Source organism: Cygnus olor, chromosome 16, assembly GCF_009769625.2.
Source record: "Cygnus olor isolate bCygOlo1 chromosome 16, bCygOlo1.pri.v2, whole genome shotgun sequence".
In the NCBI taxonomy this organism is placed as follows: domain Eukaryota; kingdom Metazoa; phylum Chordata; class Aves; order Anseriformes; family Anatidae; genus Cygnus; species Cygnus olor.
In genome coordinates this window covers 10713822-10842079 of record NC_049184.1, presented here as the reverse complement: position 1 = coordinate 10842079, position 128258 = coordinate 10713822, and the positions used below count along the sequence as shown (strand labels likewise).

The 128258-nt window shown below is 37.9% G+C and overlaps 4 protein-coding genes and 1 long non-coding RNA gene across 9 annotated transcripts; 3 read left to right on the top strand and 2 right to left on the bottom strand.

Moving 5' to 3' along the window:
- Positions 1–9202: 9202 nt before the first annotated feature.
- On the bottom strand, positions 9203–24677 carry RAB22A (RAB22A, member RAS oncogene family). Its single transcript, XM_040575939.1, has 7 exons — positions 24472–24677; positions 22559–22638; positions 18844–18925; positions 14924–14995; positions 14720–14826; positions 12739–12848; positions 9203–11496 (listed from the first exon to the last, which is right to left on the bottom strand). The coding sequence occupies exons 1-7, from the start codon at positions 24505–24507 to the stop codon at positions 11399–11401; spliced, it is 585 nt and encodes a 194-aa protein (XP_040431873.1). The 5' UTR covers positions 24508–24677; the 3' UTR covers positions 9203–11398.
- A 60-nt stretch (positions 24678–24737) lies between these two features.
- Positions 24738–49088, top strand: LOC121079071 (serine/threonine-protein phosphatase 4 regulatory subunit 1-like). Of its 2 annotated transcripts, XM_040575928.1 has the most exons (20): positions 24738–24919; positions 25047–25091; positions 32033–32165; positions 32513–32619; positions 32865–33007; positions 33516–33662; positions 34350–34457; positions 35583–35648; positions 36192–36350; positions 36801–36994; positions 37337–37773; positions 39224–39456; positions 40497–40589; positions 41133–41318; positions 41684–41845; positions 41933–42033; positions 43109–43229; positions 43904–44038; positions 44775–44916; positions 45885–49088. In XM_040575928.1, the coding sequence occupies exons 1-20, from the start codon at positions 24913–24915 to the stop codon at positions 46037–46039; spliced, it is 2874 nt and encodes a 957-aa protein (XP_040431862.1). In that variant the 5' UTR covers positions 24738–24912; the 3' UTR covers positions 46040–49088. The 2 variants fall into 2 exon arrangements, with proteins under 2 accessions (XP_040431862.1, XP_040431863.1); XM_040575929.1 differs by lacking the exon at positions 25047–25091 and having other exon boundaries at positions 24787–24919.
- An 859-nt stretch (positions 49089–49947) lies between these two features.
- ANKRD60 (ankyrin repeat domain 60) lies at positions 49948–72368 on the top strand. 3 transcript variants are annotated; one of them, XM_040575932.1, is made up of 8 exons: positions 49948–50552; positions 51304–51434; positions 52954–53119; positions 53661–57335; positions 57678–57852; positions 62847–62982; positions 63820–67707; positions 67978–72368. In XM_040575932.1, exons 1-4 carry the CDS (start codon positions 50372–50374, stop codon positions 53942–53944), a joined length of 762 nt encoding a protein of 253 aa, XP_040431866.1. In that variant the 5' UTR covers positions 49948–50371; the 3' UTR covers positions 53945–57335; positions 57678–57852; positions 62847–62982; positions 63820–67707; positions 67978–72368. The 3 variants fall into 3 exon arrangements, with proteins under 3 accessions (XP_040431866.1, XP_040431865.1, XP_040431867.1); XM_040575931.1 differs by having other exon boundaries at positions 63820–72368; XM_040575933.1 differs by lacking the exon at positions 62847–62982 and having other exon boundaries at positions 63820–72368.
- Positions 72369–72487: 119 nt separating this feature from the next.
- Positions 72488–77676, bottom strand: C16H20orf85 (chromosome 16 C20orf85 homolog). 2 transcript variants are annotated; one of them, XM_040575937.1, is made up of 5 exons: positions 77260–77676; positions 77110–77179; positions 76597–76675; positions 75460–75558; positions 72488–73060 (listed from the first exon to the last, which is right to left on the bottom strand). In XM_040575937.1, exons 1-5 carry the CDS (start codon positions 77567–77569, stop codon positions 72905–72907), a joined length of 714 nt encoding a protein of 237 aa, XP_040431871.1. In that variant the 5' UTR covers positions 77570–77676; the 3' UTR covers positions 72488–72904. The 2 variants fall into 2 exon arrangements, with proteins under 2 accessions (XP_040431871.1, XP_040431872.1); XM_040575938.1 differs by lacking the exon at positions 77110–77179 and having other exon boundaries at positions 77387–77506.
- On the top strand, positions 77112–119779 carry LOC121079077. Its single transcript, XR_005824855.1, has 3 exons — positions 77112–77679; positions 81905–81971; positions 118620–119779. It is a non-coding gene; the product is annotated as an uncharacterized LOC121079077 (long non-coding RNA).
- The last annotated feature ends 8479 nt before the right edge of the window (positions 119780–128258 follow it).

Sequence of the window (128258 nt, the reverse complement as noted above, 5' to 3'; positions counted from 1 at the left end):
TCGGTGGTTTTAAGGGTCCCCCTACGCACAGGCTAACAAAAGCTTTTTTTTTTTTTTTTTTTTAACTCCACATGACTTGAAATATTTTTCAGTTTCAGTTTACAAATTTGTCTAATTAATGTGAAGTGCCGCTTTTCTGATGACCTTAGGCCAGCATAGTTGTAACAGCACTCTGTAGTCATTGATCTCCCCCCCCGTAGTTTTCTATAATCTAAAAGTTCATAAGAATTCATAAAACATTTCTGTGACACATCAGGTCAAGGGGGCTGTAACAATGAAGCAGGAGATGGGGATGTCCCTGTTACCAGCAGAAACATGCCAAGGGTTAGGGTCCTATAGTTTAGTTTATGTATAATTAATAAGCAATTTTTTGTGTATATGAATTCCTTTCTTTTTAGGCTATTGGACTTCAGATGTGTAGGTCAGGGGGAGGAGATACCATGTTTTCAAGGATAATAGCAGTCCTATTAACAGAGAAAAACTTTCAAAGAATACTGGTTATGTTAGAGCAAGTCCTAATCAGGGCTGATTAGCTAACAGGTAAGAGATGAATAGAAATATGGTAATAAAACATTAATGTGTAAATTCATGTTACCACACAACTACAAGCTCTGATACACATTGTAACTCACACGCCCACAGGTTCTTTGTATCATGAATGCTATCATGAACATTGTTTTACTTTGTAATCGCCAAAAATGTATAAAAATGACTAAAAATATCTGGATTAAGAGGGTTGCTCTGTTGCTGGCAATAAAAGCAATAGCAAACGAGTGATGTATATGTTAAAATTAACAGCACTAAATGGATGATGACATTCAGTGCTGTAAGGAAGTCTGCAAAAGCACATCTGCAGTATTTGTACCAAGTCTCGACACCAGCTGCTCTTGTCCATGATAATTCCTTTTTCAATTAGTTCGTTTAAGCATCTCCGATCATGTTTCACCTTTTGTTTTTGTTCCAACACTGTTTTCGTTCCATGCCAAAACAACATGAACTCATATAAATATTTAGTACAACTCTTAGTTTTGTAGTGAAACTTGGTAATACTTTATACCCAGTACATCAGGACTAGTTGTTAAAATCTTCAGCAATGTATAGCAACATGCTCAAATAATGTTCTGCTTTTCCTCCTTAACTTCCTTCTCTGAATTGGAGAAAAGATGGTCACAATGTCATAAAGGCATGCTTTTTTTTTTCCCCAGGTCCCTGCTATTCTACTGTTAATTAGATTTGGAGCCTAGGATGTCACTAGCTTATTATTTTTGCTATTTGTGGGGGTTTAATTTATAGTATAAACTACAGATTATGTCATAACATTTTATTAGATTTCAAATCAGGAGGTAATTCAGTTCGCTTACGACTTGCAGTAGAGCTTTCTTTGGCTGATATTCTGGAAACATTGTCTTCTTTCACGTAATCTCTTAGATTGTTTTATTTTTATAAACAGATTCTCTCATTGAGCCATAAAACATAGCTGTCCATAAACATTCCAAGTAATTGGTAGCAAATGATAAGCTTTATATACATCTGCAAGTTAATTGGAAACTAATGAGGAATAAGACAAAGGAAACATTATACAACATATAGTCATACATAATAAAAGTCTCCAAAGTAAACAACTGTTCGGTGCTGCCCAGACCTTTCCACATTCTGCTTTTTCTACAAGTGCAAAGTACACCCTTAAGTGTTTGATGAGCCACAGCATAAAGGGTTTGCCAAGTTGGCATCATCTTACAAAAGTAGATTACAGCTGGCAGCTCTGAATTTACCTGCTTGGATTTGGAGGACTCCCCTACATTTTCATCCATGCTGAAATTCATATAGAGCTCCGCAGTTTTTACTCAAAGTTGAAAACTTATGAAGTCTAATGAATGTAGTTTGCCTTTTCTGTTTATACATAAGTGTGCATACAGTCAGTATTGTTCAGATCAGATTAATTACAATGGACATGCATCAAGGTCACCTGCAATACTACATTGCTATCAGTTACACAAAACAACCCTCACTTTGTTAACAATTTCAGCCACACCAAGGCTAGAAGAAACTTGTTGCAAAGGTGCATTTTTGATTAATAGGAGAAAACAGTGATGAATGCTACTGGGAAAACCTGAAGAGCATGTGAAAGCTTTGTACTGGAACAACTTGAACGAACACTTCTGTTACAAGACTTTCACCTTAAAAGCTATGAAAGTCTCTATCCATGAAAAATATTATTCCTTCATATTGCATGCATGCAAATGACATGGTTTGCATTTAGTTTCCCTATACAAACATGTAAATGTATCCCTCTCTCTATTCTAGTACATTCCTTGTGTTTACCCTTCTTATACACTCCAAAGCACACTCTACCCTTTACACAAATATATTTGACACTCTTCAAAGCAGCTTATACACATCTGAAAGGACAACCTAAAAATAGCAGACACCAAACAATAAATTTACATTATTCCAAGTCTGTGTTAAAGAGATCTTACTGTTTATTTTTGCATATGAACTGTAGCCAGCTGCTTAGTAGAAACCTGGATACAGGATTGTCAGGTGAGAAAAATATTCAGGAGAAAATATTAGAAACAGGATTATTTTTCTTCTCTTATTTATGCTTTTAAAGGCTGCTGTTAGCTAAACGTGTTAACTTGCATCACATATTTAAACAAGAAAACTACATCTTAAACATTATCCAAGTGAGATAACTTCAGCCAAGTCTATATTTTGTGCTGTACATAACCAAAGCAGTTTTTAAGAGGGGAAAAAAAAAAGCAGCCAACCAGCTAGCTGTACTAGCAAATGAGAAAAGATCCCTTCTAGCATGACAGCCCCCCACAACACCATGCAGATATTAAAAGCACTTTACAGTTTTGATTGACAGAAACCTGGCTTAAGCAGTTAAGAATTCAACTTGTGATACAGACTAAGCTAAATGCAATGTATTAAATAACTTGACCCCAGTAGAACTTGTCAGGCCCTGCACTGGCTGACAAGACTGTGTGTGGCCTGCAGTCTCTCAGACATCACGCTGCAAATAAAGGAAGTGTAAGACAAAAGCTGCATTCTCTCTGCTGTTTTTCCCCATCCCTTTTTTGTACAAGTTTGTCTGTTGTCTGTCTGTGTATACTTACGCCATGGAAAAGCTTCAGTTTCTGAATGACCAGCAGTCACTGCTTTTAGAAAACAGCTATTTGAACTGTCACTTAGATTCACTTCTACCATGGTATTGCTTAGCATTCCTCTTCTGGAACTCTATTACTATAGAGACTACTTTTGACGATGTTGAGAATTTTGGAACCACTTATAAACAAGGCCAGCACATTTATAAACAAAGCTTTTTATTAATAAAATGTTTACACCTTTTTTGCACAATACATCGGACTGGTAGTGATTTAGCATGTTATTACACTATAAAAGTTTATTATGAATGCTTAAGCTGAAAATGCTGTTTACATTATGCCAAACCAACATTTCTTTATTTTCAGTCTATGCACTATATGGGAGTGTAACAATACAAACAAAAAGGAGAGAACAAAAGTCTGGTTTTCTTCATTAGCATCTACAAACCAACAATACAGACAAACCTGTACACATCCTCGGGACCAGCCCAAGAGAAGACTATAAAAGTCTCAAAAAACATTCATAAGCTTAGGAATTCATCACTATATTTCACCACTCGCAATCTGACTACATTTCATGCAGTGAAGCAATGGTTGTAAATTTGTGCAGTTTACAGTGCTGCAAATGCTCTGTAACTTTGAGCGGCTTTAGTTTGTCTTAATAAGAGATATTATAATAAGAAGGCACAGACCTTTCAATCTTTTTTAACAGGTTAACCCAACACTATAACAAAAAGACAGAACATTCTCAGGAGGGACAAGAACTGCTGATACAAAGGTTAACCTTCACGCTTAATTTTACAGGCATACATTTATTACACTGCAAGAGCTATATGCATATCAGGTTATTTTTGTGCCCTGAATACACAAATGCAAAAGTTTTTGTTCAGAAACCTTCAGAATTACTTCCTTTTTTCTTCATTGGACTGGGGGCTAAGGAACACAAGAGGGAAAATTGCCAAGAATTCTTAAGTGTCCTACAGCTACACAAATATGATCCATTCGTGTCTTGCATCAATTCACTCTGCCACAATTTCAATGCTGGATGCACTATATTCAGAAATAGGAAGTACAGAAGCTAAAATACAGGAGAGTTTAAATTGTGTTATTAGGGCTTTACAATAATTTACTTCCTTCAGGCGAACGTGCTTTTAGCCTCCTATCTGGTGTAATAAAGTAGCGGTATGTGTCTCAGATGCTATGATTTCTTAATTTCATAACGCTGTACTAATGAATTACCATTTTATTAACAACATTTGCTGCTGTGACAGATACTTCTCGAACCTTTAAGCAGAAAAAAAAAGACACTTGCCACCTTTTCTTGGCTAGATCCCATAAGGAAACAAAGAACAAATTCTCAAGAAAAGAGAATGGATTTAATAATAGGAAATACATACTGCAACGTGAGTAAAAGTAAGGCAAGAAAGTAGCAGTGAATCCAGCAGTGAATCTTTCTATGGGTCTGAATTGGACTTCAACAACTGGATGGAATATTACCCCCACATAAATGAAGAGAATGACAGAAAAGGTTGTCTGTATCCTTCAACATTAGAAAAGGAGTAGCAGTTGGTTTGTTCAACATGTGAAAATATTAACATGAATAAAACAAAGAAAACCCAACCTTCGTGAATAAAATTGTTAGTGTTTAAGCAAAAATTAACCCCCCCAACTTGCAGTATGATGCAATGGGAAAAACAAAATTGTTTCTTCTAGAAATTCTCTATTCTAGAATTAGAACAGTTTCAGCAAACACTCTACTGATTTTTAAGGGGACACATTCATCCTAGTGCCTTGATTTCCCATGTGAAATAGGAAGCATCACATAACTCTAAGCCACCAGAACTTTTATAAGCATTTTTAAATAGCTCTTTGTAGCACGTACACTCACAGTACTTAAAAATTCAGGCTTGGGTGGGGGGTATTGAGAGGGGAAGGAAGAAAAAGTTGAGCCGAGAATCACTTTAACATGTCAGAGAGGAAATCCATCAATATTCTTGGGTTGCAGGATACTCTTATAGGCCTTGAATGACTTTTTAATTTTTTTTAAATCTGTGACACTTCATGGATAAAGTTGGATAATGCTTGTTCAGCTTTTGCACATCAAGCGTTTTTGATCCTATCTAACTTTAAGGTTTGCATTCAAAAGACCAGAAAGTAATATATATCTTTTTTTTTTTTTAAACAAGCATTGGTGTTAGAAGGCCTAACAATTATAGAGAAATATGTTGGCACTTGAATTCTTGTACAAGAAACAAAGATGTAGTTTCAAGCTTATTTCTTTTGACAGGCTGGAGCCATACAACTCTGAAAAGGTCAGCTGACAAATTAATTATACTAAACTTTTTTTTTTTTTTAAATCTTAGATTGGTAATTCACACCAATATCTTTTATAAGTCTTCTGTTGCCAAACATTAGTACGGATATGATCTATAAATAGAGATGCAATGTGAGCATAGAATAGTTCAGTTGGAAGGGACCTACAAAGCCGATCTAGCCCAACTACCTGACTACCTCAGGGCTAACCAGAAGCTAAAGCATACTATGGGTGGCATTATCCCAAAGCCACCTGAACACCGACAAGCATGGGGCATCAGCCACCTCCCTAGAAAGCCTGTTGCAGTGTTTGACCACACTCCCATAACCTCCCTGCCACAGCTTTGTGCTGTTCCCTCACATTCCACTGTCAGTCACCAGGGAGCAGAGACCTGCACCTCTCTCCCCGCTTCCCCTCCCCAGGATTTGTAGAGCGGTAAGGTCACCTCTTGGCCTTCTCTTCTCCAAACTAGACAACCCAAGTGTCCTCAGCCTCTACTCACAGGACATGCCTCCCAGCCCGCTTACCATCAGCTTTGTTGTCTTCCTCTGGATGCATTCAAGTATCTTAACATCGTTTCTATGTTGTAGGCACAGAACTGCACACAATATTCAAGGAAAAGCTGCACCAATGCTAAATACAGTGGGAGAATCACCTCTTCTGACTGGCTGGCTATGCTGTGTTTAATGGACCCCAAAATATGGTTTGCCCTCTTGGCTGCCAGGGCACACTGCTGGCTTGTGTTAAGCCTGCTGTCACCAGTACCCCTGGGGCCCTTTCTGCAGAGCCATTCTCCAGCCACTCATCTCCCAGTCTGTACCTGTGTCCAGAATTACTCCATCCCAGTGCAGCCCAGCATCTACCCTTGTCAAACTTCATGCCATTGATGATTGTCCATTGCTCCAATCTGTCTAGATCCCTCTGCAAGGCCTCTCATCCCTCCAGGGAGTCAACAGCACCTCCCAGTTTAGTGTCATCCACAAACTTGCCGAGGATGCATTCCACTTCTGCACCCAGATCGTTGATAAAAACATTGAACATAACTGGCCCTAGAATTGAGCCTTGGGAAACACTGCTAGGGACTTGCCACCAAGCACACACAGCCCCATTTACCACCTTTTGAGCTCTACTGTCAAGCCAGTTCATCACCCAGCATAGTGTGAACCTGTTTAACTCAGCTGGACAATCTCTCCAGGATATTGTGAGGGACAGTATCAAAGGCCTTACTAAAATCCAGAAAGACTGCATGTACTGCCTTCCCTTCATCCATTAAGTGGGCAACCTTGTCATTGACGGAGATCAAATGACTAAGGTAGGACCTTTCCTTCAAGAATCCATGCTGACTACACCTGATCAAAGTTTTGTTCTTTAATTGCCTTTCAGCAGCACTCAAGATAATCTTCTCCATAACTTTTCCAGGGACTGAGGTTAGACTGACATGTCTGTAACTTCCTGGGTCTTCTCTAGTGCCCTTCTTGTAGATGGGTAAAACACTGGCTAGCTTCCAGTCAGAAGGGAACTCCCTAGGCTACCAAGACCTTTGGTAAATTGTTGAGAGGTTCAGGTGTTAAGAGTTCTCTCTGAAGAATGTTATACAGATCTTTGAAAACCTTACTTCCACGCACACAATTCTCATGCTTTGAGAAACTGACTCATTGCATACAAATACAGTCGTGGGTCGTTGTAAAACAACTTCCCGCTAAGTTAAGAAAGTTTATCCCTGTCTCTTGTCCATGGGAAGATGAGCCTCTTTTTAGAGATTTAAAGTGTTTAAGAAAGATATCTGAAGTATTTCAGAAAATGAATAGGCAGTGTAGAAGTTGATGTCAGTTGTATATTCAGACTCTCCCCATGCTTGAGATATTTTTCTACTTTTATGTAGTTCTTGCTGCTTGTAAGCAAGGCTCCCTACAGGGTGACTAGCCACACAGTTTATACAGCTTCTGTCCTGTAAATCATCAATTCCCAAGATAGTCTTTGCAGACTACTGACATAGCATGCCACAAATAGACTGTCTTATCCTTAATAAACACTAAAGACAGTTTCACAAGAACGTCATTCAATCATCACTAATAAAGTTTTCTTTTCCAACTAATACTCAATATGTTATACTGGAAATGAACACTAATGTCAAGGAACAATTTAGGATTAACATCATAACAAAAAGCTTGTCAAGGCCAATTTTTTTAAACCATTCAAAATATTGAAAATGAATTATTTTTGATAACTAAAATGAAACTTTAACCATGAATGAAAGCAATTCCCAATGAATCTCGCATCTCTTGACCAGGTTAAAGGAACAGAATTCAGGATCAGTAGGTAGGCATGGCTGCCTCTGCTCTTAGTCTCTTCCCAGGCATGTATGTATTCTTTCCTGAGCACGCTGATAGCATTAAATTGGTACTATGTACACAAACATATCAAAGACAAGTCTGCATTGAACACCCCTCTGAACTATGAGCTGTCTGATACTGTGGCACTTAAAGAAAAGGTCTCACTGATACCAGTAGGAATTTAAAGTGCAATGATTTTTGTTTCAATGTGGATCTAATAACATACAAAGTCTTTACCTTCTTGGAAACAGCAAAAGTTGTTGGAATTTTCTTAGAACTTTTCAAAGCACCTATTACAATTTTCAGTAGTTTGGCCACTAAATGCCTTTGTATTTTGTTAAACAGAAGCTTCCACAACTCACCTATCTAGGCACTTAGTATGCCGGTTTCCAGCATGTATCTAAAATATGCTACAAAACTACTCACATAGCATAGCAAGTCACTTAAGAAACTTTTTTATACGGAACTAAATATAGTTTTTCCTTTTTATAGGAAACTTTTTAATAGGGAAACTATATTTATAGGGAACGATGAAGACACCCTCCAAAACTTGGGCAGCACATTTAAGTAACTCCAAAGCTTAGGAACAAGCCATTTGTCAAGTACAATTTTTATAGAAATCTGTACTTTTGTAGGAAAGAGTTGGCATTGTATAGAGGTGGAAATAGTAGCATTTTGTCAATTTAAAAATGCTCTAAATCAATTTTATGACATGCACCTCATTATCTGTTTACAAATATGACACTTGTCCCTCTCAACTCTTTTTTTTTTTAAGCCATCAATTCGCTTTTAGATTATTTTAAAAACTAGTCTCTATGACGATCACAATTCATGAAAAAGAAAGGTGTAGCAGAATAAAACTCAAGTCCCAAGCTTTTTTCAATAACTTCTTAACAAAGTTACTTAAGTTATTTGGAATGGTTGATAATCAATCCTTCTAACACTCAAAGGCTAATTTTTCTCCAAATAGAGAGGCTATGTTAGGGAAAAATATAATCAATTCCAGTAAGCCTAGTGCAAAATGAAATCAGATGGCCTAAAAAATTATTAGTACAGAAGAAATCATTTTTCTCCAACAAAAATGAGATCTCAAACATGCACATCTCATCCAGGCAAGACTGCATTTCAACTTTTGGTTAAGGCCTACTGATCAACAAAAAGTTATCTTGGCCCAAATGAACTGACATCTACAGTCTGTCATTTTACATAGGCATGGTCTTAAAAACCAGTCTCACTTCAATGTTTCTAGTTTGGACGAACCATGGTCATTTCCATGTCTTCATTAACTGGAGTAATTCAAGATCGGGATTGCAAAAAAAGCTATGAAGTATGCTTGTATTTCACCCAGATTAGTAATATGCACACAAAAGGAGTCTGAGGCATCAAATCAAGATTTAGCTACGTCTGTGAAGAGCCAGGTTGATGTTGCTGCTTAAGTTGTTTTTTTGTTTGTTTTAAGACTAATTTTGGTATGCATCAAATAAATGAGAATAGCTTAGAATGTACTTTATAAAGATTTCCTAAGAGATACTATATAGGATCAGTGAGATAATAAAAGTGATGTAATAGTACATGATGCAGTATGACTAGAGACAGCTACAATAATCTCAGTATTAACCTAGCTCTCAGTCCAGCCTAGAATTCAGTATTTCTTCTCAAGTCAATAAATATTGGATAGATAACATTACACGATTTTTATTATCTCACTGAAAAAGAGGACTTAAACTCCATTTTTATTCCATGCTACAAGCCATAAATTTAGCAAGTTCAAAAACCTTTTTCTACTAACCTGCATGGAAGATATTCCTGATATTTAATACTTTCCTTTTCTTACTATATTTTCTAGTTCAAGAAAATTTCCAGATTTATTATTTAATAAATGAAATTTTATGCATGAACCATGAAGCCTGTACAATGATTTAAAAAATGTAGTCAAATTTCATTAAAACGTACTGATCCATTTAAAATTTCACCCTAACAGTTTAACTGTTCTGCTCCATAAGAGCTCTACAAGAATTTTGACTAATACAAACTAATCTGAATTGTAAGTTCTTTCATTTTTTAAAAACTTTTCTCCCATTTCCTTAAGAGAAAATACTTGAGATGATAGAAAGCCAGATTATAGAGAACAAATATCTCACCATGACCTCATTTCAATTGGAAAGCTCAACAGCATAGTAGTATATACTTGAGTATTTTAAGATCTTTTTCTTCAAAAGTATAAAGTTCCTCACTACTGCCAGTAGGAAACAAAAAGCGAAAATAAATAAAAAAGCACAATAGGGTATGGTCAATCTATAGTTTAATTGAGAGCATACTAAAACCAACACAATATAAGCCAAACACTGATTTACTTAAAAAAAAAAAAAAAAAGTCCTCACAGGTGAAAAAGCCCAGGAACCAAGAGGTAATGATCTACATTACCACATGTGTTAAGGTTACTTCCTATTTGTACTTTTGTGCCCAAAACAGGAAAGACTGGGTGCACCACAGATGAAAACTTGTTCAACAGACAGACCTCACATTGCACTGACAGCAGCCTCTATTTGATCTTTCAAATGGGATTTAAGGAGTGAATTTCAGCCTGTCTCTGGATGAAGTCACCAACAGTGACAATACCTAAAATGCTGGAAAAAAAAACAACTGATAGATAACCCCAGGAGTTTATCCGTAGGTGTGGAATGGAAGGAGTGAATAAGATTGCATTTTTTTAAAAAACTGTTTTTACATAATTTAGAGTACTTTAAACACTGGTCTCTTAAATATAATATGAACTCTTTACACATGCTAAACAATTAAAAGCTTTCCCCTCCAGCCTTTTAAGTCTTATCAGAACTATTGGCAGCATCTGTTTACAGCATCTGTTTTTAGTCAGTAATCACTTAATTTAGTCAGAACTACAGCTAGGTTTTCTTCAATCAACATCTTAATATTAAAAACCTTCTAAGAACAAGAAGATGACTATAAAGCATATCAGTTTGCCTTGAAGTGATTAAAGTCAGCATGGAAAAAAAGATTGTCTGTGGTTTAAGACCTCTTGTTTGTGTCCCCATCCCCGGCGTGTATCATCTTTAAATAAAAAGTGCAAATGGGTTCTGGGGAGTGGATGGACTGATTTGCCTATTATCTGTCTTCAGCTGCTTATTCTGTAGCCACCTCAAACCAACTGTCTCATTATACTTTGGATTAGCTACAGTTAAATCTCAAATAAGGCTCACTGAAGAAAAGGAAGAAATGACATCTGACTAACTTTCAAATTTCAACAGACTCCTCCCACCCCCACGTCCCACAAAAGTGCTCATTTCCCTTTTTATAAAAAACCAAAATCTTGATTACAAAACTACTAAACATTTCAATTCTACCGTCCATAGTCACCTTCCTTTAAGCAAGGCCACAAAACTGATGATGGATTCCCTTTGAATACAAGAGATACTACACTTTTTGTAAGTAAACAGGCTGACATTATGATTGCAGTCTTTTCTGCGAGCATACAGATGTCAGATGAACTGGCCCATTTTTGCAGGACCTTGGGCGTATGAACACCAGCAGATAGAGATCTAAGACTGATAATATAAACCCAACGTGAACTATTAACTTCCAAGACCACCTACTGTATAAACAAGTCTGATTTTCTAATGGATCAGTCAACAGCAGCTGCGCTTTGTCACCGATGGCTGTCTTCTAAGTTTGAATCCCTTACCACTAGTTGGGGGGTTCGTGTCAGTTGATGGAATTCTACGACCTATAAGGAAGCAGAAAATAACATTTATAGCAAACATTATATTTGAAGCTAATTGTATGCATTCAATGTATGTTATGTCACATGTTATTAATGACGATATTCCCGCATAACGGAAGGATGGCAGTTAACAGTCTATACAGTGCCCATAAGAGGTACAGTTCCACAAAAAAGAGCAGAGGCAGCTTTAAGCTAACTTTGCACTTCAGGCTGAACCAGCCTTAAGAGACCTAAGTTATGGAAGCACCCAGAGAATATACTTTGCAGGATGCAATACCATCTGGAATCTCTTTGTCGAGATCTACCATCTAGATCTGCATTTCCATAGCAGATCACCCGTGTCAGGCTTAGCACTGAAGTGCTTGTAAAGGTAGCTACTTCAGTTATCTAATCAGTGTTTGAAGTTGACCATTCCTGGTTGAGAATTCTTTTTTGAGAGGTTTAAGACATTTTTCCATATTTTAATCTAGGTCAATTTTTAGAGTACAGAGGGCGACTCTAAAGTCAATAAACCATGAAGCTTATCTACAGTGTATACTTTTGACATCAGCTTCAATATACTCATCTGCTTTCAAGAACTATTTTTTCTAATATATAACATTGCTGTAGTTACTCAAAGTTAAATAATAGTGCATGCATACACAAACGGACTGTTGGTTCTAATTTCACAAGCAGACATATATCTGCATCTTGATGTTGCTGCCTGAAATATATCCTACAAATAAATAAATAAAAAAAAAGGTATCACAACAGTACTGGTGGAAAATCCACACACTAGATGCTATTTCCCAGGCAGTAATCTAGCACTTTCGAATTCTTCTGTTTTTGCAAACATGCTGTTCTAGACTAAGCAGAAACATTAAGAGCAAGAATTGAATTCCTTTTCTTAGTTGTATAAAGTTTGGATATTTCTCATGCCATTTACTGTCCCTTCCATAACCTTGGATGTACTAGTTGAATCATTCAATAATGGATATAGTAAGATGACACTGACTTCTGACATCAGTGCCCTGCTTGCTATTTGTCCAACAGCATCACAGTAGACTTGAAATCCCTATAAGGAACCTTAGAGGTCATTAGATGACCAAAAATTTACACACCTCATTGTGCAGCTAGCATTCATAGCTGACTGTAACAAATCTAAATCAGCATACTATTACTTAAATAGTACCCCCAAAAATTACAGTAACCAAATTTCTACTTGAACTTCTTTCAGAAGAAAACATTACCTGTTTAAATACTTACTAATTTCTATAAAGAGTTCATTAATGTTTATTGCATTTTTCGCACTTGTCTCTACAAATATTGCATGAATGGAATCTGCATAGTCTTTAGCATCTTTTTCCATGACTTCTCTAAAAAAAAAAAAAAGGAAAAAAAACTGAATGCAGAAAAAAAAACACGATTCAGAACTTTAAGGGACAGATTAAGCTTTTAAGTGTCTCACTTAATGAGTATTTCGTATTACCCATTTCTTATCACCCTGCTCCCTCATCCTGAAGTTGATGCTCATTCTTTACTGTATGCTTTCTTCCTGCCCAGAGGTAGGAGCACCACTGAAGCACAATCATAAACTAAATGACCTCAATCCATCTGACATTACAATGGAGTTTGTTTCTTGAGTGCTTTAAGCATAGGTCTGCAATCAGTCATTGGGGGTACTTTGCTCTTCTCACACACAAGTTTTAGGTACACTGAAAAGATCCTAAAGTTCTAATTCCACTAATCCAGTGGATTTCCTACAGCTGCTCCCAAAACCAGATCTCTCTCAACACTGCATGGATTATTAGTATACCATTAAGTTTATGTGAAGCAATGAGGATGTTGCTACGAACAGGAATGTATTTAGACTGTGCAAACAACAACACAGCCAAGTAGTGAAAAAAATTATTTTGCATCCTTAGGTTGATAGGCAAGTTGATAATGCAATGTTTCCATAAACAGAAAAAAAACAAAGCTGAAGAGAAGACTATACGACTATACCCCACACAGCTTTACATACCATTTCTAAAATACATCTCTGCTGTCGGTAACAACAGACTTAGGACATCCAGACAGACAAAAGTCCAGAGCTTAGGTCAGTGACTCAAATACTGTCTCTGGAGTACAAGGAATCTTGGCCATTAGCTTGAATAGCAATGTTTACATGCTTTATGATGCCACCTAAGTACCAAGATGTAAGCACAAGTGGGAGATTTAATACTGCATGCCTTGCAATTGTCTTCTAAGGAATTTTATGCCATATTTACTCCAAGAGATATGTTATTTCTGAGAAGAGTTATTAGAGCTCACTAGGTTACTAAAATATAGTAATGATTTGTAAAATTATACTAAGAACCAACTTTGCAGTGGTTTTTCAAACATATAACCAACCATGCTGTTGCCTCTGGACAGCAACAGTGGTACTTTTTCCAATGAAATCTAAAAACAAGAAGTTTGCACACACCTTCTTTCTGAATTTTGGCTTATTTAACCAGGACATCAATAGAAAAGAGCTTCTTTTGTTTTTAATACATGCTTTCTTGAAACTTTGGCTGTCCATAAAGTTTCTCAAGAGCTTTTCCCACTTCCTGCAACCATTTCAACCACAGCCAGTTCCACCCTGGCATTTAAGCAGAAAGGGTAGGCACCTGAACAAGCAAGTCAGAAGAACCTACACAATGCTTTCCAACAAGCTCAATATTTTTCATAACAAAATGAGGTGCTACAGACTGACAGGGGTACTTGTTATAAAATGAGGTAAACAGCTTGTATTACACCGTAGTTTCACGGGCAGTTTAAGCTTGTGTAACTTGGCACTGCCACCAGAAAAGGTAATCCCGTCTCCCTATAAACTGCTCATTCCTAACCCTGCTACTCTACACCTCTGTCATGCTAGCAAGTTGTCATGCTGTGAGCAAGATAAATACACTTGGATAGGTTTCCCTTTTTTTTTTAATTGGTTAGTTTTAATCTGGATGCATTTTACAGCCTGATTTGCTGCCCAGTCACATGTACTCCTCGCACCAAAGGGGAGGAAGTGGGCAAGAAAAACAAAGGCAGACTAACCAAATCTTCTGGCAGTAGAAAACTCAGACTCCTTGTGAAACTACAAGTTTCACAAGACAGTGCAAAACTGCTTAAGTTTAACTGCTTAAGATTTCAGAGCTGGTGAAAGATATAAAGTATTTAAAGCTCTATGAGCTTATCTCCTGAAATGAAGACTGAACCATCAACAGTTATTTACCTTACATCATTAAGATCACACTTATTTCCTGCGATAGCTACAACAATGTTTGGAGGTCCATGTTGTCGAAGCTCTTTAACCCAATTCTTTAATGTTGAGAAAGTCTCCTGATGTGGAAGAAGAACAGAAGGAATTAAGAATCTGAACTGGCCCGTGACACAACAACCAGAAGTTGTAATGCTGAGTCAAAGTCCAATTTCTTACCTCTTTTGTGATGTCATAAACTATAATGGCTGCTGCTGACCCTCTGTAGTACATTGGGGCTAAAGCACGAAACTGAAAGAAAGAGACCATACATCATGAATCTCATTTTCACTGACCTCCACAACTTCCTTATTTAACATTAGAGATAACTAGCTTTAAATTTAACATTAGTGGAAAACTTTTCTTTGCAGAGAGCCCACACAGCAGACTACATAAACTTCCACGAAAATATCATTTTACACAGGCCAATCAATAAATAGTCTAGGAACCAGCGGCACACCTATGGTAAAAAAGCAAGAAGCTTAACTTGACCTTATTTTGACTATATTAAAATCTCCCATTTAAAAGGCTGGTGATACAGACCCGCAGGATATATGCTCAACTTTAAATACTGAGCAAGGGGGAAAAAGTCAAAATTGAACTTGTTTCTTCTTGCTGGTGTTTTTTGGACAAAAAGTAATTTGAAGAAAACTAGCATATATTACTGCTGATTTGAAATGTTCATAGGCTGATGTCTAACCCTGCTGAAAAATGGGTAAGTCACGCCATTCATTTAATGCTAAAAACACTGTTTTCTCCCTAATCTCACTTATGGCATTAGGGATTTTGCCTAAGTTTTTCCTCAAAGCTCAAAAATTTGAAGGATGTTTAAATCTAAAAAATGCAAAAGTCCAAAGCTATGTGATCCATTGCAGATAGAGTTTTAAGAAACATGTTGGATAATAAAAGCCTACAATAATTTTATTGCAATATTCAAAATTAAACCTGTAACAGGCATATTTGGTTGGTAGTGAGTTTGCAGGGTATAAACCAGGGCTGTACCTTTGCACAGACAGTGTTTTGAATCCAGGCTTGGGGAAAAAAAAAGAACACAGTTGAATTTGCGCCTAAAATATTATTAAAAATTTCCTAACAATATAACAATACGATGTTCTGATAATTGAAAAAGCACCATACAACTTGTCTAGCAAACAAAACTCTCAGCTGAAGCACAGAGTAAGCTACACATGCTGTTTTGATGTAAGCATGTGTGACTTGGATCTTTCATGCATCTTGCTACTTATGGTAAAAAACATGAGTAGAATACAGATTTCCAGGACGGCTGATATTTTGCTAGAACCAAGCAAATTTCCTTTTGCTTAATACAGTGCAACTGAGAGCAATATTATAAATCATAAAAGTTTTGGTAGAAAGGCGAATTCCAGACCATTTACATTTAGATCTCAAATTCTGTGTTGAAAACGGGCTTTTGAACAAAAAGTTCAGAATATGAAAATATTTAATAGTGAGAAAGGGAAACACGGGCAGGCATTCAGTTCACATTGGGGCATAATCCCTCTCTTCCACGTAAATACTAGAACGCAAAGGGAAGCATATTTGGTAAACCACCATCTGGACTCGTTGCAAACTGGCTTTTTGATTATTTGACTATTTACATTGGGAATAAACCAACTTTCACTTGCTGATTTGGTATTACTTTCATTTCCTGCCTAACACTTAGATACCTTTTTTTCCACCCAAAAGCAGTCAGTAGCTAAAATACATTAACAAAATACATGTCACCAGAAACACTCGTTTTTTGTTTTGCTGTTTTTTCTAAGACTTCAGCTTGCTGTCCAGTCTCTGACTGGCACTTTGACAGAATTATTAACAAGACAACATAAGTATCCAAACAACTTTTCACAATTCTTACGTATGAACACGGAAATCCTGGCTGCTATAAGTAATCTTCCACCAACTTTATACAGTGCAGAAGAAATGAGAGAACAAGTAAGACGTAGGGAAGTCAGCTACGTGAAGTAAATTAGCACACATTTCCACCTTTGGAGTGAGGCTAGTTTGCCACTTCCTGAAGCCATTTAGAACACGAGGTTGTCCAGTATAACCTAGAACCATTTGCTGATGGGCTTTAGAAGATAGTAAATGCTCCTCAAAAAGACAGGAATTGTGTTTGTTACTATCATAGCTCGTACGAGAAGTCATAATCCCAAGAACAGTTTGGGCGTTTTTGGTGTTCCAGACCACCGCAGATGGGATCCCTTCCACAACGCACTGCCAGTCATATTGCATGACCAGAAAGCAGTGCTGCAGACTTCAGCACAAGGCATGCATATGGACCAATTGTAGCCAGCAGTAAGAGAGAGTGTCAGCTTGCTTTTGGAGAGAAATATCTATGAAGACACTGACATCATATCAAAGAAAATATTCTTGCTCCCAGTTTGCTGATTTCCTTGGATATATTGGGTCCCACAGTGACGACTTCTCATGTGGAACAAGCTTTAGAGATATCACAGATCTTGGGTCAGGGGCCAGGTAAGTCATCTCTCCTTTTCTGACTTTCACAAACATAACATGCAACTTGAACGGAAGAAAATAAAAAGATGTCACACTCTAAAAACAGACAGGGAATGTGCTAGTCATGTACAGATACGCTTCCTCAGATTGTAGCATGCTGAATCCAAATTAGGGCGTTCTCCCATTGCCTGCAAACACAGTTAAAGTGAACAGGATGGAATGCTAATACGTAACAGATATTTCCTGCCAAGTTGTTGCAGGCACGTTTGTAAAGCTTTCTGTTTAAGAGTACCAGTCTCTTAAGTCATGCTCTACCCCTCAGAAGTCTGATTGAAGCATTAACATTTCAGAATGAGCTTTGATGTTCATTTAAGAAAAACTGTTGACAGCAAATGCTGACTGAACTCTGGTAATGGAAGGACTGGGATATTTCTGATAACCTACATAAATAGGACATATCCCTGGGACACATCCCTAGTGACCTAAGTTTGCCTTACATCATGCTGCTGGGAAGAAATAAGTAGTCATTCAGAATCTAGAACAGTGAATGCAATGCAAATATACTGGAGTGACTTTTCTAGCCATGAAGGCTGTTATCACACTAAAAAGCTACCAAGTCAGTTCCACCAGGACTTTAAGAGTTTGAGTGACTGCACAAGGTTGACTAAGCCTTTACACTATTTTCCCTTTTTTTTTTTTTTCTTGAGCCAATCCTGAATATACTACAGTTGCATTTGCCAGTTACAATCCTAAAATAACCCAACCTGATCAAACTGACTCTTCACAGGGAGAGCTCTGGTATCTTCGTTATAGTTAGCTCATATCCTGAGTAAACTCATAAGTAACTGACAGTTGCAAGTAGTTAACAGTCAAGAATTCGAACTGCAAGAATAAGCACTGTTAATGGAGGTTCATTTCTATCATTGTTACTGGCAGACCATAAAAAAGCAAGTTAACTAGCAAACCTTTCCTTTCCCAAAGTAAAAATGATGCAAAGTAATTAACCGTGATTTCATTTGACTAGTCAGTTTCTTGAACACTTTTGTTACCTCTGCTCAGAATGCAGGCTTCATTTGGCCCTCGGCATACTGCAGATATCAAAGCCCCAAGCTATCAAATTAAAATTTGAATTTCAAAATAGATTTCTTGACATTGCTTTTAACACTACCAGGTTTGTGAAGATAACTCCATACATAAAGTAATAAAAGATCAGTTCTCATCCAAAATATTGCTTGAAACAACTTTTGGTCACCTAAACCCACATCCTACAAACACATTAAAAACCTCAGTAGCATTAATAAGCTGAAAATTTAAGCTAACACAATGTGCTAGCAGCTGTGTATTTTTCCAGAAAAATAGGCCAAAAATTTTCCAGGGCCTTACCTGTACAATGAAACAAGATCAGTCTCTTATCTCTGATGCTCGTTTTAGCAGCTGCAGTGAGCGTTTAAAACTCAAATAGAAATGGTACCAGAGACAGGTGCTGGCTTTTTGCCCTCCCTTGTTTTTTTTCATACACCACTTACTTTGGTGGGGCTGAAAAACATCCCAAACTCTAACCAGAACCATCACCACAGGTCTGATGAAAGATATGTGATTAAAGATATGTGTAAGACTCTACTCACCCGTTCCTGTCCAGCTGTATCCCAAATTAGGAATTTATGCAGCTCATTTTGATACTGTACAGTCTTGGTCATAAATGAGGCTCTGGAAAAGAAAATAATTTCATGATTTTCAGAATATTAATGCCAAAATATAAATGCTTTCTTCAAACATTAGTACCATGAACGTTTAAAGAAGTTTGTATTTCAACAGACGTGCTCCTCCCCCCTCCCCCCCCAACCAAGTAAGATTTTCATATACAAACGTTGAAATTAATTTGAGGAAAAGGGCCCTGTTACAGAAGGACAAAATAGCTACTTAAATTTAAAATAAAGGGGAGCAATTACAAAATGCTTTCCAATGTTAAGTGTTAATCTCCTTCCCATTCCTTAAACTCAGATGGCTAGCCAAGTAGTATCACTGTCCAAAGTTAGGTGTTCTTTTAAGAAGCCAAATATAAGATGCAACATTCCTACAAATAAAGTCTAACTACAGTTTATTTAAATGCAGGTAACTCAATGTATTTTAGCACAGAGTAAGAGTAAATAAAGTGATAGGAGCATCTGTAGTAAAGCACAAAGACTTCAATTTCCTTAAGACTAATGAAAATCAGACATCAATTCCTAAACTAGATTCTCACTGAAAACCAAAATATACCAGTACAGTCAATTTGAACAGAATGGCTGTGCTGCACTAATCCACATCACAACTAAACATCCCAAATGGTGGCTGACTCCACTTGAAAGTCTTTGAAAAACTGAAGATTTCAATGTGACGAATGAGCAAGAGCACGAGTGAGAGAGCACACAACTCAGAGACAAGTCGCTTTGGGAATATCTAAACTAGTTACCGTTAACAACTTCTAGTAAGAAAACTGGCAGTGTCCCACCTATATTTCCTACTTCCAGTAAATTTCCTATCTGCTTCTTCCAGCCAACACCATAACTGCGTGAACAAGATCTATACCCGTTCAAAAAGCTTGTTTAATGATATAAAGAAAGACTAAAGATTCTGCAGGTCCTAGAGATGCAGGAGTGGAAAGTGTCCTCAGCGCTGAGAGTACAAAAGTTCCAGAGTTCTGACAGGGTTTCTACAAGTTACCTATATTCAAATTTGAATCGTGAACTAATCGTGAACACTTATGATGAAGTATGATTGCTTACATATTCTAAGACAAATAGAAATAGGACAGGAAATGTAAGATTGCATCTCATGAACTCAAAAAGCCAGGAGTAAAAGCTTTACTTCTCAGCTTTCGTTTTGTAAGATGCTCTAAAACCTCTCTCTAACCTTCACTTTGCTCTTTCCACCTCCTAGTCTCAATCAGAAAATTAAAGCAAAGTCTAGCAAAAGTTTCAAAAATGAATTTGCTTAGAATTTTTGGGCTGCATCTTACTGGAAACTTCACACAATTCCTGCATTTGGACGAGTTTTGATCCATACTACTATAGCGAAGCACCAACAGTACGAGCTGTTAGACCTCTTAATCATTTTATTAATACTGCTGAAAGATATAGATTTTCAATCCATCACTTCAAGAAACCATATGAATTCCATAACTATCACTAAATTAATGAAAACAAATTAAATCCTGCAAATTATCCTCATTACCGCAATGGTGGGCAACTTCTAAGAGCCCTGTAAGGTACTGCATAGCATCTGTCACGGACATTTCACTGGGAAAATGAGTCCATGTCTTATCTTTGGGTTCCTGCCTTCAAATATATAGGTGCTACACAAAAGGGAGGGGAAAAAAGTAATAAAAAAAATCAACCATCACAGAACCAGAAAACTACAAGATGAAAAGAAACAGACTCTGGAAAAAAGACAACGATATTTGATGAAGTTCATTCTAGTCTCAGCCCTTTCACCAGGAAAAATAAAACAAAAAATACTCGAGTTTTCTCCAGAATATAGGACATTCTACTTCACCTAAATAGAAGCATCACAGATCACAGTCTTTGCTCTGCAGATTTATGCAGTCTCACAGACATGCACGGCAACACGTTCTTTTAGAATTTAGAAATTGTGAACAAATTTGACAAGGCTGTAGTTCACACATGACAGGAAGACATAATGCAAATTCCATACGAGGTTACTCAAAGGTTTAACCCAGGTAGTTTAGATGTCTGGCCATATACGTGTAACTATAGAAAAGAGCACCACAGCCAAATAAATAGGTACTCCTCACATTTGCAAAGCTTAAGTTTCTGTTACCATGGCTGGTCACCTACTACTTAGACTTTTTTTTAAAATGAAAAAACCAGGCACTGCATGCACAAGCATGAATGCTAACTCTGGGCTACTGTAGATACCACCTGTATTAGCCAACTATTTAACAGAATAAATTAAAAAAAATAAAACCTTTTTAATTTTTTTAAAGAATCTGGATGATTAGGAATGAAGACAGATTACCAATTTCTCAAACACCTCAGGTAATACAAAAAATAAATTGATCTTTCAGTACTGTCTGTCTCAACAAGGAGGTTTGCTTGTAGTTGTTATTACTGTGTGCAGTAAGTCTTAGCCTTCTGAACAATCTAAGCTGAAGTGTTTAGGACAGCCTGGCCCTCTACCTGAGCAAATAGCAGTCTGGCTACTATCCCCACATCAGTTCCACTGTCCTCCAGTAAAAGAACATCTACTGTAGCTAATTTGACAGTAACTAAAGGTGTTCAAGCCTTGAAGATCTAAGAAAAACAATCTAGCAATCTGTCTTAAAGGCTACCTTTGTTAACAGGGAAATTAAAAAGCATTGTTCCTACAGAATATCTTGCAGTTCAATACCAGCTTTTACACAGAAAAATTGGGGGGTGGAGGGTCTTTGAGGGGGAGGAAGGAAAGAGACAGCAAGGAAACCACATTCTTCAGAAGAGCAGGATGAGACACAGCTAATCTTTATCAACAGAATCTTTTTGGTCAAAGCTGTAGTAGAGGCTGTGTGGCACCTTAGGCAGGAAATTGTATTGACCCCCCACGCTTCTCAGCATCAAGTAAAGTCATGTCCTCCTGTAAGTAAAGAATTGCTTCTGAGCCAAGCAGCGCATAAGACACTTGGAAAACAAAAAGGACAGCAAAAGAAATAAACAGAAGAACTTCCAACCACTCCAAGAATTCCTGATGTTCCCCCTCCTATCTATTTGAAGATTTGAGCTCAATTACATTGCTCCTCTGAGGCTCATCTTTCAAACATCCTTAGCTGTGAGACTGATTGCATTAACAATTTCATCAGTTACTTGAGAGAGCGCGTAACATATCAACGTATAATAATAGAATGAACTGAAAAGAACCTACAACCTGAATTAGTATATTAGCTACCTTTGAAAACCTAGTAAACTTGTTATTGTACTTGACTCTTCAGAAAAAAAACTTCAAAAAATCATGCAGTCACATAATAATCATACTTTGAAATTCAAAAATAGTGCATGACAAAGGCATGTTGTTCTTTAACAGAAGCATCCATAGTAGAATACGTTTAACAGGATTTTATTAGCCATGGTTAGCAACACAAAATGGGTTCAGATCTTACATATGAAAATGGAAGCTGCAGTAGGGCCGAATACACTCCCAGGTTTCCTAAGGTAGCTCAGGGGCTAATTAAGACTGCAGTCATATTTATTACCACATTTAGCTGTCACACACGGAAAAGTCTCGTATGATCTTTTCAGGAGGTATATAAACATGTTCCGACAATTTAGTCTGATCCTTGAACGAGTCACGTTTACTCTAGTTTCTTACCCTATTGTTGGGTTAATGTTGGGATCAAAGCTATCTTCTACAAATCTCCACACAATACTTGATTTGCCCACACCAGTGTCCTAGAAAAAAAAACAGAAACAGTTGGAAGAGATATTGGTTGCTGTAAACCTTTCATTCTTTTTATCCTCATATCTATTTTTCATGAATAACATGTTCCCGCAGACATTCTCAGAGAACTTTGATCAGATTCTGAAATATTTTGGGTATTAACATATTGTTTACTAGAAAAATGAAAGGTCTCTCTGCTAAGTTGTAGTTCTCCAAACAAAATTGTTATAAAGAAATTTTTATGGAGTATAAAAATCTGCATTCCTGCATTTTATCAGTTATTCAAGCTTTCCTCCCCAAAAGTATACACAAACCAAATTTGAACTAGAGCAGAGAAAGACCTTCTACTACATTTAGCAAAATATAGAGCAACTGAATATTGTATGCCACCTTTGCAAGCCAATCGAGCACATGAAATTATACAACTTCTGACTAATGCTGTCCCACCCTGCATAATGAAAGGCCTGAAGTGTCTTCGTGACACACCTGAAACATGTCTCAAATACACCTTTACAGGTTTATAAATGGTAGAAGAAGAGACTCAACATAAAAATTTCAGGGCATACATGTATTTGTACCACCAAATCAATTATGAAAAAAAGCAAGCAAAAGTAGGCATACTTAGGAGTGAAATAACAGATTACTAGTACTAAGACCATTCTCAATAGCAGTTGGACATTTTAAACTGTCATTTAACTAAGACAGGTGACAACAAACTTTTTGCTTTACATCTACAGAGTAAATAATTTTAAGGAAAAACAGCACAAGTGCTGTTGAAGTTTTACACCATTCATGCATTATCTTGAATCTTCTGTTATAATAAAACTGGGTACAGCATGTACACTTATGTTTATCTTTTCAAATTGTTTTCCTCGCAAAGAACGTGTATGACCTCGGTTCTGTATTTTATAGTGTCTGCAGTCTCAATGAACAAAGCAGATCTCAAAAAGAGAAATTTAGATGCAGTTTCTGGCTCTAGGAGTTCAGGAATCAGTTTTCATAGGTGTTTACTCTCCTCTTCTTACAGGACAAAATACTTTGCAGGCAGAGCCAACTGTAGTTCATAGTTACCCCAAACGTTTTCATATCATGAAGAGCACAGAAACAATTTTCTCTCTGAAGGGCAGTGGGGCCATTTACAAGCAGAAGACAATTCTGCCTGTCATACTCTGTACAGCACAGGATTTAGATGTAGAAAACTCCACCTATTCAAAAGGAGACTCTCCAATGAAGTCCTCAGAGCAAACCCAACCCAAGCCAACACATGGCTTTCCCCTGGAATTCCAAAACTCCTACTTCACTTTGCTTGATGTCTCCTCCTTCCACTACCTGCTCCACTTAATGCACTTTCAAAGGCTATGCATGCTGTTAAAAAATAAAAAACAAACACAGAAAAAAAGAAAGAAAAAAAAAGAACAGTTCAAGTTCCCTGCCTCTCTCTCCAGTTTGATTTCAGATGCTTTTATTTATTCCTTTTACGAACTCCAAGGCCGAGGAAGAGGGAAGCACACACTGAGCCTTCGTGCTTCCTCTTTGCTCCTCCTCAGAGGCCAAGGCCGAACGAGGAGGATGAGGAGGAGGACGAGGAGGAGGACATCTCCCCATAAAAACGCCTCTCTCCCCGCAGGGAAAGGCCTGTCCGTCCCCCCGACCGCTCTCCTCCAGGGACCAGGGCCAGGGAGCCGGGGCCCAGCACTCGCTCTGGGAGTGAGGGGCCCCAGGCTCAGCCCCAGCAGCCAACACCAGTCCAGAGAGCCCCTCAGCAGGGTGGACGAGGGCAGACAGCCCCCTGCCCTGCCTCCTCCCCTCCCTACCTCCCCCTGCCCGCGCCCCGCGCCACTTACCCCCAGCAGGCAAACTTTCAGCTCCCTCAGAGCCATGGTCGGGCAGGCTGCGCCTTCAACGAGCGCCGGAGACGCGGCCCAGAACGATCATAGCCCCTTCCCCGCTCGCAGACGGACACACAGACAGCCAGACGCCAGCGCGGGCAGCCCCCCGCCTCCCCGCCCCTCAGCTACGGGCGGATCTCGCCCCTCAGCCGCCGCGGCCCGGCCGCCATTTTGGGCGGCCCGCCGCCGTCACCTGACTGCAGCCCCAGCGGGGCGGCCGCGCTTCTCCTCCCTCTGAGGAAAGGGACGGGGGGCGTTTAGGGGCGATTCTCCCCCCTCCGGGAGCTGCTGTTTGTTCAGCCGGTCGTGTTCTCGGCCGTGCGGGGGCAGGAAGCACAGGCGGCTCCTCCCTGCGCCCTCCTCCTCCGCCTCCTCCTCGCCCATGTCCATTCCAAGATGGCCGGTAAGTGGGGCCGGCGGGCGGGGGGCGCCTCACCCGGGGCACCGCCACGGCCCGGTCCGGCCGCCCTCGCCGCTGCCCCTCCGAAGCCAACCTCCCCGGTGTCTCTCTTTTTGTTTTCTGTTTGTAGGGATCCCTTTGTATTTTGTGGATTTGCAGGATGACTTAGATGATTGTGAGTAACTGTCGTTTTGTTTTTTTATTTTTCCGCTCGCTGCTTGGGCCCCGCTCCCACCCCAGGGTCTGGCCATCGCTCGCTTTTCGCTCTCCGCGTTTTCAATTCGCGACAGGAAGAGCTGGGGCTGTGCGGAGCCTCGCAGGGCGAGCTGAAGGCTCCTCCGTGGCTCTGGGGCAGCGCGGGGGCTGACAGGGCCCTTCCCTCGTCCTCCTCGGCTTTTCGGCCTCTCAGCCCTGACACTCGCAGCCGTGCCCGCCCGGGCGGCTCTGGGGGCCGGGAACCGCTCGGTGCCCGCCGGGGGCAGCCGCTGTCCTGCGGGGAAGGAGGGCCCGGGGCGAGAGGCCGCTGGCTGTGGGGGCAGCTGGGTGCCCGGGGTCTGTGCGAGCAGTGCCTTGGGCAGGGAACCTCAGGGAGAGAGAAATAGGCTCTGTCTGGCTGCCCCTGAGAGGATTAGCCCGGTGCTGCGGCCTCAGGGGACCGGGGGTTTTGTGGCTGCGAACGGGTGAAGCTTGAGGGGGCTTCGGGGGTGGTTTCAGGTACTGGGGGTTCTGCTGGGCACTCACCGCTGAGGTACAGGCGTTGTTGTGTGTGTGCCCTTCTGAAGCTGGGAATAAACGGAAATAAAAGCTTTTGTGCTCTAGTTGGCTGACATAAGCTAGTGGTTTTAAGTTAAGTACCATGTTCTCTGTGCTAGGCAAGGCAGCGCCAATTCAGCTGGTACAGTGCAGAGTTTTGTTAGGGGATTAGAGCTGAATGTGGCTCAGACAACTTGAAGGAGCTGTTGCTTAAGGAGATAAATCTGTAGCCGCTAATCATTGAAGTGGTGTTGCTTTGGGAACCAGCTAGGTGTGGGGGGCGGTTTCGTTGGCACTTGGGATGCTGGATTGACATTTCCATTAAAAAATGAAAACTGATGCTTGAATTTGGTTTTTGTGAGAGACTCGATTTGTTTACCACAGAAATGTTTGAGAGGGCATTTTACTGTGAGGGTGACAGAGCACTGTAACAGGTTGGTCAGAGATGTTGTGGAATGTCCTTCTCTGGAGATATATCCCCACCTGGGTGTCATCATGCACAGCGTGCTCCAGGTGATCCTGCTCAGCAGGGACTTGGACCAGGTGATCTTCAGAGGTCCCTTGCAACCTCAACCATTCTGTTATTGTGTAATAGTACATGAAAATGCACAACAGAAGGCTTTTGCTTCCCTGTCTACTGTGAACATTCAAAATTAGGAAGAAAATGATCTTGAGGAACAGCAGGAGAAACATGAGAGTGTAATGGAAGCTAAAGCCTTCCTTTGGAAGGATGTGCAGGGACACTGCCTCTGCAGGCAGGGGATCACCCTGTAGAATTTTGTTAGTTGCTGTTAACTGTTTTTGCTCTCAGTATGTCAGGTTTCAGCATTTCACTAGTAGGTAGCAGAAAAACAAATTTGTTTTTTTTTTAACTTCAGTAAGAATTTTTTTTTGAGATGAAATTAATGGTTAAGTGGTGAGAGCTTTTGTAAGACCTTTTGGTTCATTTTGTGTTCGTGTCTTTTTGCATATTGCAGAACATCTTTGATGTTTTCCTTAGAATTAAATTGTAACTGTGTGTATCTTAATGATTTTAAAGCCTTAATTAAAAAGCATTTTCCTACCTTAATGCTATCTATTTGGAAAGCTAGAAATCTAAAAAGTAAATCAAAATGTGCAAACCTTAGAGGATAATGCTTGAAATGCATGTTTTTAACGTGTAGGGATTTGAAATCATGATAACACTGGAGGAAGTTGCTTAAAAATGGGTACTGAAGGTTATTGCTTGCTGCAGTAAGTAAATGAAAGAAGTCTGTGTCAAGACCTTAAATGACAAAAAGCATGCATGTGTTGAACAGGATTTAAGTGACAAGGAAATTAGGAGATGCATTTCAATGTACTTAGGCTGATTTGAAGGCTGTTTTGCAGAGCTCAGCACATCAATCTCACCTGAGCTCCTCTAATCACAGGAGAGCTGCAACAGTTGTTGCAGTACCTTAAGACTTGAAAATTCTGAATTCTCTCTGCCCTAATTTTAAAAAAACACACAAAAATCCCCTTCATAGTGCTAACGAATGGTTAGCTCTTTGAATTGATTGTGTTTTTCTGAATTGCTCCCAGTTCCTTTTTTTTTTATCCATGTAATAAAACAAAGATAGTATTGAATTCTGTTTGCTCAGTGTAAAGCACAAACAGCAGAAATAAATGCAAATTTCCCATAATGTTTTATGGATCTTGGCCTTGAACTGGGGGTAGACATCAGTAGGAGTTAAGTGTTCATTCTCCGTTATTTTTCAGTCTTTGGCTGTTCTGTTTACTGTTGGTAAAGAATTTGTATGCTAAGTTGATGAATAAGTCTGATGCTTGTATGCAAAACTCTGGTTTGAGTCATGAAGTTAATTTATCTGAACCTTTTTAGTTTTTTTAAAAGTTTTGCCATAAGTAGTCATTAATAAGCATTTTACATGGGTCACTTGACATTTGTGTAGAAGGAATGATCATTTTTAGGATAAGCATGTAAATAAAGGGAAATATATTTGAAAGCATTATGCAAACCTTGTTTATGCTTTAAAAATAACCTTCGATTAAGTTCATGAATTTGGCAATGTGGTTAGAATTGGGGCGGTCTTCAATTTCTAATACAGTAGAGTTCAGGAAATCCTATCTAGTTTGAGATATTGTGCTAATCCAATGACTAGTCTCTCGCAAAGAGTTCATGGTGCATTTCAGGAAAAATACAGTCAAATAAGTAACTGGAACTGGATTTTTACTTTCTTAAGTTGATGAAATACTGTTATCCACAGTGAGGTTCAATTCCACTGAAACAGACAGCCGGGGGGATTCCATTGAATAGGGGGCAAAGCTATCATAAAATCTACCTAAATTAATTAACTACAGTTTGACATTTTGTTTTTGTAGGGTGGGAAAAATAATTAGCTCAAATATCTCCCTAATAGAATTAAGAATATGTATTTTAAAATTGGTTTTCCTTCTAAAAACAGTGGAAGAAAAAAAATTATCTAGTTGAGCTCATTAAGTTAATGCATAGTGAACCAGTATTTAATGTTTTTTATTGGAAAAAGTGGTTAGTGATACAGTGATGGTAGCTGGTGATGTTGTATTGCATAGTTAAATTCGGTAACGCTGTAGGTGGTTCTTGTAGGCTGTAAGCAGCTTTTGAGTCTAGGTCAAACTAAGGCATGGCAAATTCAAACTCAGCAGTCTTCAAATAGGTAGAATAGACTAGAATAGAGTTCAGTCAGAATGGACCTGCAGAGATCTTCAAGTCCAACTGCCTGGCCACTTCAGGGCTGACCAAAAGTTCTTGTTTATAGACGGACAAATTGCAAGCTTGTTTGATACCATTGGAGGGAAAATACTGAATGCATGGTTCATCTCTGAAGGAGTATTAGATACATTAGATGTACAAGTTCAACATATTTCTGTAATATATTTTCTAGTGTTCTGTATTTTAAAACTTGTAAGTACCTGTAGCTTCTTGTTTTATGGAAGAAAAATTCTTGAGAGAAGGCAAAATGGATTCTTCCATGATTGTTCCTAACTTATGTGCACTGAGTCTGTGTGGAAAAAATTTCAGGTATTTAACTCTCTTCATCCTCAGCATAAGTAGTTTGCTCTGTGTTCCCTCAAGTCCTAGAAGCACTAATGCGTGCTTAGCTAATGTAAATGAATAATAAAACTACTCAGGTAGTGAAGTAAAGAATGTTTATCATGTTTAGAAAATTAGTCCTTGGTGTATTGTTGTAGCCAGATTTATAATTGAGATTTACTTCATTGTTTTTTGACCTGGTAGGAATTCTTCTGAAATATTTGAAGGGACTAATAGTAAAGTGAAATGAGCTCATTTTTAACGAGTGGGCAATAGTGTGGTTAATGGCAAGTGTATTGATTTTTTTTTTAAGCCTTAATCTTTGTACAAGAGGTGGCTAGCCTCAAAAATTAGCTAGCATAAGAGTGTCCAATCTATGTGCATTTCAAAAATATATATTGTAACTGCACAGGCATAAGGATGGTCAGAGTTAGGTTTTGGAGGTGGAGAGAGTGTTGCAACGTCCAAAAAGAAATCCACAATCTTACAGTCTGGCTTCCTGCGAGCTTTTGGTGCTACAGTGGGTTACTTCTGGAGCAGGAAGCACTGGGTGCTGCCTCTTCGGGTGCTGTGCTTAGTGGGAGAGTTAGCCCTGGGACAGGTGGATAGATGATCCTTACTAGGGCAGTGTAATCTAAGTTACCTACACTTGTGCAAATAAACGTTTCGAACCTGACAACTTGAAAAGTATATAAAAAAACAGCCTTTAGAAATGATAATGACCAATTGAATGGAAATAAGGGTGTCATAAGAATCCACAGTCATTTTAAGAAAACCACAAGTAACTAGCGTATGTTGCTAATCACATAGCTGTGGAGTCACATATCTATGTAAACATTTTCAACAACAACACAAAGTCTAATCTGCCAGTTTTCTTCTGTTTGAATCCTGTTGAATTTATTGACTGGAGCTCACTGTCTGCAAGAGCGCAGAATTACTGTCTTTTAATTCAAGTAGGTTCCCTGGAAACTGTGTTTTCATAAATGTAGTCTGCTTCTTTTTTTTTTTTCCTCCTGAGACCCCCAGGTATAACCTTTTGTCTCAAGTATGTTCAGATGTAGTTTCTTTTTTAAGCACTGTATTTCTGTGGAGGATGTTTTGGCTTCAGTTTGTGTCTGATACTAGGAAACCATGTTTCAGTTGTCTTCATCTCAGGTCTGTAATTTGTCCCAGTAGCTTTTGCTTTCTTTTGTATTGAGGACTGCAGAATAATACATGTGCTGATAAATATTTCTTTGTTAAGGTAATAAGTAACTTCTGCGAGTTTGGAAAACAGTGTCTTCTAGAGATTCAGTCTATTTAAGGATAGAAAGCAAAAACAAAGTATTAAATAATGGGAAATCAATTACAGACATATGAAATCAGATTCTCTTGTAGGGAAAAAAGCTGAGGCTTGGTACCTCTTGGTAATAGAGTATTTTTATATAAAAATGAATTTATAATGGATATTAACACAGTTCATCATGCAGGTCTCAGATTAAGGAGTTCTTCAGAGAAGTGTTGATGATATAAAACTGTAGATAGAGTAAGAGGATAGAGTTGAAACTTAATTATTCTGATTAAGGTACTGCCACTTCAATCCTGAAGAAACCGTTGTATCAGAGACCTTGTAATTACATGCAGACACCATTTAACCCACTGGCAATTTCAGAGTGTATTATGAAATAATGAAGACTTGTCTTTAAGATGTGCAAAACCTTTGTAGTGATTGGGCTGGCACATTGAGCAGGACTGTAAGTTTATTTACCCAGAACACTGAAGATGGGGATGCGCAGCTCTTCACACGCACACTTGCTGATCTTCTGAGTGCGTCAAAGGGAAAGGGTATTTCTGTTCTTCCCATTTTACAAACAGAGGAAACGGATGCTATAAATGAAACAAGATTTGGTTTGCTCATTTGTTTAGCCAAAGCTCTGCTGGTTTCTAATATGGAAGCACCGTGTAACTTCCCCTCCCTGAGGACAAGAGGGTTCTGCCTGTAGAGCCGTGGCTTGGAGTGCCTGGGCTTCATTCCTACAGGCAGAGTTCTTACAGCCCGTTTGGCTTGTCATTGTGCTTGCAGATTACTGCCAGTTTTGTGCTTTCTTTACCAATTCAAATACCTAATATCGTGTCCGGCCAAGTCAGAAACTGGCTTGTTTTCTGCAGTGGCTGTCACTCTTAGCACATTTGCTGGCCTGAGAGAGACTATTTCTCACATATGAGAAGCTGTGTGGCACCATTTGTACTTACGGAAGATCACGGGTGTTGTGTGATTTGTGTGAGCAAAGCGCACATTATTCAAAGTGTGCTTTGTTGGGAAAGTTGTACACCCAGAGGAGAAGTGTCAGCTACTCCAGTGCAAATTTTTCCTGCAGTTTTAGTTACTGTGTGTGTTCCTGTATCTGTTGCAGAAATGAGAGATTTTTGTCTGGAAGATTGAGTTGCAGACAGGTTTCTTCAATGCCTTTGCTTTAAGAAATGAGCACAGGAAATAATTTGACAGCAAAGTTATATTTCCTATCCCCCTCACAGCCTTATTTTTTTTGCCTGGAATCTATAATCAAGTGTGTGTTACTGGATTCAGTGCCTGTAAGATTTTGGTGGTGTGGGGTTGGTATAGTAATAGTTAAATACTTAAAATACTTAAAATAGTTAAAATTTTACAAATAGAAAAAAGGTTTAGAAAACAGTGGTTTTATTTGGGAAACTCAGCAGTTAAGAACATCTGCAGTAGAACGCACCCAGTATGTCCACAGATAAAGTTGTTTTTTTCTCCAAAGCCACTTGTGTGGTTTGAATGTTTGGGACCCTGTAGTTGCAGTGAGGAAAAAATGTGCCTTGGTAACTTTGAAACAGACACAAGTTTGCTGTTTTAAAGCAATATGCTTTTGCATTTTCTATCACTGAAAATTCCAGTTTCTTTTAATGGGACTGATTTTTCCTTTTGAATTTGTCTGTCAGTTTGTGGCATGCAATTCTGTCAGCTGAACTCTCTTTAATTTTATAGTGTGGTTAGTTCATTCAAATTGCAAAGTAAAATGTATTAGAAGCCAAGGATATTGTGACAGCTGAAACAGTTTCATTTCACTGTTACATTTCAGTTACATTTCAAGGCTTGAATTTACTGGTCTATATGCAAGTGTTGCCCTTGAGTTCATTGGGTATAACTAAAGATTTTTTCTGTAAGCAGTTTTCAGTGGTATATAAATAGTTTTGCTTTGAAGAATAGCTCTAAAAATAGGTAAAGGTATTGGTATATTTTATATTCCAGCATCTCTTGCTGACTCTTGGGTGATTTTTCTTTTCTTTTGTTTCTCTTCTTGTCTTTCAAGTTGGATTTGAAGATTATGGACCAGACTGTGATAGCATGAGGATAACAGCATTCTTGGACATTCCAGGACAGGATAATTTGACTCCACTGGCTCGTCTAGAAAAATATGCCTTCAGTGATAACGTATTTAACAGGTAAGGTTACAACAATCACACCTGATGGCGATACGAGTTTTACAGCATGGTGGGTCTGGGGGCATTGCTGCTACTTTCATTATTTTGCTAAATGCAAAATTTGTTTGAATAACCGTTATGTAAAATTTCCATTAATAAGTTTTCTTTCTTGTACGTCTAATATCTCCGGACTCAGTCTTCGTTTTTTTGGGGATGTGGCAAAATTGTATAGCTAGTATGACTGAATATTTAGAGAAGAGCTTGATGTGTGTTTTTTTTGTGTCCATTTCCATTTATTAAGTTCCTCCTGCATCCCACCTTTGTCGTTGACAAGATATCAAGGCAGTTAATCTGTTGTTCTTCCACAGGCAAATTATTGCCAGAGGTCTTTTGGATGTCTTTCGAGATTTCAGTAACAATGAGGAAGACTTCCTGACTGTAATGGAAATAGTAGTCAGACTCTCTGAAGATGCAGGTTTGAATGCATTTATTTTAATTCTTCTAACTCTGGACTGTGGTGATACATGTAAGGGTATTTTATTTGTGTTTACTTTATGAACTGGCAATCTTAGTGGTGATATTTCCTTATGTTTCGAGTCTTTTCATCTTTTTCTATTGTGAAAGCTTTAAAGCAAAACAAAATCCTAGCTTTTTCTTAATGTAATTTTTTTAAAAAAATTCAGTTTAGTAATGTAGCTTTTACTTCCGTTTCCTTGGTAGAGCCAACTGTACGTACAGAGCTGATGGAACAAATACCTCCAATTGCCATTTTTCTGCAAGAAAGTCGACCAAAATTCCCAACAGCATTTTTTGAATACCTTATGCCCATAGTAGTGAGGTATCTCACAGATGTTAACAATCAGGTAGGTAAAACAGACTGTGGGAGTTGAATAGTTGGAAAACTTGCTGTGGTTTGAACTAGAGATATGAGGAACAGAGAATAAATTTCCCGTTAATTGATACCTAGTTATTACATATTTATTGTCTCATGTATTATTTGTATGTATTGATTTGAGCACACTTTGCTAGGGAGGTCTGAATATACATATTTTTACCCTAGTGGATAATGGGAAACTTGTAGGATTTTCCTAATGACATGCTGACACAGTCTGTTATTGGAGTTGTAACTTACAGGTCCTGACTTCTACTTCATATTTCGGCTTCTCCTCAGGATTTGATTAAAGGGCATCTAACAATTACATTAAAATTTACTGTTTATTACTAATTCCTTTTATTGTTAAAGCTGAGGGTTTTTTCTATTTTTTAACTTGTACCTCTGTGTTCAACGAAGACATGCTTTCTGTAGTTCTCGTGTCACTAAATGATGTTTTTACAGCGATAGACTTTTGTTCTGTTCATTCTTATTACTAGGTCAGAAAGGCAGGTCAAGAAGCACTGCTCATACTGCTGGAACAAGATCTTGTTGCTCAGAGTGACATTGAAAACAAGGTGTGTCCAATTTTGTTGGACCTCTCTGCTCCTGACAGTGATGATGAGTACAAGGTGGAAGCTGTGAATGTAAGTGAATTCAAAAAACTCAATTTGAAAGAAAGCTCGTATCTTTACTTTTTAGGCTTTTTATTGCTTTTGTTCTCTATTTTTTAGCAGTGCTATTACAAAGCTCTCTTAGAATATATTTATAACAACTTTGTGCAAGACTTAAATAAGCGTAAGAAAGAGGAAATAAAAATTGTACTTGCATTTGTATTGCTTGAGAACTTTACATGAATCATGGAAACTAAACTTTCTATACCAGTATTTCAGTTCCAGTATGTGTTACTAACTAACCTTAATTATGGAATTAAGGTGTTAATTCTTAAAAGTTCTGAGTATGGGACCTTGTCTTCCTTGTACAAAAATACTACTGTATGTATGCCACGCTGTAAAGTCATATTGAAAATGAATTTATTAATAAAAGTCAATTCACTGTCTTTTTAATCCAGATAAATAATGTAAAGAAATATTATGTTCAGGAATGGCAGTACAGAATGGTTTTAAATACAGTATGGAATGATTTTAAATAAAAACTACAGTTGTGCTTTGCATAAACAAGTGTACAAAAATATAAATAATCTAGAGTACTGAAATCTATTTGATGGTAGTTCCTTTCTTGCTCTCAGAAGAAATTTCTAAGAGGAGGTTTGGACCACGCTTATAAGTTGTATAATTTTCTTGTCCTTCCTCATATCCCCTTCTTAATTTTAGATAATCTGTAAAATGGCTTCTATGTTGAGCAGAACAACAGTTGAGCACATGCTGCTTCCTCGTTTTTGTGAACTTTGCAGTGATGGGAAATTGTTTCAAGTCCGAAAGGTTGGTGTGTTTTCAACCCTGAAACGCTTCAAAGGAATTTGTATGTACACAGCTATTCAAATGCCTTCTTGAGGAATTTAATCATGGCTTTCACTGATGAAGTTGAAAGGGTCTGGAAGAATAGTTTTAATTTATTGGCGTGGCTTATAGATTCTGTATTTCATTAAAGAACTAGGTAACAGTCCTTGGGAAATAGCAGGTTTTGCACCATTTAATAGTATTTCACAACCTATTTTTAAGCCACAGTATTTGGTTCTATGATGCAAACAAATTACCTGCTCTGCTATCTTATTTCAAAACCAGAAATTCAAAAATAGGTATTAGACATTCTTCCTTTTTTAAAACCTGTTGTTCAAAGGAGAAATCTCAGAAGTGTAAGATTCCTTTTAAGTCATGGTCAAGTACAAAGGGAAACTTGTAGCATAAGAAATCTTAAAATAGTTCAGTAGACTTAAGGGTCATGCTGAGCTTCAGCTTGGTCCTTAACATAAGCTGGTGATGTTGGAATTTGACCTGTGTTATAGCATTATAATTCTGTTTTATATTAAATCATACTTTAACACAGGCACGTGTTAATTCATTTCAGATTTCAGCTGTGTTTTTTTTTGCAACATGGGAATGGGCCTTCTGCATTAATTACAGAATTTGAATATAATGCACTGTAAATGGGACTAACTTGAGACGTTGATTAAACTTTGCTTCAGCAAAGTGCTTAAGCCAGCTTCAGCTATAGCAAAGATAACTCTGTCTGTACACCTAAGTCCTGACCCTCATATCATATTTTAATCTGTTTTGTTTTGACAGCTGCTGTTCAAAGTCATTAAGACTTCCAAGTAGGCTTATTAGTCCTTTTTAGTTATTACTGAAGTAGATGACTCTCTTCATAATGCAGAAGCCTTTTCTACTATTGATTTCAAAGGCATATGGTTTATGGAAGCCTGCTCTAATGAGTATTTGTTCAGGATGAGTTAAGGTTACAGGATGTAGTTACGTGGCTGAAATTTGAATAGTCAAATGTGCATTTATTACAGGGGTTAAATAATGCATGGTGAAGTTGATGATAAACCTAATGCATTCGAAAGTGTGTTAGCCAGAATGTTATTCATGACTTTTTCTATTTCTTAGATTTGTGCAGCTAATTTTGGTGACATTTGTAATGCAGTTGGGCAAGAAGCCACAGAAAGACTTCTGGTAGGTAAAAAATCAAAATCCATTTACAAGACATTATTAAATCTTTTGAACTGATAAATACATAATTCTTCTGTTGTCTTCTCTGTGAAATAATCTGTTTATGTAATTTTTTGAAATGGCTTTATCTAAGGCTTTGAATGTGCTTATATGGCAAAACTGGGATTGAATAGAAATGGAGAATTCTTGTTATGCAAAGCATTTGTAAAATGTAATTGATGGTTCATATGCATACTTTAGAATTACTGACTTTCTCTTTTCCTTGAACTAGATGATCAAATCACAATTTCAGGAAAAATAAGCCATCAATAATACTATTTTTTCCTAGTGTATGTAGCTATACATGAAATCCCATTGAAGGAGAGATATATTTTTCCAGTTTCTTCAGTTAATACATTTTTTTTAATCTGTCCCTATTTTATTCTCTTCTTCACTCTTTATTCTGAGTTCTCATTGTCTCCAGTTTCCAAACAAATACCTTGATAGTAAGTTGCTGCAGCCTTTGCTTAGTTTTTAATTAGTCTTGGTTTTGTTTATTTTTGGCAGATTCCCAAGTTCTTTGAACTTTGTTCTGATAGTGTTTGGGGAATGAGAAAAGCTTGTGCTGAATGCTTTATGGCAGTGTCCTATACTACATCCCCAGAAGTCCGCAGAAGCAAACTATCCCCACTCTTCATCAGTCTTATTAGTGACACTTGTAGATGGGTAAGCAACTCACTCTATAATTGATGTCTTCCCAGGCAGACATGATAATGGACAAGGTGGCTTTTTTTTGCTGCGATTAGATTCTTATCTAATAAAAGCTAATCTTACCTAAAGAGATGATACCTTGTTTTTCTTTTCTTCTGTTACTTAGAATTCCTATCAATGTTTTTTGTAAGTGTATTGTTCTTCTGAGAGTATGTTGCTTGTGTTAAAGATACTAGCTGAAGTATGTAACGATGTCCTTCAAATTTGTACTTAAAAAAAAAAAAAAATCCATGTTTGTTAATATGCTGATACCCTTTGTGTAGGTGTCACTTATTCATAATTGGTAAAACTTGGCATTAAATGAAGCTAGTACAGTAACAAACAACTTGGGACCAAACTTTATTTTTCAGTATTAATTCTGTGGGAGTTGCATGAATCCTGAATGTTGTCTTTTTACTGTCCCAGGTTCGTCAGGCAGCTTTTCAGTCTCTTGGCCCCTTTATTTCTACTTTTGCAAACCCTTCAAGTGCTGGTCTTTACATTCGAGAAGATGGGACACTGAGTATCCGACCGTCAACACAAGATGTAAATTCCAATTCCTGTCAACCAAGCAACAATATAACTTTAATTGCCTCTAGTACAAATGCTGCATCATCCAGGTAAAATCATAGGAAAGATGTGGTATAGTGGAAGGGAGAAGCAAGAAGGTAATTCCTGTAGTTGCTGCTTAGGGCTACAAATCTTAAGAAAATAGTTCCAGAAAAGGTATGAAAGGTGAGGTCGTGCATGTATGTCTATTTGAGTGTAGCCATGTTATTGAAGTGAAATTGACTTTGACGGCTTGACAGGAAGATAAAGGGAAAACTGTAGAAGTGTAGTGCTAACGTCTTTCTGTGTAGAAAGTAAGCTTCTGTAGTTGATGCTACCTTTTATGAAGTATTTTACTGAAAAAGTATTGTTAGAGATACTTTATATGGGTAATTATGTGTATCTGTTATCAGTTCGGAACAACCAATGGAAATCAAGTCAGAGTCATCGACTGAGGAGACTTCAGCTGAAGTGAATACGCCGCTCTCAGTTGAGAACCTGAATAAAGACACGTGGGAAGCAAGTTCAGATTGTTGTACAAATCCTGGAGAAGATCTGTCTAGGTTGTCTCAGGATGACAAAGTTGTTGCTGGTGTGGTTGAAGTCTCTAAGGACAGCAATTTTCCAGGAACGAACTCAAGGCTACGGTCTGCTGAGGATGTGTTTAATACTTTTCTATACTGGCGCCCTCCTCTGCCTGATATAAGTCAGGACCTGGAGTTGCTTCAGTTCAAGACTGAGAAGCACAAAGACAACTGCTCTGTGCCATGTAATAACTGTGTTGCTAGTAGTGAAATAAAAAAAGTTCTAGAAAGCTTACAGGAGCACATAGATGATCCAGATGTTCAAGGTGAGACTGTTACAATAAAATAACATTCTCTCCCAGAAAGCTTTCTCCTGGCTTTTATAAAAAACCTTGTCTGTATTTTAAATGGTTTGGTACTCATAAGGTGTTAGGACTCACCTGACAAGCCTGTCATACATAGTCAACTGTTTCTCATTCCACTAAGTCTCGAGTATTCTAGTAAATTATCAGTTTTCATCTGCCTGTTTATTCATTCCTTTTTTCTGCATGCAACTGGAGCAATATTTGGCTTCCTTGCTATGCTGTGAGCAGTGTCAGAGTGGCGGTATAGCATATCTAGATGGTAAGCTAGAAAGGCACCAGGACAAATTTTCATGTCTGAGAATGGAAAGGAGTAGAATGAAAGGGGAAGACCTAGAGGTGAAAAATTAAAAATTAAAGTCATGAAAGAAAGCAGAAATTGAAGTGAATGAATGAAAAAAGGAAAAAAGTGCAAATTAGTTTTGGAAAGAAAAGGGAGAGAGTAAAGGCAAGAAGAAAAGAGCAAAAGTGTATTGTGTTCAATTAAAGCAAATGGCAAGATGTTAGCTTGACAGCTATGCAGTGGGAAAATGAATGGTTTGGAGAGACATGGGAGAAAGCAAGAACGTGTCTGTACATCCCCTTTTCATTGTGACTTTAGTTGAACAGTCATGCTTCAATTCTCAGAATAAGGAGATGCGGTTATTAATTTTTGTTTCCCTTCTGCTCTGACAGCCAGAACAGTTTTAAAACAACAAAAGAACCGATAACAGGCATATTTATAAATTCTCCTATCCCCTCATTTCCAAAGTATTCTGGTATTCTTCACCTTTAAATTATGCTCTAATGTCTCTATAGTCTTGAGACCATACTTTCTTTAGGCCTGTGGAGATATAACTACCTCAGTGTTTGCATTCTGACCTCTTAGTAACTTCATGTTCTTAGCAGCAAAGTTTCTCCGAAGTTTATTGGTGATGTAGTGGTAAACCCAACCTCTAGTGTTCTATCCACTTCTGCAGAACAGTTCAGAGGTGGTTTTACTAACTCCCTCCTCTAGCTAGATTGTGGTTGGCTTTTTTTTGAGAAAGGCTTTAAATGCACATTATTGCCTTTTCCAGGTAGCTGAAGCAATTCAAGAATATTAATAAAGAATTTGCTTTAATATGTTTGACAATATAAAGAATGAGATGTGAGCCAGTGTACTGTGATACCTCGTGGGGGATTATCAGAAATATGTTTGTGGGAGAAATTGATAGAATGCTTCTGCTGAAAATGTTAATGTATCCATGTCATTGCTCTTAATTTATGTGAAAGTTTCATGGAAGAGTAATAGGCCTTTCTAACAGCAAATGTTTACTAATATGTTTTCGTGAAGCTTAGATTTCACTTCTTTTTATCCCTTCAGATTAAGTAACTGTAAGTTTAATGCTTTTAAGTGCAGAAAGGATACTAAATAGTCTCTTGCTTTATACAGCTCAGGTCCAAGTGTTGTCTGCTGCTCTAAGAGCTGCTCAGTTTGATTCTGTTGGGGACTGTGAGACCAAAAAAATGGAAGAGAGCAGTGGCAAACTTCAGAACAAGACCATTTCAGGTGAAACAGCTGTTTCAGATGCTACCCGCAACCAGCTGGAGGAAGACATCCTTTCATCCCCTGCATCCCAGGATGATATCAGCGATGAGTCTGCCCCCAGTATACTGAAAAGCACAGTAAGTGTGCATTGGGCTCCATGACTGAAACGAATTCTTACCAGCTGAAGTAATGCGTGTGTTCATGTAGTCCCTGACATAACTGACCTGCTTCTGATCTGAAGCCATTACTACATTGTAACTATCATATGCTACTCATTTTAAAAAAAACAAAATTATTGAGGGCTATTATGTCTGTTTGCACACAGACTGCTTAAGAGTTTTTTTTTTCAGTAGCCTTGTAGTAGTTTTCAGAGGAAACGTATCAAGTACAGTCTCACCTCTTCCTGCAATCAATCTAAAATTAGTCTTTTATCTTCAAGCAGGAGGCTGAATCAGGTGGTGATACCTACACAGTTCCTGGTTACTATTTCGTGACAGTAATGTACAGATAGGAGTAAAAAGAATCATTTGTGCAGTATTTAATGTTGCTGAAGCTAATTGTGAATGATTAAGAAAAAACTTTGACTACAAAGAAAAATTGCACATAAGACCTGTACAAATAGTATTAAAAAAAAAACAAAAAACAAACAAACAAACAAAAATTTGTGATCTTTCAGACTTTCTGTGATTTTGGTCTTTTAAACCTTTTGAGTTTTTTCAAAGGTTTCTGTTGATACTTATTTGGGGAGAGGTTTGTGCTTCGTGATTTGATAGGCTTGGAGCTTCCAGTGGTATTTTCCAAAATAAGTGATGCTTTTATCATGATATTGACTTGGAGTAACTGCTCAGCTGCCTTGTTTAATAGTTAAATTCATGCCAAGAATAAAAACTATCTAAGAGTATAATAAAAGTTACCACACAAAATCCGAATAAGTTTATTGCATTGAATTCTGTTCTAGAAGCAAATCTCTGATCTTAATAGTGTTTGTCTTTAGTGTACAGCTGTTGTCTTTTTTGCACTTGTATAAGCACACTGAATAAGGCTTTGCCTGTACAAGGCTTTGTCTCTAAAAGGCTATTTTGTATTCGAATTGCATTGTTCTTACTGTGATGCTTTGAAATAATTGCAAACACTGCTAAGTCTAACTCATTTCACTACCTAGTATGTCCTTTTACAGGATTCAGGGGAACAACACAGAGGAACCAGTGTATTTTTAAAGAAAGAGCAAGAAAATAATCCACCGTTTGAAGATGACAAGTCAAAGTTACAGGTGATTAAAATAGCATCTAACTGCTTTAGTGGAGTAATAGATACAGTTCATCTCATCCTTAATACAGCAATAGGTTTTGCAGTTGATCAGTTACAGAAGGTGAAGAAATGCTCTGGGCATTTAAAGAGAACTATTTTAAATCAGAAAATTAGAAAAGTTATGTTTCTGGTAAACAAGCCTACCTGTTGTCTTTTTGGTGCTTTAGAGGCAATTCATGCAGCAGACGTTAGGAGCTGATGATACTGCTTTGTCATTGGATTTATTGTTTGTCTATAGCAAAGAATAAATTTTCAGTTTGATTTGACGTAGTCTGTTCATGAAGTATTATTTACTGTTCATTGCTGACAGCTCTATCCTAATGGGAGGATAAATAACTACTAATTTGCAGTTTGTAAAGCAAACCCACAAAATGGGTGTCTTGCCACTGTTTTTATTTTGCTCCCAGCTGGTTGGTAGGAAGAGAATACTGCAGCTCAACAGGTGTATTTTCTTATTGATCCTAAATTAATGGCAATGTGTGTTGCTGATGTGCTCTCTCTGTAGGATATCATACCTCAACCTTTACTAGACCAGTACTTGTCAATGACTGACCCTGCTCGAGCCCAGACTGTTGATACTGAAATAGCCAAACACTGTGCATATAGTCTTCCTGGGGTGGCCTTAACGCTGGGCAGGCAGAACTGGCACTGCCTGAAAGATACATATGAGACGCTGGCCTCAGATGTACAGGTAAAAAAGAAAAAAAGATGGGGGAAGGGGGGCAAACCACCACCAACAAAACCCCCAAACCAACAATAAAAAAATCTTACAGCTTTCTAATGATAAACCAGAATTGAGATTTTTTAGCTTTTGTTCAGTTTACTTCACTGAAGTTATAACATCATATTCTTCTTTGTAAGGGATTTAAATGTAGAGTAAGAATTTAAAATTCAAGATTTAAATCAGACTTCATAAATGTAATCAACATTTTCTGCTTCTGTGTGGCTTGCTCCATTTCTTCTGCTCTCTCAATCCCTCACATGGGTGGCGTTTAAAAGCCGTGAGTTTTTCCACTTACGGTACCTAATCTGTATCCCTTCTTAAACTGTTTGCAGTGGAAGGTACGCCGGACGCTAGCTTTCTCTATCCATGAACTAGCAGTTATTTTGGGGGATCAGCTGACAGCTGCTGATCTGGTGCCAATTTTCAATGGATTCTTGAAAGATCTAGATGAAGTGCGCATTGGTGTCCTTAAACATCTCTATGACTTCCTAAAGGTAGGAAAGTGTAATTTAATTTCTGAAGATAGTATCTTCAGAGTTTTGAGTTTGATCAGCTTTATGCTAGTAATGTTTTTCCTTTAGTTACTTCATGCAGACAAAAGGCGAGAGTATCTTTATCAACTTCAAGAATTTGTGGTGACTGATAACAGCAGGAACTGGAGGTTTCGTTATGAGCTGGCAGAGTACGTAATTTTCTTAATGTCTGATTTTCATGTATATCGCTGACTCAGAAATAGTTTTGTTCAGAAGTTAGTGCACCCTAATTCTGAGCTAAAAGATCACAACCATTCTTTATTAAGGAACTTAATTAGGGAACTTAGCTACTGGCATTTTTTTTAAAATGCAAACTGTGTTGTGATCAACCATGATAGCAACTTAAATGTCTGTCACATACCAAAATGGAGATCTGGTTTGCATGTAGCTTTTGAAATATGACAGTCTGATAGATACTATTCAGTGAGAGTTCAGGTTTTACTCAGTTCTGGACTGCATGTAAAATTAGGGAAATATATATACAGAGTTATTTTTCTATTACATATCTGCAGGATAGAAAAGTCTGTTCTTAAAAAATATTCGTTTGGCGTTTCCATATGGCTGGGTATATAATGGAGATAGTGACATCTCACAGTTCTTTTTCTGCAAGCCTCGTTGATATTTAAAGCACCCAAGGAATGTTTGTAGACGTAGTTTGCAGCTAAAATCTGACCTTCGTATTTATCTCGTCGCTTTGTTTGGGCTGTTGAGGATTTACTCTCCCTTTGTAGTTTGGCTCAACAAATTAAATCTTACTCTGGTGCAGTGCTGTTGTACAGCAGTCCTCTGACATCTAGTGGAGAATTCTGTAACTTTGTGTGGTTTGTTGGTGTGACTGAAATGAGTCCAATATGGTTTTGTAGATTTAAATAATTTTTAAAAATGTAGACTTGTACACCAAAGTAAATCTGTGGTTTTTTACTTTGAGGGAAGGTACACGATACTGGTCTGAAGTTACAGAGAAACATCTTGTACTTCTGTTTGTATTTTTTTTGTTATTTTGATGCAACAAATTTGATGCTTTGTTGATCTAGCTTGGATAAAAGTTTCTTGCATCTGTTGTATCTCTTTTAATATGTGTGCCCACCTTTGTAAAGAGAAGACCTAACCTCTCCAGGTGCTTCGTAGTAACCATGGCCTTTTCAAGGCTCCAAGTGATCCTTATTGACTTTTAACAGTTGGTTAGTGTTGCACTTGGTTGAGTTAATCACTTCTTTGTTTCAGGCAGCTGATCCTGATACTGGAACTCTACAATCCCAATGATGTCTATGACTACTTAAGACATATTGCACTGACTCTCTGCTCCGATAAAGTTTCAGAAGTTCGGTGGATCTCCTTCAAACTGGTAGGGGATTTAGTTCACTTACTGGAAGGACAGGAGGAATATTATTCTAGAGAGGGATATCTGAAACTGCTTATTTTTATAGCCTCGGGAGTTACTGTCTGTAGGCAGAAGTTACTGACCTTTTGAACTTGCTCGGTTTTGATACACGTGGTTAAAAAGTAAACTGTATAAAATACATTGAGTTGTCTGACTTCTGCATATCTTAAAGCCTTCCTCATTTGGCTGTATGTCAGTGACAAATGTTTTTAACTGGATAGAAACCAGGAAATAAGACTATTCAGAAGAACTTTCCCTGAATTCTACTTTTAGAAACAGACATCCAAAAAACACCAAAAAATCTGACCTTTCCTCAAAGTTTATTTAATCTATGGAGTTCACAATAATGCCATCATCCTGTAGATGAATGAGTAGAAAGATTCCTTGTTTGTGGAACTGTGGATAAAGGCATTATTTTAATGGTTGTTTTATTTTAGTGGTTTTTGTTTAACTTGAACACCTTCTTATGCTTTCTCTACAGAAGGCTTTTCTCCAAAATAAATGTAATAATTCATTAAATTCTTCAGGCAGAGCTGGTTATACTGTATATGTTTGTTGTGTCTTTGTAGGGTTCAAATACAGTGATGCCTTTTCCTGAAGGCTAAAATTTGAATCTCCTTTCTTCCTTTGCTTCACAGGTTGTAGCAATACTGCAGAAGTTCTATGCAAATAATGCAAGTGCACTGGGACTAAATTTCATTAATGAACTTGTAGTGCGGTTTCGTCACTGTTCCAAGTGGGTTGGAAGACAAGCTTTTGCCTTCATTTGTCAGGTTGGAGCGTTCTTTCTCTGTGGGTCTGCATACATTTAATTTGGAGCCAGTTTGAGAATTTTCAGTAATGTAGGCAAAACTGAAATTTGGACTCGAGAATTTTTTTAGTGATTCTGTGGGCAGGGCTGGTGTCAGCAGTAGCAAATGGCTATCCAGGTTTGAAGCCCTGGTCCATTTTGTGCTACGCCACCTGCTGTTACAGCTGATCCTTGTTCCCTTCTGGCATCCTAGTAGCCAAGTTAGGAAGTAAATATATAAACTTATAAAATGTGATAAACATTTTGAAATACCTATGTTGACATGCTGGGATAAGGGTTTACAAGATCCCTTTGAGCTGCCAGATGCCAGGAACTACTTTGTTTGCTTTATTTTCATGCCTCCCACCCGTCACACTTCAGCCCCCTACAAAGGTTTGCTCTAATAAGGATGGAGAAGAAAGGGAGGTGGGTTTAATAATGAAAGGCAAAAGAGTGATGACAGGCAAGAGAGCAGTATTTCCTAAAATATAGCTGAAATTAAGTTATCTGCCCTTGTTGGGTCATCTTCAGCACGCAAAATGCGTTTTTAGAATGTTTTTCAAAGGTTGTACTGCAATATAAGGTGTGTTTATTCAAATTTAAACTCTATCTTTTCTAAATGATCAGAAAAAATTAAGGACAAGATAGAAAGGAATGGCAAATACTGTAGTCTTAACATAAGTCTTGCTTTCTCATGTTCTGTCTTTATCCTCCTGTAGGCTGTGGTGGAAGAAGAATGTATGCCTGTTGACCAATTTGTTGAACACTTACTCCCCAGTCTTTTAAGTCTTGCTTCAGATCCTGTGCCAAACGTAAGGGTTCTGCTCGCCAAGGCTCTAAGGCAGACCTTATTGGAGAAAGGTGTGGTCATTAAGAACTAATGTCTTACAAATGCTGTCCTTCATCTGCCAGTGCAGTTCTTTATAAATTGGCTCACTTTACTAGTAAAAGCCTGTTTGGTTCTGCTTATACTGAAAACACAGTTGTATGTTGTAATCTGGGATACTGTATTTAAATTCAGATTGAGGGATCTAGATTTAGAAATGCATAATATAGTGGATGTTCTGTCTTAGAATAACTCTTCACCATCATCATCCCTGAAGGGCCTGAAACTGACATGGATAGTATGTGCGACGTAATAATGCTTCATCCACTAGAGGGCAGCCACATACCTGTTTATAGCAGGAAGTAATGCAATTACTGCATGTTGCTGCCTATGTTTATATTCGGTATCTGTAGTGCTTATGGCAAATAGATTTTTATTGGGAAATTTCAAGTATCACCTTAGATTGTATTGTTTTGTTTCAAAACTTTATTTAAGTCATCTTTGTGGTCCTTCAAATGAAATTTCACTCCTCTTTCTGCAAATTTTGGCTTTGTTGTTTTGTCTAAAGCTAACAATTGTAGTAGGAAATTGTAGCGGCGCACAAAATTACATTATTTCCTGTATTATAATTCCTTAGAAAACAAAACTCTGTCTTTTCGGAGTTAAAGTATGGAGAGTGTTTTGTGAAACGCTGTACAAAGGCAGCTTCCTGAGCTTGTTTTTCCTTGTTGGCATGTTTCCATTTAGGGCTTATCAAAAATAATTTATATTTATAAATACTTAAGTACCTTATAAGATGAGTAAAACGCAGCATATTTCTTTCTCTGACAGTTTCCTTAGCTTGCTGTAGCTTCTCTAAGAAGCTCATAAATTGGATGAGCTATCCCAGATGTTTTTGGCATCCTCTATATTTAGGCGCTGTGCATGCCCTATAGTTTTAAAAAAAAGTTTAATTTCTTCTTTTGGCTTTGATTAAAATTGTCTTTTTCTCACCTTATTCTAGCTTATTTTAAAAGTGTTGGCAATCCTCATCTAGAAGCTGCAGAGGAGACCATTCTAGCTCTGCAATCTGACAGAGATCAAGATGTGTCCTTCTTTGCTACCATAAAACTAAAACAAAACAACATGGACAATACTCCCATTGAAAAACAAAACTAATGTGTTCTTCTGCAATAGCCCCGGACGCCAAAATGGTTATTTGCACAACATTCATGGTTAGTATGAATAAGGTGAACAAATAAGAAAATCAAGTTTTTAGCACAAAGTGACAAAACAGCTAGAAAGGGCCAATTAAGAAATGCCATACTCTTTATTTCATGACCACCTTTCATCTACAGATGTTTCTACATTTGTCTGATATGCATGAGCAATTTATTTCTTTTCCTAAATGTGGGTGGTAACTCTGATCTTACCTGCAGTTCAGTATTGTATGTAAATTCTTACACGTACTCAGTGTTTCAGTGTAATTGAAATTTCTTTTTTAACAAAACAGTTCCTGTAGTAGTCTGCTATAAGCTTCTAATGTTTCTTAAAATCTTTTTTTGATTATAGCAAACTTACATACAGATATTTTCCTCATTTGTTATTGTAGCTTTTGTATCATTTCAAATATTGTGTTTTATTTTATCTGAAAGAAGTGTATGTATGTGAATAGCTCTTAAATTTCAACAAAAAAAGATGAAGAATTTAATTCTGTATCAGTAGGGAAAAAAGTTCAATCATTTCATTTTATAAAGTAGTTACTCTGCTAGAGCTAAGGCATGACTCGTTTTTACTTAACGTGATAATTTTCAAAGCACAGAGTTTGACATTCTTTGTATATTGTGACTTTTCTATTTTATTTCTAAACTATACTCCTACAGGTGTTAACACTGTCTGTTACCATTACTGCTGGTGCTGGTTAGTTGTAGATAGAGCATTAATTTTCCAAACTGAATATTACTCTTTCTGCTCTGGTGAAGTTCCCTTCAACTAAAGGATTCAGTTCCTTCAGCGTGTGCTATTCCTTTAGAAGGGTATTACAGTTTTACAGACTTAAGCTTTTTTACAGGTCTCTTTCATTCCTACTTCATTTGAAAAGCACCTTTTAACTGGTCCAACATTCAGATCCTCATCAGTCTGTTAATTTGTTTGTAAGACACAAAGGATATCTAAATTCTGGAGAAACTTCAAGTAATAAGTGTTCAGAAGGAAGGTGTTAATGCAGTTTATAACTTCTGTTGATTGTATGGTCAGGGTTGGGGCAGACAACAAATGGAGGCTATTGAGATCTATAAGCTTACATGGGACATGCCTTCTGTGTATTTAGATGGCTGTTTCAGAAGAAGGATGGAGTGAGTATGCAGGTAGAGCAAAATTCTGTTAATGAAATTTGAGGGCTTCAGACTATTTGCAAAATTACAAAAGTAATACATTTTGGTGGATCCTGTTTTCTGTCATGTCCCAAACCTATAGTTAGAATGGGGCTTGAAAAAAAATGGCTTTGTTACTCCCTTTGTATTTTGGATTGGTCCTTCGTCCTGTTCAAAAACTAATGATTACTAAAGAAATGTTTTTATGTAACGATAGTTACTTTCTCAGTGAACACAATTTATCATAAATAGGCCTGTGGAAATATTTCTTTCCCCTTATTTCACTGTTATTACTAGTGAGTAGTTCAAGTGGGTGAAGATTTTTGCAGAAATAACTTTTTTTTCTTCTTCTTTTGTTTTAAATCTGGCTTGTCTGTGATAGAGCAAGTAGGTTCCTCAGCTGGGCTCTGTACTTTCTGAGGGTTCAGTTATGCTGAAAAATTGAATGTTTGTCTAACTAGTCTTGTATTATAATGTACAGTATTTGTATTAAATTGTTTCCTTGTGAGCTCACAAAATGCTTTTGGAAGCTAAAGGCAGAAATGTACCACTGTTATCACTGCTCTTACAGTAAACAGTATGAACTCTGTAAATTCTGCAACATTCTACGTTTAATTTTTTACAATTTTTTATAATTTAAAATGGTTCTTCACTACAGACTTTTTATGATTGCAATTTCTTAACAAAAAGACCCCTCAAGTTAATTTTTTCTAGTTCTAATATCTTTTTCTAATGCTGGCATTATACTAGTATTTTCTAACAGTTCAAATTTTCTAAGGCCTTTCTGACAAGGTTTTACTTCTGTTTTTCTATTATCAGTTCATTAAATTTCTCAGCACTGATCAAATTTTTTAAGTGTGTGTGTATATGTAAGTATGTTTGAAATGTATATATACTAGATACTTTGAACATTAACCCAACCCAGGTTTCTGTTTGTCAGATAATCTTTTAATAATTACCTTTTCTTGCAATAATCCACTGGAAAACACAAGCTTTTGTATGATTTAGTGTGTTTGGTTAGTATTCATTAAGGATTTTTAATTAGAATATTTGTAAACAATAAGCCACCAGCTATAGAAGTTCACAAAAAGGCTAAACAAAATTGTTTGTTTTTAACAACATTTGGTACCTCTCTAGCTCCAGAAATCATGTCCATTTCAAATGATAAGATTTCAGTAGAGCATTTAAAAACTTGTTTAAACTCTACAGTTGCATGCACTAATGGAGGGCACCATAGTTTTGGGGTATGTCGTTTGGTTTTTTTTTCTAGGCAATGTGCAGGTCTGTTAAAAACAGGTTTAACCTTTACCAGGTTTGCCTTTTTGTTTTAATTTTATACTAGAAGTGATTTCAGCATGACTAAAGACCGCACTTTACGTCTTGTAATAGACAAATGTATGCAATGATGAGTAAAGCTGTGTGTTAACATACAATTCTCTGGGTTGTTTAAATTATGCAAAAATATGTATTTTAAAAGCCAGATGGAGCAAAGTTAGGTAGCTGATCCACTCTCACAAAAGCAGTAAGAATATCACTTCAAAGCATTTCTAGCTAAGGAACATGAGAATAACGTTAGTGGGTGCAATATTGCTTGAATGCTATAGGGAATTATCAAGCACTTGTAATCCAAAGCATGTTAGTCATGTTGCTTAGAACTCGAATTCACTGGTATCTTATGTATGATGTACACTTGGCATCTGTGAGGATGCTGCCCTAGTGGCAGTTGTGACTGTACACAGTGTTGTTTAGAACCCAATTAAATGAGGACGCTCTGGAAGTGTCATTCATTTGTCAGAATAGAGAATCTATGTAACTTTCTATTTGTATTTATCTCAATAAATTCTGTGACTGTTTTATAAATCAACGTGTAGTAACTTGCTTTTGTTACAAGTGGGGTGTGAACGTGTTCTTTTGGTTAGTGAAGCTTCTCCCTAGCAAAAATACACTGGTTTCTTACACCAGGGTTGAGTGTGGAATCCATCATACTGATGATGGGAGGGAGAGGGTGGATGAGGGAATGAGTAATCAACACCTGGCTGGTTGGTTTTTCCTTTCATATCGGAGTCTTCTGTTTCTTCTGCTGCTGCAGTTGTCCTTTTGTTCCTTTCAGACGTTGACTGGCTGCTCCAGCCTGTGCTCTGCAACTTCTGCCAAGTGCTGCAAAAGGATATACGGCCTTTCTTTCTTTTTCTTTGCACGATGCAAAAGTGGGAGGAATAAACAGCCCCCTATACCTCCTAGTAAAGCCTACCCACACACTTAGAGGTAGGACATAAGACCCCTGTGTCACCAACTTGAAAGACAAATGGAACAGCCATATGCTCTTTTTATGACACGTCAAACTAACCACGTATATTGTGTCCTAAAATTGAACAAAGAAAACAGGAACGTAACATATGGACAGCTTGGGTATTTACTGGAGTTACTGTCTTGTCTACTGCTTTCCTTTCAAGTGCCTGAAAGGTACCTGCAAGGTATGGCTACCTGAAGGGAGGTTGCAGCAAGGTGGGTTTTGGTCTCTTGTCTCAGGTGACAAGTGGTAGGACGCAAGGAAACCCTCAAGTTGCACCAGAGGAGGTTAAATTAGACATCAGAAAGAATTTATTCATGGAAAGCGTGGCCAGGTATTGGAACGGGCTGCCCAGGAAGGTGGTGGGGTCACCATTCCTAGAGGTATTTAAGAGAGGTGTGGATGTGGCACTTAGGGACACAGCTTAGTGGTGGACTTGTAGTGTCAGGTGACGGTTGGTTTGATCATCTTACGGGTCTTTTCTAACCTAAATGATTACGTGATTCTAAGTAAGTTTGTCATCCTAGTGAAAATCAAAAAGTGGTCAAGAACAAAGAAATCCTTCTGTAATCATCCTGGTGTGTTACTTTGTCATGTTCCCGGCCGTGTTCATCCAGGCTCTTCCATCACACAAGGTTGTTCTTCTGTGATGTCACTTGGTGCTGCTTGGATACTCTAATGTGCTAACGATATACAGGGGGTCTATCCTCAATGGCATGGAGCGTTCTGATGATAAGGGGAGTGCCTAGGGAAGGGAGGAATTACGACTGGGTGTAGACCCTGTCCTTATAATAGCAACTTTTTGTAAGAGAAAAGTCTTATAAACTTCTCCTAGTCACAAATGACTTGATGACCATGTATTCCTTGCCTCCAGAGACTTTTGGTGTCCGCATCTGTCTGGCTGAAACTAATGAGATGTTTTCACTGCCTCAGTGCCAGAATGACTTGACTCTGAAGAAGCTTAAGTCCCATTTAGAATTATTGACTGGGATCCCCCTTCATTTCCAGCGGCTTCAATACCTGGATGAAAGTGAGAACGTGTAACCTCAGGTTTATGGAGGTTTTTCATTGTGTCTCTACCTGTTTGTTAGAGCTATGTGTAAGTCCTGGGTGAAGGTCAGAGTTTTTTCCTCTTTTTTGCTGTACTGCAGTTGGAATTCAGCTCTTGACTTAACATTGCTTCCTACTGCTGACGGATAACAGCCTAACCAACAGGGTCTTCTTAGGAGATTAGAAATTGCAAAAACTGACCTCTAAACTCCTGTTTAGCCTTGTCAGTAGCCAACACCAATACCTGGCTGATTTACCTCAGCCTGGCATAGCTCTAGCAAGGCTCTGACTAACTTCACAGTTGGAGTTGTGTGGAACAGTGTTTGTGCCCACTGCATCAGAGATTGCGTGTTGTTGGAGAACTTAGTTTTGGAGGTTGCAAGCAGAAAGCTTATTTTAGAATGAAGACACCCTGTGTGCATGGATACACTCAAGGTTTTTCTCCTGTGGTTTTGGTACTTACGTGTTAACTGTAGCTGTCTGCGCGTTACAACCATATTATCCCAACAGCACTATATTCTAACCTTTTCCAGGCTGGGAGTATGTCTGTGTTTTTCATAGTTCTAGCACAGTGGGACCTAAGGTGTCCTTGATGCGTTATGACAGCAATGACAGCAAAATCAGAGAACATGGACATCGCTAAAAAGAATTCAGTCACTTTTTTTTAAGCTGGTCATTGCCATCTTCTCTGAGGATATATTGGCTTACTTTTTTTGTGTTACTCCCTACAGTGGATCTGCTAGATGATTCTACATTTAAGGACAATGATATTGTCCGTGGTGGAACAATTACAATGCGTATCTGGAGACAAGCTGGCTGGGGGCATCTTGTGGCAGCTGCTGCGAAAGGAGACACTGTGAAGGTTGATTCCATTACTTTGGTGAACGAGTGGGGTGTGCTGTCTGCAGAAGTGCTGAAAGTATATTGCTGAAGGTCTTAAGTGCTTTTATAAAGTAAGAGTTCATAGAGAAAATAGTGGGGAAGTCTTTAACGGAAGAGACAAAAATTAGGTTCGTTGTGCTTCTTCTAACAGTGAACAGTGAAAACTAATAATCAAGGATCAGGAGCCATTCTGCATTTCTTGCACTTCACCTGCTGCAAGCTTACAGACCATCTTGATTTTGCAATACTGTCAAGTCTGATTAGTAAAACAGCTTTTTTTTTTTTTGTGGAACAAATCATTTCTGTGGTGCTTTTATAGAGGGCATGCTGCTTTCTTGATTTAGGGCTGAAATGTTGTCTCAGCAGAAACACAAGGTACTCTGATTTGTACTGTAAACCTTCAGGCCCGAACAGATGTGATCATGAAATATCCTTTGGTGCCTTTCATAAAGAACCATTATCTCTGCCCTGGCCAAATTCCAGCTTGGCTAATTACATTCTGTTCCTCTGCATTTCCCCATCCATTGCAAATGGATACCACAGGGTTCTTCACTTCCTATCGTTAACTGTTGTGTAGTGTTGCGGTTCGCTGGTAAGCAGCTGTTCTGCCTCATGCCACAAATGGTTTGCATTTTGCTGTTGGATGAAGCGTTGCTTTTTTTTCCCATGTTTTGAGTTCCCTGTGTATTAGTGTAAAGCAGGAAGCACAAAGGTGTGCCACAAAGCCAATAGTCTCCTTTGAAATAAAAGATGTATTGGAGACAAAAAAAAAAAAAAAAAAAGTTTGACACTGTTGACTTTCAACTGAAAAAAAATGAAGAAAACTGTACAGCTGCTCTACTAATGTGCTTCCACTTACTAGATGAGGAAACCATGGTGCACTGTGGAAGATGTAGTCCAATGTGTAAATGACTTCTCAGGAAGAACAGCAGCATAGCAGCATGAGGCAACTGAAAATTGTTTCGAAGAGGCCTCTCAGCAACACTTAAAGCCAAACACATCAGTTCTAAACAAAACAAACAAAAAAAAATCACAAACCTCCTTCTGGGAAATACGATACAGGACTGTGTCCTGAAGTAGTCTGAGTTGTCTGCTGGAATTAAGGCCTGAAGTCTTGCTTAGATCCTAAGGACCTTGTGCTTACATGGCCAATGGTGTGTTCTTCCCCCAAAAGCTTGGAATCTGGTCAGTCTCCAATAAATTTAAGAGAGGAACAGGGACTGCAGAGAGATACGGGTTTGATAAGATTTTGTGGAGCTCAGTATCTGTATAGAAAAGGAAGACCCTAATTTAATGTTCCAAGGGATGGCTGTGAATAAATGTCATTAGATATTATTCTGCCTTATCTTGATTCTCCAATATAAAACAAGCAGGTATTATTTAGGTGATCATAAAATGATTTATGCAGTGTGCTAGCATACCTTATGTGCAGATATGAGACTATAAAGAATCAGGTTACGCTTTTGAAAGAGGCTAAAAGGTTTCTGTTTATTCTGCAGCTGGCCCATCTGGGAGTTACAGAGGATTTTCCTGGCAACACACCATATGCAGAAATACTGGGACCAGAGCAGAAAAAGGAATGGGTAGCGCACCGAGCTTTTGTGGCACTGTTTGTTGCCAGCCACAGAGGTCATGTTAAAACTGCCACGTTTCTCCTGAGACATGGTAATGTTGTTAGATAGAATGATTCTTCTCTGGCTGTACCTGCACAGCATACCACACCTTCCTGCTTACCAAGATCATAAAATTTTACCCAAATCATCTTGCATATTTTGTATTTGAGGTAGGGAATGTATTAAGCCCATCAGTCCCGACGTAGACATTAAAACAATGAAAACTGTTTTTGCTTGTAATGAGTTTGCTCTTAAAGTAGGTAAGTTCATAATGCGAAACAGGAATTATGTTTTTTTACTTCCCTCCTTTTGAGTAACATTTATTTCTTGTTTGTTTTTTTAGTATCTAGAAATGTTCGTTTTTTATCAGTCCCATGCAATGTTTTATCAGTCATATAAGAAATAATAGAAATACACAGAAATACAGGAAGAGTTGCAACCTCTAGTTCTATAGCTCTGACACTTGAGTTTTTTGTTGTTTTGCAACTTGCCTTTTCCCAGGAATCTGCGTTTGCGCAATGGGCAGTCCTTTCCGTCAGTTATCTCCTTTTTGTGAGCCTCGTCACACTCGGACTACGTGTGTCTCTTTGCAGGTGCGGATGTGCATTCCAAAACCCCGCTAGGAAGGACCGCTCTTCACGTAGCTGCTGTCATGGGCCACTGTGACTGCATTGAGCTGCTCCTTAGCTGTGGGGCACAAGCCCTTGACCCAGATAGCGAGGGACAAACGGCAGTGAGCCTCGCCCGTCTGTGGGGCCAGCAGCAGAGCGAGCGCACGATGGTACGCTTCCAGTGGCGGAGGAAGTCAGCTGCTGCTGTGCTGCCCTCCAGCTCCGAGAGTCAGGCCATGCAGCAGACGTCTGGCCACCCGTCCTAAAATACATATGGCCTATCTTGATTCTGGCAGATTTCAAGGAACAGTGACTTTCTCAAAGACACACTTCAAATATAGGTCACTAGGTGGGGTTTGTAGGGTATAGTTATGAAATAGGGTCACGTACTGGTGATGCTGCAGCGAAGATGACAGCTAGCTTGACAGCACTGCTCGCAAACACGCTCTTAATTTATAGGTTAAATTTTTATAAAATTGTTCCGTAGACAAACCAGTCATTTGGTTAATAACAGCTTGTAGGAGAGCTTGAGGCTGTCTACAAGTTCTTTGGAGTGCTCCTTGCTAGGGTGGTTTCCTAGTAGTTGGCAACAGACCAGGGTGATGTAGTGTAACGGGTATTTCAGGGGATTGGAAATCCCTAGATCTTTAATTCACTTCTAGCCCTGACTGGCTTTATTGCCTCTAGCAGATCAGTTAAGGGTTGTTTTGTAAATAGGGCAGTTGGCCTGTCATGGGAGGGTGCAGGCAAAGTTAATGTGCATGGAAGTGGCTAATTATGATTGCTCAGAGTCAGAATTGGTGCTTTCTTAGAACCTCCAAAATCTTAAGCCTCAGGAACTTGAAGACTGGGATTTCTTCAAGTCAGTGACTTGCTGTCCATCTGCTTTCAAGTATCCCACGCTCCGTAGATGCTTCAGTAAAAATACAACTCGTGGTCTCGTTACATCTCTATGATAAGTAAAAGGAAGCTGAGCTTCTGGTCTGTTTCTTGAGGGCTTATTAGTGTCTCAGTGCTCCATCTTCAGCAGTTTCCATTGTTTTGCTTAGAGAGGCTTGGATGGATTTTTTTTATTTTTTTTTTTCCTTGAAGAGCTCAGCACTTGACTTTCACTTATCCATAGAAGGGGCAGTTCTCAGTGGGACAAGCACTTATAAGAACTTGGCCTGCTGCTTTTTTTTTTTTGCTTGCAAAGCCCAGCGCACAGCCCGAAGACTCTACAAATAACTAACATAAGTTGGTTTTGGTTCCTTGTGGCAGAGTTGTTTTTGTTTTTTTTTTTTTGACTTCGGTGCCCTGCCACTGGACTATGCGCTGAACCAGGAACGGAGACAGAGCAATGAAAACGATGGATTCAACTTCTAGAGTAATCTAGGAAAAAATTACACGTTTACTGCAGCTTTCTTTTTTGAACTAAAAGGGCTTTGGGGTGGTGGCTGTGCCTTTTTGTTGGTATTGCTTTCCTTGAGTTTAAAAGGCTGCAGCCGCTAGGGAAAGCAGGCCCGTGGCTGCTTTCTGCCGTGCCTGGAGTCGCACAACGCCTGCAGAGCGAAACCGCCGCAGCGGCCGGCAGAGGGAGCCCGGGCACCGGGCACCAGGGGCTGCGCCTCCCGCTGCTGCTTGCCGGAGCAGCGGCCCCGTGTTCCTTCCCGCTTGGGTTTGTTCGCAGTCCAGCTCTTAAGTTTAAGATGGCAAATATCAAAGAATATCCGAGTTGGGACGGACCCACAAGGATCATCGAGTTCAGCTCCTGGGTCCCCAAAGGACCACCCAAAAATCAGACCGTGTGTCTGAGAGCGTTGTCCAAATGCTGCTTGAACTCCGGCAGGCGCGGTCCCGTGACCACTTCCATTAATTCCTTATTTTAATAAAGTCGTAAAGCAAGGTTCGGAACTTCAGGCTGTGCCAAGTACTGCTTTGGAAGGCGGTTCCTGTGGGAGGCCGTGCAGCGATGCTTATACGTGCTGACATCAATCGGAACAAACGAATGCAGACTTCCCGCTGCGTGAGGGGAAACTCGCAGGGTATCATCTAAAGGAAATTCACTTAAATGGGTCTTATGTTGATTACTAATTCTATGTGATTCAAATATATGGTTGATAAATAACTGCTTAGGAGAATGACAAGATCACAATTTCTATCAGAGTGACCAGTAGACAAGATACAAACAATGCTGTTTCTGGTGTTTTGCTGAGTGTTTGAATATTGCAAGCAGGATTATAGAGAAAAGTCTATAGAATTCCTTTATTCTTTTTTTTTTTTCTGTTGTCTGTCTAGACTGTGTAATCCGTACCCAAGCTTCTAGAAACGGGGAGAGGTTTTGTAGTTGCTTTTAGACATTATGCAGCATGCCGCATAATTCTAGGAAAAAACAGCCACAGAATGTCAGACAGAGAGAACTGGGTGACCTCAGGAGAAGGATGCCAGAAATGGTAGAAAATTATGTTAGTATATGATCACGTAGTGAGGGACAAATAGCAAGTACTTTTTACTGGTAGCTGGAGATTCACCCTTTGGAAAGAACAGAACAGAAGTCTGTTTTGACACGTGCATTGTGTCTGGGAAATGGGAATGCACCAGTCCAAAATTGTACTGGGGCAAGTTGGAAGAGAGCGAATGGCTGGGCAAGTCCAGCACTGGAGTAGTGCGTGCAGTTCTTATTCAAGAAAGGTGAATTCAAGCTAGAAGAGACCCCTAAATCAACCAGGGGAAAGGAGAGTTTCTCCTCCTGAGAGGGCTGGGGCAGTGTTAGGGCAGAGCCAACAACAACAACAACAAACATGCAAGAGATAATATTACTCATTATCTGAGATGACAAATGCTTGGGAGATTTAAAATAATAAAAATAAAAGATATTTATACTGAAGGGAACTGCTGGGATAGTAAGACCAGAAATCAGAATGCATTTTGTAGCTTTTGGTCTGGTGGAGCAGGACAGAGAGACCCAACCAAATGTGTGTGCCTTAGGAATGCTGCTGTGTGTTCGAGTGCTCTGGCATGCTGTTTGGACTGGGTGGCTGCATTGTTAGATGCTGATTTTATTTGTCGCAACGCTGTGTTTGCTCAAAGCTTCTATTCCAGATTAAGCAAATAATATTGTCTGTCTCAAAGGAAGCAGCTACGCTATAGCGTGCAGCAGAAACAGGGAGACTGAAGTGGGGCTGTTGAAGAGACTGAGGCTCTGAATTCCGAAACGCATACTCAGTTCTGCAAGTACTTCATAGACAAGCTTGAGAATTTGAGTTCTGATTTATATAGTATCAGGAACTCTTGTGAATGTTAAGTTTCTGTATTGTACTGATGCACAAAAGCCTGCTTCCAGAAGAGAAGCTGTAATAACCTGTTCAAAGAAAGGAAACAAATAGACAAGAAACAAAAGGGTTGTGCATTTTGCGTGGCAGTCATTGCTTTCTCTTCTCCATGCTACAGCAGAGGGAAAGGATCAGTCTCCAGAAGACTTTAGTGAGGATTCGTTAATGAGCTTTGGGATCCTCACATGAAGGAACAGGGAGGTCATTATGAAGAAGAAAAGGCATCAAAAATGCCTTGAGTCTAATTAGGCCCAAGGCAGGACAAATGTCACAACTGTCTCCTAATATTAAGAAAACCAAAGCAACTCTTTTGGAAGGACTGTGATTCCCCTGGATGCAAAAGGCAGTAAGTTAAATAAAGATGACAAGCGCAGCAATAATTCATCACACTTTCTTACCATTATCAGCTTCCCTCTTTCCTTGCCTGGGCAGACCCCCAGTGTTGCTCACAGCCATCGTGATGGCTGCTGTTCCCCCAGAGCCCTGAGCAAGCTAATGCTCAGCAAGCCTGAAACAGTGACTACTGCTACTTAGAAACAGGCACCCTAGCCAGGGACGGCCTTGGATGTCTATATAATTTCAAACATCATTGAAACGTTCCCCAAATGCTTCCCCTTTCTCCAGAAATGTTTCCAGCTTTACATGAGTTACATCCCAAACTTGCTTATGTTTACTTTGTTCCTTTGAGCTCCTTGTAGATGGCTGCTGCAGAAGAGAAAGGCTTGTGCTGTTGCCACAAGTGATGTGCTAAGAGGACATGCCTACTGGTGAATGGATGCACCTACAAAGGAGCAGTACTGCAGTGCCTGTGTTGCAGCCTCAATTTTGAGGCACCTTGCTGCTTTGTATCCCGAGGCTGTCAGGTGAATGATGTCTCCCTGTGTAATGGGGTGGATCACACTCATTTGGTCAAGAGCTGTGCTTTGCTTTAGGCAGCAGGCAATCATCTCTCTCTGCTCCCAGTTCATAGCCCTGAAACCTCCTTGGTGTTAAAGTTCCTTTCAAGGAAGACAGAGGCCACTTATTTTAAAATCTGTCCTCCACTGATGGAACTTCCATACTTGTATTGGTATGGGTCCCTCTAGACTCAAGCAACACCTGGGTAGAGTTAGTGTGCTCATGTGTGGTATTAACACTCCTGGAAGCCTAATGCCACTGTTGATCTAGTCTTACTTGCAAAATATCACCTACAGCGGACCTCCCTACGGAGGCTGGATACTGAATCTTGAGAGCAAAAACCTGTGATTACTTTGGCATTGCACAAAGAATTTGTTAGCTCAGTGAAATTTTAAATAGAAAAAAGAGTAAGCTTGTTGTTATACCTGTTCCAAATTTATCTATAGACAACAGTAACGCGGAACGCTGTGGCAATCATGACGTTCATTTCTCAAAGTGAATCAAATGAATAGAAATTGTTAAAAGCTAGAGTACAATATAGCATATAAAACCCAACAGACATCAGGAAACTCGTACTGATTGGACTCTTAGATGTTGTTTTCCTCATGCTTGGGAAAGAGAATTGTAGTCAGCTTGCAATCTCCCTGACATTGTTCATGGAGGAAGCAGACAAAAAGTACCAATGAAATAGAAGGCCTGCAATTTAGTTAATTTTATGCAAAACACAATCAGCATTCAGACTGGGAGTTACTGAGCAGAAATGTATTAATAGAGAAACCAAAATATTCTCTGTGCCTAAATGGTGAAATATTAAAATAAAATCTCAAGGAGACTCCCGGAGCTCATGTAACTGGAGGCCAGAGAAGATGCAAAGGTGCAAAGCTGAAATCTGACACTGCCAAAGTCATCAGGAGTTCAGTGAGGTCATGACTTAATCCCTGATACCTTAGGCCATGCATCTACACGGTATGAATCTGGGCAGCACTGGTGTGACAGAACCTTGTTATCAGTAACAACAAAGAGAAGAAAACTTTTTAGGAGAGTGATTAGACGATTTAGAAGTTATTGCTTATAAAAATGTTTTTAAAGGATCCATTCTAAGGAGGTAGCAGGGGGGAAAAGAGCAGTAAGGAGGATGGTAAAGGACAGAGAAATGGAAAGAACTGCAGGTCGGCTGGGGAAGGTAATTATGAAGGGGACAGTTATGCAAAGATCTGTTTCTAGTCTTGGAGACCTGAATCGCTGATGGTGGACACTGATGTTTCGTCTTTCATTTTACTTCCCATTTTAGCATTACAGTTAACTAAGTGGACACCAAATTTTTGTACAGAATAATGTACACTTCTCTTTCCCAAACTTTGTGCATCTCACTGTAATTTTTTAATTAATCAGTCTTTGTGCCTCTAACGTCTGAAGGTTCCAGTCCAGTATGCATAGTCCCTCTCTGTAGCACCTCTGCCTGTAGCAGAACCTATGTATGAATGCTTTTTCTGCCTTCAATTTTTCAATTTGCAGTGTTCCTTGCATTTTAACCACTAGCTGCATTCAAAGACGACCAGAAGTTGGTTGTGAACTCTGTCTGAGGATCATGTTGACCATTAATATTTAGAAAGGATAGTGGTTTACACAGGGGAGCCAAAAGCTATAAGCTTTCTAGTACGCTTTCAACATCTAGCATGCTTCCAATACCGTTTAGGTTGGTTTAATGCCTAACCTACATTGCAATTGAGGTTAGTGCTTTGGTTTTCTTTCAAGTTCCAGTTCCCCATATGCTGTTCTGTTTGCAAGATTTTCTTGACATAACTGTCTGGTATGGTTTGCTGGTGTTTTGCTAGGATTCCTGTGTGTTCAGAAGCTAATAGAGGAACTGTCAACTTGAAGGCCCATCTTAAAATATGGCCCTACTGGCTTGGGATAAGAAACACAGAGATTGCTTGTCCAAGCTTCTTCCGTGGAATTCATGACACTATTTCAATTCCTTTGGTTTCCAGTAACCAAACAATTATTGGGGTCAAGCAGAAGTCAAGGTATAAAGATTCATCACTATGAGCTTCCTTACTTATAAGCTGGGCCATATGTTAGAGGAATGATCTGGGCTATAGCAGTTGTCTTCCATCTCTTGATGAGTGTTAGTATGCATAATTCAAATGTACATGTGTTTGAATTCCAGCTTATATTGATTGAATTGCTCTATGATAATAAACAGGATAAATAAATCAGATGGAAGTAAAAGCATTGATGTGCTCTACGGTGATGGGGGGATTAAATTCAGTGCTGTGACCTTGAGCAGGATGTAATTTCAAAAGTGCCTCAAATATGATGATGACATAAAATAAGGCTAAGGAAGCTGGAGGGGCAGAAGGACAGGGGACAGAGGAACAAAACAAACTCATTCAAAATGATTTGGATTTATTAGGATTACAGGCTGATAAGTGGCTTATGCAGTTTATTGTTGGGAAGTGTAAGGTAACGAGGCCAGGGACCGCAGGTAATCAGACTCCAGTCAGAGTGGGAGCAACGTGGAATACAGATCAGAGCACGGCAAAAAGGGCATGCGCGGCACTGGGGGAAGTCGTTTCTAAGGTGAATAGCTGTCTTGATGCTTCTTTTCTTACAAAGCTCAGCTCTACAGCTGTGCTTGCTGCATGACTGAGAAACTGCTGGCCGTGCTAAAGAAGCTTCTGTTCAGCCTTGTCAACACATGAGCTCGCTTGTAAATGAGAGATGGGTTTGAAACGCTCTTTCTCTTTGAGGATCTCCAAATACAGTTGTACCTTGTTCTGGGAGCCAAGTAAGTAAAGCAAAGAGGAAGATGGAGGGAATATAGCCGTGTCAGCATGAATTAGAGTAACAGAGTCAGGCCTTGTCTGGTAGTGTAAAAGCAGCCAGTAATCCTTTCATGCTGGTTTGGCCAGGAAAATTTTCTCCAAGGGCTATGAGACGGGTGCCTGCTAATTGCAGGTGAATAGAGGAGAATCTAGCTTTTGATGTTATAGGAAAAGTGAACTGCAACTGAGATGCTTAATAGTTGATCACACCGACTTTAGAAAAACAGAAAAAATGTAGTTTCGGACTAATGAGCACCTTGCTGGGCAATAGTAAAGCGAAGAGAAATTGGTGAATCTTTCCTGTGGTTGCTAATCTGGAAGTAGATTCCATGGTTTTGAAAGTACTTGTGTTATTCTGGTTTCCTTTCCTTATCTTTAGTTCTAACATCTGTCTTCATCTTAAAATGTTTCTTTTGTCTCCTAAATTGCAAGCTTTATATTTTTCTCACTTGTGGCCACATAGCTTTTGAAACGCAATTAAAGGCAGAAATAATAAACGTCTGCATTGAAGTCTATTGATGTCCTCACAGCTTTCTTCATTCTGTTAGATAACATATTAGCCATTCCTGTTTAAAAGTGCTTTCTCAGATTTGACCCATATCTCTAACCATCATTTTTACACTTAACACCTAGAGCACATCAGTAGCATATAGAACTCTCTCTTTAAGTCCTCCTTGCTTAATGCTCTGTTAGATGGAAATTCATTATTTTCATCATTTAGAACGGTTATGTTTGCAGTAGTTGACTAAGGCAGTGAGGAGCTACAGGGAAGACTGAACTGGGAAGAACAGAAGCTAAGGCAAGTCATGAATGATAACTTAATCACAAATCCCAGTGCTTATGTCATATCAGAATTGAGCCATGAATGTAAAGTGGTGAAAGATTACTTGGGGAGATAAGAGATGGTATTTTTCCTTTTCTGAGTCTCTTCAGGCTTTTGTGGCCTCTAATTAACATCCTGTCCCGTTCAGTGTCCCTGTCTAGGATACCAGAAACATACTGGATGAGCTCTAATGTGCATTCCACACCCATCCAGAGAAGTACATCTTCCTGTGATTCCTTACATTGTTGTTATAGTAATGAAAGAATGGTGGCCTCTGTGTATTTATGCTTCCCGTTTCTTTTATTCATTGGTTCTCCTCAGCAAACGGCCAGTGTTAGAATCTGCATCCTTGGAATTCTGTTGTCGGTTTGGGCTGTCATCACACGCTTAGCTAATACCCTCTAGTAATTTTCTTATTCACATGCACACTTAATGTCCTTAGTCATTAGACTGAAAAACGTTAGCCTTGTCATAGTTAGTGACTGGAAGCAGAAAAGTCCATTTAGTTCTCAGGGGAATGAATTCTAATTTTCTGCTTGTCAGAAAGTGACATTTTACATATTTTTCTCTTTTTTTTTTTTTCCCCCACCAGTTTAGTGCTAAATTTAAATGTGTGTGTCATAGGAATAGACTTTTTGTCTGTGCTAGACAACCCAAAAGACTTGGCAGGAATCCAACGTATGAGACTCTTGACCAATAGCTACTGCTAGAGCTCATTTCATGCACTGAAGAGAATGGGAGGTGAGAGTGAAAAGTTAGAAATAAGAGGTCATTGCAGAGGGCACATTAACATTGCATGTCAGAATGCATATTTTTCCCCCTGGAAAATATGGATGAAAAGCAGCTCATCTGGAATAAAATATCCAATGAAGAAACAAATTATGCTCATCAAGCAGGCTTATACTAATATTTGTCGTTAAGATGTGACACCTGCTATGTAATGTCACAAACTACTGGGAGCCTTTGAAAAGTGTACTGCTTTGAAGGCAACTTGTCTGCAGATATTGAGTTCACTGTCCTATGAAAGGAAAATAACTTGTGTCTTGAAAAATGGATGGCATTTATGGCAAAGAGAAATAATCCTCCCACAGATTACAGCTGTTCTTTGCATTGTGCTGGTGGTCTTATCAGTGGATATTTTATAAGTGTTTTTTTTTTTATACATTTCCATAAAGCTGTTTTGAGGAGGACATTGTGTGCTGGGAGCTGGATGTATTTTAAGGAAGAGACGCCACTACAAAGAACTTAGAGTCTAAATTGAAAAGATGGATGAAGTGAAAATAAGGGATGGTTATTTTGCTTTTTACAGATGGGAACTGAAGCAGGAGAGAGTGACTGTTGTGGCCAAAGTCACACTAGGAGTTCATGGAATTGCATCCTGATCTTTGAAGTCCAATTCCAGTATCTTTACCGTATATTGTCTTTCTGTTCCCTTGCTGCTGAATGTAGGTTTGATATGCACATGTGTAACGAGCCAAACATGTTCTGCATATGTTTAGCCATATTCTGACCTTAGGAACATGAAGCAAGCTTTTCCTGATATAGTTAGGAGTGCTTTCATGAGTGGGCTTAACCCAAGGAGTGCAAAATAGTATTGGCATTTAGTTTAGGAAACATCTCATGGGCTTTTGATGGAATTGGTGGCACTTTTCTTTTTTGTTAGTGTTGTGATAATTTATAGATTACAGGTAACAATGCCTGTGTAATAATCAGAGATTCAGATAAAATCCAGAGATGGTTTCTGAATCTACACAAACACTTCCAAATCCATTGCGTGTGAGGGAAGTAAATTCCTCATTGTTCTGACTGATTTTTCCATTCTCCTTACTTAGGAAATATGTATTTTCTGTGCAGTTCTTTGGGCATGATTTATATATTATAATACATGACAAGTATATGCGTGCAGAGTTAGAAGGGATAATGAAGAAAAGTAGTTGATGAAATTGAATTATGCATAGTAAAATTGTAATTTTATAGAGAAGTTTGTGGTCATTAAGAGAGAATGAAGCTTGCTTGTTTACTTCATGTTGTGAGAGACCTGAGCTGGAACTATGCTCTTACATGCTTTAATACTTTATGATGTCTCACTGTAATTAGAAATTCTTTTCTAACTTTTTATTTGGGCCTATCCTGAAGCAGTGTACCCTGCCCTGCACTCTCTTCTTAATAACTTCCTATCCTTTTATGCTATTCTGGACCTGTAGGCAGTAGGTCAACTGTTATCAAGGCTTCATTTAAGGAGCGTTTGTGATTAAACATGGCTGTAAATCTATTCTCTGCAGTTTGGACAGATATGGCCCTGCCTGCAAGTAGCAGCTTGATTACAGGACCCTGGGAGCCAGCTGAAGTCTACATTCAGAGCTCTTTCTTAGAAGCACGGACTCGGGGAGGCTCACGATGGAAGTCCACCTCTGCCAGATATTAGGTCCGATATATTTTATGTCAGGTATCCAAAAGTCACCAGGTTTAGGTGAGAGTAGAAAAACAACCTCTTGGAACCTAAGCTATTGGACAAACTCTGTAAACTGGATGTCACCTCACCATCTGGGGATCATTCAGTAGGCACTGATGAGGCAATAGTGTGTACTTATCCACTTTTTCTACATTAAAAATTTTGAAAATCACCAGTAGAGAGCCCCTTTTCAACACAGCAAGAGATTTGGCTCACTGGATACGATGACCCTTTCTCATATGTGGATGCTTTTGTTATACCATGAGCACTGTCTGCATGTGCATTATAGCTCCAAAACAACCCTAGCAATACTGCCAAATACACACATGAAATGAATATAAAATACATTCCAAATAATTGCAGTATTTATGTAATTTTGCCTTCAATGTTTCATGAAGCCTTATCAGATTTTTAACTCCAGCAGAACCAGTAAGCTGATAGGTGTACACAGCAGTGCAGAGTGAGGCAGAACCAGCCTGGTAATGCCTGTCATTATTGACAGTGACTGATTAGCAATGACTCCAAGGGTATAAATGAAAGGAGAATTAAAAGCAGACTTAGGGAATCCTTTTTCTTTCTTGAGTCCTTTAAGCACAATACTGCACAAGTACAACTGAACACAAAGAACCTGTTTTGTTCTGAGCTGTGGTGAGAGCTGTTGAAATTGGTCTTTTCTCATTTACATACAAGTCAAATGGTTAAGGGCATAGCTCCTAGGACAACAAACATCAGTAGTGCTCCCTGAGAGCAGCACCACTGCTGCACACACTCTCACTTCTCCTGTGACAGGAGCAGCACAGCCAGCCTGGTTTCTCAGGATTTGGGGTTAAGCAAAAAGGGCTATTTTGTTGTTGCTAGCAATTTGTTGTTGCACAGAAGTAACAACAGCCAGAAAGGAAATGAGGTGGGGGACATCTGTCTGCTCAAGTGAAGGAATAACCAGTGTCCCTCCCCACTCTCTCTCCACCCTGAGAGCCCTGTGACACTGGCACTACTTGGTAACTATCTTGGCTTCTGCTAAGAGAAAGTAAATGTGTGGGGTTTGTTCATTAAGCAAGTGTTATGCTAAGATGGAAGCTGCACTGCACATAATGGGGAGCACAAGAAATTACTATAGGTTTCATTTAAATAAAAAGGATATGGCTGTGCTCTCGCAATAAGATCATAATGGCTGCTTAGTTTTTCCAGACAAGGACTGTAGCTTGCTGTGTTTTTTTTTGGGCTCTTGTTTTGTTTTTGTTTTCACTCCAGTTTTTAAGGATGAGAATGTTGTGTCTGACGCATGTCAGCAAGCAAAGGAGAATCACTAGCTTAGCTGGGTTCATCTTGCTCCCCTATGAGGAATAACAGCGTTAACTGTCTCTCACTTCAGGAGGAGAAGGGGGAGTGTTTTCAGCCTGCGAGAAGTGAGAAGGCATTGCCAGGTTTAGGTCAGGCTGGAGCAGGGGGCTGTGTGGCACTCTCAGCAGGACAGATTAGCTGGGTGTCACACGGCAGCCTGGAGGCATCATGCGGAAAAGGCAAGAGACAGAAGCGTGTGTGCGCGTGCAGGGTGTGGGGGATGAAGGCTGCCATGTCTTGTTTTGGTGCAAGGCTGTTCCCTACAACAATGATCCTTCTGGAAAGCAGACTCGGAAGATGGTTTGAATAAAGAGCCTTTGTCAAAGAAGCAGAGAAAGAAAATGGCCACTTCTACAGTTCCTGCATTAGAGCTACTTACAATGCCGTTGTCTGAGCTGTTAAAAACATTACTTAACAGGGCTCCTGAGCGGTCATGTTTAATCCTGATCTGGCGCCTACAAGGCCTGATCCCGCAGTCAATTGCACCCAGTGAAGCTGGAGCCATATATCTGTAAAGGACTGGGGGAAGACAAAGGATTCTTTCTGTTCTGTTTATTTCTACATGGTTGCATCTATTTTTATGCTTTTAAGTTCTTAGGTTTATTTCAATCACAGCTTTTTCAGTGAATCATATGAAGCACGGCAGGGGAAATATGAGGTTAAGTGCCAAATTCAAAGCTGAGTCAAATGGGTAACATACACACCCTGGGACTACAAGGTGTAGTTTACTTTAATAAAAACACATCATATTGAGTCATCATTTCAGACTTCAATATAGCTGTGTATCTGTCGCGTACCTGTCACCAAAACAGGCTGTATAAGATTATCAAATAATAAAGAAACAGTAGAGCTTAGAATAGAGACCTGGTCGGCTGGCTCACAATAAAATTCATAAAAATGTGTCTCCATTATTATTGTTCATTTCCTAGCTTATTGATACAATTCCTTCTCTCCATTCCAAAACAGTTAAATGAATAGATACAAACTTGACAGTTCCTAAAATTGTAGCTTGCCTCATTATTGCAACGCGTGCAATGACCATAGGTTTAAAGATCTTTTAAGACTGAGTGAATTCAGACCAAGCCCTAGCAACTTCAGTTGAGTAAACTTAGTTTTTGCCTGTGCCCGATCTAAAGTTTGGGAAAGGCATCCAAGTATTCAAAGGTTTTGATGCCACAGGGCATTAAATATGCTTCACTATGGTTTGTATTGCAACACAGAAAATGCCCGAGGAACATGTATGGAACCCTGAGACGCTGTTTTCTGGGTCTTACAAAGACATTGGAAAGTGGGACCAGAAGGAATTTCAAATGATCTTTCCTTGTAGCCCTCTGCCTGAGCTTACACCTCAATCATGTAATAGTTTTTTGTGGATTATTTAAGGAGTAAATCTAGTATTTGAAATTCTGCTATTTATTATTGTTCATTTTAAATTGTGGAGAAATGAAGCAAGAAATTGGATAGAGTTTTCTTAGTTTGTTACCAGGAAACGCAGAACTTTTATATAATTTTTACTGAAATGAAAAAAGAAATTCACCACTCTTGGGTGAAAAATGATTACCTTTTTCTCAGCTATCCTTGAAATCCTTAGCTTTTTGTTACTGATGCAAGTCAGGAGTAATAAACTTAAAAGATATAAAAGATATGACAGGTAATTATCCTCAGAGATACTCTTTAAAAAAAGCTATTTTAATGTATTGTACCATAATGTACCTAGCATGCTGTAAAATGTAACCTCTATCGTGCATTTCCAAAGAGTAGGAAGTCTGCTTATTCTAAGCTTTTTTTTTTTTTTTCAGATGCTCTCATCTCTTACAAAAGAAAAAAAAAATGCACCAAGAAGTAACAATCAGCCTTTGATCTATAATTTCCTGTGCTGTTGCTAAACACAGTGAATTTTTTGTACTTGTAGAAGGTTTACTCAGGTTGTGTAATGTTACTTTTGAGATCAATGTACTGATTTAAGAATAAATAAATCATTAAAGGCTGGAAAAATCTTACACTGGGGATCAGACATAATGATGCTTTTTGCTAACCTGCCTTAGAACCTTTTGAAGCTGCAGTGTTCTGAAGAATACATTGCTTTGTGTGTCCAGCCTGAACTTTGTACGCTATGGTAAATACAGCTGCATCTGTTTAAATGAATAGGAATTAAAATTAACCTGCCATGTTTACTTTTATGTCTGATTCCATCTGATCCTTCTTCTCTGAACATCTGGTGAGCTGCCTCCCCGAATGCTGAGATGCTGTCCATAAGATAGTGTGTGACGGCCAGCTGAAGCCGTGGCAGTTCGTGGATGGAGGAGAGGAAAAGACAAGTGCTTCACAACTCTCTTCATGAATACAACCCCCAGCTTCTCTGCAAACCTTGTGCTAGGTAGGTGACCAGTGGCTTGCCACCACTGAATGGTTTTAAATGTTTCATACTCTGTAAGGGCCTGTAAAACCCAGTGCTTGGACTCATAAGCATGTCTTTAAAGGTGTCAACGTCAAAGTCTTTACATTGAGATTAAACACAACCCAGTGGTACTGTTCACATTATATCAGAGAATTTACCAAGAGAAACCGTAATGAAAATAAGCCCACCACTGAGACAGACAAGAAAGAGTTGTCTTTTAATTTCTTTGACCTGTTTTCTGTGTAACAGAGCAAGTGTTGATGTGTGAGCAGCCTGAAACCCTAAGGTCAAAAATATCTCCAAATCATCTGACTTGGACAATGGACATCGGACTTGGACAATTTGACAATGTCCATTTCCCGTGTTGTGTTTCACTGGTGCAACATGAATCAGATTTTAGCAATTTCTGTGCTGTTTTTGCAAAGTTTCTGGTTTTGTTTTGAGTATTGCTTTACTGCTGGTCTTTTCCGTGTCTGACAGAGTAGACTGGACTGGTAAAGTTTTTTTACTGGACCTGATCAATTTCACAGCACAACAGTATCATTTTCCAGAACAGTTCAATTTATGACACTATAGTCCTATGAAATGGTTTGACATGCTTTCAACTAGTTAAATAACAACTTGATGGGATGTGAAAACCACAGGAGTCAGGATGGAGGTAACAGTCAGCAAACGGGCCTTATCTGTCTTGCTACACAGACATGTATGGTTGCAAGGGGAACTAAATACAACACATTTAGGAACATAATGCAAGGAGTGACCTGGACTGGGCTTCACATGGGAGTAGAGATTTTGGTCTGGTTGATAATGACTGTGTTTGGCTAGTATTTGTTGCTTTGGGACTTTATAGAATGTGGAAGAAACCACAAAGAATCCTTCACTAAAGGAAATGATGTGTGTGAATGCCCTAGATTTCCAAAAAGGGAAAAAAAAAATTCCACCTCTCCTGTTTTGCAAGGCAAACAATCTCAGAACAAAAGTTACTTCAGGCTGACAGAACAGCCACAGTGGGAACAGGAGACAGTAATTTCTAAACAAATTTAGGACTGTAGTAGGTATCCATTAGGGTAGTCAGAGCATGTACCTTTGTAGCAATGTCTCATGTAGAATAGCAATTAGAGTCATTCTCTAAGTGGCCACATTTTACAGCAGCTAAATCAAGTGGCCGTCCACATGCTGTGTCTGCTTTTCATTTTGCATGTCTCAAGACTTACAGCAACATTTCTATGGTGACTGCAATTTGACCAGTGCTACTTACACAGAATCACTATTTTACTATCATATGATCAAAAATCTTTACTCTCTGCTGCAAATGCATTTTAAATAAATTCAAATCTTTCAAATCTGAGCTCCCTGTAAAATATCTTGTATTAATTGAATTATAAATAGCAAGTGCCAGTTCTAAAAACACAGAAAAGAACACATTGTGAAGTTTTTTTTTTGCCACCCAATTATGTTGTTGATAAAGCAAGCAAGTGGTTATGAGAAAGATCACTCTGATTTCATAGTTATTCAACTTAAATGCAATTGTCATTTAAGACTCTACTATTATTTCATCACACTCCCAGAAAGGTAAAACCAAGCAAAAATCCACAGTAGCAAAAACGTGTGGCTGACCTGCTTTAATGTCTTGCTGTGGTGATTATGTATCAAATACACAATTTTTTTTGCATATGCAATTCTGAAAGTGTACTCCATAGTTTCTCTCTAAAAACAGCCTGTTACAAAGAACTAGTTTAACTGAAAACAATAGTCAAAAGATAAGATGGCCTCAGTTCTCTGAAAAATTTGAGTCAACTATGGAGGAATTGATAAGTCACTTTGTTAATATGAAACATAGGCCACCAAAAACATTATAAATGACTACACCAAATGAAGCTTACACTGAAGTACAGAAGACATCTAAATACACTATCATCCTGTTTTCAAATTCTGGTGAAAAATGAAGCACATAACTTTTTATATATGTTTAGAAACATGTAATTCTGCTCTGACTTACATAGAAGCAGAGGCCTAAGACACTTATGTAGAATTACAATTGTCTTGACTTTTGCTGCATTTTTGAAGTGATTTAATTTTGTTTTGAAGCATTTTGCCAGTGTGTGCACTGAGTTCACTAACACTGTCCTGACCTTGGAGATAGTGTGATATTTTACAGTGTGCGGTGACACTTATGTGCCCAGCTTTGCTTCAATAAATAGGTTAATTTCCACAAATTAGATGCCAGGTTTGAAACATTACAAGGTGATTTAATAAACCTGTATCAGCGATTTGGATTCACAGCTGAGGCAGTTGACTGGGTAGTCCTTTGTCAGTTGCAAATCCAAACCAGCTTTTTGGGCTGGGAAAAGACATAGGTTTATAGTACCAAAATCCCAAATATATGGATCAGCAATTGACTGATTTATGCTACAGGAAGTTTAAATTGTAAGTAATACTCCTTACACATCCCCCCCTTTATATTACTTATATAAACTAGTATAGAAACCTAGTAATGAAAATAAAGCATTTAAAATTTAAATAAAATATCGTTCTTATAATTATCTTGCTTGTTCAGTGAATAGTTTACATATGTTATAGTTAGTAGCTAAACTGCAGTTTAGTTTAGATTTGCAGAGTCTGATTCCAAATAATTCTTTATTCTGGTTTTAAAGTAATGTGACTGAAGTTAGTTCTGCTATGTATTCTCATTCTTTGGTAATCTTTCCAAAGGATATGAGTCATTTCTCCATTATTTGTAAAGAATATGGAAAAAGTAAAATATTATTTTGTGGGCACTTGGAACTGGGTATAAAAAAAAAATAGGCGGGATGTTGATAACTGTGAGTCATTTCTTGGGAAGAAGGGAAGAGCAAACACTAGCTGCTGACCTACTGCTATGAAAGCCATGGACTTACTGCTGACTCAAGAAACAGATATTGATTGCTGCAGAGAACAATGGAGATCTTGTAGCAGGATTAAAGTGAAAAGTCTTTTCTCTTTAAGCAATAAGGAGTATTAAGGAACTGCCTGTGTTAATTTCTTGGAGGCTGCTATTTGTTTCAACAATCTTCTATTTTAAATGTTAGCCAGCTAGAACTAGAACCAAATAGTTGCTACAACTAAAGAAACTCCTTCTGAGTTTTCAGAAGTCCTGGCAAACCTTCAGGTAGGTAATGAAGAGCAAGGCTGAACTCTACAACTCTGAGACAGCTACACCAGTAACTCCCAGTGCAATCCTCTACTGTTAACAGATATGTAAATGTAAATATATTTCATGTATAATGTACCTTCTGACACGAGAGAACACGTGAGAGAACAAATACTGCATATTTCTGAAATAAATATTTGGCACATACATCACATCATCCATTTCACTTAAACAGATATTCCTAATGCATTCCTCTTATGTCCATTTGCTTTGCTAACATTGTACTAATAAGTGTCTATCGGCTTCTTTATTAGTATCCAGGGGAACTATGTGCTTATTGTAAACCAAAAATCTTGGATCTCTCATCACTGACAGGAGGAACCAATTCATAAAGGTTTATCTGACACTGAGAGACAAGATTGATCTAATGCTCATTCCAATGCTCACTCAGCTGATATTTTGATTGATTTTAATGGCAGGTTATCCCTGAAAGTTTCATTAAGCGTATCATTTGTACAGTACAGAAAAGTATTTAATTTTATCTCTCTCCATCGTTATATTATCCATATAATATTGTTATATTGTAATGTGCTATGTGGTGTGGTATGTCTGGTAAGCATGATACAAGTGAGATTCCACAAGCTTGCCAAATTTAAATGCTATGTAACAGACCTTTCAAACAAAGAGTGAGTAGTTGATAGCCTGAAGAATGTCTCGTAGGTTACTCAAGAAACTACTGGAATTGTTAATGTGGGTTGTTTTTTCTTTTGATTTCTACACAAATATTTCTGAAAATAAGCTTGCCACAAGAAATAATTTGATAACATGTTGTTGTTTTTATGTAAAATGTGTTAAATGATGCCTGACGATGGATGGATTTAGAAATTTTCAATGCAAGAAAATATTTGTAGTAGGCCGATTTAGCTTCTCTTTTTTTTTTTTGTAACTTAGTTTTACTTAGAAACTTATGCTTAGAAACTTGCATTTTGATCAATTAATTGAACAACTAAAAAACTGCTTTGATACCAAAACTGTGTTTTGAAAGTGACTTCATTTTGCTGAATGGCTTTTGTATGATTTACTTAAACCAATCAGGCAACTCCACTGGAAAGAATTTAATTACTTACTGAAGTACACAAACTGCCTGTAAAGCATGCACAATGTAAAAGACAATGCATTTAATAATTATGGCTTAACTAAACTTATGATTTGCCTGTTTGTTGTTTTGTAGTTTTTTTTGTTTTGTTTTGTTTTTTTCAAGCTACAGCGGGTATGCTATAATGAAACCTGATAATTATCTTTTCTGGAGGTGGTAGTTTGGGATCTTTTTTTTTTTTTTTTTTTTAATGAGGAAAGCTTCTTTCCAAATATAAGGGTGCAGTTTCATGGCAACTTGAGCCAGTTTAAGTCATGCCTGCTACTGTCTTCTGCCCCTTCCCATCCCTTTCTTTTGCAAAGGAGTCTCTTTCATGCTAGCACAGGCATGTGAGCAACTCAGTAGTGAGCTCATTCAAAGTGCTGATCTGACTGAAAACCAATTCTACAACACAGATTCCAATACTGGTAAGCGATGGAATAAGCAGCAGTGTAGGAACATGTCAAGAGCATGACGCTCTGTATCTATGTTTGAATAAGCTGCTGTGAAACTGCGTCTGAGTGGAGGCTTTCACAGAGAAACAATTTAAAAAACAAAAAGTGCTCCGCCATTTCAAAACACGTTTTTTAAAAACTTTCAATAAATATTTTAAAATCATACAGTTACTAACGCTAACAATAGTAGTACCTGCTCTCTTATATTTGCATGAGTTTATTCATTGTTGCTTCTAAATTTATCTGAAGCAGTATTAACAGCCTGAATGCTACAGATTTCAAAAAAATGAGCAACAAGTAAAATGCTTTATTAAGATGTTCACTGTTCACACGTTACCAAAATGACTGTGGACGTTTAGATAGATAATTTGAAAGGATAAATGTTTAACAGTCCAGTAGAGAATGTTAATTTAGGAACACAAATGGATCTATGTGCCTAATTGTTATTTCTTAATGTCAGTCAGAGGGCTCACATGGCCACTTCAAATCCTTGAAAAAGGTACCTTTGCTGCTTTGGATTTCAAAACAACGTTCGAGTTCCAGCCCAGGAACAGATGATCTCCAGCCGATAAATCCCTGGGTAGTCTTAGGTACTGGAGGAGATGGATTCACCTAAAATAAAAGTAACGTATAGAATTCAATAATTAAAAGATTTTTGATTGTTATTTCTGTCATGTAACATCCTTTTTGCTCGAGTGGATGGAAATGAGAACTTGTTAAAAATAGTGGTTTTAAATGCAATCCAATGAATTAATATCCTGAACACACACTGACATTAATAGAAGGAAATAAGAACTTCAAAAGATTGCCTAGTTGAATGCAAGTTTGATTTATCATGCAGGATGGCTTATAATTTAAAAAGTCATTAGGATAGTTTAGGTACCATTCTATAGCAAGGCACAGGGGAAGAGAGAAGTAAAATGGCCAAATTCCAGTGAAGTAACTTACTTTCATCTACCGCTCTTTTTAAGAATTCTTTTAGTGCCTCAATTGGTATTTATAACAGGAAATTAAAAAAAAAAAAGTTAAATATATATGTTAGCATACTTTTATAAAAAAAATATATATATATATAGTTTTGCTCAGTATGTTTCTAAGGGCTTTACTGGCTTTACATAATTACAAGAATTTAAGCTTCAGCTTTAACTTTTTTTCCTTACAGAGTAATAATAATCTTTAAGCTAGTTAACGTCTCTAAACAGGAAAAACAACATTTTATACTTGATGCAATGTGTTTGGTAGCAATGCAGCTAAGTAATAGTAGTTTTGTGGCCAAATGCTAAAGATATTACTGACCAAGCTGACTTTTGCATCCAGAAGTACTTATCCATCACACTTCTCTACTTTAAAAGATGGATAAGCATCAAGTTAATCTGCAACTAATCTTGCTAAAGAGGAAACACACCAAAAGTCAAGAACCTCTGTTCACTGACTGCTGTGCTTACTTTGGCTGAATCTTCCCAATCGAGCATGTTATATCATTTTAGCATCTGGGGACTTAGTAGAGAAATACACAGCAAGAGAACAATGTTTCAGTTCTCTTGCCAGAGTTGCTTCACTTTGTTCTTTGGCCAAGATTAGGAAATGTTTATGATATTTCGGTGGAGCAGTTCCTCTGAAAAGATCATTTTTATGGCCAAATGTGCCACCCACTGAGCTGGATAATGGAGGAAACCATGTCCTACTTATAATCTGGGGGAAGGGACTATGAAGAACCAATTATTAATCTAACCTAGAGAGAAGAACAGATATAATGACTGTTACCATGAAGGTAAATGTGCAGAAAGACACACAGGTCTGAAAAAGGACTTAAGAAACTTCACTCCGAATATGTAGAGGGTGACCTAAATCACACCTAGCCTGTCTTCCTTGGCAAAAAAAAATAAAAAATAAAAAGATTCTGAGGTGAAACTGAAACTCTGATCCCTGTTTCAGTATGCACCAGGCTACATATGCTACTTTAGCAGCTGATAACTTGTGTGTGTGATTTGTAACACACACCATCATTGTGCAGCAGAGGCAAACCTGACTGAAATTGGATGCTTGAGACAAAACTGAAGAACAAGTAGCACTAATGGCAGAAATGCTGACATTTAATTTCTCTGCCACGCTCAGCACTTACTCTTACTTTTTGGTTCAGTTTAATTTCGGTATAAGCTTTTATTACTTGCTCACCTTATCTTGCCACCCTTGGAATCCTTTGAAAGAAAGTTCAACAAGTAGGAATTTTCAATCTCTTTTCTTTCCTTAATCTTCTAAGTAGAATAACCTTCCTTTTTGTTAGTGTGCTCTGCCTCCCCTTTTAAGAATATGTTCCTCTCCCATTGTCAGTGATTTAGCCTCCTATATAGTTATTCAATTCAGTGGTGATTCTTACACTGTATATTTATAAATCAAACCAAGGTTCTCATTCCACTAATTTCCAACTGTGAGACAAAACATATATAAATCATACAACATAAAAGCAAATAGTTATGAATTGGCTCATTAGAACTTGACTTCTCCTGGCTAACCTAATTTGTGCCACTGAAGAGGATAGCGGCATCATCTCAGCCAAAAAGAATACTGTCTTACATAAAGCTAGAAAAATGGCTGCATCTTAACCAATAGTTACAACAGAGAGATCAGGTTATGCTAAGCCTTGAAGTAAGATATGTGTATGTATATTTGAGCAATGAATGGTCAGTAGTCATAAACGGCTCTGTGAGCACTCTTCTGTAAGAAGCTGTACAGATGACTGTTCTGTTACTAGATGCCACGAAGGAGAGTACGAGGGAGGGGCTTTCCAGAAAGATTACATACAGTGAAAGCTCTGTGAACTAACAACCATATTCAAAGGGCAATTCCTTGTCTTAAATGAATGCTTTTAAAGCATTGCTTGCATTGCAAATACAATTTACTCTGACCTTTATGTAAAGGCCCACTGCTACAAGACAACTGATTTTTAGAGCTCGCATAGTTTCTGAAGACAGGTATTGCTGTACTACAATTATAAAATCTAATTTCCTAACCTTAATATATTTTTCCACAGGGGTCACAGGTCGAATCTGCAGATGTTTTGGGAGCTGTATCTTGGGTTTTGTTTTTTCTTTCTTTTCATCTTCAATCAACTGAAATAAAAATATCATAAGAAAAAAAAAAAGACTGGTATCAACACCATTTCCCTCACTGCGGCATTTGTACACACTGTTCTTTCCACCTAAAACAGGACTACTTAATGTAGTGCTTTGGAAATCACTGTAATGTACTTTTTGTTTTCAGAAAGTGATATAATTCTGAATTTCAGATGACAGGCAAGTACTGCTGAGTGATTCCAACTCTCTTGCCCCACTGGTGCAAGACAGGGTAGAAAGATATCTTATGTATCTTATATGACCACAAAACAAAGATTAATAAATGGTAATTTCACATGTTCACCAACAGTAACAATGCATAGAGTTTGTCAGCTTTTCAGCTGTATATCTGTTAGCATTGTGCAAAGGTGGTATAAGTGACAGACTGTGGTTATCAAGGATGGATGTTGAAGCCTAGAGGACCAAATATTTTAAAGGTGTTAACTTGGCTGCCTACAGGAATTTTCAAAAAATCCCAGAACAATTTAAGTACTTCTAGCTCCACGGTAAGTAAATTTATAACTTTATTCAGGGAATGCATCAATCCTGTTCTTTAGCAATTAAATACTGTGATTCCAAAGGTATCATCATGAGATACTATATTCTAGTATCTAAACATCATTGAGAATAGACATCTCTCCAAATATTTTAGTTTGCTGTAAACTTCTCCACTGAAATTTTAATTAGCTAGAACCTTTTCCCCTTGATTTTTAATCTACCATATGGATAGACAAAGGGGAAATATTTTCCTGTCAGTGTGCATCTACTACTTGTTAGCACTATTGGGAGTCATGCTTCTCAAGAGAAATATACCAGAATGTGTATAGCATATAAATTACCACTTGCCATATTTTGTTCAGGGGAAAGCTGAAACTTTGAACCCATCTTAAAGGTACTGCATTTGTTAACTGTGAATCTAACTTAGGAAAGCATACTCGTTACTTTTCTACACTTCTGTGCTCTCATTGTGTTGTGTCCAGATAAATTTGTGTGCAAGTAAATTTCACGTGTTGCTTATATACCATTCAATTTTACCTCTGGAGGTGTTTTCAAGAATCCCCATTTGTGAGACCACTTTCTTGCAGCTTCTAGTTCGCTTTCAATGTATCTTTTCCTGAAATGGAGAAATATTTAAGACTTTGAAAGCTACCTTTTAAAAGGTAACAAACAAAATAAACAAACAAACACAACAACTGTTGTCAAAAGGCACCGCAATAGCATGAATCTTTAGTCCTCTGCCTCAAAATAGCAAGTTATTGTATGTGTTAACAACTCTCTGACTCAGGGATAGTGGTAAATATTTTCCATGATGAAGTGGAAATGAAAAACTATGCATGAAGTTACTTCTTCACATTTTATATTTACATTAGGAACTGGAGGAGGTCATGTTTGTTGTGACACCTTTTTAGAAAGGCGTGAGACGTAAGCACCGATGTGCTTTCATACACCTGCTTTTAACTCCATTTGCTGACGAAACTTCTTGAAACTTTTCCATGTACCATTAAGTGATGTCCCCCCCTCGCCCCAGCCCTGCTGCCTGTTGCTCACACTGAGGGGCTGAGGGACTGGGGCAGTGCTGGCTCCCCGGGGTCTGTTACCGCTGCTTCTCCTCTCACACCTGAGGGTATGAAAACCCTTCAGCTTTCTGAGGGTGTCAGGGGAATGAGCACACCCATTGTGGCGGACACCCAGCTTTACCACTTCGTGTGAAATACAGATATGAACAAATCCCCGCTGCCTGCGCTGACAGGGCAGAGCTTCCCGGAGAGGCTGCCTTGGTGGGACGGGGCAGCAGGGAAGGCCTGGGGCGAGCTGGGGCTGTTACCAGCACTTGTCCTCCGCTACGAAATCGCGCAGCTGCGCCCCGTCGCTGCGGCGCTGCGCCATGGGACCGGGCCCGGCCGCTAGGGCGTTGCTCTGCGAGGCCGGGCCGGGCCGTGCTCGTGCTGAGGGCGGGCGGGGAAAGCGCGGACGCGGTGCCGCCTGAGGCGCCGCCGTGCGGGTGCATCCTGAGGTGACCTCGTAACCCGCGTCTCGCAGGTGAAAGGCAAAAAAATAAACACTCTGGGTTTCCTCGTCACCTTAAAGTCCCTCAGGAAAGCGAACTTGACGTTGCTAGTAATTTAATTTTATTATTATTTTTTTAAATGTCACTCAGTGCAGAAACGTTTGAGCTAAGGTGAGAAGTGTGTGAGGAGTTAGTGTGTGTCAGAGGAAGAGGTGTTTTCTGAACCCGCAGTTCTGCTGAGGTGGGTCCCCTCAGCAGAAAGCAAGCAGTTGGGTGCCCCCCTGGCCCTGAGCTGCTAGGGGGCTTTGAAACCCCAGCAGGGGACTTTGGTCACAAAACCTGTGGTAGTTTTAATTGTAATAGACGTGAAAAAGGGTTGGAGGGTGCCATTTTTATTCCAAAGAGAATTGGCTTGTTAACATGCCCAAAACCTCATCTGTGTGTGCTACGAGGGGGTACTTTTTGTTTTCTGGGCTTTTAACCTGCTGTCTCTAGTCCTTTGGTGCTCTTGATGTGCACCTTGCTATACACGTTTGATTTTTGGTGGTTGTAGCAGGGAATAGCATAGGTCTTGTGACAGTATCTGATCTCTTCGTCTTCAAGTTACTGTTTACAAACTGCATGCTTATATTAGAAGATCTGAGAAAGATCCCAGTACGCTTTATGGGTTATATGTGAAAACCTCCAAAAATATTTACAACTTTTTAAAAGTTCACTGTGTTCCAATATATTGATATTTTTGGCTCTCCATCAGTTTTTGGGGGGCTTTTATTTTCTTGCTGTTGCTTTATAAATCATTGCAACGCTGAGTGTAGCCAACTGGCTCTTTGTGCTTAGGGGTTTAAATAGTTCCCTGGCCCCTTTATGGGAATGGGTTTGTACTAACAGTGTGAATAGTTAGGGTAACTTATTGACACCAGCAGACAATTATTATCCATATTATAAAATAACTGCAGAAAGATTTTGACCTGAGCTGTATGGTTTATAGGTAGTGTTTGAATGCTTAGTTGCTATTTTTTATTTATTTTTTTGTTTTCTGTAGAGCAAAATAACTGAAGGTCTTAAATACTTGAATATGAGAAGTCTGTAAATACCTTTGGGAGTCATTTTAGACATACCAAGAACTTCTGTTTGAATAAGAGGAAAAAAACTATTTGTAATCCTAAAATAGTAATTAATACTGCTCTTCTGGGTTTCCAAAAATCATTAAACTATCAGCAAATAGAATATTTCACTTACATGCCATTTCTTGACTCTCTAATTGATAATTAGACTAGCAATTAGATCAGCTGGGTGTCCTATCACACCCATAAATGCTTACTCATTGTCCTATTTAATTAACTCCTGCTGCTTAGTCACATTTATCTCAGGAGCTCTCTTATTACAGTCTGGATGGTTTCTGTGAAAATAAGTAATTTGCTAATGAAAGCAATCAAATTGATAGTTTACTATGTGTCAGGATTTAAACTGTAGTAGCATTTGTCAAGAGAGAATGAAACTTATACTAATTTTGTGAAAACAGGACTGGATAATGTTCAGGGTTTCCCTTTTCATACGTAACTGATTATTTTTCAGATGGGGTGATGCAAATAAGTGAATTGTTAGCTTTAGGTCTTATCAGGTTCTTATGAGCACAGGGCAACATTAAAACATAGGCAATGTGAACCAAGAAAGTGAAATAGGATTTTAATGAGCTACTAACTATACAGAATGACTTAGGGATACGTGTCTATTGAGATTCAAAGGTCATCTGCTGAAAGTCTGGGTCTTGTAGTTAAATACAGCAGCATTTGTCAACATGTGGCAAATGGTGAAGCAGATAATAAATCACTGAAGATACATGTTTAAATAGAATTGAGTCTAAAGACCTGGTATCTTGTCTAAAGGCAAGCAATATTTGGATCTTCTAAGATGGGTAAATTAATGTGGCTGTAATGCTAAATCCTAAGGCCATAAATGCTAAAATCCTACTACTACTGCTTATTCCTCTTCCAGTTAGAAACTACCCAGTTATTCAGGTACTCAGCAGTGCTGCTGTTGATCAAGTGAACATTCAAGAACTTACAACCTGTATGTAACACGAGAGTAGCAGATTGGCCTCTTGAGTTTTAGATATTCTTTCACCTGCCATAAGACATCACCCCATTGCTGTGGAATTGGCGTGTTTTGTTTTTTACAGACCCTTTGCTCCCTTCTCAGAGCAGATAGTACAAGTGCTAGTGGAGCTGAGGCACTGATAGGGATTAAAACAAACCAAGTGGAAAACAAGATGATTTAACCCACGCTCTTCTGTGCTCTACAAACGCTGTCACCAGCACGTGATGGGGCAATGCAGGAAGGCTTGTAGGAGGGCAGCACTGGATGATAATGCTAGATAGATCTGAGCATTTACAAAGATGCAGCTTTGGCATGGTTGATACAAGTACAGGTGGTGCTGTTCTGTGAAATAGGTTAGAGAACCAAATAGACTTAAATAGATCCTGCAGTAAGAGAAGATCAGATTGCTGATATAATTTGTTATCAAGCAGTTGAGCTTCTACAATCAAAACAGTAGATGGAATGGGGACAGGAGGGGTGATGCATGAGCTGAAATGAACAGCCGAGGTTAGGTGGACATCTTAAAACTGGAACGGTGGCTTTTCTGATGTCATTCATAGTCTTCAAGATGAATTAATTTCTGTTTTCTGGGAATCTCGTGTGTCTGCCCTGGTGTGAAAATGTTAATGCTTTTCATATTGCTTGTTCATAGAGAAATGTCCAGATTAACGTACAATAACTTTGTGCGCTAATCTTGGAAATTGCTTGGAAGGAACGAAGTTGTTCTCTTTCAGGCTCTATGCAAGTATCTGCAAGTGTTGTTTATGAGCATCCCAACTTCCACTGAATGAGCTGAGATTGATGCTTCCAAATTATACTTGTGCTCAAGTGCTATAGATGCAGGTATAAAGTACATCATGCTCGACAGTACTCTATACCAGCTGTCTTGTAACTTCTAGCTTCAGTTATGAGGCCAAACCTAGGTCATGTCCCCAATTCCAGCGTCATGTTATCAACTGCACAGATTTTATTGCACGTAACTATTCTTGCCAGTAGAGATAAGAGTCCTCTGCCTTTCATCAGAGAATGGGTAGGAAATTAAAAAAAAAAAAGAAAAAGTTTATTTTTTGTTGTAAATGGTATTTTGAGTATTTTTATATTTGCTGCTACTTAGCACATAAACGTAAATTATTATTTTAAATTATTCAGCACAGATTTGCAGTTAGATCTAAATCCTTGATCTCTTTACTAAGAGCTCTGCGTTGTTCAGGTTGGAAGTATACCAGGAAAAAAAAAAAAAGTACAGCTGAGAATCCTCTCTGAGAAGTTTGGGATGATGTAAAAAAGCCATTGCTATTTCACTGTTTTGCTCCCCTGTGTACATGCAAGGAGAGTGCAGACAGAGGTGGCCTGGGGAACAGCAGCATGTAACGCAGTTTGGCAGGACAGTCCCTGAGGAACTCATCTGCTTGGCTCAGCTTAGAGGAGGTTTTAGCGATGTAGGGACTGCCTGAACTTCTGGTAGGCTCAGGCCTGTAGCAACATAAACCTGCCTGGGAGATTCTTCTAACGCTATCCTCTCGTGCTGTTGTAACGGTGTGCTTCATCATGCGCAGCAGCAACTGTCATAGTGCCTGGGAAAGCAAAAATATAAATGATAAAGTAGGACTTTTTTCCCCCTTTATGATCTGAAAGCTTACAAGTTGATAAGAACTCATCACTAAATGAACCTTTGTACTTGTTTTCTGAAAACTTTTCAAACTAACTTGCAACTGTAAAGATCGAGTATAATAGAAGTATGTTTCTTATGAGGAGATGGGCATTATAGATGTAATTCTGCTTGGAAACAGCTGCAGCACAGGGGGCTCTGCAACTTCTATTGTATTGTGTCCTGCTGGCATAGATGTTGCTGTTGTGTTCTATCTGAGACGTTCCAACAGTGCAATGGAAAGCACATGTTAGTGATTTGGGAATTGTCTCAGGGCTGTGCCACTATCTTGTGTGTGACCAACAAGACCCACACACTCCTGATGTGATGTGACTGTTGCTGTACATCTGGCAGCTCTGTGGGGGCGACTGTCAGTGCTCTGACTAGGCTGCTTGGCTGGAAAGTACAAATACTCTACACAGATGGGAGCTAAAGCAGCGAGGGAAAGGAGAATGCTAACGTCCTAAGGAAACCCACAGTGGTGCATACCAGTCCATGTTCTCTGGTTTTATTTCTGAAGGCCTGCACTTCACACTATAAGCACTACCATTTTTGCATTTAAGAACCTGAAAAACATTTTCTTCTTCCAGGTACACACTAACCATCGATGCTTCTCAACTCTGAAGTGAAACCTCTGAAAACGAAGATGTTAGAAGTGTATGTATATCTATGCTTATGCTCTTCCATTGAAAATCCTCACCAAAAATGTCAATTAGCACTTTTGGGCAGTTCTGTACTTGTTGCTCCATGATACCATTTGCAATACTAAGTGTGGAAGCCTAATAGAGGAGACTGTAGAAATAACTTAGGTCTTTTGCTAATATTTCTAAATATTTCAGGTGTAGGAAGCTTGAGTGGTAAACTGCTTGTTAAGATTACTGTGACTTCTTTTAAGTAAACTAAGTCCTATTGACACTGTGGTTTCTGGCTTCACTCCAAAACCAAAACAAACAAAGAAAATAAACACACTGACAAACAAATCCCAAACAAAACCAAGCAAACCCTGCTAGCAAAAACTGCTATAGTGTGTACCATCAAGAATATGTTAATTGTAGTTCCTGGTTTACTATTTGAGAGGAATCCATGGCTGGGTTAAAACTACTGTATTTTGTAGCTAAATTTAGAATGGTCAAGATCATGTTGTGGCTGTAATTATCCAACGACTTTTGAACAGTGTCTGGTGTCCTATTTTCCCAGTAAAATGCTTTCTTTTCTGTTTATAAAATGTCACAGCTACAGCTTTATGCAGATCTCTGTGCTTGAAGGGGACGAACAATCTTTATTGAATTTAGATACTTGTCAATAATTCCTCAGTTTCTGTTTTTGAGAAGATTCATTGCTTTCTGGTTCAAAATAAAGATTTGCATGATACCTCCTTCCGTTATCCTGGATGGGAACACTTACCTTTGTGCTATAGTTGGTGGAGTAAGTGTACATGCTCCCCAAATAAAACTATTTCCGCTAGTGACATGGAGGGCTTTGTCATTTTCAAATTGGAGGACATATTTACATTAAAATTCCTTATTCATAGGCATTGCCCCTGAGCACTGCTCCACAGCTCCAGTTGCAAGGGGCTTGCAGGATGCTGCCTGAAATGGTCCCAAAGATGGGGAACAAGACCACCACATCTAGTCTCCTCACTGTAAATAGTTCCTGCAAATGCCCATGTGCAACATGTACCAGACTTCTCCCCCATTATGTGCTGGAGTACCTAGGCATAGTATGAATTAAAGATGAAGTAAAAAAGGCATAATTTGGAATTTTGTTGCATTCTATAAACTGAAATCAAACTCTTCATGGTCTTTGAAAGTATTTTTTTTCCTCAATACAGTGCATGTTTCAAATCAGAAGAGCTGCCTTTTTTCTTTTTGCATGAAAGGCAGGGGGTCTAGGACATTTTAATAGCTTTCATATTCTACTCTGCAAATATATTATTGCAGCACAATAGTTTCTTTGCATGAGAATTGCTTAAATGATTCAAAATGGATTGAAAAATATATTTCAAGTTTTAATTTTATGCACAGAACATTAATGAGCAGTGCCCCTTAGAGACTTGCTGTCAGTTTAACATATTCACAATAATCTCAACACAGATGTTATTCCATCTAAATCCTTTTAGAGAGAAGAAACTAGTAATTTTTCCTTGGAGAACATCAGAAAATATATTATTGTTGAAATTACATTTTGATCCCAGAATGCTATGTAAAATATCATTGCTAGGAAGAATAAGTAGCACGTTGTTTCTGAGGTAATATGCATGTAAAACTTTTTTGAGCCTTTTCTAAATTTTAGAATAAGTGAAAATGTTGTTAGTCCCATGCAATTTTGCTTCCCTTGAGGGTGATTGTAGGTGATAATGGTTATGAGCATCTCATTGTGCTCTAATTTATGAGGGTATTTGGTTTTAGTTCAGATTTCTCTATTTGCAGCTATAATGTGATAAAGTTATTGCCTCTATTAGATGCATTTTTTCTGCTCTTCATCTGAGCACATGCATTAAAATACTTGCTAATACTTGCTAGGAAGAAAATATATACTTAGAACAACCTTTTTCTTGGAAACGTTTGAAGTACACTTTCTGCTTTGTGTTCTTCAGTGTGCCATTGTTTTGATTTTTGGTACACTTGTGTACTCTGGTTTTGTATATCTTGAAATATCTTTTTTTTTTTTAATATATATATATATATATATATATATTAGACTGGTCTTACTAGAGTATGGCAGGTGAGTGTTCTAAGAATTCTTCCAGGACTGCGTAAATACAAGAATAATTCTTAAAGTTGTTGATTGTCTGTTACAAAAAGCAGGAGAATTACCAGTTGTAGTCAACACAGCATTCCAGCCCCTTTTTGGAACTTGCAGTTCCTGCAGACATTTTGTGAGGGACAATTGACAGTTATAAAAGGTGCAGTTCATAACACATGATGTAAGACCTCTGTTTTAAAGCTAAGGTCTGTTTTATGAGCCTTGATGCAGAAAATCGTTTGGGAGGATGTCTTGCTGAAACTACAATGCAATGGAATACCCTTTATGCAAATGTATTTGTTTTGCAAAAGCAGATAGCTTGATGTGAAATAGCTGTTCATTTCTCCGCTTTGCTGTTAAGAATGCTAAAGGGAAAACAACTGTTAATATGATGATATAAAATATCTGCAAAACTGTAAGCAAACAAAAGTCTCAGATAAAATCTCCGAGTACAACTGCTGGGTTTAAATAGAATATATTTTATTTAAAGCTTAAAATTAACCCAAATCCAATTCAAATGTAAAGGTAATTCAGATAATCCTACCACTAAATTTTTAAAATTACTAATGCATTTTTTATTGATTGAGCTTGTAAATATAAAATTTTGACCTGCATTTAAATATTAATTGAAACTTGTTCTAGATACACAAATATAAAATATTTTATGTTTTTAAAGAACAAGGAATAAAGTACTTTGCCTACCCTTGTAGCAGATTGTTTTCAGCATGCATTAATGACATTAAAAGTACATATCACTTGCTTTGGGTTCACTAAATTATAGCAGTTGATAAATTTGCCTTGATTGGTCACACTACTTGATCTTTTGTTTTTATAAATTTTTAAGTGTGTGGTTGGAAATATTTGTAAAGTATTGGTACATCTTAGTCAGATGGGAATGAATGAATGAAGAACTTCTGGAAATAGGAAATATTTCTAATCGAATTTGAAGATACTGTTTTCAGAGGGAGTCTATCAAAATTGTGAATTATTACTCTTGATCTGGGTAAAATGATCCAGAAGAGCATGGGTTGAAAATATCAAACTTAACATATTAAACATATGTTTGTTTAATTTAAATCTTGCTTTAAAAGTTGCACTACTTGTTAACTTATTATATGAACTAAAGTTCCTATAGAATTTGGTAGATTAATACAGACTAATTTCTACAGCAAGAAGTCCGTTTTCTGTACCAAGAAGTTCTTTTGGGAATATAAGCCAAACTGTGTTAAAATTCCCTTGGAAAATGGTCACTCCTCCCTGTGGTGAGAGGTCTTGCCAGAGAGAAGGCTAATGCCTAGTGCTAAGAAGACACTAAATTTTTTGCACCGTTTTGGTCCTAGATATCAAAAGGTGTTTTGCCCTGTGCCTTCCCAGCAGCCCACAGAGGAGGTTTGCCCTCTCGTGGTAAAAATTCGTTCTCCCACCAGCAGCCATAACTCCAGCAGCTCTGCATGGTCAGCTTGCGGAGGTCTTCCATGTTTTCCCTTCTAAGCACTGTAGCTATGTCTGCATCTCTCTGCTACTAAGTCTGAAAGGATCCTACTGCTTCTAATAAAAGGATGGAAGCTTACTATTAAAGAGAGATGCATGCTCAAAGAGATAACAATTATCCTTTCTTTACTATGGGCTTTTAAGCTTTACTATCCAGACCAAGTTTAATCTTGTACCAAATGTTTCCATGAAAACCATGATGATTTTATTTATTATTACTCAAGAAAATGAAAAGAAATTTCCTAAGTATGTGGAAATGGTCATGTATGTCTCAAACAATGCTGCTGTGTTTCTGCATTGTAGAAAGCAGTGGCTGGTTTAACAGTTATTGCTACCTCTGTACCTTTCTGCCGATGGACAATGTAATCTATGGAATGTTCTGTGAAAGATATTTTTTGAAAAGATAATCAATATTAATGTCTGGAAGGCTGTTAGAATAAGCCCCTGCCTGGAGAATGCAATTCAGTTCCTCAATAGAATACAAAGAGAAAGAAATGCATCCTGCAGCAATCTGTTGTGTTTTTTTTTATAGTAGCTGTGGGAGGTCATGGGATTTAAAATATTTACACTGTCATACTTAGGAAATCCAATGATCCTAGGCATACTTAGTTGCATTCAAAAGACTCAATATTTAGACATATGCTCCATAAGTAATGTTGCCATAGTGAAGAATGATTGTACAGTCACTGTAGTAGAAAAACTAATGCAGAAATCAATTTGGTATTGATATTGGGAAAATATAGGATGTTGATATTGAATTTAGGTTAGGATTTTACTGCTTTTTGTTTATCCTAAAATAAGTAACTTTTTTCTTTACAGATTTGGAAAAGGGCTTATTTTTACCCATAACTTTATTCAAGGTTTGGCAACTTTCTTTGATCAGATTTGCCATTCTTTATGTAAACTGCAGCTGAAACATAGCCTGGATGGGTTCTTCCCTGTAAGGATAATGAATGTTTAACTAGGTAGTGTAACAGGATATATGCAGTAAAAAGGTAAATGATGAAGCATCTTAATGTAGCTATAAGCTTTGGTCTAACGAATCTTTGACTAACCCAGGTTATGACATACAATTTAACGCACATGTACTCCAATTCAATGAAACAGCTTTTCAATAACATTTTAAATAATACCCCCTCATGCGGGCTTTCACATTAAAGTAATTATGGGGGAAAGGGAATCATAAGAACAGAAAGAAAGTTTACTCTTCCTCTTCATAGTGAAAGCAAATGTGTTTTTCTCCAGAATCTGCCAAGCCTGTGTTTTAATGATTTAACAGATGGAGTTGGCACATGTGAACCTGGAAGATGCATCTGTCTGATTTTTCCAGTCTGAGGATTTTTTAACTGCATTAATAGCACAGACGATGGTAAAATATCACCTCCCCAGGCTGCTTTGCTCTCCTAACACATAATGTCTTTTAAGAAAAAAAGTGATAGGAGACTGGGGTGAAGAAAAGGCCAGAGAAATGAGGATTTGAAAAGTTTAATATTTTCAGTCTTCACTGCATTAGGCTTTTAAGCCTCTCACTTTGATGAATTTTGTGTCTATGGTGTGGAAACAGAAATTCTACCCAGGCAGCTTTATCTGTGATCTCAGGGTTCTGTTAATTACTTGCTCTAAATAAATAAACAACATTTAAATAAGGAGACTGATAACCACTAGTGTTTTGTCCTTTATGATTTAAATGACTGTGATTTAGTATTGTACTTTGTTTGGTATTTTTTTGCTTATTTCTGTTAATTTTTGCAAAGGTTTTGCTCATGTATAACTTCAGGTTTAGGAATCTCATTTAATCACTTGTACTGTTCTTTCAAGCAGACGTGCAAATGCTTAATTGTTTTAACTGTTTGAACGAGGGCCCTAATTTGAATTTCTTTATTTTAGGTTGTAACCCTTAGCACTCACCCAGACTTTCTGCTGAAATCAGTGGTAGGGCTACCAGTGTAAAGAGCCTGAAGGCCATGGGTTAAAGGCCTCAGTAGTGTGTGGGAGTTGACTAAAATTACAGGCCCTTTATAATGCTTCTGCAGACATCTTCTAAGGGGAGGATTGTCCAAGGGCTGCATCAGGCATCTTATTCAGATAGCACTTCTGTAAGCTGTCCAGTTGGGTACACTAACATTACAGCAAGCTCGTGTGAGGATGTGCCCAAAGGAGGGCACCAAAGTTGGTGAAAGACCTGGAACACAAGACTTACGAGGAGTGGCTGAGATCCTCCGTTTGTTCAGCCAGAGCAGAGGAGGCTGAGGGGAGGCCTCGTGGCGGCCTGCAGCTTCCTCACGAGGGGAAGAGGAGGAGACGGCACTGGTCTGTGCTCTCTGGTGACCAGTGACAGGACCAAGGGGAACGGCATGGAGCTGCAACAGGGGAAATTCAGATTGGATATTAGTAAAAGGTTCTTCACCCAGAGGGTGATCAGGCCCTGGAACAGGCTCTCCAAGGAAGTGGTCACAGCACCAAGCCCGCTGGGGTTCAAGAAGCATTTAGACAACGCTCTTAGACTTGTTTTAATTTTTAGGTACTCTTGCGTGGGACCGTGAGTTGGACTCGATTCTTGTGTGTGCCTTCCAACTCGAGATATCCTATGATTCTACCGGATATGGAAGGGCTTCTCAATCTGTTTTCAAACAAATATGTTGTGATAAAATGTAAACAAAATTAATCTGTAGTGTGCTGTGAACTGTCCTGTACTTGCTTTAACAGCATGTATTTTTTTAGTTCATTTCAACTTTATCTTACAACTTCTGGGAAAGAAGAAAATGGAAAGAGGAATAGCTCTCATTGTTGATGAAATTAGCACAGATATGGCTTTTTGTGTTGATTGAAGCCTGTACATGGAAATTTTGGAATAAAAGAATCCAGGATAAAGCAAAGCTTAATAAGCTAATGTTATGAATTGCATGTTAATGTAATCCTTCACTGGGTTTCTGCTCATTTTTAGACATCATTTTTCTATCACTGGAAAAGAAAACCTATCAAGCTGGATGTTTTCACCTGTTCCAGAGGTTCTAGGTGTTTAATGCTCTGAGCACAGACAGTGACAAAGTACCTCAAAACATCAATCATTGTTTTTTAGACAAATGGATCAAAAGGCTTTTGCTTTCAATTGTATTTGTATTAACTGAGAGATTCAATGATATGAAGTTGTGTTATCCTACCATATGCTATATGTATGCAAACCACACCAGGTCAAACACCAAGGCTGCCTTCACTTTCTTTTCTAGTCCCAGCTAGAAGTAGTTAGCTTGCTGCTTTCTAAGGTTGAAGCCTTAAGCTTTGACATTACAGTCCTTGGGGAGACAACACTTGCTGAAATGACAGCAACTTTCCCTAAAAGCTTTAGATGAACTTGAGAAATGACAGGTTCTGATTTCTAGGTCATTAAAGCTGGTGAAAAATTTGGCCCTATTTTAACCACTCATCCAGCAATTCTGGTGAGCAGTAATAAGATTTCTGAATTCTCAGGCAACTAGGTGTCAATATGGAAGTTAATAAGGAAAAGTACATTTAATTTTCCTGTCCAAAGTCATAGTCAAGGTTTAGAAAAGCTGAGGTTTAGAAAGTGAAGAACTGTCAAAACCAAATATCTGATTTAGCTTCACTGTAAATTTTTCACAGCAGGAATTTTGGCTGTTGATTTATGAATGTGACATACAATTTTTTTTGCCTATACTGAGAATAAGCAATAATCTTCTGTTCGTTAAACAGTGCATTGCAGTTTTTATCATTTATTCTACATCTATGTAGAGGGTTTTCTTTTGATGAAAATGGAATTATTCAGCAATGTTCCAATTTAAAGCCCAAAGTCAATGAAATGACTGACTTCTGTACAAACTGAATGAAGTTCTATTATAGTTAGGAAACAAAAAATCGTAAAAAAAAAAAATCTGATGACAGAAGACATTACAGTTTGTCTTTCTTGGGGTTCGCACTATAAGAAGCACATAACAGCAGAGACATTGTAGTCCTCATTCAAAAGAGAGGGTATTTGATCGTGGGCAAGAACTGAACTCATGAACTCAGAATTTTCTGATACTTAAATTGTATTTAACATGTTTAATGTGAAGTGAAGGAAACTCTACATTGCCTTCGTTATCCGTGGGCTGTGCACTAAGAGGATGGGGATGGGTGTTGTGGCTATACCTGCTTTTGGAGATTGGGCACCAAATACATGACTGTCTATATTTTTCTTTTTACTTTTCTAATGGTGCGTTTTATGAGTCCTGTGCAGAGGTCTCATGGGTACTCCAAAGACTTTCAGAGAGCAGTAGGAGTACTGTATTATAGAGCTGGTTAGGCATAATGTAGTTGATCCATTTTAATGAGGGGGATTATGTTGATTCAGGAAATAAATATTATTTCACAATGAGTGGGACTAGATATCTTTCCCGTCTGGCTGAGAGATCCTGAAGGCTGTTATAACTGCAGTTTAGCCTGCCTGCTTGTAGTTAAATCTTTTTGAATGTCATGGCTGGATTTTCATCAGGTCCAACAATGTGTCACGAAAGTAAAGTGCATTTTGGTAGCTCTTTATTTAGGATTTTTGATAGATTTTTGAGTGAATAGGGGCTTTTAAATATATCACATGAAGCATGATGGGCTGGATTTTTTTATTATTATTTTTTTAAATTCTAAATCATGTAATTGTTACAATGGACAATTTTAGTCACATATACATGTCAAAATCACTTCATTCAGACAATTTTTGGAACTAAATTATAAACATCTGTCAAAAGTTTTAATTCTTTGTGTATCCATGAAATGTGCCATTTCAATTTCTATGGTATGAGAGATTCATCTTCTTTCTGAGTCAGAAGAGCATTGTACCAGATTCCTATTATAATTCTATGCATAATAAATCACTGTTTTCTGTAGTTCAGCACAAGCAGACAAAAGTATGTACTTACAATCTTGGGTCAAATGTAATAATTGCTTTAAAGATTCATGACTTAGTTGTAAGTTGTTTGTCATTTAGTTGTGCTGTAATAGTTCTGATACTTTCATTGTCAACAGCTGCCACTGGCTTCACTTACAGAGAGATCTGTCTGGCTGCCTCTAAGATGGATGTCTTTTCACATACTGGTCTTCTGGTTGAAGTTAGTGAGAGATGTGTGTGTCTATGCAGAATTGTGAATGCTGACGTTTGAATTTCCAGAATGTTCCTGACTTTCCATCCTTTGCAAAATATGTGTTTATATATGGTGCATCCAGCTTGGCACAGAGGGATGCATGTGTTTCTGTGAAGTGCTTCATTCGCTTGGGCTAGGTGGGCCCTCTGTATATATGCCAGGAGCACATGTTCTGTAGTTAGTACGTGCTCTCCCATAGGTGTAATTGCCCGATATTTATTCATATGTGCTGCCAAAAAGCTTTGTCTGTAACTTGTATGGGATACCATCTTATTCCTGTTGTCTTCCCTGTAAGCGCAGGGATACTGCATTTACACGCTAATGATCAGACTGCTGCTGAGCACATGCCACCATCCCTATAGACCATATTCAAAGGCTGTTTTGGCTACTGGTCTCAAGACAACCAACAGAAATCAGCTGGAATTTGCCTGCTCTTTTGCACTGTACTGACTCGACACAGTAAAGGTTGATTTTACACCAGCAGACATACTATTCAAAGGAGTATAGTTTATTCATCTCAGTGGAGGGAGGTCCTAATGTACACCAGTAGAGCATCTACCAGTCTTCACGGTCAAATTTGGTGGCAAGTTGTGTCAGTTTCCATGGTTTTGTCCTTGGTTTTCTAAAATAACTGTATCAATATTCTTAGGGAGGACTTTCTGGGAAGACTGTTGAAACCTGGATTTTAAGATGAAACGAGGACATGCCTTTCAGTGATTTTTTTCAGCCTTCAGGTTGGACTCTAGTATTTTGACACTGTTCAGGTGCTTTGGCTTCATATACCATAGAAAGATTACTGCGTGTTTCTTTTCTATAGTTTGTGGGATCCTGCCCCCTTATCCACAGTGCACCAAGGTATCAGTGCAAGACTTAAGCTGTACACTTTTGCCTAGTTCAAGGCAGAACAAAAAATTGTTCTCTGTCACTTTCGTTTGTTAAAGTCATTGAACTTGCCTTTTGTACTGTGATTTTGCATTAAGCCTGTCAGCTGGTGGTGACATTCTAACTCACCATCACACAAAAACACTTCCCTATCTCAGGAACTTTGTCCTATAGCAAAGAGAATGGAGTATCACAATCACGTGGTCATTATAATTCTGACTTTTGTTATCTGTTTCCATGAAATTTGAAGACTAATTTAATCTAGTCACCAATAAGTAACTCAGAACAGAATTAGTGTTTGGAACTGGTAGATCTTCACAATTAAAATGTGAAGTGTTTCAGATGGACCCTTTCAAATTAATGTTAATTTATTTTAATAAGGCTTTCCTCCATATTCTTGCCAGCAGTATGCTTCACCAGCTCTGCTGTATTTTCCCCATTTAAAATTCAAAAGGTCAGGAACCAGCTACTGCATGTTGAGTGAAGTTAGCACACTGGACTTCGTTGGCATCCAACTTCATCTAATTTTCGTAAAATAGAACATTGCTTTATCACTGGTAACAAACGCCAGCTCTACATGTGTTATTGCCTTTCTGTCTCCAACTTTGTTTTTTGTTCATGTGCCATTTGTGCCATTGGATAAATGGGTACTGGGGCTGCAGTCCTGAATAGGTAACGTATTATATGTTAGAGGATTTTACAGAATTAATACATATTACATATTAATTATTCTGTAATAACAATTGCAGAATTTTGATGGTGGTTTCTGAGTTTGGTACAGAATCTTGAATCTTGAACTCATGGATATCAAGATATCCATGATATCAAGTATATTTTCTGTTGAAAAACAAAAGGAAAAATTAAAATGACAATGAAAAGGGAGCAAAATTATTGAAGATACTCTAGAGCTTTTTTGCTGGAGGAAAAGATCTAGTCATACAGCTGTATGTCAGAAATGAATGCACAGTCATGAGGATCGCTTATTGGTGTAATCAAAATCAGATATGCAGATAAACACAATAGGATTTACTATTTCTGATGAGAGATATTACCTCTTTGCCTTGTCCATGTATTTAGGTGATTATGACTAAAAGAATAATATCAAAAAATGTACAGTTACATGTATTTCTACTTCCAAAAATCTGTTTGGAGTAGATGCAGAAACCCCACCTGTACTGACTGGTAAAATGTGAACTCTGATCACTTGAGGGAGAAAGTGCCTTATTGTTCTGAAGCTGTTTCATCTGCTTCCTTCCATCTTCCCGGCGTCATCTAGTCTTGATGTCCCAATTGGGACACATTTTTCAGTCAATGTACTTCTTGGGACTGATTCTCCATTTCCTGCTCTGTTATATAATTTACGTGCCCAATTTTGCACATCTAAAAATTAGATATGTAGATGAAGTGAGCTTTCAGTTCATTCCACTTGCTCTGGACAATCAAACATCATAGGATTTGCCACCCTTTGGTGGTACCTGTTTCTTTTGACAATGAGAGCTTAGACAATCAGCTTCAAATAGATTCGTAACTTCTGGTTGAGGTTGTGTGTGATTAGCCTTACTTTATCTATCATGTAAAATTATAAGTAGGAGGGTTTATTAATGCTTTTGCATGGTTTTAAAAAAGATTTGAGACAGTGCAGATTCAAACACATGTATTTCAATAGTCTTATTCTAATTTATGCAGAATGAGGCTCTTCATTTTTTAGTGAATCAGGGAAGAGTACTGAGAAACTTGTCTTCAGAAACATTAGAGTCCCGGAACGAAGAGGATGCCAATTTTCTGCAAACACAGGACATTGAAAATATCATTGCATTACCCATAGCAAATATCACTAGAACTGTTTGTTTTGTTAATGCCCTTTTGTATTTTAACAAATGGCTGTAATAATTTTCTTCACAGTTTTAAGGTTTGATTAATCGGTTCATTGTGTTCTTTCTTCAGAAGAAAACGTGTTTCTGATATCTCTTGGCATGAGTGACATATGGGTTCAAGCTGAAACGATGGAGCATCCATTCACTTAGCAAAACAAAAATATGCCTTGGCACTCTGCTCTTCTCTGTTACTATTCCAGCCAAATTTCAATTGAAAGAGTGATGTGGTTTTTTTTGTCATTGACTATGGCAACAGTACTTCATCTGGATGAGATTCTTCATGAAGTGTGGCACACAGAGTACCAGCAACAATTAGAAAGATGATATTTCTCTTGCAGTGCTCTCTACTGCCAAAGTTTTTAATGTTGCAGCTCAGGACACCAATAAGTAGAAAAGGTTGGTGGAAATACCTGAAAACATTCAAAAACAAACAAAAAACCCCACCACCTACCTATATTGAATGAGTTCTTTATGTCCTTTCTAGGTTTTTCTTCTTTCAAGTTTTCTGATTATTATTTTTCTTTTAAAAAAATCTGTTTTTTTTTTTTTTTTATTTTTCCTTTTTTTTTTTTTTTAAATCATCTTTCCTGAATTTCTGCTGTAGACATTTATCTGGACGAGCTTGTGTAGCAGCCAATCTATCCTAGTTCTTAAATGTAAGGATAACAATTTGTCTCCTTCATGAAACCAGTAAGTAACTAGGGAAAAGAAAAAAAAATCAAAGATATTATTTCCTTAAAGACTTTTGCCCAAATGGTCCTCATAAAAATAGGTAATGTCCTCTGAAAGACTATTTAATACATGTTCCATTTTTTGTCATATCTGATAAGGCACTAAGTGTTTGCTAAAAGTTGCCTTCTTTAGAGTGCAAATCTCTTTGGAAAAATGCTTTTCCATCTTATGTACACCAAGACAAAAACTGTAAGAATCAAAAGTCACGAAAGAAGAGCTGAGCCTGGGTCAGGGTATGGTTCGTCTTTACAAGTGTAAAGGCTTACAGTAGACGCCTGCAGCTCAGTTGTCATTTTGTGCTCCTAATTTTAGTCTTTGGAGAAAGACAGGCACTTCTAGGGCCTAGCTCACCTTAATTTAGATGAAGTCAGAAATTCAAGATAGGTGAGGTGAGTCATGTCCCAGAAGTGCCTGTCTTTGGTGACAGTGAAGCAAGTGAAGATAATATTAGACCAGTTGTAGCTTTCTACTGTATAACTGAGATGAATTCCACCCTTCGGAGAAAAGAGATTTTCCACTATTGAGGGATGTTTTCATTTAAAAATATTAACTGCATCATACAAATGAAGTATAGATTGTGCATGTTTTACATCCGATCTAAGAAAGATGGAGTTAAAAATTGCATTGAATGCAGGCGGCTGCCTAATAACTCCAACTAAAGTGTCACGTTTGGTATGTAGAAACATGACAGGTGAACACGTACAAGCCGTTGTACTCAGTGCCATTAACTCCTAGAGAATAAATGTAATTTAATATTAAATGTACCCATAAGAAAAAAATCCTGAGGATATTTTTATATCTACAATCTTGATTATTGTTTGTGCTGACTACCAAAGCTGATCTGCATGTTTTTTTCCCCTACCTGTCTCCTATATAAAGAGAGACTTCATTGGAAATTTTAAGAAACGTCTGAGAGATTGTGATTCTGTGTCAGTGTATTTGTTGTATCAGTTGGTGGTGGTTGTTGTTGAGAAACTGTTTGTACTCAAGCATGGAGTTAGACTTTTTTTTTTAGTAATCTGTTTATTAAATTTTTTTTCCCCAAGGAATAGAACAGTTTGTGTAGAAAAAGAAAAGGTTATTCAGTGTGATTTTATAAACCTCCAGTTATTTGACAAACCAGTTAGAATGATGACTTGGCAGAAACAACTTTAAAGTGAATTAAGACTATGCCCCAGATATAGTCCATGCTTTTACAATTATTTTTTTGAAGAGCTTACATCAGCTTTAAACTAATCTATGATCTGAGAATTAAAATGTAAGCAGTAATAAAAATTGTTGAAACAGGAAAGATCAGAAAAGAACAATAGTCCTAGATGAATTTTCTTCCTTTCTTCAGCTTCAAATTTATGATAGAATTAGGCTTAATTTAGTTTCTCAGACAGCAATTCCTCATTGTAATTTAGAAAGAAAAGAACATGCCTAAAAAGAAGCAAGCATTCTCTGTTTTCCATCTAAGTTTACCTGGAAATAATGACTATATACTTTGGAGGGTTTATGTTCTGTTCTATGTTGTGTCTACAGTGGGAAGTTAGAGCATGCTAGGTGAGAAAATTATGCTGACCAGGCCCTTCACTTCTCAGTCTTGTGCTTTTTATTTTCTAGTGACCGAGCATGTCTACAAGAAAGCTTATTTCATGCCAAAAGTAAAGTTGCCTCACACTTGATGCAGCTTGGGTTAATGTGTTTTGTAGAAAAGCAAACACTTTTGCAATTTTAACATTTCAAATTAGCTTTGAAAATGTGCTTGCAAACTAGGAAAGTAAAATTATAAAGCCAAGCAGTTGGTTACAAAAATTCCTCCAAATGTTCCTTTGCTGTTTGTCACTAGTCCCCACTAAATTGTGAAAAAATAGAAGGTGCTGATTATTAAAGGCACAAGACATTTTATTTCAAGGTTTCTTTTGCTTGGGATTTCTTACTATCACATTTGTGTTTTGAGTGGAAGAGTTGTTTTGCATCTAGATCTGATGTGTCTAGTTCAGGCAATTTGAGATCTCTCTGAGCCTAGACAGGGAATTGTTGTGTTACTCTGAATAAATTAAGGCTTTTTTTTTTCTTCTAGAGAGAGAGATGGTATAACAATACCTCCTTACTTCCATACTATTTCTCTGGTATCCTCTTGGGTACTGACAACAGAAACTCCATCTCATTCTGTGTTATATAAACTCTAGGACACAAGGAACGTGGTTTCACTGGGGACATACAGGTGTTACTGTACATGCTAATAACAATTAATAACGAATAAACCAGGCTCTTAATTTCCAAATCCTCACTCTCCCTACAACTGTAATATTTAGTAGTTTAGTGTTCTAGCAGGCAGATTATAGTGAGGTACTTCAAATGTGAGAACTCTGAACATTAATCTGGAAGGTTCAGGCTGAAAGCTGGTGATTTATGAGATGCTCAGTAGCAGTGAGGCCACACTAAAGAACAAAAGGGAGATTGTAAGACCTTGTCTGATCCATAGATACAAAGGAAACTGCTAGGAATGGTGTATTTTGAGCTTGAGTTTTTTCTTATCTTTATCGTTAAAGAAAATAATTAACAAAGAAAAGACCAGTAGAATTGTACTTTCTACTGTTTCAGGTACTCTGCTGTTCATATTTAGAAGGATTTTACAAGTATACTAGTCACTAAAAGGTGTGTGTAGATTAAAAAAAAAATGAAACAAAACAAAAAACAACACTATTTGAATGCAGATGCTAGGGGAGAAATGCACCCCTAATACTCCTCAATGAAATTTATTTTTCATTAAGATTTTTAGGCAGAATCCTAACTTGTTACCTTCCACTCTCTGACCAGCATCTTGTTTGTTAATATGGCTGCGTACAAAATGAAATCGTAGTTGCACCAATATTAAGGCTCTGTGCATTGTCAACTCAAATGAATAGTCTTTTTATTCCTTTCTACTCTGTGCCTTTGCTTAAATAGAATTTAAAGATGAGTATTGCTATTATTAGTATTGCATGTCTTGTAATGGAGCTAAGTACAGGCCACTATTAGACTGTGCTGCTTGCTTTAGAAACAGGAGACATGTTCTAATTGCTTACAAAATCAAACAGAGCTTTCTTACTTCCTCCTGACAGCCAAATCGATTTTGATCCTCTATATGGGGTGTTTTATGATAAAAACAAGACAGAACAGATAAAGCATTATATTGTCTCCTTAAGGTAGCTGGTGACTGAATGCAAAAATATTAACCTCTGTGATCAGAACAGTCTGTTGCGTGTTTAGGTATCATGAATGCTGAATTGACAAGCAAAGGTTCTGAATCCTCAGCTGGCATTTATCAGGAGAGTGCTATTGCTGTTGTAGGAAGGATTGTGATTTGCACTGGGTAATGGTTTGGTGTTTTCTCTGAGCATTTCTGTTGATGATTACTGCTACTGACTGCATAGGCTGGATTAAACCATTAGCAGAAAGGATGAAATATTTAAAAGGGAGGGAAATCAAATTCCAATCAAATTGTTCTTGATTGCAATTTCTGTGGGCTTCAGTGAATGTTATCCTTACAAAGAACAAAGCCAAGTACATTCACTGAGAGAGGAATGAAGCTTAACTGTACTGTCCAGTTTTGATCTCACTTTTCTCCTTCCATCTCTTTTTTTCACAGGTAAAATGAAATGACAAAATGAAATTTTTTTAAAAAAATCTGTCATTAAATATTTCTCCTTTCAAACCCTAAGAACCTGCATATTTCATACTGGTCACAAATAGCTCAGACAGTGCTCTGCTTTGTTTAAAATTATAAAAGAAATATCACATGCTAGAGGTTGAGCAGGTTGGTGCTGCTCGTATAGAATGCGAGATAGTGAAGAGGTACCCAAATGAAGAAGGTGTGCCAGGTTTTGCAATTGCAGTTGCTTTTACCCCGTTTTAAAATTTCAAAGGATACATTACTTGTTCTCTTTAGAGAGCCTGTGGTTTTAAATAAAGTATTTTAGTTAGTGTTAGGAAATTAACACTTTTTTTTTCTGTTACTATATATTATTTTAATTACATTAGTGTCTAATGTCCTAAGTAAACTCATGGGCAAAAATGAAAATAAACTTCTTGCCAGAGAAACTCCTGTACTTTGAGGAGAATACACAGTGGGGCAGAGATCATAATTGTTTATCTCTCTCTTTTTTTTTTTTTTTTTTTTTTTTTAACTATTGACACAGCTAATTCACCTTTTTGAGTGTGGTATTTACTACCCTTTCATAATGATTACATTCCAGGGGATGATTTCCAAGTACAGTAGCTCTTATAATAATAAGATCTATAACATTCCTCAAGGCAAGAAAAAATAACAACCCTTCAGTTTAGGATTCTTCATGTAATAAGGCCAGCCTGTATTGAAACAAAAACAAACAAACAAACAAAAAAAAACCCACAACAAAACCAAAAACAAACAAAAAAAAGATTTTATTGTAACCTCTTTTAAATATACAGTTAGAAATATCAAATCAGGTGTTGCTTTTTTGTATGATGGCCAGTTAACTACCCCAGGCTTCGCATATGAAGCAATTGCATTTGAGTAACTTAGATATCTAAAGCTGAAAACATTGCGTAAAACTGATACTGATTCTTCCACAATAGCCATTTTAAGCTCAAACAGAACATAAGGTTCGTCAGGTCTGGCCTTGAATCTTCATGATCATTCATTTCAGTTAGGATTTGCATTTCTTAAATAATGAACCCACAGCAGCTAGCTCCAGCTCAGGGATGTTTGTTGTCTGATTTGGTGGAGTGGTCCAGTAATGAGGACAGTGCTTGCTAATCCTGAGAATGCCACTTTGCTGTCGTAGGAAATGTGGTTTTCTTTTTAATAGTGTGCTAGCTATAGCAGAAAACTATTGTTTGTGATGGTTTTGAGAATGCAAGATATCAATATTTGTAAAGGTATATTAAATTGCAGGCACTGTGACCAGAAAAGTCCCTGTGTCAATTTACGAGAACAATACGAGAATACTGACCCAATCTATGAAGTCTTTCATCAATAATTTGAATAAGATTTGTCTTTCACTATAATCAACAAACAAAAGAAAATAATCAGCTAATAGAAGCTTTTAGAAATAAAGTACGAGTGATGAGTGACGTAAGAGAAATGAACAACTCGTTCATCATGACAATGTTGGCTGCCATCTCTGTAGTGCTAAACACTCTGCAAGAAGACAAATACTCTCTGCAGCACAAAGTGTGACTGAGTGCCTTTAAGGCATAGAAAGTGCTAAATGACCTTTCAGCACTTTAATCACTTGACTGGGTTGAAAAATTTTAATTAAGGTCAGACGACTGGAAAAATATCATAGATGATAGTGTAAGTGGCAGATTCTTGACTGCTATGTGCTCTGTCTGATAGTTTTTGTTTTTTTTTTCAAAAAATGTTCTTTGTAAGGAGCGTCTTTTTTATCTTTTTTTTCTTTTTTTTTTTTTTTTGTTTTTTTTCAAATAGCAGATAGTACATTAGCACAGTGATAGTAACAGTATCCTAATGAACTACCTGGTGCTAGGTGGTGAAGATTGGTGATTCTTTAAAGCAGTGTTAGGTGTAAAAAAAAATAAGAATTTAAAGACCTTCTTGGTGTTAATTGTTTTTATTATTCTGTTTGAATGCCTTTAATCCTGTTCCCACTGTATAAAATAAGTCATTGATATAACTACAAGTGATTCTGTAGGCTAGTTGTGGCCTTTATAATCTGGGCCAGAGAAAACAATCAGTTTGGCTGTATGCTGCTTTCTGAAAATGTAGTGTCTTTGTTGGATTCCCATGTGAAGTAATATCAGGAAGTGTAATCCAGCTACATCTAGACCTTACCCATAGGTCGCTTATCCCTATACGACATGTTTTAATTAATGACAACAGGGAGCCTCCTGGGTAATTTTTTGTGGGCATGAACAGGTGATTCTGTGGTCTGTACTTCAAAGACTGTAGAGAAACAAAACAAAAGGCAAGTAGCTGAGATGAAAGACTGAGCTTTCCCAAGAGGTTGGGATGAAGCTCTATTAGAAATTGTAGGCAGGTGACCTGTTGAAGACAGGCTTGGAAGGAGAGTAGAGCTTAGAGTTTTAGGCTTGACTTCTAAGTGGAGTGGTTGAGTGTAACCCTAAAGGAAGTAAGTGAGCAAGCTTAGAGGGATATTCTGGACTGAAGAAAGCATGAGTTACATTGAGTTACATTGAAATTACGTTACATTGAAATTACGTTAATAGTTTTATTTGAGAAGCTTAGCTGGACATGAAGACCTTTGCCCTCTCATCCTTAACTGTAAAACTTGAATGCAAGTTTATTCAACTGGGACATGATTGGTTTTAGTTCTTTTTTTTTTTCTTTTTTTAATTTTTTTTCTTTAGTTGGTTTGTATTTTTAAATACAGAAGAACAGGGAGTTGTCCACTACTGCCAAGAAGATGATAACCAAGAGTAAAAGATGAATCACAAATTGAATATTTGTGAGTAATGGATCCAAGGCAAGATGATAATCATTTTTCAGAGATGATTGACCTGGTTTTGTGCAGCTCTGCAACTAGAAATATTGGGGATCATAGTGCTGAGATTACACTAATTTTGTATGTTGGTACACCCTTCTGGCTCTGCCTTGCATGGGCATACTGGCATGGGTCAGTGTTGGTAACTTCTGAATTTTCCAGTTCTCTGGTACAGATGTGCCCGTACTTTGCTTATGGGAACCATTATTTTTTGATATTGTGGAAAGCCAGTTTACATTTACATTATCTCATTTCACAAGACTACATTTACATATACTTTATGATTCCTTATGCTGTAACTTGAGAGTTGCTTTATTGTTTCTTTTCTAATTGGTACAATGAAAGCAGTCTGTAGAAGCATTAGTATTAAGCATCAGAAGACAGTTTTCTAAGTAGAGCATGCCTGCATCTGATGAGCCATGCGAGAGAGTTGCAGGGAAATAGGGTCTATGCTGGCATTAAAAAATAAAAACATCCCGCCTTATTTGAACAGAAAGACAAATGAAACATTTGCATCCTTGGTAATTTGGATGCTGGCAAAGCAGCCTTGTTTGTCAGTCCTTTGACTTCAGACACTGTCATATAATTTTCACTCAGAAGAATACGTACCAAAGAAAAAGGAAGGCAAAGTATGTTTATTATTTCTTTACATGTTCAGTAGGAAGCCAGTGATTTGTTATTCAGACACATCACATTGTTATGCTACGCGATGCAATACCACGAAGTGATAGGTCTTGAAAGATGAAAATGTGTCTCTGTGGGACAATCACTCTCAGGGTGTTCATCTATCAGTTTGCATGCATGCTCTTACTTTTTACAGATCAAATATGAACATAAACAGTAGGAGGCTTGTTCCTAAGATGAAATATATAGTCATAGCATCCTTAATATTTTGTGTTCCTCAGCACAGACTGAATATTGCTGTATGACACTTGGGATCTGGGCTTCAGAGGAGCTTGTGCAAATGTTGCCTTCAGTTTCTGTTTTGTAAATTAATTCCTTTTGCTTCACTTCTTTTCCACATCAAATATAACATTATAGAAATGAAACCGTGTCAGTTCCTGGATTCAGACTTGGCTAGAAGCCATGTTGTGGACAGGTCTAGACGTTATATTTTCTACTTTGCTAACAGGCTGGTATCAACATACTGTTAAGTCATTATTCTGATGTTTTTGTATACTTGAGTTTTTTCTCAAATCTTAACTTCTTGAATTCGTGTGACTATATGGTAGTTTTAGTTTCCATCCCAATCTGTTTCTAGCCATTATGTCTGCTGAGAAAAACTGGAACTCAGAACAAATAGAGAAACTTCTTTTAATAAAATAAAAATAAAAACTGTTGATTGTGCTGACCATCATTTTTTTCTGAATATGTGCAAAATCCTAAAATCTCACTGTTTTGTGGATGAAGTTCTTCAGATGCAGAAAGAACTTGTTGAATGAAATTCAGCCTGGAGCAGACATTGTGCAGAATGTTTCTGTACCAGCATGAGTACTTGAACAAGCATGCAAATGAGCAGAGGCCTTTAGTTAGCTGTCTCCACAAGGGTGAATTTTACCTAGACTGTGTGTTATCCCAGAAGGTAGAAACAGCTGCTGTTTTTGTGTCATAAAATAGAAAGTAACTTCAGGGACTCAAAGTGACTGAAGACCCAGAAATGGAAAAAGGACAGATGAGGGAATGGCAGATTGCTACAAATCACAGTCTCTGGTTAATGTCTTCTGGGCTGTTTAAACAATTTTACAATTTTTACTAAATACAAACTCCCTGTGCTTCATTGATGAGAACAGCATGTATTTTATTTTTATGCCCAGATCTCACTGAAAGCCAGTGCCACCTGGCATAGACGCTGTCTTGAAGCTTTTCTTGTTCAATTCATTCAAGGCTTGATTTTGCAGCTGCTGCTGCTTTAAGTGCCCCTCTCTCAGGATTCTGTCTGCAAACTGATTCTGTAAACCTTGCTCATGAACTGCAGAAAGCAATCTTTCAAAAGGAACGAGATGACATTTCATGTGAGACTAGCCCTGGGTAGGATCTTGGAAGAAGCAGAACCTACAGTTTGTTTGTTTGTTTTTCTTTCTCTCTCTCCCCCCTCCTTCTTATTCTGTAGCTTCAAAAACAGCATTTGGTAGAGAATGATTTTCCATACCCTCTGACTCCCCAGGGAGGAGTTGGTGTAGTTTTGAAAACAGTTGCAGTTGCCTTTGCATTACAGGCTTGGCTTCATTGACAGAAATTATCTCTTCCTGAGGGAGCAGCTGGGACTAGGGGGAAACACATCACATGTGCTTCTTCTAATAGACCTATTTTGCTTTTTGGGATTGTTAGATGATTTTTCCAATGAGCCCTTTTACCATATGACTGCTTCCTAACCTCTGTGGCCAGGTTAATGTGTTCAGCTGAGTGTCATCTTCCATTATGATTTGTAACAGCTGTGTCACTGGAATAACCTGATGGTGTTTTGATAACAGACATGCCCTTCCACATCACACCTGAAGGCTGGGCAAATAAAATGGCAAGGTAATTTTATCTGATCCAACATAACAGTTAAGCACCAAGTGGAATGTCCACTGAATTATCAGTTTGTGCAACTGTGTTACAGCTATTTTGCAGAAAAGCACAAGGATTTTCTATAGTTAATGTGAACAAGGATGGGTCTTAAATTCTGCCTTCAGTCATGGCCCTAATGGCCTGAGAAATAAAGGAGAAACTGGAGTGAAATGTGAAGGCTAAATTAAGAAGAGGAATGTCCATGGACAAATAACAATATCATTCTGACTGTCTGATGAAGAAAGACAGAAGCAAGCCTACATGCACACATTTGCTCGAAGACTTGCTTTTTTGATCTGTGCAGTGTTTCTAAGTGAATCTTCAGTTCTCCTAGGAAACCATTATTAGGCTAATTGAAATGCTGCTTGTATGTTTAAAAGCAACAAATCCTATGGTACATCCTTAAAGCCTTTCAAAAGATTGTATGAAATTCTTACTAGGAAGCCAGGTACACTATCTATAAACTCTTAAACAGCGTGAGATCTAAACTATAAATGTTTCCAAAGCCAGCAGACTTTCCTTGTATTTTAAACAGAGTATTTTAATGGTTTTACGATGTTGCCCAGCAAGATGAGGGTAGAAGTGGGACTCAGTCCCAGAGAGGTGACATTTTTGCAGGGAGATTTTAGCAACGGGAGTTCTATTCTCCTCTTTAGAAAGCAAATGGCTCACAGAATAGTTGCTTTCACTGCTAGTATATTCTTGTCAATTGAGATACTGTTTTGTCTTCTGTTTGAATGAGAACATGGAACTAATAATCTTTTAAATCTTTATGCAGCTCCCTCTCTCATTGAATGTTTTAATCATTCACACCAAGCAGCCAAATTCTCTGGTGCATATGTATGCTGTATTGAAAGATAATGGATGCATATGTCAGAACTAAATTTGGCCAACAGTCAGGGAACTTGACTGAAGGAGCTGATTCTTCTAAGCAATAATTGAAAAATATTGCTAACAATAGCCTGATATAAACTTGCCCTCATGGGTGTACGGGATCTTAATGGTTCAGCTCCAGTATGCATTAAGTGGAGAGCCTCTCACTGACTTAGTGGACATTGGATCAAGCTTGAATTGGTTTCTTTGTCTCTACATGCTTCATCCCCCCCCTTTTTTGTTGTCAGTTGCATTCAGATATCCAAGAACTCTTTTGCAGCACTTATGCGTTCATTTCAGTTTTTACCCTCCCACCCCCAAATTATAATTTCTCATCTGTAACACTTTAGAAAATAACAAGACATTTCAAACAGTTGTACACGTTTTTGCTGCCCCTGTACACAGCTCTCTGTGTGACATATTGGAAATTAAAAACATTCCCTTACGTTTCCTTTGCGTGTCTCATATTTGCCATGGGAATGTGAGGTCTAGTTTGTTGACTCAGTTTTATATATATTCTGTACAGATGCCCACAAAGGCTCATGATGTATCTGCGTCATATGTTACGGTAAGGTGTTTGCTCTCCTGCCTGAGAGAGCCAGAAGCTGTGTGAACACATGTGAAGTAACAGACATGCGTCTCACCAGTGCTTATTAGCTCCAGCTCAGTGCCATGCTCGTAAGTGCTAGTCAGCTCACAGGCTGTGAAGAATTTGCTGGCATCTCCTTGCAAAATGCTCTCTAGCACCATCGCTAAATAGCTTTTCAGTATGCTGCCCTTTCTGTGCTTTTCTGAACAGAGGGAAGTGAATGGAAAAGAGTTTGGAGGGAAGGATACAAATTGTACTGAATGTGATGCTCATTAAGTGTGCAAAATGCTCTTGAGTTAGGTTAGGGATGCTGTTATCCACTGTGAGTGGTATTTTGCACCAAAGTTAACGTCTTAGTGGTAGTTGGATGGGAATAGTAAATATTTATCATATGTGGCTGTTGAGCATCGTTATCTGTGCATAAAAATTGTTAGTCATTTGTGAAGAGAAGTTTAGAATTTTCTTAGCAAACCCGTGAAAGGAGATTAATAAACAGAATAAATAGTCTGCAGGGTGTCAGCTGGGTAGAGGTGATCTTGCTAGCAAATTTGTTATCTGTTTGCATTTGAAGAATGGATGCTTGTTGCTTTTTAAAATGTTATTATTATTATTATTTAGAAAAGATAAAAGACTGTCCCATGCTGGCTCACCATGAAGCTTCAGCTGTCTGCCAGAGACTTCATTTTCATGCAGAAAAGAGAGTTTGTTTTTACACAGATAATTCTGGCAAGTTTCTTCTAAAAAATCCAGCAAACAATCTTCTAGGCCTGTGCTCAGAGTTCACTGCTAGAACGTCTTTTCACACAGTTTTTTTTTTGACCTCAGCTGCTTGCATTGCATAGGAAGCTTGGAAGTATCAAACCTGCGATGCAGTGCCAGTCTGTCAGGCACAGAATGTTGTCACTTTCTTTAAAATAGCTAGCCTATAGTTGCAGCTGTAGATGGATATTGAGTCTATATGGACAGGCAGTTATGAAGTTCATTTTTTTATCCATAGAAATACCTTAAAAATAATAAAATAATAATGGTGAATCACAGAGAGGCTCTGCTGGCCCAGCCATGTTTGTTTTTATTATAACCTTATCTCTAAAAGGGATGTGACGGAGAAGCAGGTTGCCTCACCTCTATTATTATCCCACTACTGATGTAAGATGCTGGAGTCCCCAGGCCAGAGCATGTAGGGCCTGAAATAGGGAAGAGGTTAAGTACGGAATACCTTTTTCTCCTGGAAATTCAGAGAAATGAAATGATTTACTTGAATTCATGCAAGATGCTTTTGGCAGAGCCAAGCCTACTTTTTAAATACAAGAAAATCTTTCTTCATTTATGTCCATAGGGACTATATTTCAGAAAATATGCTTGATTTACTATTTCAAACCTCTTGTAATTTTTGATATGCTATAGTAAAATTTTGTGATCATTTAGAAGTTACTTTCACACATCTAAAAATAATATTTATGGCAAAACAGGTAGTTCCCAAATGTTTTGGGCACATTAAAAGTCATTTCTATGAGAGACCAACAGACTGTGGGCTGATGTGCCACCATATGCTAATGTAAATGAATTTGTAAGTAGTAGTAGATGAGGACATTCAATGTGGTATGATAGATAAGGCTGGCTCCAAACAATTAGACACAATATTGGATTCCTATTAGTTTTATGTGTTTAATTTTCATGATTAATATAAAACATTTTCATCTTCTGACCCCAAGCTAGTCAGCAAACAGAACTAAATGTGTGGTAAACTGGGATGCTGGACGTACTGCCATTTTAAAAGGCTAGGAAACTGAAAGCTCTTCACTGATAAATCTAGAATATTTCCAGTATTTGGAAATTGCTTATTTCTATAAACATAAATCCAGATTCTTGGCTCTGTGGCTCTGGACATACGCATAGCAGACAGTTGTCATTAGTGAACGGCTGTCAGGACAAAAATGGTCTGCTCAGCTGCTGTCACAAAGGGAGAACTTGGGGGTTGTAGGGTACAGGCTACTGCGCCTCTGAACTGTGCCAGAGGTAGTTGGAGTAGCAAGATGGAGTAGAAAACGTGAGCATACTTTGAAAATTATGTATTGACTCTCTTGGGAATTAGGAACTTCTGCTTAACGGCTTGACAATAAACATTTTTTAATGAACTTGGGCCTGTTTTCTCCTACAGATGGTGCTATTTTCACATGAAAAATCTTAAAAGTTTGGAATGTCAAATAACTTCAATGCAAATTCATTTTCAACCCAGAGGGGAAAAAAAAAAACAGGATGTTGCAAGGACTATTAAACAGAATATGAAGGAGCATTGCTGTGGTAATGGATAAAAATCAAAAGGAAGCTTCATAGTAAGCTCTTCAAAACCGTCCCTCTCCATTTTGCCCAATCTGAGCTATGAGGTGCTGTCATGTTCCGGAATAGATTCATACCGTGCTGGGATTTGCTCCTGTGAAAATAAGTTATATTAGTAGGGGTGTACACATATCTACGAGTGGAAAATATGGCTTCCAGAACTTCCACCTCTCTCTGTTTTCAAGCTAATTTATCCATCTTTTCTTCCTCTGCCTCTCACTTTTTTATTGCATTTGAATATGCTGCAGTCAAAGAATGGGAGTTACTGGAGGCATATTGGAGCGTTCATTCACCAACCCCAGAACTAAGCAGATGCTAAGGTTCACTTGAGAATCAACATTTATGCACCAAATATAGTGGGCAGAGGTCATACCTATATCCTGACAACTTTAGAAGTATCGTGGTGCTCACTCCTTTTCACTCTTCTAGTCCCACACCACTGGACCTGGGTGATGTTCATTCCCCTTAGAAAAACATCTACAGCTATTTCTGTGTTAGGCAGGTTGTAAAGCTATACATGAGGACACTCCTCATAAAAAGAGCCTTTTGGCCCTGTTATGCCCTTAGGACTTTTTAGTCTATCTTGTCTTGAGTATATAGTGGAAATTTTCAACCTCTTAAGAGTGCTACTGATACAGAGGGCCGTTATAATATGGGGAAAAAAGAGAATTTGATGTCTATATTAAAAAGCCAAAAAGAATTTGTAGATTTAAAGTCAAAGTACATTTAAAAAGGCAGCAACAGCCCATATTGTGTTTTCTGTCACTTTCTGAAAAGCCCATTCTTGGTGCGTACTGTGAACAGGTCTTGTTGCTGATTCAGGCTCAGGCTGAATCAGAAAATTGTCAGGAGAAATTTCCGATACAGGACCTGAAATGGCAACAAGGCAGCACTGATACTGGGAGGAGTTGCCCTTCTCTGAAATCACACAGTGGGAGAGCAGAAAGGAAATCACATTTCTCCCCATCTCCTCATTCCAAACCAGCAAGATTTTTTTTTCTTTTTTTTTTTTTTTTTTAAGTAAATGTGTGTCATGGGCTGGCAGAGGCTGAATGTGTCCCTCTGTGAAGACAGTCACTGCTGGAAACACGGTGCTGCCAGCAGAGTGTGTGACCAAAACAATACAGTTTTCTTTTTTTCCTTTTATTTCTCTTTTCAGAACAACTCCTAGATGTTCTGTATACTGGCAGGCAGGAGGAAAAAGAGACAGATGGTGTGACAGTGGGGGAACAGTCTATTTTAGCACTAATAAAAATGGGACTTGAGATCCATGTATGGCAGAGAAATTAGAAACTTGGAATACTAGGGAAAAAGGAAGACTAGAACTGACCTTTCAGTGTTACAGAGCTATGCAGTGATGGCTTTTCTTTTGCACTTGAAATTTACAGTTTTATTTTCTCCTCCTGTGAAATATGAATAAAACCAATGGTGGTACTGATGTACAGTTTAAATCCTGTCTTAAATAATATTGGCTAAAATATATTTGGTTACAGAAGGTGAAATGATCTCATGTTCAAAAAGAAGGCTTTTTCCATCTGCATCATTCTTACAACTGCTTGTTTTGCATGTTTTCTTCTCTTAAGTATCTGAAAAAAGGAATAAAAATGGATGTTCCCCATTCTGTGAACTCTGATGGGTTCATGCCAATTCACCTGTCTTGTGGGTGTAGCAGTCACCAGGCTTGTGCAGCTCTGAGGAGGTAATAATAGCTGGGAAGGAGAGAGGCTTTTGCAATCTCTGTGGGCATTCTCACTGTGTAGCTCTGTTTAATTTGAAGATTTTCTCCTTTAGCATTAGTATCTGTTTTATTTTGAGGGCATGAGTAAGGCTGTAGTTAGCATGGCCTCTTAGGGGTATAAAATAATGGGGTTTCTTGTTTAGTCAATCATAAGGTCTCACCTCTGTCTTTGTATTGAGGTCTTTTATTTTATGTCAGTCTGCAAAGCTGGTAGTCCTAGCTGCTAGACAGGATAAAGTCTGTCAAAATGAAATTAATCTTCCACCTGGAAGTGCTTTTACAGATCAGCATAGCTAGGCCTCTCTTAATTGTTTTGTTTGATGGAACTCACTTTTAACTTTCCTAAAAGTAGTGCATCTGGAAAGAGGAAGGAGGGAACAACGTACACAGGTAAGACCAAATAACTTGCTAGGGAAACATCCCAGTTCTGCAGACTGATATCAACAGTCTCTCTTCTCATTGGTAGGAAGGAAAAATATTATTTCTCCTCTTTAGGAGTATAAACGCAGCTAATTTCCTGTGACCATCGTTCGACATCTCAGATATGGCAAACTGCTGTAATTAACATTTAGGCTACCCCTAAGAAGTGTGTAGTACTTCGAACTTGGAGAAGTGACAGGCCTTCAGTTGATAAAATAAGCTGTTTCCAGAGCAGCTAAAGATAAAATTGTTAAATTATTCCACATGTTTGCTTCTGATTCAGTTCTCTTACTATCACCAAGAAAGTCTGAGAAAAAAATGATATGGTATTTCTACACTTTTCTCAAAAGTGACATCCCTTGGAAAGAAATGTCTGACTTTTATGGACAGCCCCACTAGACTCGGCTAATTTGAGATGTTGACGGGAAGAGTATGAGTATTCCTATAGGGGTGATGTCTGGCATGCTTCTGCCATGTTATGCCTGCAGAGATCCTGAGTGCAAAGTTTCCTGCATTTTTAGGAGTTTCCTGCAGTGCTCTGTTAACTGAGTTGTAAAAAACAGATGTGTGTTGTATACAACTGTTCCTAAACTGTCCTGGTTCTTCAAGGATGGCTGAGAGGGTATGAAAGAAATTGTGTGGAAGGAAGGAAGCAACAGAAGCCCAATTCAACTGTCATGAAAGTCTACAGGAATTTTTCCATTGACTTAACGGGAACTGAATTAAGTTGTTGGTGAGAGGCCATGTCCAAAAAAAACTCCAGACCTCCTCTTCTATTCCACATCTGCTGTGGATCTGCTGAATTTATTAGGAGTAAAATCTAGCTTACAGCATATGGAAAATAGAGGGGGTGAAGGTTATGAGAAACCCCCAACTTATTGATGTGGGAGTGGAAAAGTCCTGCAAAATGAACTGTTTCAAATATACTAAAAACATAACCCCCGAAAGCCACAAAGCCTTCCTGCATCATAGTCACTGACTTCATCAGTTTCACAGCATTACTTTTCAATCAGCAAACATCATAAAAACAGGAAGGCAGATTTATGGCTGTTTATTAGCCAGCACCATTACTGTATTTACTGTAGTGTGAAAAAGGAAATCAAGGAAAAGTGTTATAAATCTTGGTGGCTGCAACCCAGATGCATTATTTACTTACTGGATACTTCACTAGTAGCTTAGCAGATGCCTGCTAGTTTACACATATATTTTGAGCATATCAGCAGACTGCTCTAGAGGGATGGGTGTTAAATTCTGCTGGGGTCTGTTTGGGCTCTGCTAGGAAGAAGTTAGTGAAATGTGTTCAGTTTAAGTAGATAAACTAGTTATAGAGGAGATACCAACATGCTAACCAATCCAAGCTTCTTTAAATGGAGTATAATTATAAACACATAATCTTGCAATAACAGGAAAATAAAGATCTGGCTATTAAAATAAGAACAATAAAAGCAAAATGCCTGTGTTATTGAACAACTAATATCTTAATGTTCAAAAGGAACTTCAATTCACGTAGATCTTATCCAAAATCCTGGAGCTGTAATATTCCCCTTGCTCTGTGGGTGAGTGGTATCAACATGGAGCTCTGTTTCCGGCAGGCCAGTTCCCAAGGTGGTACTTTGCCATTGCAGATAAAATTATGGTTTATCCCAAGAAAGTATGTCACCTGACCCTGGATGACCTATTTCTACCTGCAGTCAGAAAAAAAACCAACATTATCTGTGAATATGGTTGTGTTCAAATGTGCATAAATCTTTATAGAATGCATTTTTACTTTGTTTAACCAAACGCCCTTTTCTTTAAATATCTACTTCACAACAGCAAATGTTGCCTTGGCTAGGCCTACTCATTACATCTTCATTATCTATAAAAATCTAACTAATGAATGGAAGCTGAATTGAATGCTTAGGCATTATAATGTCTCAAAGATCTACTTCATTTTTCAACTTTCTCACTAAAAGCACAGCTTATTTTTTTTTATTTTTTTTTCAGTTTAGATTTGTGGTCAAATGTAAAATGCTGGATCTAGATTTGTGTTCGAAGTCCAAATTTATTTTTCCTGAGGGAAAATCATGAACCCATTCGAGCCAATTGAAGTATTTCCATTGATGTTTGGTGAACCAGGAAATAAGTTAATCCCAAAACCTAACTGCTGCAACATTTCTATAAATCACCTTGGTTTTTACAGTAGCTGTTGTCTTTTTCTACTTACTGTTGGCTTTTGTTGTTAATGCTGTTTTTAAACTGAACAGTAAAATGCAAAGAGATTATAAATTATAAATGAAGTTTCAATGAGGCTGTTGATTGCAATGACTAAATCTAATTAAGCAGTTTAAAATCTAAGTGATATTATTATTAAAGAGTTACGTTAACAGAGCATTTGATCAGCCTCTTAATTTGTTTTATGTGAATTATGCTTGTAAGATAATGTGATTCTGAGTGACATAAAGATCAATTCTTTTTCTTTCCCTTTTTTTGAGGGAGAACTAATATGCTATGTTTAAATTGAAATAAATTGGTGGAGAATTCTTAGGGAAACAAAAGCATTCTTTTGGCGTCTTAATTAACTTTGACTTCACATAAATACTAGTACTGACTACTTTCTGTGGGTTTGATATGACACTGTATAAAGCACTTATATTTCTGTTCTTGTTTTAAAACCCTATGTGCAGATGACTGTGTACAGATACCTGTATACTTTTACACAGATATGCTAATTTGTTATGGTGACAAGCTCGTTACACTAGCCAGTGAGATGACTGTGCGTCACACTACATTTTTGCCTCTGAAATCATTGTAAACATCTAATTGCATGCATTTTTCTTTTCTTTAAATATAGTGCAGTGTGTTTTGAAACCAATAGAAGTCTGTTGGGATGTGCATTTATTATTTAATTTATGAATACGGTTAGTGCAAGCTTATGACCAGACTGGATTGCTTCCTGTGTGATGTAGCTAGGTACCAATCACGAGGACTACATACTAGATAAACATATCCTTGTTTATGGGGATGGGACCTATGCTTGGTGGCTCTGGGAGGTGGTCTGGAGGTTCTAACTCACATTTGTATCCTCACTGATGAATTCCATCAGCCTTGTCCTCCACAAGTTTGTTCCCCAATTATTATGATAGGAAATCAGGCAGGACTTAAGTCTATTAAAATTTGAGTATAGTGTAACTCGGTTGTTTGAAACCAACTGCTGTACTTGAGTGCACAGCCTGACTAGTTGAACAGCACCACAGGGAAATGGGCACAATTGCAGGGAGACGATCCTGCTGCCAGGTTATAGACACTGTTCCTTGGGCACTTCTGCATTGCCCCTTAGTTGGCAATGAAAGGACTAGGTGACCCACGTAACAGCGCTACCATCAGCCTTCTACCTCCCACAGACATAGCTGGAACTCTTGGATCAGCTCCTGAATCCTCTTGAAAAACAGCTCTGCTTCTGCTGCTGCTATTTTCTCCCTGTTTGTGGATATCCAGTCCACAATGACTTTAATTTCATTGAAATAGTTTTTTTCAAGGGGTGTCTACAGCAGCTGGTCTCTGGCAGGGGAGGACATCCTTCTTAATTCACATTTATTTTTAACATCCAAAACGGAGGAGAGAGAGAAGAGGGAAAAAAAAAAACAAATCGTGGGGAAGATGAAGAAACATAATGCACTTAAAGCACAGAGAAAGACTGAGGTTGCCAAACACTGCAGAGGAAAGAGAAAGTCATGAAGCAAAAATGACACTACGAAAGGAAGCACAGCTGGTTGATTCACTCTTGTGCTGTGCTATTTGTGTATTTTTGACTCTTGTATGCAATAACCAAACCCTTATGCCTAACTTTACGTCCTTTCAACTTTGTGTGCCTGTTGTCATGTGGTTCATTCTGCATCATTCCTTGAAAATAATCTCTAATGAGCCAAAATGTACAGTATGTGTTTTTGAATACATTCTTGTTTTTCTTTTTATGTCTAGAAGGGTGGAAAATTACTTTTGCTCTTGAACTGGTTCAAAATCTTCCTCCCACCACTGAGGAGCTTGGAAGTGGGTTTGGAAGACAATATTTTCTGGCTGCAAGCATCAAAGTGAGATCCAAAGGCAAACATCTTTAAATATTTAACTACTAATAACCTGGTTCATAAAACTGACTGGGTGTTTATGGAAGACAGTATTGCTACTTTATGGTATTGATCCAACAGATGCAGTTAATCCTGTATTTTAGAATACAAAAAATGTACAAAAGTCATTCTGGACAGAAAAAAGAAATATTCATCTCAGCAAACTGCTTTTAATATTGATGTCTCAGCAGCCTTGCTATATCATTAGCATTTTTTTTCTTTATATCTTGAATTTAATCAATGCTTTTTTTTTTTTTTTTTTGAGGTTATGATACAAGTAGCATAAAACATTTTACAAAATCTGTTTGCATGCGATATATTTTGTGTTCTCTGAAAGCTCCATGTCTAACACGATCCAGCAGACAGATTAGTAACTACTGACAGACGAGGGCTAAAATTTAGAGGTAAATGACCGCTTTTCATGTTTCAAGTTTTAAGCATTAAACTAAATATACTTTAAAGAGATTTAATTTTCACTGGTCAGAACTGAATTCCTTCCAGAAATCAGGCAACCACTGAGGCCCAGAAATCAACTTTTTCTTCTTTGGAAATCACAAGAATCCCATGAGAATTTAAAGGCTTACTGTTTCCGAGACACCTTGAGATTCTTAAGTTCAGGTACAATAGAAGAAGAATTGTTTTATTAGTATGTAAAGTGACATGTTGATAGATACCTATCTTCTGAATGGTGGTTTCAAATATTAAATGATGATTATCCAGAGCTCCAAGGCACTGATTCTTTGAAAGGGCTTTCAATATTGTGGGAGTAGAATGACAGGAGGCTGATTGCAGCTGATTAATTCTGAGCTACTAATCTGTAGACTTTTTTTTTGTTCTTGACAAATGGTATAATTTAAGTCGCATAGAAGAAGAGACCATCCAATTTGAGGGCAATAGAGAGCCTGGTTGAGTAGGAACTCACTTCACCGTGCTCCCTGCCTTTACTTCCTTAGAAATCTCCAGCTTCAGAGAAATGCTCCACCTCTCTCTTCCAGCAGCCTGCAGGGGAGAACCGTTGTGTTTGCTCTGTAGGCAGACTATAGGAGGACATCCATATCCTAACAAGCATAAGCTGTAGTTAGGTAAGACGGGCAAAGTGTGAGACGAAGGAAATAGATTTTGCCTTTGCTTATTGTTTATACAGACAGCATATGATGCATGCACTGTCATTATAAAAAAGAAAAAAAAAGGAAAAAAAAGAAAAAAAAAAAAAAGGAAAAAAAAAAGAAAGGAAATGTCTATACTTAGAGAGTCCTAAGGTGTTATTCTAACTCTCCACCCTTTCTGTACCTGCACATTGCACTAATGTTATCTTGGACACGACAGGTAAAATAGTGATTTGTACAAGAAAAAACAGCATGTCCCAATATGACTACACTTGAACTTTTAATTTTAGTTTTTACAAAAGTATCAGTCAGCTACACAACCCCTATGCATTCTTCCTCCCCTCTAAGGTCAGATACCACTTCCTCTTCATTATGTTCTTTTGCTTTTAAGCAAGCAGCTTCTGCTTGAAAATTTTCATGTATCACTCATACATCTGTAGGGCAAACATTGCTTCTAGGCATTTATCACTCACTTGCAGTTGACACATAGTCATAAAGGTGACCTATTTCATATAACAATCATTTCCTTTCATTGTCACCACCAGGGTATGTTCTACCCTTTCATTTCCCTTGTCAGAAGTGTAGATTTAGGGGTCAACTGAAGATTCTTTGAAGGTAAAAGGATGATTGTTTGACTCTATGCATCACTGAATTCTGTCAAATTTGTTTTAATGCTGAAGAAATACCCAAGCATTGCTTTCTAACAGAGATATGAAGAACACAGTCAGACTTAAGTATCAAACTTTGTATGCGATCTTGGTAAAATTGTTTCTGTAATGCAAAGAGCTTTATATGAATCTCATAATTTCAAGGTGTAATAGCAGCTTATTGGAGTTCTTTGTGTGATTTCAGAGCTTTGTGTCATTATATTACTTGAATTATGGTGTTGAATCTTGGAAAAATTAATAAAAAATCCGTTTTAAAAAGAGATACTTCTGCATGTTACTGAAGTCTGTGTTATGCAAAAGATAGTATGCATAAACCTACCATGTTCCTGACATCTGTTTGAATTGTTGAGCAAAATGGTCTTGTTCACATTTTAGGAGACACAATAATTCACCAAAAGGTGCAATCTGTCTTTGGAGAACCCACAGGTTTGTCACTGAATTTCATTATCATACAAGCATTTTTGTGTGAAGAAAATGCCTTGAAGAGGGCTGTCTGCAGGAGAAGAACAGGATAATCTTTAGAATAAAGATACTACTCTCTATTCATAGAAATCCTCAACAGCTGATAAAATTTTAGCTGTAGTGTGTATTGGATTAGAGTTAATTTCTAATTTGAGTTTTAAATTCCTTCCCCCTTCTTCCCCAATATTCATTCTCTCAAAGCAGCTGAGAGTAATTTTTACTTCTTGTTCTAGTTTTATCTGAATCCAAGTGATGTAGAAAATCAGTCCACAATAACGTTTGTCTAATTTGTATTGATTTCCCTTCTACTTTATTCTGCTAAGATAAACGTGCACAAGGTAATTTGAAATATATTTTTCCAATAGTAAAAAATGTACCCATTTAATGTGCTTATCTGGTGTAAGAGATCCAGTCAGGTCACTGGCATAAATACTGGTTTTGTTTTGCTTTGTTGGTTTTGTTCTGTTTTGTTGGTTTTGTTCTTTCCAAAGACGAGTGGAAACTGAGAAAGTCCTGTTGCTACAATAGCAACAGATTACACAAGAAAATTCTCATATACAGAAATTTCAGGGCTTGGGAAATCCAGCTCCCATTCTGCACCTCTGCTCCTAAGCAACACAGATATAGCCTGATGTGGTTAGTCATGCTGCACGCTGCCTTCAGGATTTGTTCCACCATGTTCCACTGGCCTTTTTGAGGGTTAATGTGCCAGTCAGCTTGAGTTAGCACACCAGAAACTGGTTCTGAACAGAACATTATGCTTAGATTTGGCAGAACTTTTTGTTGGAAATTCTGAATTAGGAACTTTTGAAGTAACCTTCAACATTGGTGTGAAGTAGAAAAGCTTGCGTTGCTCCCTGCTTCTGACAGTGGTGAGACATCGTTACCAGCATGTGGGCCCTGAAGTATTGTACTCTTGGTTGTAGTTGGTTTTAGCTTTGACCTTGGGAAGATCCTGCATATGAATCACTTTGTTTTCAGTTCCATGAATTCATCTTAAAATTATGAAACAATAAACAGTGTGGCAAAGGACAATACATTTGAGAAGGAGACAAAACAAAAGAAAAAAGCCAATATTGCTGGAAGCAGCAAGGCAGCCACAGAAGTGTTTAATCAGTAAAGAGACAAGAAAAGAATGCCTAAAAATTTCAACTTTTCTGAAATCAAAGTAAAGGGAAGCAAATACTTCTAAACCTACAAGTATACAAAAAAATTTAGCCCACCTGCAGCTATTCTGAGCTTTCTAGATTTAATGTAGAGAAGAGCGAGGTCACCTGGAGAACTGAGAGACATAATACCGTACATTTCTACACTTGCATTTGTGTACATTCCTTTTTTCATTGACTAAAAGCTTCCTGTGTTTCTGATCTAAAAATCTCAGAGCAGACACCACAGTGTATTAAATACTAACTGTAATCTATACTTGAAATCAAAATATGTGTAGGATAGAGAATTATTTCTGATGAATCAGAGAAGAAGTTCCTGCAAAATGATTTTGAGTATCTATTGTGATTTCATTGGCATAAAACTGCCATTTTTTTGCATTGCTAGCCTAAGGCACAGCAGAATATCTTAAATTGCAAATGTTCAGGCTAGCGAATTTTAGCAGTGAGAGGGACTATATCTCCTTTCATGTTAGTATGTAGTTTGGTGTGCAATGAGGAAATTTTTCCTCATTTGTGGGGACAATCTGGCAGGAGACATAGCAGGCAATAATACAACAGAGGGCAAAAAGGTGAAAACGAGTTTGGAAAGAGGTTCAACAAAAAGTTTGTCCTGTTTGTAAATAATAGGAACGACTACATCCCTGATAACGTTCACACCTGCACTTCTGTCAGTGTTGGTGCAAGTAGGAACTATATCTATTTCTCTATAATGGTTTGAAAGGAGCCCAGCCTGTTATGAGGCCCTATCTCATCACGTGGCAAGCTTCTTAGCAGCTGGTCAGAGATGTGGGTGAGTGTGTGAATGAATGAGAGACTACAAATGTTACAAGCTTTGTGGTTTTCTTTGCAGGCACCACAGAGACCACAAAGTACTGCCCACTACATTGTAATTTTGATGTCATAAGATTCTTTATGGTGTTGCATTTGGGGGAGTGTTTATGACTCAGTTTTGTGTATCTTTTCTGATATCTCTGTTAAATTACAGAACTATATTGTGCTACAAAGTGAGGTGCAAACTGGGTACCCTTAGAGAAATGTATGTATGTTGTATTATAGATAAAACACTCTTTATGGACACAAAAAAAATAATTGTAAATATATTTTATTATTCTTTCTTCTTAACCCGTCTACTTTATTACCTTAGGTTCTACAGGTCACTACAAAAGCATTAATGTTTAGATAGGTATGCAATGGGCCAACACCTTAAAGCCTTTTAAAATTATTTAAAATCTTTAATTAAAGAGAAACTTACCTGAAAGCCATGACATGAAGACATCTTCAGACACAACTGACTCATATGTTGAAATGTTTCACATTTACTCCAGCAAAGCCTACTGAGGTCAGACACAGGGGAGCAGTTATATGTGCCTCAGCTGTTCTTGTTTCCAGGTGTGTCTGTATCAGGTTTAAACACACAACAAACATTACAGTCTGAAATTGTATGTAGCTGCAAATGGAGAGACTTGCAAAATCTGTGACTTCTTAAGGATTTGCTCTTATTGTGTGTTCAAATACAAACAGATATCTACCAAAATTTTGATGTGGAGAAGCTTAGGGATATGTAGTTCTAATTGTTCCATTCACATTATTTATTTATAGTTGCACAATTAGTACTGGATTTTCATGTTCTAGCAGTGTTGCAAAGAAATGTGATTTGTACTATTCTACATCATGCCAGAATAAGAACAGATTAAGACTAGATCAGAACAGATCATGTCTAACCGTTGACATAAATAACAAGCATGATAAATGTTATTACATGAACTTGATCATATGTATGGATTTAGGCATTCAGCTGTTGTTAACAACTAAGATGGGATTCTTCTACACATATTCCTAGTTTAACTGAAGATGTACCTCAGTGCTTCATTGCTAGGATTTAATCATAAACAGTTTCAGGGTAATTTCATCATTGTCTTTTCCTCTCACTCATTCTTTTTATTTTTATTTTTTTATACTTTCAGGAAAACGTCTGAAGTTTTCTGGTTGTGAATTTGCCATCTCAGCCATCTTTGCACTTTCCTGATGCTTTGTACTCAGAATTGGGTCACGTGTTATTTTGCAATGGTACAATAGTCCTTTTATGTGAGAACCACCCCTCCGCAACTTGCTTCCTCTGCGTCTTCAGTCTCAAGATGATAAATAGAAAATGCACTAAGCTCCAGAGTGGAACAATCATACTACTTTTGCCAAAATCTGCAAAATTATTGCTTCAAGTACCCTAGTTCTGAAGAAGTTAACCAGAAACTTAAGCTTCAAAGCTCAGATGTTACTCATCTGTAGCGTGTTATTTCATGTGGCACTGGAGAAGCTGGTGTTAGATGATGCCCAAACCTCAGTTGCTAACCCCAGAGAACGAACTTACTTTTCTTGTGGAAGCTAAAAGTTTTGAAGTTCATTATAGCATGAGAGGACAGCACGTCTGATAAAACTACAAATAAACCAGTTATAAAGCTAAGACTAGAAGTGTGCCATTACATTGGAATGACTATGGGCCAGCTAGTCCAAAACATACCTCTGACAGTGGTCAGTCCCAAATGAAAATGTTAAAAGAAAATTGTACAGCAGACAATCCTGGATTTGTGTGCTCCTAAGGGACAATCTTTCCTAACCTTGGGCATATAGTGGCTAGCTCATACCCTTAAGCAAGAAAGTTTGGTCTGTGATTTTACCTCTTTAGAGAGACTAAAGTACAAGCTTTTGAACTGCACTAGATCTCACTCAATTTTCCTAAGATATTGAAGAACTGTGAATGTAGTATGTGATCTGAAGAGAATGTCGGTGGAAAATCAGAGATCTTGAAAACTGCTGAAAACAGCAGTAGCTTTTCTGAAGAGATTGAGTGGTGCCTTACTTGCTTACTGAAAGGAGCAGACTGAAGGGCCAGATGATACATGTCAGAAAAACTAAGACCCTTATCTTATACTTTGCAACATGATATATTGCCAATTTCCCTCTGAATGTTTAAGAAGCTATTGCAAAATATTTCCAACATAGACTGCTCCTCTAAAAGTCTGGGTGCTATCCAGGATCAGACTCAGCAATGTCATCATGTCAAAAGAGAGGCTGATCTACAGGCAGTTCAGAAACAAGGAATCCTGAAATTGCCTAAGGTAAGCCAATCTATGAGAAGCTCAGACAAACTGTGAAAAATTAAGATGTTCAGAGAAGTTGTGTAATGTTTAAGACAATTGCTAAATTATGATTGCTCATTTCCAAACTTTGAAGAGCCATTGCAGATAAAGTTCTGCCTTTTTTCTAAAATTGTGACCAATATCATACCTCTCAAACAGGTAAAATAATAGATATTATATGAGGGCAAAAAGGCATAGGCATGAGAAAAGCAGGCTATAAAACATGCAAGTGATCATATGGTTGGACTAACAAAGGCTTTGAACAGTAATGTTGACCTTAAGTCTTTTGCTGACACAAATAACAGAAATAATAGACAGTCTTAGCCAGAATCTTTGATATAGAAATGGAAGGCTGGCTTTCCAGTTTCCACTTTCAACTTGTGAAAATTTAACAGCTGATGTTCTAGGCAAGAGCTGGTATAGAAAAGACCTAGAGGCTTTTAGAATTGTGTGCTTCTTTTAAAGTTCAGAACTGCACAGTGATACACAGCCTGCAGTGCTGATGGATGCAGATGCACACAGTACTGAATGTATGCATTTATATTGCCTTTGGGTGTAAAGTGTTCCTCCCCCCACCCTCTGCCCAGTTTGGGTTGGTTTTTTTTTTTTTTTTTGGTCATGCCTTTAAGAAGAGAAGACCTTTGAGTATTTTTTCTTTGAATAAAAGATATTTTTTCCACCTTAAAAAAATAACTTTAAATGATGTTTCAGAAATGCGAAAACTACCTACCTTTTTGCTTACAGAGAGAGAATGTTTTCTTGAGGGATCAGATGTATAGAAGCTTTTACAGCATGCACAAAACAACTTATGACAGAATAACAAGCTGCCCTGTGCCTTCACAGCTGGCAGAGTGAGTCATTGCTTCTGGCCCTGTAATGCAGACCTTGCGTGTCTGGGAAATAATGCCCAGCCAAGTGTGATTGCAAGCTATTATTAAGGCTTTATTTGTGCAATTGGTATGGTTGAGGTCAAACATCTTTCTCTCTGTTTTCATGTAGTGCTTTTAGGCAGCTTTCAATAATGATTCCATTATACCTCTACTATGAAGATATTTTATCTCTTCTACAAATTGCTGGTTAATTACTGAGTTGTTTTTCCCATCTGACTCTACTTTTGAGTAAGACAGTATGACATTGAGCCAGAAGCAACACTGACTACACAAAAAACAGGGAATTTGAGCTTTGAACTGAAAGTGAGTACAAGAATTTCTGGAACAGATGAATGCAGCCTGAGAGTTACTGTAGTGATTGAAAATGTGTTGTCTAGAAATTGAAATTATTTGGAGACAGCGGTTTACATGGGGGTCTCCAGGCAATGCGTTATGTTGTCTTTGCTTTCTTAAAATGTTTTAGGTCTGTTTTATAAGAAGATAGAGAATTATTTTATTTGTAATATCAACCCATTCAGAGTTGGTCTGTGATTTACAGGCCACATGATGTCTTGAGATACTCAATAAACCAGAAGATAATTGAAGCATTTATTTTTTAAACCTTGAAAATAAACAGGCTAAACTTTATGGACATGTACTATCTTTGGCCAGAGGTAGTTCCAGGGAACATGTAGTACTTTGACAAGCTATTTTTGAAAACAAAATGAATTTAAATGAGTTGCCTTCTAATGATTCTTGGGATAGGGGCAGGTGAGCACAGTAGAACTGAAAACACTGCAAATATCTGCAAATTGCACATTCTTTCCTGTTAACCACACAAACACTGTGGACTGCATCTCTGTGTTTGTGAAGAAGCTAGTTGAATGAAGCCCTGATCAGAAATGAGGACACTAGGATCCACTGCAGCATTAAAAATAATGTAGATATTTTAAGCGTGGTTCTTCAATCAAAGGTATATTACTGGTATGTGAAACAGTTGATATACCAGTAAGCAAGGGATAACATGCACTAGTAAATACAAATATAAGTTTTGTGCTTAGCTCTCATAGAATACATAGCACAGAGACTCTACAATACCCATTACAAAAGCAATTACTTTAAAGGATGCAAATGTTTATCGTAATTGGTCTATATATTTTCAGTAAAGAGTTTACAAGGAAATGATCTTTTTCTAACTGTTTATTAAACTGCTGGGGTTAAAGCTACATTCAGGTAAGTCTCTCATAGCTATTTTATTATCCACGTTTTCGGAACTGTATTATGATGGATGCTAAAGCTGCTTGTGGGCATAGCATACAAGAAAACCACTTCAACGTCTTTTCAGGATCAGGTATGTTTTCCAGAAAGCAGTCCACTTTGCCTGAGATACTGTTTGTACCAGACTGGTGCTAGCACATGAGCCAAAGATATCCCTCAGCTTAAAACTGTTTTGATGACCATGACTAATTGGAATTGTCTTTTTTTCAGCTAGAAGTGCTTAGAAAAAATCTTAATACTTTATGCATTTTCTTCTGAAGTCTTTGATAAAGTATTTTTTTCTTTGCCAATAACAGTATTCTTAGTGCAAAAACTAAGGATTGTGATGCTCCTACAGTTGTCATTACTCTAACATACAGCACCTCACCCCCTTCAATGCTTTTATATTTATACCACTCCTGTGAGACAGAGAGTACCTGTCACCTTTGTTTTATACCTCTACAAATGAAGCGCAGAAATGTATATGCTCTCAGCAAGAGTGACTAGTTTTCTAGTTTTCTTTCTGAGTTTTTAGTGACTCTCACTAGGGCAGTTTTGGACATTCATCTCCCAGCTCTCTCTCTGTTCTGTAGCCTGAGGGTACCAGCTTGAAATTGAACTGGAAAAGCAAAATCACCTCACTCCATATTTTAAGCTGATACACCAGATTTTGGAGATAGATGAGTGAGGTGCTGTCTGTACTTTCAGAATGGTTTCCTAAAAGGTCAAGGGCAGAGAGCTGGGAACAGGGATATTTTAAAGCATCACTGGGACTTTTGTCAGAGATACCTTATCTGTGCTGAATCTTTCTCCAGATGTTCTTACTTCTGTTCTTTGATTGTAGAGGGAATCTGCATAGTGGGCATTGACTTTTAGGTGGAACTAGTTAAGAGAAAAACTTCCATCCCTTAATCCCTGGTTAAGTAGTCCAGCTGGTTTTAAGATATATTTCAGTCCCAGAGGCAACCAGTGGCAAAATGGGCATTTGAATCCTAGGTCTTCCAAACACTCAAATTGACAAAGTGTAAAATGCTATGATTCTCAGCTCACTGGGACTTATTCATATAAGCATTCTCTTTGAAGCCAATAAGAATATTAGTGCGAGTAAAATTTGTACGATTAAGTCCTGAATTTCTGTTGAGCCCGAATTTCTGCTGTTACAAAAATGCTGATATGTTTTTCCTTAAAATAACTGGGTAGAGTTGTAGCAAGAAACTGGCAAACATTTTAGAAAAGCATGTTATGATAGTAACCTTGCACAGGAATACTGGCTTACAGTACTTAACAGTATTACCTGCCAGTGAAAACTTGGCAAGTCTTCTAATTTGGTCAGAGAACATTGCTAAGGAGTAAATTAATTTGTGAGAAATTCATATCTCAGCAGAAAGCAATCCTGTTCCTTCAGCTGTGTACTCTGGAAGGGAAATATTCAAATAAGTAAAATAAACTCAGCGTTTTGTATTTCCAGTGAGGAAGGGGACTTGGAAAGTCTCTTACAGTGCTAGTCACTATCTCTTATTTACTTTTTCACATATCATTGCTTAGGTAATGGTTATTGTAAAAGCACCAGGAAGACTTTAATATCACTGAAGCTTTATTGTATTTAGCCCTGATTTATACAGTTGTAAGTTGTGAAAGAATCAGGTTCTCAGCATTTGCTAGGCAAAGTTGGCATCAGTGTTATTTTATTTAGTCCCTGAATAGCTGTGAAGTAAGGTTTTCCATTTCATTGGTGGAATTAATGAAGGACAGAAACCTAAATTCTTACTTCTACATAAGTTCATTGGTGCCAATATGGATCATTCCAGAAGATTTGCTATTAAATGGTTAAATTGTTCTTGAATGGTTTGTGGGGAAATCTCTAAGGTCACAGAACAAGAAAGGGATTTGATGGCTTCAATGCAATGAAGGTAATGGAAGTAACCTCCATGAAAGTAACCAATGGAGATGCATGAGTCACAGCTGGTATTGAAAGGACTAAGGGTTCCAAAATCTTGATCTCTTGTTAACACTTCCTTATTTAAAATTCTCATAACGCTTTGTGGGGTTTTTGAGATATTCAAATTTGCCATTAAATGCTGTTTTCCTCCCCCATTAGTGTTCACCCTCTCTTCTGCAACGGTAGTACTTCCTCCAGGTTTTGGATGAGCTGTATACATTTTGTTTTGAAAGCCTGTCTTTTGCCTATTAATCGTGTCGGATCTGCATGAGCTACCTCTTCTCCATCTCAAATCTTTTCCAACAATGGTTAATGTACTACAAAGAGTGAAGAATATCTGTTAGGTTAAGGTAATTCCATATTATGTTCTGTTAGAGATGAACTTATGCATGGAAAAAGAGGTCTTTTGTTAGGAGGCTAATTAAAAGTCCATGGGCTAAACTCTTTTCTGGAGTAACTCTGCTGAATGCTAATGAAGCAAGATCAGATGAATATTTGACCCTCCATTACGAGAAACTTTAATTAATAAGTTGAACAAAGACTGAACTGTGCAAACAGCATGAAGAAGATTCTGTGGGATGAAGATCCTGTTGGAAAAAAAACAACAGATTTGTCTCTTCCTTCAAATTGGAACAAAAAGGGCTGGGTAGATCACAATTTTGGCAGTGTTTTCAGTTAAGAACCTTAATGCTGAACTTGTTAAATCCTTCTCTGAAAAACCATCAAATTACTGCCTCCCAGAGCTCTAACAAAAAATAAAATCGAAGTCATACCAATCTTCTGCAGAGAGGGCTGATTTGACTTAAACCAAGAAGTTTTGTGATATCCTAAAATCCTTTGACAACTGGAAGTAGATAAAATAATTAATTAATTAATAAAGGCCAAAGCATGTTCAGGGAAGAGATATTTATATCTGTGGAAAATGCCCCAGCTACCCCTTTGCTCAAGGAATTTTTGAGTTTTCAGTGTATTTGTACCCATAGAATTGCCTTGTACTGATGCAACAATAATGTAAGTTGTTCCAAAAACCCTGGGCCCAAGTCCAGATTCATCATGTGGACTTGAAAAAGCCAACATGCTTTGGAGTTACAAAAATAATACTGGATTATTTATTTATATAGCACCCATAAATTTGCAGGTTGCTTTACACTCCAAAAATAAAATCTAGTCCCTGGAAGGGTAGTGCTGTAATGAATTTTGGCTTCTAGGCTTAAATAAAAACTATAAAATTCTGAGATTTAACCAAAAAAAATCTCATTACAAATCTCTCCCATCCTCTGTATTTTAAATATTTCTGCAGTGAATGAATGTACTTTTTAGCCTAAATAAAATGCAGAGAAGAATTGCCCCAATATCTCCTAAAAAAAGAATTAAACTATCATACTGGAAGTATAGAATTCAACCATCTGTTGCTGGTTTGTTGAATCAATGTCAAACTCAGCAGCATATGAAAGAGTGACGTACAGTACAGACTACAGAACAGGGCAGATATTTTTGGTGACATCTGGATGTTTAATCTACTATACAAACAAGGATTTTGGGGACAACAAACTCTTAATCATATGTGCTTAGAATATCTACAAAAACAGAAAAAAAAAAGTTTGCTCCCAGGGTTACTTAATTCTTTCTTTTCAAAGGACCTTTTCTTTGAGGAGGCACACAATTATAGGAGGATATATAATTTCTTTACTTCTTAAACTCTTTTTTTTTGTTTTGTCACACATTTTCTTAATGAGTTTATGAGTAAGGTAGCAAATCCCCACCAATATTTTCCTCGGTTCTCTCATTCATTTTGGGCTAAGCAACTTGACCCTGACATCAGTGATCAGGGCCCCTGCTGACTGCCCTGTAAAATACTTACATTTTTATTGTTATAGCTCAAGTACAAGAAAGTGCAGAAAGGAAGCACTATTGTACAAAATTTGGATGCAGTATTGAAGTATACAATGATGATATTACATCTTCTTACAGTTGGCTCTTGCTAAAAATTTCCTTTTCCAGAATGTGGCGATAGATATGTGCTAAATTTATTGATGTAACAGTGACAAAATTCCAAGGATTTCATTGGAGGCATCTGTAATAAAAGTTTTTCTTAGCTTTATAAATGCATTTTGAAGTGGGTGAGAGTTGTGTGCTTTACTTTATTTTATTTTTATTTTTTTCCCAGTGGCACAATTATTGGTCATAGTCCACATGAGAAAGCAATCCAAACACCTGCAAATGAAGGAAGTGGTTTCCATACATTGTATGTGAGAGTTCTCAGAATAGCTCCTTTACTGCTATTCATCTGTCACTTCAGTTGGGTTTGAATTTACAGAAAGAAAGAGACATCTGTTTCTTACTTTGATTTCTCCATGGGCAACACAATAACAATAATTTCACTAAAGGAGTCTATCGACCAGTTAGTGATGATGGGACTATTTTGGATTTCTTTAACTGTAGATGGATGTTTTCCTTCTTCAGGTAGTGGAGTCTCCGCTTTTGTTTTACATTTTTTATCCTATCCAGGTTTGCTGTATGAAAGAACTTAAAGGAAGAATTCAACCATGAAACTTAAAATACCGTGAGTTTTATAAACTTAGGTCACTTACGAACCTCAGTTAGGGGCAATAAAGGCCCACACTGGATGATTTTCCATTAACAATTAGGACCTGATTCTAGTAGTGGTCTCATTTAAAACATACAGGTCCAGTGGCTTTAATGAAATTAGGAAAATCAGATTCAGGATTTTCATATGCTTTCTTGATTGAAAGTGGTATTTCCCATAATTCACCATCACCCCATCACCTTTTATAGACCAGATTTTTTTTTTTTTTTTGTCCATTTCTGTTTTCTCACTGTGGTTGTAGTTAATTAAGCGGTTAATTTGGAAACAATTTATAGAGGACATGAAAATCTTCAGGTCTCTGTATACCGACTGGAAGGTAAGCTCATCTATTTGTACAAGTTATTCAGTGCATTGTTGGGTCAAAGATGAGTATTTAAAACCAAAAATAAAACATATGTTTTTAAGACCTTGTAGAAACACAAGAACATAGGAACAGCTGTACTGTGTCAGCTCAAATGCCCATCAATCCCAGTATCCAGTCTCTGCCAATGGCAGTAGCAGATGCCAAGGCAGTGGTACTTCGTTAGTATGCCTCCTGTGTGAATAACTTCACCATAGATATTAGTATTTTTTATACTGGCTTACATTGGCAGGCTCCAGTGAGGGACAAGCCTGACTGTGCTTGAGCTGTCCTGTGCTGAGTACAGTTACCTACCAGGAACTGAGGAGAAGACAGATTAGTGTTGCTGTCTGTAGATGGACATCTGTGGCAAGGGAGGTGAAGTGATTCTCCTGAAACAAGACAGGAATTCTGTTTGTGAAGGAGTGAGCTGAAACCAGTTCTTCATTCCCAGTCCAACATTTATGCTGCAAACAAATTTTTCCTCCCTTGTGGGACTTTAGTTTTGCTGGAATAAAAAGTGAGTCAGGAACCTCAGGAATCAGTCCAATGAAATTAGTATAACTGACGTTTGACGATCAACCTGACCTTTAACAGTTTTTTATGTTACTAACACAAAATGATTGCTCACCAGGCTCTGAATAGGCCCAGTATAACACCCCTGCTACCTACTCTATCATTCTTTATTCTCTTGTCAGAAGCGTTCCTTCTTTGCTGATATCTGATGTTTTGTGCTGGCATGAAAATAACGGTGAAAAAAATTGTATGATTCAGGGGTCAGTCAAACTGGGTTCTGAATCGTTAGTAGGAAGAATGAGTACGTGTTTCCTGTGATGTCCTTGGCAATTAGATGCTGAGAGAATGACAGACGTTGAATGACTGATCTAGTGATCTGTATTGTCTTATTTTACGTTCTTCTGGACAATGGAAATATCAAGGAAGAAACTTTTCAATTTTCAAAATTTATTTTAAATAATCAGGCATTGTCATCAACAATGAACATAATTGCTTGTGTGCCTTGTATTATACTTAGGAAATCACTGAGATTCTACTGTGATTTTAGGAGTGCTAGAATTAAAATACAGCAGACTTAACAAAAAGATCACTATTTGATCAAATTTCTTGACTAGTTTTCCAAGTAGTATAAATTAGTACTAGTTAATATTCCTAAGTATCAGGTAAGAATCTCTGCTTTCTGGAACCATGTCATCATATTAAAATATTGATCAGAAACTTACGTTTTAAATAATGATCAATTTTCTTTGCTTGCAACCCAGTCTCTACTCCTGGCAATGCACATGCTTAAATTTACACGTTTGATCAACTATATTGACATCAATGGGATTATTCACACCCATACATTTGTGTAGCTATAATTATTGCTAGATCAGCATCTCAAGCTGTAAAAGAAAGGAAATTGTTCCCGGAGTAAGGAAAGTATTCAAGATCTAGTAGA

What these genes read in the sequence shown, in the direction of transcription:
- RAB22A (XM_040575939.1), bottom strand. Translation starts at nt 24,507, where the DNA reads ATGGCTCTGAGGGAGCTGAAAGTTTGCCTGCTGGGG. An exon ending in TGAAAGTTTGCCTGCTGGGG is followed by an intron (nt 22,639 to 24,471) that starts GTAAGTGGCGCG and finishes TTTTTTTTCTAG; the next exon opens with GACACTGGTGTGGGCAAATC. An exon ending in AACATTAACCCAACAATAGG is followed by an intron (nt 18,926 to 22,558) that starts GTAAGAAACTAG and finishes TTTCTTTTCCAG; the next exon opens with AGCCTCATTTATGACCAAGA.
- LOC121079071 (XM_040575928.1), top strand. An exon ending in GCAGGATGACTTAGATGATT is followed by an intron (nt 25,092 to 32,032) that starts GTGAGTAACTGT and finishes TTGTCTTTCAAG; the next exon opens with TTGGATTTGAAGATTATGGA. An exon ending in GGTGGATCTCCTTCAAACTG is followed by an intron (nt 43,230 to 43,903) that starts GTAGGGGATTTA and finishes TTTGCTTCACAG; the next exon opens with GTTGTAGCAATACTGCAGAA.
- ANKRD60 (XM_040575933.1), top strand. Translation starts at nt 50,372, where the DNA reads ATGACCATGTATTCCTTGCCTCCAGAGACTTTTGGTGTCCGCATCTGT. An exon ending in CGAAAGGAGACACTGTGAAG is followed by an intron (nt 51,435 to 52,953) that starts GTTGATTCCATT and finishes TTTATTCTGCAG; the next exon opens with CTGGCCCATCTGGGAGTTAC. An exon ending in CACGTTTCTCCTGAGACATG is followed by an intron (nt 53,120 to 53,660) that starts GTAATGTTGTTA and finishes GTCTCTTTGCAG; the next exon opens with GTGCGGATGTGCATTCCAAA.
- C16H20orf85 (XM_040575937.1), bottom strand. Translation starts at nt 77,569, where the DNA reads ATGCACCCGCACGGCGGCGCCTCAGGCGGCACCGCGTCCGCGCTTTCC. An exon ending in CAGTCCCTCAGCCCCTCAGT is followed by an intron (nt 76,676 to 77,109) that starts GTGAGCAACAGG and finishes TCTCCATTTCAG; the next exon opens with GAAAAGATACATTGAAAGCG. An exon ending in CTGTGGAAAAATATATTAAG is followed by an intron (nt 73,061 to 75,459) that starts GTTAGGAAATTA and finishes CTTTTATTTTAG; the next exon opens with GTGAATCCATCTCCTCCAGT.